This window comes from Lynx rufus, unplaced genomic scaffold (genome assembly GCF_022079265.1).
Source record: "Lynx rufus isolate CCGP_SWC_20201006 ecotype Redwood Valley unplaced genomic scaffold, mLynRuf1.p SCAF_2, whole genome shotgun sequence".
In the NCBI taxonomy this organism is placed as follows: domain Eukaryota; kingdom Metazoa; phylum Chordata; class Mammalia; order Carnivora; family Felidae; genus Lynx; species Lynx rufus.
In genome coordinates this window covers 90,798,973-90,943,151 of record NW_025814834.1, presented here as the reverse complement: position 1 = coordinate 90,943,151, position 144,179 = coordinate 90,798,973, and positions in this window count along the sequence as shown.

Genomic DNA, 144,179 nt, shown 5'->3' with positions numbered 1-144,179 from the left:
TAACCTTTTGAGAAACTGCCAGATTGGTTTTAATGTACCTGCTTACACGTGTTTAAAGAAGTTCAGTTTTCCTCTATCAATTTCTGTTTTTACCTCTGGGTCTAAGCTTGGATGTGGCTGAATCAGAAAGCATTCTGAGTTAGGTTCCCTTCGTTGTGCTTCCATGTATCCTGTGATTATCATAATAGCACATTATGTTATATGCTAATTGAACATTCATTTTACTGACATCTCTTTGAGAGCCTTCTGCACTGCTGGTTGCCCACTGCTAAAAGCCTAGCAGGTGCACCATCAATATTTGTGGACCAAATCAAAGTTTCAGAGTTATAAGGAATTTTTATGTTCTTTATATTTCTCTGAAATTTCTATTTTTTAATAATTAGCATGTGTTCCTTTTTTACATTACTTTATAGACAAAGCTATGTGATTATAATTTGTAACTGTAATTATATGTAGCTATATAATTATATATGTAAATTATATAATTTACTTCTAATTACTTCTACTGAGCATGTTTAATTATATTATCAGTTAAAAATCAACTTATAACCTTCTTTAAAACATGTGTCAACTATTTGTCTTTACTCTAGAAAAAAATACTTTAAAATGTTTACAGTAGCCCTTTTGAGTAGTAGGGTTTTAGTGAGGTATATTTTTGTATATTCCATTTCTCTATAGTAAAAATTATTTGTGTTATACTTAAAAATATTCTTATTTTGGAAAGTAGCATTCAGTTTCCTCTGCACAGAGTCCATGTTCAACAAGAAATCTCAAAAGTTGGATTTAGTTTCCAAGGAGTCCTGAAAATTCCCTAAGCAGAAGACATGAATATTGCAATCTTTCAAAAGGTAAACATAGCCCTTAATATACAATGAATACATTGTCATTCTGGAACTTTATTTAATAAATCAGTCTCCAATAACTTGTTCAACTCTGAATGCACTAACACAATTGAGCTTTAATATGTGTAAAATTAAGAACCTGAGTATATGTGGTGACAACTTCAAGATATGGCCATTATATATGGTCTAAAGTTGGCAGCTGGTTTTCTTGTATGACACATCCATTTTATTACTGTGAACTTCTGTCAAATACACAATGATATCAAAATATTTGCGGCTCAGATAATTTCCATCTTTCATAGTACAGAAGACTGCATTTTGAAGAGAGAGAACGTTAGTCAGTAAGTTGATATGTGATTGCTTCTATGCAGTGTGTACTTTTTAACCCAAAATAAAAGAGTGGTTAAGATGTGCACTTTGTAGCCAGACAGCTTAAGTAGGAACCCTAGCTCTGAATCTTAGCAGCTGTGGGAATTTGGATATACTGTTCACCTGCCTGTCCCTCTATTTTCTCATTTGTGAAATGGATACACAGGTACCTACCTCACACAAGGATTTTATGTATTAGTACTTATATAACCATTATATATGCAGAGAAGATACTTAACACAATGTAAATTTTAGCTAAGGGTACTGTAGCTTTTCATTTTAGCCTGTGACTAGATGAGTTTGAATGCCTGACTACATTTCCTTTATAACAGTCTGTAGTTTAGACATTTTATGAATTCAGGCTATCACATCCTCAAGTGGTTCAAAATATTGAGCCTTTATATACTTTTCAATGTCTCCTCTACTCACATTTTAAACCAAATAGTTGAACAATGCATGTAAATATAAATTGAAAACACATTGGGCTTTTTTGATCCATTATATTAAGTAAAATTCAACCAGTGAAAAGCTTAGCTATAAAACCTTAACCCTATTGGAGTTGAAAAATGTTCCATTACTTGTAGAAATTAGTGTGCTGGACATACCTTCACATGTTTAGTGAAGGGAATATAATTAGAGAAAAAATTTTAAATGTACTTCTTTTTTGAATTAAATGTTGAAAGCACTGTAACCTCAGATTAAATACGAGCAGCCTCTGGTAAAGTGAATGAAAAAGGTGCTTTAAAAATCACCACTGGGGAATTTAAGGAAATAACTTTCACATTAATAAGTTAAAGCTATCAGTGTGGAGTTTTGTCCATTCTCCCTTGAGCTGTTATTACTTGCCCAGTGAAGGGAATAGTTATATTAAAAGCCAACTTTGGATTTTTCTTTCCTTTTTTTTTTTCCTATAAATGCTATGCATTGATCATCCCTTTAATCATTCTTTTTGCAGTGACTATTGCCTTTAAGGGGGAACCAAATTTAGTGCTCTGAAAAAAAGAAATGACACAATGTAGGGCAACAAAATCAAGGCAAAAAGAGCCTGTGCTGTACCTGAGGATTTATTGCATTGCCTCCATAGGAGAATGTCCTCTTTGGGCTACTTTGTACTTGTAATCCTCTGCCTCTACTCCAGTGATTCTCGGCCTTGACTGCACATTAGGATCAATTTGGAAACTTTTAAAAAATCCTAGTGTCCAGGCTGCACCACAGGCCAATTAAATCAGAATCCCTAGGAGTAGGACCCAGTCTTCAGTATTTTTTAAAACTCCTTAAGTAATATCAATGTGTAGTCAATGTAGAGAGCCACTGCTCTGTAAAATCTCTTCTACCTCCCTGGGAAAACACATTAGGGCCATTTCACACAACCAATACTCTGCTCGTCCGTAACCATGTCAAATTGCTCACCCAAGAAGTGGGGGAGCTTTGGGTGATGGTATTTTCTTTGTTGTGACCCAGAAGCACTTCATTCAGATGACATGTTAGAGATGGAGAAACTCAACTCATTGGATCCTACTAGCATGATCTCAGATGCTTCAGATGATCTGGGCAAATGAGGATTTTAAAAGATACATTTAAAGAAAGAAGGAAATGTCTAAACCATTGGCTACTTACCTTAAAATGTGACTAAAAGTACTTTTTTAAAGAATAATAAAATGTCAAGTATAACATCTGTTTTACTCTGGTTTGACTCGATTTATTATGTAGTCTAAATGACAGTATTCCTCCTCCACAAAATAATAACAGTAATGAAAATAAACATTTTCCATATACAGTTAGGTTGGGGAGAGAAACTTTCACGTATGTGGTGTCTCTTCTTCTTGAAATATATTTTAATTGTCCTAATAGTACCAAATTCTTTCAGTTTTTCTCCTGTTCCTACAACCACTTCTCATTGTGGCTGGCTCTTCCTCCTCTGCCCCTGCCTCCAAATGATGCAGTCCCCCAGGCCTTGGTACTAAACCCTCTGTAGTATTCTATCTAAATTCTCTCCTTGCATGATTTCATGAGTCACATAATTTTAAATGCCATGTATAAGATAATACAGCCCACATTTATATTTCAGGCCACAACCTCTCCACTGACTCATCTATTTACACAACTTTTCCTCTTTCATATCTACTACACGTTTTGAACTTCACCAATACCTAAATAGTCTACCTGACTTTATCCTCAGACCTGCTATGCTACTTCCCAGAACATCAGTGTTCTCATCGGGACTACAACAGGAACACCTTAACACTCTCTGCTTCGACTCCCATCTTCCTGTTGACCATTTCTCTCCACAGAAACCAGAGACATCTTTTAAAGTTATGCTTTAGACCACAGCACTCCCTTGCTCAGTATGCTCCAAATTCCTCATCATAAGTTGTATATCCATGTACAATCTGATTTCTATCTCCCTCTTTTACCAATCCATTCACTCAAAAATATTTATTATTCACCTATCATATGCTCCAAAGGATCCATCACACATTTGCTCATGTGGAACTGACATACTGGTTGGAAAGGAACAACTAAGGTGAAGACGGTGTGTGTGTGTGTGTGTGTGTGTGTGTGTGTGTGTGTATGTGTGTAGTTGAATATTTGTTTAAAATAGGATGGTCAGGAAAAGCCTCTCTCTGTCTCTGATGGGATGACATTTGGCAGATACTTAAATGAGATCAGGCAGGGACCGGCTGGAATGAGGCATGCCAAAATTCTTTATCACCTGTACATTGTCCATATCTTGCAGATATATAGTAGCCTTTTGTCTGTACCTATAATGCTTCTAGTTTATTCCTGCCTTGGCATCTTTGTACTTAGTCTTCCCTTTGCTTGGAGATCTTACCGGATGTTTGCCTGTCCGTGTTCATATCATCATTTGGATTTCAGCCAAACATCACATCCTCAAATAGCTGCTCTTTGAGCACCCTAATTACCTCCACATCCCCTACTACTTTCACTGTCTATTCCACTTACCAATGTCTCATTATTACTTTTTAACTTCATTTATCACAATTGGAAATATTTTACTTTTGGGTAGAGCAGCGTTATTGTTTTTGGTCTAGCTATTTCCATGAGCGCAAAACCTTAAGAGCCTTATTCACTACTGTGTACTCAGCATAGAATAGTGTCTATAGTCTGATCTTTTTTTTTTTTTTTTTAATGTAAGACTGGACTTGAACCTGGATCTTCAGAATCCATGCTTTTCCCCCTGTGCCAAAGTAGTCAATTGCTTATTATTATAAGTTGTCCAGTATCTCCTAATCTGAACCTACTTTGGCTATGTTTACTCTGTCATTAAGTAAAGGATCCAATCAGCCGCCATCACCAGCTTTAGGTTGTTCACATCAAGCGATCAGTTAAGCTAATCTGGTTAGCTAGGTTAGCTGTTAGCCCAGGAAAAAATATGTTGATTCCCTTTAGAATAGTGATTTTCTACCCTGCCTCCATATTCGAATCTCAAGGGGAGGGGATTTTATAATATAACTATGCCTGCACCTGACCTCTAGAGGTTGTGGTATGCTCCATTTAGAGTGCAGCCAGGGTATGGTGTTTAAAAATTCTCCTCCAGTGATTTTAATGTGTAACTCAGACTGAGAAACAGCGCTGTAGGAAAAAGTAGCCCACCCAAAATGAAGTGACAAAATAAGAAAAGCAATAACCAACTGTTTACACAAAGCACTGCTCTGAAAAGTGTTTTGAGGATTACATACAACTCTTTTTAAATTACCTCGATAAAATCGGAATGGCATATACAATGTATGGGGCATATTACGGGAAAGCATATGAGTATCACTATCAGGAAACAGGTTTACGTACCCTAATAGGATGAGAGAGATTTTGAGCTGCTTCTCTGCAGGAGAATAATGCTTTTCTCTCCTGGTATCCTTTCCTCATGGCCCTGAATTATGGCAAAGGAAAATAAAATGGAACCCTGGAGGAGCCCCTGTAGGCAATCCATGTGAGAAAAATACTACACTTTCTAAGTGTATGCTGAATAGGTGGGGGTACAGAATCATTCCTGCACCTGACTTCTACTATACTTCCAACATTTCTGATCTCAGGCAATAATTATTTAGTATATCAGCAAAACATTGTTAAATAACTATCATCAAACAATAAATATAATGTGTTAAGGGACCATTATTTAATGCAACACTGAAGTACACACATCACATAGATTAGCACATTTTATTCTCATAAAATCCTTCCAAGTAGGTGTTTTTTAAAAAAAAAATTTAACGTTTATTTATTATTGAGAGAGACAGAGCATGAGCATGGGAGGGGCAGAGACAGGGGGAGACACAGAATCCGAAGCAGGCTCCAGGACGGCACAGAGCCGAATGTGGGGCTTGAACTCACAAATTGCGAGATCATGACCTGAGCCAAAGAAGTTGGACACTTAACCGACTGAGCCACCCAGGCGCCCCTAAGTAGGTATTTTTAATCACTATTTTTCAAATGAAGAAATAGGTGGATAAAAAAGGAGACAATGTGTTCAAAATTGCACAACTAAAAAGTGATGGAGCGAACATCCAGAGTCAAGTTTTTTTGGACTACAAATCCATGCCCTTTGACAACAGTACTCCATATTACTAACTCTGATAGGTCAAATGTTATGTCAGATGCTGTGGAAGAACACTCATAGAGGGAAAATTGTAACTGACAAAGATTTCAAGTAACATTTCTGGTGTGAGAAAATGTTCCTGAAGGCTACCAGTGTTCTTTCTCTTTTCTTTCCATCTGTTTCCAACTAAATCAACAGATTGTCTTGAAATATATCTTTCTTGAGGATTATAACACAAGGATGAACCACCTGCCTTAGAAGAGGAATACATTTATCTCAAAGCCAAATACAGAGATCATAATGGATGTGGGGTCTTGGCATGGAGTTAAGGAACAGAGATGGGTCATGGCATTGAAGTTCTCAACTAGAGCCAGAGAAGGTGAATTGCCTAGCTGGCAGAGTCCAACCCACATTTCAGCCACCACCACAGAGCAGAACTTTGGCAGGGATGCTGGGGAATTTATCTCATCAAGCTTTGGGATTCCCATGTCCAGATTGAGAAAAACTAAAACTACAGCTTCTGATAAGAAGATGATGAGACCCTTATAAATGAAAATGTGAAGATTATACAGAACTAGGTGACACCTTTCATTTGCATGCCTTTTGTGGAGCCACCTGAAGAGAAATGCCAGTGATTCGTTTCACTTCTGACATCACCTGGTAAGCAAAAGCCACCAATAGCCTGTAAATAAGGGGGTGTGTGGGAGCCTGTGATAAAGGCTTCGAGCAAACCACATGCACATATGCCATTCTTCTAACTAGATTTTGTGCTTTTTATGTGTTCAGTCAAGAATGAAAACAATATTATAAATGTTATGCTTTCCAGGCTTGACAGATGCTCATCTTAGGATGGAGTTACATACACAGATAGAAAATGAGCTGTAACAAGTTCTTTGCAGAGGATAAGTGGGTGTTTCTGGAATCCTTGATGAAAACCCACTGTAGCATATATATATATATATTTTTTTTCCCTTATTACCCAGATTTATTCTGCAAAGCTTTCCCTCCACCATTTTTACCATCCAACTGACAATTTGCAGTGTTCCTATGTCATTACAGCTTACTTGGTGTAAAGGAGAAATGATGTTCTACAGCAGCTACATGAAGTACCATTGAGAATTAAATTGCTTTCCTTTCTTCCTCATCGTTGTGAATTTGGTACAGATGAAGATGGAAGATTGGCAGCCAGGGAGTCAAAAGTCCTTTCTCATCTATGAGATACACACGACATGGGCAGAGGCAGCCCAAACTTCCCTCTTCACAGCCATATGCCAGCTTTCAAATGTTGGAGAAAGCCCTCTGTGAGAAAGTATGTCATTTGTAAAAGACAGAATTTTGAGATAGGCTTTCTTTTAAAAAAAATTAAAAAGCATTGGGATTTATAAAGCGGTTAGAAGGAAAACAGCAAGTTGCGAGCTGGGGAAAAGATCGACAAAGGGGCTTTTTGGGCTCCTGTTTAGTGAGAGAACAGTGTAAGCTGCACTCCTTTTTCCTTTTTGTTTTGCTTTTATTTTGTTTTGTTTTGTTTTCTTTTCTTTTTGTTCCTCACCTTCATCTGTGTGTCTGTCACTCTGGAATTCTCTGCCCATTTTTGTTGTGTCTGAGTAGGCTCAGTTCCTGTAACAAACTACTTTATCAGCCATAGCCAAGCCCTGAGGCTCCCTATAAAAAGACAGTCTGAAACACTAGACCATCATGGGATGCCTCTACACGCTGCTTCTTTCACTTCTGTCTCTGTTTCCAGACTGCCTGCTCTTGCCTAGGTGATTTAGCTTCCTCATCGCCTTGCACCTGGTCTCGCCTCACAGCCTAGCTTGAATCCAGCTTTGCTCCTGGACAAATCGTTTAGCTTCTGTCTTACGGGTTGGAATCCAGGTCCATACCACCCTACCCAGAATCCAGGCTCTGGAAAGCCTGGCCCAGGCACAGGGACTTCTGACAGGATACTTCGCTGGCAACATTTGCTATGAATTTCTTTCCAGCTTGCCAGGAACCTCCGCTTTCCTTTGGTTTTGTATGGATTAAAAAAAACCAAAAAACAAAAAACGAAACTATTGAAGGATAGTTCAATATCCTTCACCAAATGCTCAGGTCAAACCTTTGGTTTCACTTGTTCTCAGTCATCCAGCAGCACTGCGGCCTGCACTAGTATCTTCCTCTCCCCCCTGTGGTGGGAGTTTGGAGGCAGGTCCATCCAGTGTGCTTTGTTAAGCATAGCCTCGTGTACTGCAATCTTCAACAAACTTTTCATTATGATGAGTGCAGTAACTGACCCCATGATTATACTTTGTCTGAATTAAATTTTTCATTTCCCAGTGCAAACCTGCTACCCCTCCTGTGATCCCTATTTCTGTTTATGGCACCACCATTTTTCCAGGCTCCCAGCCCTAGGTAGCACGGGCCCCTCTTTGATTCCTCCCTTGCAGCCACAGTTAATCTCTTTGCAAATCCGACTGATTCTCATCCATTCCCAATTTTCTATTCCTACCACCACAATCCTTATTTGTTTAGATGGAAAATTGAAAATTTGCCCTTCCGTCTGCTGATTTTTCCTCTTTGAATCCATTTGATACCTTCCTGCCAGAGTAAGCTTTCTGAAGCATTTCAATTTCTGTTCTTCACTTACTTGTTGTGTGATTAGGGGCATGGTAATGAATTCCTGTAAGTTTCAGTCTCTTATCTGTAAAATTACCATAATAATATCTCAAAATAGTATTATTATTTTTTAAGTGCTGCATCGTCACAGAGTAAAACACAAAGCTCTGAGCCTGCTCTTATACGCTTTTAAACTTCCTGTTTAGTCAAATTTATTTCTTAGCTGTTCTCCTTCGTCTGCACTTCCAACGCGGCGGTGGTGATCAGAAGACGGCAACGTTAACATCTAATAACACCCATGTGCCTGGATGATCTTAATCACTTCTACATGCATTGGCTCATTTAAACCTCAAACTAGAACGTAGGCAGAATTACAGTCCCCTTAGTTCAAATGGGAAATTAAAGCCAAAAGAAATTAAAGTAACATGCCCCAAACCACACAGCGGAAGTGGAGAAACTAAGATTTGGACCCAAACAATGTCCCTCAGAGGTTGTGCAATTAGGCAGTGTTCTAAGTACTTTACACATACCAGCTACGCCTTTTTTTTTCAACATTATTCTTTCAACCCTTGTTTTTTCTATTATGAGAAATTAGCAACAGACAAGTGAACAGATATGCAGAGTTCATGGAGTCATAACCAAACATCATCTAGGTCAAATGTAGAACGCCGCCAAAACTCCCAGAGCTACCCTCTGCCCTCCCAATGCTACTGCTTCTGTCCACAAACGTACCTACTTTCGTAATTTCATGGTTTATGGGAAACATTTCTGAGGTTTTATTTATGACCTTACCCGTTCAACATGTATCCTAATCAGTGTAAGAGAGTTTTGAAGCTTTTTGAAATCAAATTTATTTATTTTTATTTTTTTAGCCTTTATTTATTTATTTTTCAATATATGAAATTTATTGTCAAATTGGTTTCCATACAACACCCAGTGCTCATCCCAAAAGGTGCCCTCCTCAATACCCATCACCCACCCTCCCCTCCCTCCCACCCCCCATCAACCCTCAGTTTGTTCTCAGTTTTTAACAGTCTCTTATGCTTTGGCTCTCTTCCACTCTAACCTCTTTTTTTTTTCCTTCCCCTCCCCCATGGGTTTCTGTTAAGTTTCTCAGGATCCACATAAGAGTGAAACCATATGGTATCTGTCTTTCTCTGTATGGCTTATTTCACTTAGCATAACACTCTCCAGTTCCATCCACGTTGCTACAAAGGGCCATATTTCACTCTTAGCCTTTATTTATCTTTTGAGAGACACAGAGAGACACAGCATGAGTGGGAGAGGGGCAGAGAGAGAGAGAGAGAGAGGCAGAATCCAAAGCAGGCTCCAGGCTCTGAGCTGTCAGCGCAGAGCCCGAAGCAGGGCTCAAACTCACAAACCATGAGATCATGACCTGAGTCAAAGTCAGATGCCTAACCAACTGAGCCACCCAGGTGCCCCTGAAATCATATTTGTATCTATATCGGTCTATATGTGCCTATACCTATTCACACATACAGTGTGCATTCTTCTGTGCTGGGTTCCTTGTGCTCAATATTTTGTGAGATTCATCTATGTGGCTGCACTTTTTTTTTTTTTTTGATGGTTAGTGATTCGGATATCTGGCTTATTAGGTACTCACCCTGAAATCTTTAGCTATGTTGAGATCATGAAGTTATTCTTCTATGCAATCTTCTAGAAGCTTTGTTTTAAATTTCAAATTTATATCCACAATACGCATAGAATTGATTTTCTGTGCACAGTATGAATTGTGGGTCATTTCATTTTATGAAATCCAGTTGGCCCATTACCATTTATTGAACAGATTCTGCTCTGCATTGCTCTAGGTCAAGTCTCCATATTTGCCCAGGTTAGTTTCTTGGCCCGCTATATATTTTCCCATTGTTCATTATGAAAATTTTCAAGCATACTGAAAAGTTGAAAGTATAGTTCATTAAACACCCAGACACCCACCTCCTAAATTCTACCATTGACATTTTGTATGGTTGCTTTCTGACATATTTATCCATCTGTGTACCCCTCTAATCATCTATGAATTCATCTTTTTTAAACATTTCAACGTTATAGCTATCAGTGCACTTTATCCCTAAGCTCTCCGACAGCCATATCATTAACTAGAATTCATTATGTCTGAGGTACCCAGGTGGCTCAGGGTGTTGAGCATCCGAGCCTTGATTTTTGTTCAGTTTATGAACCCAGGGTTGTGGGATTGAGCTACACGTTGAGTTCTGAGCTAAGCGTGGAGCCTACTTAAGATTCTTTCTCTCTTCTTCTGTCCCCGTACCCTGCTTGCACGCTCTCTCTCCAAAATAAATAAAACAACACAAAAAGAATTCATTATATACTTATGGGGTTTTTTTTTGTTATATTTTGAGTAAATTTACATCTAGTGAAATATACAGATCTTAAGTGTACTGATTAATAATTTTTGACATATATATAAATAGGTTGCTTCAGCCTGTTCTCCAAATTCATACAATAAAATCATACAGTATGTACTTGTTTAACTAAAGCTTCTTTCAGTAGTATAATATTTTTGAGATTCATCTATATTTTTATGTGAATCTATGTTTTGTTTCTTTTTTTTGCTGAGTAATATTCAATTGCATTAATGTATAGCAGTGCGTGTTCTATTCTCTTATTGATAAATACTGGGCTGTTTCCAGTTTTCACCTACTCAGATCCAAAGCTGTTATAAGAGTTCTTGTAAAAGTTTTAATGGCCATATGCTTCTCTGTCTTTTAGGTAAATATCTGTAAGTAAAACTGCTATTTCATATGGTAGGTACATGTTTAGGTTTATAAAAGAAACAATAACCATTTTTAAAATTTTTTTAATGTTTATTTATTTTTGAGAGAGAGACAGAGCATGAGCAGGCGAGGGGCACAAAGACAGGGAGACACAGAATCCGAAGCAGGCTCCAGGCTCTGAGCTGTCAGCACAGAGTCCATCATGGGGCTCAAACTCACAAACTGTGAGATCATGACCTGAGCCAAAGTTGGATGCTTAACTGAGCCACCGAGGCACCCCTGGACAGAGTTTTTTCAAAGTGTTTTATACTTCCCTAAACAGTGAAGAAGAGGTCTGGTTATTATACATCCTCGTCAACATTTAGTGTTGTTAGGATTTTGTTTGTTTTTGAAATTCTGGTGAATGTTGTGGTTTCTATAATGAATAATGATATTTAAACCATTTCATGACCTTCTTGGCCATTGATTATCTTCTTTTGTGAAGTGCTATTCAATTCTTTGGTGCATTTTTGAAATTTGGGTTTGTCTTTTTATTACTGAGTTGTAGGAGATATATCCCTGTATCTATCATCTATCTATCTATCTATCTATCTATCTATCTATCTATCTATCATCTATATATCTAATCATCTATCTATTCTGGGTTCTCATCCTACATCAGATATATGCTTGCCAATATTTTCTCTCATGTATGGATGCTTATTGATTTTCTTAGTTTTGTCTTCTTTACAAAACCTTTGCATACTTCCAATTTGTTCTGATGTTGTCTTCTTGTGTTTTAGGAGCTTAAAGATTTATTTTTAATGCTAAGGTCTATGATCCAACTAAAATTAATTTTTGTGTATTGTAGGGTTGAAGTTTATCTAGTTTTTATTTACAGCTCTTAGTATTTCAACATGATTTACTGAATAGATTTTCATTCTCCCATTGGAACACTTCACCAACTTTATCAAGAATTAATTGAACATACAATTGAGAAATTATTTCTGAGTTCTCTCTTCTGTTCTATTGATCTACTTGTCTATCTTTATGTCAGTATCATCTGTCCTGATTACTGTAACTTTATACTAAGTCTTGAAATTTGTGTGTGTGTGTGTGTGTGTGTGTGTGTGTTTACTCAATATTGTTGGGATATTCTAACACAAACCTTTGCAATTGTACTTCTACACAGACTATTGAATTGGCTTGTATATTTCTAAAAAAATGTTCTGGCATTGTTAAAACTGCATTGAGACTAGAGATCAATCTAAGGTTAAATTTACATGTAACATTATTTAAGTCATCCAATCTATGAACATAATATATTTCTTCATATATCTACATTTTAATTTTTTAAAGTGTTTTTTCAGCTTTTGAGAGACAGAAAGAGACAGAACATGAGTGGGGGAGGGGCAGCAAAGAGAGGGAGACACAGAATCGGAAGCAGGCTCGAGGCTCTGAGCCCTCAACACAGCGCCCCATGTGAGGCTTGAACTCACAAACCGTGAGATCATGACCTGAGCCGATGTTGGCCGCTTAACCGACTGAGCCACCCAGGTGCCCCATCCATATACGTACATTTTAAAAAATTATTTTTTGAGGCGCCTGGGTGGCTCAGTCGGTTGAGTGTCAGACTTTGGCTCAGGTCATGATCTCACGGTTTGTGAGTTCGAGCCCCGCGTCGGGTTCTGTGCTGACACCCTGGAGCCTGCTTTGGATTCTGCATCTCCCTCTCTCTGTTCTTCCCCTACTCGCACTCTGTCTCTCTCTCTCTCTCTCTCTCAAAAATAAAGACTAAAAAAAATTTAAAATTATTTTCATCAATGCTTTCATGTTTGCAGTGTCATGTTACAGATCTTTTATTTGGTTAAATGTAGTTTTAAGTATTTTACATTTTATAAGGCTATTTAAAAAATCAACATTATTGATGTGTAAATTACATATAACAAATTGCATCTATTTTAAAGGTACAGCTTGATGAGCTTTTACCATGTATCTATTTTTTTTAATTAATAAACTTTATTTTTATTATTTTATTTTAGAAAAGCTTATATTTACAGAAAAACTGAACGTATAGTGAAGAGAGTTCTCATATACACCCCCTTCACCTTACATATAGTTTCCCCTATTACTAACATTTTGCATTAATGTGGTATATTTATTGCAATTGGTGGATCAATATTGATACATTAGTTTTCACTAAAGTTCATAGTGTACATCAAGATTCACTTAAAAAAATTTTTTTACCATTTATTTATTATTGAGAGACAGAGAGAGACAGAGCATGAGCAGGGGAGAGGCCAAAAGATGAGGAGACACAGAATCCGAAGCAGGCTCCAGGCTCTGAGCTGTCAGCACAAAGCCTGACGCAGGGCTCAAACTCACAAACTGCAAGATCATGACCTGAGCTGAAGTCAGACGCTTAACCGAGGAAGCCACCCAGGTGCCCCAAGATTCACTTTTTATGTTGTACATTCTGCGAGTGTTAGCAAATGTAGAATGACATGTATCTGCATTACAGAATCTTACAGAAATAATTTCACTATCCTGAAAATCTGCTATGCTGCACCCATTCATCCTCCCTTCCTCTTCCCTGAATATCTCAAAAATACAATCTTTTTACTGTCTCTCTACATAAATTTGCCTTTTCAAAATGCCTCTGTCTTTCAGAAAGCCTTTCCTTTCTTCCAGGTGGAAAGCTAAAGAGGGTTGGAGTTGGGTATTTACCTTCCTAACTACCTACCCAAGGATGGTTAGGCTCTGGTAAAACCGAGTGCCAAAAACTTCAGCAAAATAATTTTCCTTGAGGTCAGGCTTTTGTTAAGGTAACAGAATGCTCTGACACATTTCAAATGGATTACTACCACTCACCACCTCCAATCCCCTACTCTTCCTGCCAGAAGTAAGGGGATGTTTCTTCTGTCTTCTCTCTGAGAACCTAGAGGGTCTCCTAGAGGTAAATCTCAGGAGATGTTTCACTCTCAAGTTTATCCACATCGAGCCTCCAGCAATTCCTCAGTTAGTTTATGTTTTACCCACCACGGGTTCCAGCAGCAGACTTCAGCTCATTGGGGGGACTTCTGCTCATGTGTACTGTGATTTTCTGTATTTGCTGGTCTCTTCAACTTTGGGGGCAGAAGTTTGCCCTGTGATCAAAATTCTCTTATAGATCTAAAAACAGTTATTGATTTTCAGTGTGTTCAGCTTTTTTCTTGTTGTTGATGACTTCTAAGCTCGTTCATGTGAGACCAGAAATAGGAAGCCAATGTAATAATTCATACATTAAAAAAAAATTCCAGTTTGTTTCGAGTTCAGTGGTTGATCCAAACTATATAGTCTGATATTACTTAAAATGGAAGTTTCTCTTATGATCTACTTTAATCTTCATATCAATTCTATGAATAATTAATTAATGCATTATTCCTCAGTAGTCCCCATTAACACCCATACACTTTGCTTATATTTTCCCCCCTAACTCTCTGGAATGCTTCTCTACTAGCTAAACCAAGTAGTTTTTATTTTGATATGTCTAAATTCTACCCATCTTTTATAACCCAGTAAATGGCATCTCTTCCACAAAATACTGAAAGCATTACTTTTCCTCTTAAACTCTCTCAGCATGTTATTTGCACTCTTCTTATGGTACTTGATGCTTTTTTTAAGAGCCTTTAAAAATTTTTTTAATGTTTATTTATTTCTGAGACAGAGACAGAGTGCAAGCGGGGAAGGGGCAGAGAGAGAGAGGGAGACACAGAATCTGAAGCAGGCCTCAAACTCACAAACTGTGAGCTGAAGTTGGACTCTCAACTGACTGAGCCACCCAGGTGCCCCTAAAAAGTGCCTTTGTTATTTGTGTGCAGGTAGATTGCTATGTAGATTACAAAAAAGCATATATTTTTTTGTGATAATTTTTATTTATCTTCCAGAACTTAATTCAGTGCTTCACAATTAATAAAATATCCTTACTCTAATTTAACACTATATCCCACGTGTGAAAAGAATGAACCCTAATGAAGTCTAGCTCTGATTCCAGTCCTGCATAAGCAAATGAAGATTGAACAATCACAACTCAGAAACTTCTTTTTCAATTTACCATAAGCTCATCTTCTGTGATCTCAAATCCTAATCCCATGTTGGTTTTTATAAGTATGGTCACAAATTAAATTATATTTCATGTCACATAACTAGATATCATTCTCTTTCCCGGGGACTCTTCCATTTCTCTGTTAAGTGACCCAATTTAGCAATGTAGAGTTGGCGGTGCCAATAGAATAACAATCAGAGAATGGAAGATGGAGACTGGTAGTTAGCTGTGCCCTCTACTAAAGATGGTAGTGATGGTTATAGTGCTGTGAGGGGAAAAAAAGTCTCTGTGACTACCAAACTGGGAAATAGTGAATCAAACATAGGTAAGGAGTGCATGTTTTAAAATCCGTTAGGAATATACAAGATGAACATATAGGTAATTTTCTTTGTGCATACAGGTTTCATTTCTTTGTGCATAGAACCCATTTCTAAGCGATAACTTGATGGACTAATTGGGCTCAAACACACTTTGTGAAAGGCTTGCCTAGACATTAAGCTCTCTCTCAGCTTTTAGAAACTGGCTTCATGCAAATTTGGATAAATGGGTAAGATGGTGAAAGTGGGAAATCATTTTATCCTATGTTAAGGGAAATTTAAGCTTTTCCAAAATGACGGGAAAAACTGAGTTGCGATGTAATCATGGGAAAAACATTTTTCTCAAATGGAAACATCTATTAGGATTTGCATTACTCATGCCTCTACTGCAATCCTATATCTACTTTTGTTTTTCACACCTTAAAAGAGAATTAGAGAAATAAGAGAAGGTCAAGAGAAGTCACAAAAGTAATTAAAGAATTGTAAATAAGGAACTTGGAGAAAAATTCAAAGGTACTATGTTACTTAATATAAATAATTTAATTCTACAAATACGTATCAAGTGTGGCTCTCTCCACTCTTCATGATTATATCTCATATAAGAGAATTTACAAAATGAGTTATACACAGTGCAAGCAGCTTTAGCATTTAGAAAGATAATTTTTGCAGGTCAACTGTTCACTGTATTTTTTTTATTAGAATACGTTTCATTGATAGGCCATAGTTAACAGCATAAATGCTAGTCTTAGATCTGCTTCACATCTCAACTCTTAAATATACTTATCATAAGAATTTGGGTAAAATATCACAAGTTTTTGTGTGCCTGGTTTTCTCTATAAAGTGGGAAATATACACACTCCTAGTTTAATGGATTAAATGAGTATATATCTAATAAACGTATATATACATAGTGCTTCCATCTTTTTAAAAAAATTTTTTTGATGTTTATTTATTTTTGAGAAAGAGAGAGACAGAGAGACCAAGTGGGGGAGGGGCAGAGGGAGAGGGAGGCACAGAATCTGAAGCAGGCTCCAAGCTCCGAGCTGTCAGCACAGAGCCTGACGTGGGACCCACAAACCACGAGATCATGACCTGGGTTGAAGACCGATCTTAACCGACTGAGCCATCCAGGTGCCCCAGTAGTGCTTCCATTTTGATTGGCACCTATTGGATATTTAATAACATTATTTTTTTCTATAGTAAATTATATTGAAAAAAAGACCATATGGAACATCACATTCTACGGTCTATAAAGAAGTTGTTCTGCAATTCCTCTGGAAACAAAATGGTAGAAATTAACATTAAGAAAAATGTCTATTACTGGAAAAAACAGTAACTCCACAATCAATAGGCAATAATTATTGAGCATTTACTCTGTTGGACTTTCTATTATAAGCACTTCACATGTATTGACTCATTAAATCTTCACCAAACCTCCATGAGGTATATGCTCCTATTATGCCCATCTTACATGTGAGAAAGAATGTTTTTGCTGCAACACAGAGTTAATAAGGGAGGAGCTGGAATTTGAACCCAGGGAGTTTTGATCCACTGATCCACTGCCAAAGAGACAAATCCCAATCTACTGTGCTTTAAATATGTTTATTTCTTCATTGATATGTTTACTAATGTGTGAAGAAGCACTTTGAGAAAGATCAGAGAATTCCTTTAAATTTTAGTACACAAACACAAGTATCCTTTCTTATACATAGCCTAAAAACCATCATACACACACACACACACACAGTCTATTCTTTGACTATTTAACACTAAGTAAGATTGCCATTTTCCACACCAACAGTGCATTTGGTCTTGGTCAGTTTGTTTTGGAGCTTTTTGTGTGCTGAGTGCCTTACACTTCCATTTTTATTTTTATAGTACACTGATTGTCATAGCATTCTATACCCTAGAATGCAAACATTGAAAGAAACTTCAGCTACAGGGAAGATTCCCAGACCAAAATCCATATATCTTGTGTTTGATAATTTGAATATCATTTTCTAATTGATATCAATAAAGACATAGTTCATTTTTAAGAACAAACCACTAACTTTAAAATTTTCTGATGTGGATTGAATGTATACAAATATTAAAAAGTATTAAAGTGGCTGAGACAGGCATGAAAAAAAGAAAGAAGGCATATGAGTATTTCCATCCTACGTGCGTGCATAAACATTGTTACCCCAAGATTTCAGTTCAGTGATATACTGACAAACCGATGAAATAGTACACCATAGCGACACAAGCTCATTATACCCTGTATGATGCTCAGCTCCAATTTCCCTGCTTGATTACTTTATTTGGGCCTGAATGACACACAGAAAAGTGAGATACGGAATAATAAAGTAGTCAATGCCAAAGACTTTCTTAGGTCTGAAGACCAACCTTTGCCCAGATGCTATGGAAGCCATTTTAGGGATAAAAAGGAGAGCATCTAATGGCTTGTGGTCTGCCAAACAAGACAGGGAAATGGAAATGTGCCATACTTTATCTGTGTTTATATGCTTTTTGTTCTTTTGACATTTGATTTGTAGGTATGTATTTGAAAGTTAGGTTAATGTAAACATAAACAACTATGCACATTTTGTTTGTCTTGTCATAAATAGTAGTTGATTTAAACTATTTGATTCTAAGCAAATGATTTATTTTTTTTCTTTTAGTTGTTTTTAGTATAATTTAGATAGATTCGTTGTTTAATTTTCATAGCTGCAGTTTTGTTGCATTATTGACATTAGTAGAATAAGCAAGGAAAGAATGCTCTTTTGAAGAAAAAAATATATAGATCATTGTTTGTGATCAAGACCCTGAACACATTATTGTTAAAAGTGTGAACTACTTGAAAAGATAACAGTCATTTGTATCTGTTCCTTATTTGATTACTTGGCTTGAATTGATGGCAATATTTTCTCTAAAAATATTAATTGGATATTAAATAATCAGTGATACATATTTGCTCTCATTTGCTCTTCACTTGATGTGAAAATTGTGATAGGATATTGTAGGTAATAATGAAATATGTTTAACCAAAAGGAAAATAGTACTTAACCTACATTGAACAAAGACTCATTTGCATCTATCAATAAGTCAGCAAGTATTTACTGAGCTCTTACTTTGTACTTAGCACTATACTACATAAAAGGGAAGGTAATCAATAATTTTAGAGTGTGCTGTTTGTAGATCATTATACTAGCCACTTTGCATGCATACTTCATCACATTTATTTCTCAGAAAGCTCAAATAAATTGGGTATATTTTACATGGAACATAACTACAGTTACTGTAAGTTACTTGACCAAGGTCAAACTGTTAGGAAATTGTGCAGGTGGAATTTGAAGTAACCAAAATTCTATTCTATTTCAGGTGAAAATATCCTTCCCCTGGTGGACTGATGTGGGACCTGTTCATATTGTAAATGTAGGGCACTATTCCCAAAGGTATAGCTATTGAGTCTCCTACATTTTTAGATTTTTTTTTTAATTTTTTTTTAATTTTTTTTTTCAACGTTTTTTTTTTTTATTTATTTTTTTGGGACAGAGAGAGACAGAGCATGAACGGGGGAGGGGGCAGAGAGAGAGGGAGACACAGACTCGGAAACAGGCTCCAGGCTCTGAGCCATCAGCCCAGAGCCCGACGCGGGGCTCAAACTCCCGGACCGCGAGATCGTGACCTGGCTGAAGTCGGACGCTTAACCGACTGCGCCACCCAGGCGCCCCCTACATTTTTATATATTGCCCATAAAAGGGTAGGAGTGTGGGAAACAATATTTCTATTCAACTTACACACAATCTCCAATGGAAAATAATGCCCTAGCATTCTTTATGAAAAAAAAAAACAAAATTTCTTGGTTTGGGTCAAGATAAAATTTGCTTACACATTTAAATCATAACTCTGCTCCTCACGTAGGGTATGTGTTTGTGTGTGTGTTTCAATCAATACTCAACTGAAGTGCTTTAAGGAAAATTACAGGAAAACATAACAATTAGTAATTCAGTACTTGATAATGAACTGGAGGCTTGATCAGAACCCAGAATTCTGTAAAGGATTTTTTCAGACCAAGGTGAAAAAGAAAAGGATTCTATAGCAGAACTGACATACTTGAAGATCTGGAGGTGAGAGTGAATTTTATGTGTTTACTATCTAGTGATACTAGAGAAAATACACTGTTTTTTATAGTCTCTAAACTTGCTTTCCAACTTTGGCTCATGTCTATTTGATCCTGGTAGTACATCTCTGGAGGGAAATGGGGATGGTGTCTGGGGAGGAAGAGAGAGTCCCAAGAGGACTCTCAAATCTTCCAGTAACTTTTCTCAGGGAAGGTTTTAGCAAAGGGAAGAATTGCCTCAAGAGTTTGCATTAGAACTCTAGGGCTGATGTTGTTTGCTTTTGGCTTTCCAGGAGTCAGGAAGATTGACTATGTTGCTTTCCCACTAAGATTCCTCTCAGCCTTTGTGATTCTGCTAAATGAGGAAGACTTTGAAACAAAAAAAACTTTGTAATCTCTTTCAGGGATTTCTTAGTAATGCATTTCTCAATAGCTAGGTCCTCAGGCCACCTTCTAGAAGATACACTTTTCAACGTTTCCTTTGATAATTCTTTCCCCTTAATGATATTTTTCTTGTAACTTTAAAAAGGGTGGATGTTTTAGGTCAAGTCATAGAGAAACTGAGCTGTCTGCTTTTTCTTTGGGTGGTAGTTGCTTCCAAGTGATTGGCGTTTTTGATTATAGGACTACAGGCTCAGTAGTTAGAATTATTGCTAGACTTACTACTGTGTTATCATCTTAAACTTTTTCCAGCTTTTTTTGTGTAAACATTGGCTTATTATCTTCTCACTCATGAGATGCCTCAGGCTTCCTTTACAACTTGTGACCGACAAGAATGTTCCAGCTTATATGCAGATACAGTGATACTATCGTTGTTAAGTTCATCATTAATACTGTTCTGCTACTCATGCTGCAGCAGGAAATTCTCTCAAGAATCTTTTGTTTTATTCTTAAATAGATTGTACCCTTAGCCATCATTTTTCAGAGACTGGCTTTAGTTCTCTATTTATTTTCCCAATTTGAAAGCTTCTGAACTGTCTTTGATAAATGTTATGTATGTTTCCACTTAATAAGATAGGATGAATATATAAATAAAAGAATAAAGGACAGAAAAAAAATCTGGCACCTATTAAATGCCTATTAAGTGACAGTTACTGAACCATACATTGCATACATTGTCATTTACCTTTATAATAACCGAAATAGCTATTCCTATTAATAAAATAAGAATATGGAAATACAGAGATGTTAATTGGGTTCTATTCACGTTCTATAATATCACACAACTGGTTAGTAGCAGAATAGGCATTTGAACACAAACACTGTAAAATATACATTTTTTTAATTTCAAGAAAAATTCTATAATAATAACAAATCTCAACATCTCATTCCCCTTCTCATAAATATCTGAGGGCTTTTGAATGTTTTCTCAATAAAGGCTTTCTGACAAAAGATGAATTGAAGTGAATGTTTGCGAGAACTTGCATGTTAAAATGACTTTATTCTGCTCTCACTTCTGATTGATAACTTGGCTGGCATATAATCTGGGTTGAAAATAATTTTCCATCAGAAAGTTTAAAGCATTTCTTCACTGTTGAGAAGTCAGGGGCCATGCTAATACTCATCCTTTGTGTGTGACTTTATTTTTATTTCTCATATTTGTCCTTTTTTAGAAATTCAGATATCTTCTTTTTATTCCCCAGTGTACTGAAATAATTTCACACTGCTCAATCATATTTTTCAAACCTCCTTAGTGTAGGTCTAATTTTAGCCATCGTGCTGGGCACTTGGTGGGCATCTTCAATCTAGAAATTTGTATTCTTTAGTTTAGGGGAAATTGTATTAAACTTTTCATTGATTACCTTATATCTCTTTTCCTATGACAATAGGAGTTACTTCTGGAACTCTTCTGTTTTTAAACGCTGTGTACTTCTTGGATTTGTCCTTTAATTGTATCTTCCCCCTGAGTTGGTTATCCATTGCTGCATAGCAAATTTTGCCAAAACTTAAGTGGCAAAAAACAGCAACAATTTGATCACATCTTTGATTTGAAGGGCTAGAAATTCAAGCAGGGCTTAGCTGAATAATTCTTATTTCTGAGGAGTTGACTGAGGTCCCTTGGTGGACCCATCTGATAGATGGAGTGAATGAGCCAAGACACCATGACGTAACTTGACAACTTGATGGGCAAGGATGAGGGGCTGAGCTTAGTTTGGATTCTCTACCAACATGTCTACACTCGACTTTAAAGGGCAATCTAAGGAAAGTCAGACGTCTGGTATGGTGCTTCAGGGCTCCTAGGTAGGCAGGGAGAGAAAGCTATTAATCTCTAGAGGCCTAGGCCCAGAAACTAGAACATTATCATTTTTCACCATCTTCCATTGGTAGAGCAGTCACAGAGCTCAAATTCACAGGGAGGAGAGCTAGACCTCTTATGTGACTGCTCAGAGATAGCATTTCAAGAGACGAGAAGGGGAAACCGTCAGTTTCTCATGGCCTGGGCCTGGAGACACAGCACAGTATCTTAAACTAATACACAAGATCAAGTTGTCAAATGATACCCACGTAAATCAAAGATCTTACCCGATATTGAGGGTAAATGTGTCAAGAATACAGGCAATTGAGAGGCCTCATATAATATACAGAGAGATCTGGGACATCAAGGGTGCTTCTTCAAATCATTCCTGCATCAGAAATGCACCTCAAATGCAGAATAAAATATTTGATCTCTACACGGGAACAGTTTTGGGCAAGAACACTACAGATTCATTCTGTTCTTACTTGAAGTTTAATAGTTTCTATGAAAATATTCTTATTTGTTATATACCTTTAAATGATTTCAAGAATGCTAACATTGTTGTTTTAGACAATTTTAGCCTGATGAAGCCTCAGAGAGTTGTATGGTTTATGGGGCATTCTCCAAGAATCTATACCTCATAGCTTTTGTTTTATTTATTTATTTTTTTTCTTTTTTTTTTTCTTTTTTTTTTTAACGTTTATTTATTTTTGAGACAGAGAGAGACAGAGTATGAACAGGGGAGAGGCAGAGAGAGAGGGAGACACAGAATCTGAAACAGGCTCCAGGCTCTGGGCTGTCAGCATAGAGCCCGACGCGGGGCTCGAACTCACGGACCATGAGATCATGACCTGAGCCGAAGTCGGACGCTCAACCGACCAAGCCACCCAGGCGCCCTTGTTTTATTTTTTTTAATACTCTAAATAATCCTTTAATTTTTTTTAACATTTATTTATTTTTGAGAGAGAGCGAGCGAGCAAGGGAGGGACAGAGACAGAGAGAGAGAGAGAGAGAAAGAGAGAGAGAGGGAGACACAGAATCTGAAGCAGGCTCCACTTGGGGGCTCGAACCCAGGGACCTTGAGATCATGACCTGAGCCAAAGTTGGACGTGTAACCGACTGAGCGACTCAGGCGCCCCTCTAAATAATCCTTTAGTTAGAGAACATCCTGCTAAGGGCTTCCAATAGGTAAAACCTCCTCCTTTTCATAAATACTACTAATTTATGTACCCAGTGGTCCTTAGACCAGGTACATTGAATTCATTTCTCCTCTTAGGGACACACCACTGGTAAAGGAAGTTAATAGATCGTAAGTGAGCTCTGATGATCTTTTCTTCCAATGTAACTTCTGTTATATTCTGTATCTCAAAGTACTCACTATATCCAGCCTCTATTTAAGAGGAGGGGATTAAGACTGCATTTTGATAAGAAGAGTACCCAAAATACTGGCAGCCATCTTTAATCTATCATCATTCCTCTTGTCCATTTCTTTATTTTTTAACTCATTTTATAGGACAGCAGTTCAATTATATTTTTCAAATTTAATAATGAATACTATTTCTGCCAGATTTTTTTATTTCTAAGGTGCCATTTTGCTTCCTGAATGTACTATTTTTAGCACCACTTTCTTGTTTAATGGATAGAATATTTTTATTTTTCTGGAGCAATTAATGGAGGTTTTCCATATGCATGTACATATAATCACACACACATATATGAAATATATGTTAATATTTTCTTCTCCTTGAATAATTTCTATTTCTCCTGATTTTATCTATTGTACGGGATTCTGATATTCATATTAGACGTTATGCTTATGTTCAGAGTGGAGAACTAAAACCTTGATTGCAAGCTATAAGTATGTAGGTAGATCTTAGCACATTGAGTTTTAGCACATGGCGATCACATGTGACATTTTTTTGGATATCACAGTGTTACGAATTTTAGATCTTTTAGGGTTGGTTATATTTCTCTAATTTTCTGAATGTAGTATAAAATTCTGTAGTATTCTCGGAGTCTGAGTCAAGGAAGGGAACTGGGGGCTTCAACATTCAATAGTCACAATATATAGAGCCACTTAATCCTCTCGTTTTGGTATTGTAACCAGACATACAACTAGCTCTTTGCCCCATATCAAATTTTTTTCTCTTTTATGTTCTTCAGAGCCATCTGCCAGGGGACATTCATAAAGTAAATGAAATGGGGTGCAGGAATCGGTTTCTTTCACAAACATCTTTTAGCCTACCATCCTTATTTAGCTTTTTACTTAATTCCTGAACTTTTCAAAGGTTTTATCATGAAAATTCGGTTGATTTTCAGCTTTATCCATTGCTGGTTTAAGATTAAGCTTCCTTGAGACTGCCAAGTTAGTCATTACTTCTCTACATTTTTTCCAAATTTTGTTACTGCTCTTTCCCTTTTCTCCCTCATTATGTATTTGTGCATTTTTAAGTTTTTTTTTTCAACGTTTATTTATTTTTGGGACAGAGAGAGACAGAGCATGAACGGGGGAGGGGCAGAGAGAGAGGGAGACACAGAATCGGAAACAGGCTCCAGGCTCTGAGCCATCAGCCCAGAGCCCGACGCGGGGCTCGAACTCACGGACCGCGAGATCGTGACCTGGCTGAAGTCGGACGCTTAACCGACTGCGCCACCCAGGTGCCCCTATTTGTGCATTTTTAAAAGAATCTCTTTATAATTGTTTTAGTGAGATTTGGGATCCAAGTAAAAGTAGTTATATATGTTCAACCCACTACCTTGACCTTGAATTTCTTGATCCCATAAATACTTAATGAATTGAATAAGTTGTCTCTATATGAGGACAAATAATTCTGAAGTGTGTATATATAATGTATAAATATCATATTTGGTTGAATTGATTATAATATGTCAAATAACCCATTTGATTCTTCCTTTTAAGTAGATACATTTTCACTTTGCTAGGGGAATATTCTGCCAAATATTGGAGTTTCTCATATTGCTAGTTGGCTTTTTTGTCTCTAACTTTCTTTCTTTAAAGAGAGTCAGTTGTTATAATTCAAAATAAAAATAGTCCTATAAGAAACCTCAGTAGAGACTTTTCATCTTTAAGAAAAAATTAACATATTTAGTTTGGTTGGCATCAAAGGTTTGATATGTCTTATAACTATGTAATACACATGAATATTTAGACATAAGAATTTCTCTAGGGTAGATACATAAAGAGGAGTTTCTGGAATATAGAAAATACGTCTCTTTTACTTCCTGGATACTACAAAAGTGTTTTCTATAAGGTAGTTTTACCAATTTACACTCTTTTGAGTAGCCTATGAGAGCTGCCAATTGCTTCTCATCTTCAAACCTTTTGGTGTTTTGTCCTGTAGCATGTTTTCAACCTGAAATGTGACAAATTATATCTTATTTTGTTTTAAAATGCATTCATCTGGTTACTAATGAGATTGAACCCCTTTCCATATGTTTGTTGGTCATCTGGCACTCCTCTTCTGAGAAATGCCTATTGATATCCTTTACTCACTTTTCTCACTCTCTCTCTATTAATTTCTAGGCCAAAAATTAGTATTTCATTAAATCTGTATGTTGCACAAATGAAACTTTACTAAATATGTAGCTTGTTTCTAAAGTTTATCTTTTTTTTTTCAAAAAATACTCCATGCAGACTCTTTTAAAAACTGAGAATAAACTGAGGGTTGATGGGGGGTGGAAGGGAGGGAAAAGTGGGTGATGGGCACTGAGGAGGGCACCTGTTGGGATGAGCACTGGGTGTTGTATGGAAACCAATTTGACACTAAATTTCATATTAAAAAAATAAAATAAAAAACAAACAAACAAACAAACTACTCCATGCAGGCACACTGATCAATCATGTTGATTTTGCTTGTGATTTGACCTTATTGCATCTTCTTTAAGAAATTCTTCCCTACTTTCTGTCATAAATATATCTTAATATATTTTCTTCCAAACCTTTTGATTTTTAGGTATAGATCTTTAGCCTATCTGATAGATTTTTAACTATGTGAAATGAGATATGAATATGATATTACCTTTTTCCATGTGGAAAACCAATGTTAACAGGACCATAAGTTGAATGGTTCAAATTTATATCTACTGATTTTTTAAAAAAAAAATTTTTTTTCTGAGTGTTGATTTTTGAGAGGGACAGACACACACAGAGCATGAGCAAGGGAGGGGACAGAGAGACAGAGAGAGGGAGACACAGAATCTGAAGCAGGCTCTAGGCTCTGAGCTGTCAGCAGAGCCTGACGTGGGGCTCCAACCCACCAACTGTGAGATCATGACCTGAGCCAGAGTTCAATGCTCAACTGACTGAGTCACCCAGGCATCCCTGTATTTACTGATTTCCTAGGCCAGTCCTGTCTTCTACCAAGTTTTCATAAATGAAAAGGTCAGGGGCGCCTAGGTGGCTCAGTTGGTTAAGCATTCAACTTCTGGCTCAGGTCATGGTCTCATGGTTCATGAGTTCGAGCCCGGCATCAGGCCCTGTGTTGAGAGCTCAGAGCCTGGAACCTGCTTTGGATTCTGTGTATCCCTGTCTGCCTCTCCTCTGCTGGCACTCTGTCTCTCCCTCTCTCTCAAAGATAAATTGATTAAAAAAAGATTAAAAAAATTAAAGATTAAAGATGAAAATTTTTTTTAATAAAAAGGTCAGTTTCATACTCTGAAACTTCTTGTTTATTTATTTGTTAGTACCTGTTACCCTATTGGTTTATTTCTTTATCAGTACTATACGGTCTTATATACTGTGGAATGACAGTAAACAAATATCTCATTGCACAAGGGTCCCTTATTAGTCATTAGCATACCCTAGTTATTCCTATTCATTTTACCTTAAATGTGAATTATTGGGTTCTGCTTGTATAGATCTGTATAAAACTTATTGGAATTTTGATTAAAATGTATTAAATATACAGATTTATCTGGTCTAGAAAAAACTGTATATTTAAGATAGTGAATCTTCCTCTCAGTTGACATTTATCCAAGTATTTCAGGTCTTTTTAATGCCTTAAAATTTTCTAAATTGTTTATGAAAAGTTTTACACATCTTCTTAAAATTTAATTCTAAAAGTATTATTCTTTTGCTTCCATTTTAATCACTATTTTTTTAAACCAAGTATAACTTCTAATATTTGTTATGGATACATAGGCAACTAATTGACTTTCATTTTGTTCTTTTGTCTAACAACATTGCTGGATTCTTCTATCAATTCTGATTGCCTGTAGGAGAGGAAAAAGTTTTTCTTGACCCTCTTAAGGTTTCTGGCTGAGTCTGAAAATCAAATTAAAAAATGAACAGGAAAAAACATACAAATTTATTTAATATAAGTTTTATGTGGGACAGGAGCCTTCATAAGGAAATGAAAACCCGAAGAAACAGTTGAACCTGAGCATATTTATGTTAAGTTTGATGAAGAAGAATGGACAGTCATGTAGAAATATGGTAAATCAAAGAGAATAAGGTGAGTGTAATAAACTGGAGGAAACTTAGCAAAGGCTCTGTGTACAGATTCTTCTTGGGGTCCCTTTGTCTTCAGAGATAAGGAGGGTCCTTTCCTCTGAGTATCAGGAGGGCATCTTTCACCTGAGAGTTTTACGGCCTCTTTGAGAAGAGAATCATGTGTGGGGAGGTCAGAGTGACCTTCTGGCTTCTGCTGTTTTCTCAAACTCCTTCAGCTTAAAATATTTAATATTCCATATATTGGGGTAACCTGTCCTGAACCCCATCAGCCACTCTTGTATTTTCTATGAAGATAACCTTACGGCTTTACATAACAAGAAAATATTTTTCTTTCTTTTTTCAACCGTCTAAGAGTTGTTTGATAAAATAGAATTTTAAATGAAATTTAAAAAATGATTTTAAGTGAAATCCTAGTATTTCACCATTAAGTATAATGTTTATTGTAGGGTGTAAGTCAAGGAAATTTCTTTCTTAAATGGCTAAGATCTTTCATTAATCAGTTTTGAATTATATTAGTGTCTGTATCTACTAAGATGCTAATTTTGACATTTAATATCTTAATGAGGAAAATAACATACCTAACGTTTTATGTTAAAACACTTGCATTCTTTGAGAGACATAATCCAACTATGATGACATTTTATATATATCACTGAATTTTCTTTGAACAGTTTGAATTTTATTTAGTGATTTTTCATTTGGGTTTAAAAGATGTGCCTATAATTTCTCTTTCTCATAATTCTTTTGATGTTAGTATCAGATTATACTTTGATTATGAAACAGAGAAGAATTTCTTCAATTTCTAATTTCTGAAAGTTTAAATATGACTGAATAATCTTGTTTTTGAATTATTTTATAGAACTTAAGTCTGAATTTGGCTTTTGTGTGGTATTTAGGCCTAATTTATAGACATTACTACTGACTGATTCAATTCTTTGTCAGAGAACTAGTCAGGCTTACACCTTTTTCTTTAATCAGTTACTTTTTTCACGCAAAGGAATTGCCATTAAGATGATTATAATATTCATGCTAATTGTTTAATCTCTGCTCTAAGTATGCAAAATTTTTCATTGCTCATATTAGTTTTAACATCTTTACTTCACAGTATTTTACTTACATTACTTTTTAAATTCAATTATTTTTACTTATTACTGCTAACATTTTTAATGCATCTAAATATATTTAATAATTTATTTATCATTCATGTCAATATGTCTTTATTTCTTTCTGGGTTTCTTTTTTTTTTTTCTTTCCTCATGGAAGTTATTTCTTTTAGAAGACATTTTATTGGAAATCTATTAGAGAGGGTGTTCAGTTACTGTGTATTTGAAATCATTTATTCTACGATTGATCTTAAATGGTTATTTATTAGGATGTTGAATTCTAGGTTACTGGCTAATTTTTTCTTAGAAAATTTAATACATCATTTTTCTACCTTCTGCCTTTTTTTTACATTTTGGATACAGGAGCATGCAAATGGGGGAGAGTGACAGGGAGGGGGAGAGAGAGAGAGAGAGAGACAGACAGACAGACAGACAGAGAATCTTAAGCAGGCTCCACACTCAGCACGGGACTCAACATGTGGCTCAATCCCATGACCTTGCATCATGACCTGAGCTGAAATCAAGAGTTGGACACTCAGCTGACTGAGCCACCCAGGCGCCTCTATCTTTTGCTTTTTAAAAGAAGTTTGTTGTAGCCTAATTTTCATTTCTTTGCAGATAATTTGCCTTTTCTCTTTGCTTCTACGCTTTTTCTTCGATGATTTCTAGAATCATTTCTGGATTCGCTTGAAGGTGGATTTATTATATCTAATCTATTTGATATTCATTGTGATTTCTAGATCTATGATTTCCCTATTTCTTCTATTCTGGAAAATTTTCATTCATTTTCACCTGAAGTATTCACTTACTCTCCATTAATTCTATTTGTTCCTTTAGCAATCCGTAAGGCAAATGTTAGAAAGATATATTCTATATTCTGTGTCCCTTAAAAACTATTTACGTGTTTTATTGCTTTACCTCTCTGTGCTGGATCCTGGATAATTTCCCCAAATCTATCTTTAGCTCTTCTAGTTCTTTCTTTCTCTGTGTCTATTTTGCTGTTTACTCTCTATTGAATGTTTAATATTGTGTTAGTTTTTAGTTTTCTCAAGAGATTTTTTTTTTTTCATCTGAGAGTCAGGGAAAGTGAGTCAAGCTTTTTGGTGGTCTTCTCGTGTCATAAGAAGATTTGTTTTTATTTTTGGTCCACATTTATTCTAAGGATGTCATCCTTTGAGAGGACCAATGCTTCATGCAATGGTTTGGAGTTTTTTCCCTAGCTCTTCTAAACCAAAGTCCTCATCTCCTGTTCCTGGGTGACCGTGAAACCCCAAACCATATATATATTTTCCCAACGGAAAATCTTTACTGCCACTCCACTACAATCCCAGTACAAGTTCACATTTATCTTTGTGGTTTTGATTCCCTCTTATGATTTTCCTCTTTTTTTTTTCTTACTTTCTTAAGAATTCAGCCTTGTTTTTAAAAGGAATTTGTTACATTTTATGCATCATTTCTGAGTATTGTGATGAGCAGGATTTCCATTTGATCTAGTCTCTATATCATCATTCAAGACAGGGAGAAAAAGCGAGAGGGATCAGTATTTATTGAACCCTGCCTTGTGCACAGCATTGTACTGAAACTTTCACATTCATTAGTTCTTTTAATCTTTACAAAGAAAATGAGACTGGAAGATATTATTAGTGAGAATGGGATAAGATATGTACTTTTAAAGAGATTATTCTAGAGGTTATTTGAAGAACAATTTCGGGACTCTTTCAATGCTCTTAGAGGCTAAATTTCTCTAATGTGGGAAGGGTATTAAAAATATGTTTGTTTTATTATAATTCACAGAAACATGGTAAAATAATCAATGTGCCTTAGAGGGCTAATGAAAAATTAACAACTCTTTATTAAACTGAGCATATGTTACTAGATGACATGGTGAAATTTGACATGTTAGGTTCATTTTCTACATTTCAGGGATTACACTGTCTAAATAGTGGGGTTGGCGGGGGGGGGGGGGGAGAGATCATAAGGGAGCTTCATTTATAAGGCAGCCCTAAGATCTGGATCCCAAGCCAAGATGCTGCATGGTCTTGATGGTTTCGCCTAGAGCAGAACAGTCCTGAATCATATACAAATTGAACTAATGTAGATAATTGTTATATGACTTTTAAAAATAGTGTGTTTCCATTTATATACCTCTTCATTTTTAACACCTTAAAGGGGAAAAAAGTCAGCTGACCTATCATTCAGCAATTCCTGTGTCTACTTTGATTTGTGACCACTATGCATGTTTCCTGCTGATGAACTCTTTTGTTCTTTGACCTTGTCTAGATCATCTCTCTTCTGGCCAACTTCTGTGGACAATCTTTATTGAGTCTTTTACCCTAACCTCCTAATATTTGCCAACATTTCGCCTTGTTAGCTTAGTACAGGCTCAGCATCTTCAGAAGTCACTTGAGAGGGGCACATTTTTCTACCATAGCCTTTGAACTTTCAAGTTAAGGCAGGACCCATTTCCTCACATGTGCTGCTACATGAGTTATCTTGAAAATCTGAAGTCTGTAGCTGTTAGCTCAAGGACAACCCAGGGGATGTGTCATTTTCCTTCTAAATTTCTGAGGAAATTTCTTTGTGCTCAGTGTAGGCAGAAGGAAGGGGGAAGATAAAGGCACTATAATAAACTGATCCACTAAATCCACATATTTCAAGCCTCAAAAACCTTTCTTACTCTCTCCTTAAGGGAGCAAATAGCTGCAGGAAGGACATGGTCAAAGAGTGTTGGGGTTTTTCTTAGCAGAATAAATGTGCATCTACTTTAAAACAAGATCATTACAAGACTTGCAAATTTAGGATAGAAAGAGATCTGAAGTCAACATTTTATTCTTTTAAAAAATCTTGCACAATTTTTCTTCCTTGTGCTTCAGAAAGAGAATGACTAAAAGCCAAAATAACAAGTGGAAAAATACATCAGAAAGAGGAAGTTTTGTTTCCTCCAGCAAACCAATATGCCCCAAGGATGTCTAATGACTTTATACAAACAGTATTTTCTGTGTATGAATCACCTTTATTTGAAGCCATTATTTAACACCTTACACTCTAAAGAATCTTATTGAATCCACAAGTTCCATTATCTCGGAGAATGAAATTTGCTAAAATGTTGCTACAACATGTAAGTTAAGACCATTCTTACAGCATGTAAGAATAAGACCATACTCTTGGTTGGCAATATGACCATTAGTTTGTTTCAATCCTTTTTCTTGGTATATTTTCTTATACAAAATAAAATATACGTAACTATTTAATTGGTTAGAAATCTTATTGCTTACACCCTATAATAGAATATACCCATGTGGGGTAAGGACTGGGGAGAGGGAAGAAAAGAATACAGATGATTAGGCAGCTGTCAAACTCTCAGGGAAAAGAATCAAACTAATCGTACATAGTTATTGACTGCTAAATTTCTTGTAAGAAGAACTAAGAGACTCTACAGAGCTGGTAGCTCTCAGTTTCTACTCAGTTTCTCATCTAGTTGAGGAAGCAAACAACTAGAAATCCAGTGTGAGATGTTATTGACTATAACTAAGAGGAAACCCCAACGATGGAGACTTGGACTGAACCTTTAAACATGGGCTGTAGTTAAATTGTTAAAGGGGAGAAGCACATTTCAGGTGATTATGAGGTTTGTGTGTACAGGGGTATGAAAAGGTGGGCAGAGATAACATGTCAGATAAGTCTTGATGGGAAATAAGCCTGGTGAGATGGAATATTCTTATAAATCTCTTAGAATACATGAGTGAAGAGACCTTTATAGAGACTTTACTAAGTCCAAATGTAAAATATATCACTTCCCCATTGTTCCATTTCAAATCTTAAAATGAGGTTTAATATAAGTAATTATTTTAATCAAGCAAGTACATTTTATTTGCAATGAGTTCCCCCGATCTTATCTCAACTTGATAGAAGCCCTATAAAGCCAGGTAAAATATTTGAAATCCCAAGTGTTTAATGATAATGCCTGGAGCAAATCAGGTGCTGACTGAATATTTGTTAAAGCAAGGGATGAAAAGGAGTAGAAGAGAGAGGAAGAATGTTTATTGAGTACTAGACAAACGTTACTACTGGGAAAATGCTTCATAGGTTTTCATTTGTTTGTTTATTTGTTTGTTTTTGTACCTGTAAGAGAATATATTTTCCATTCATAAAATTGTTTTGGCCAAACAACCTTCTCCCAAACTAAACAAAACTAAGCCATTGGAGAATATGATTTGTTTAGATAAACAAACTTACGGGTGATTATTTCTTTTTCAATTTTCAACTAGATTATTTGTTATATTGTTTCCTTGAAGGCAACTGCCATGTCTATTGGGCTTATCATGCATTTCTTTTGATTAGTATTGTCTTGACTCATTTTTTACTCAACAAATGTGTTAATACTGTTGTTAAAGATTTGGAATTTATTTTTTAATTTTATGGTATTTTGTGCAGAGGACACTTGCAAAACACATCATATAACCCAAACTATGGCATATTTCATTGTTATTAGACTAGGTTTTAACTACGTATTCCAGTAGTAGTTACACTGAAGGGCTCACATTTTCCATCTAGTCCTCTTTAGAACTAGTGGTGGTATGTCATTCATACACTGGAATTTCCCAATGCCTTGGAAATAAATAAATTTTTGATTTTTGCTGTAACTACTACTGAATAATCTGTCACTCACCTCCACCCCTTAGAGAAACAAATATGTGTCAATTAACATTAACATCAATTTTTATCAGCCCTGTGTTTAGCAAGCTGATGGTACTTGACAGACTTTGAAAGAAGTAAGGAGTAAGAGGTTACAGACACCACATCACTGACAAGGTGGCTTTTCCCTGTTTTCTCTCTATTAACAATCCAACTTCCTTAAAGACTGCTCTTAAGACTCTCTTGCTTTAGGCTAAATAATGCCTGTTCCGATAAAGACAACTCAAAAGCCCTGGAGGGAAAAAAAATACCTGCCTTATGACAGACTCTGATAGGCTCTCTCAGTTCTTACTTAAAAGTCAAGGAAGCGGGTAGATTCGAAAGAACAAAAGTGTCAAACTGAACACTGTCTTTTTTTTGCAGTAAAAGAGAAAGGTCACTTGGAAAGAATGCTTAAATTAAAATTGAAATCCAGGGCTTCAGGATCTAAATGTGGCTCTAACCTTTCACAAAATAAGCACAGAATTGTAATATGAAGGATTCTTTTATACCTCTTTCTCCATTATCACCTCTTCAGGGAAAATGTCATATATGATATATAGATATTAACTCTTCTCTTTGGCTTAGGTTGGAAGAGCTATAGGAAAATGACCAATATAAAAAGTAAGGCCTTAAATAATATCCCAATCTATAGCATAAAAGTACTTTTCTGGGTGAGAGGTTATATCGATCTGTAAAAGTTCAATGACATAACACAGATGGTGTGTGGAGCCACAGAAAGACTCTGAAGCCTAGAGCTCCCCTCTTGCTGGTGACCTGTATCCTTTTGTTAAAGTCAATTTGATCATATCGGTGTTAGGATAGGGTCTCCACTGTAACAAACTCAATGGACCAAATCTATACAAATAAGTCCACTTATCACTTTGTCATAATTTTCAATTTGTTCTCAATGTTTCCTGTATGCAATTTCCTTAAGTAATTTATCTTAATAAATCCTGGGTATGTCACTGTTAGAAATGTTTCAAGCAGAATGTGAACACCACCACTAATATCAACATAACTTGAGGCTATGGAAATTCTGAGAAAACACATATCTACTAGACAGAACCATACTTACTTATTACACATTTTATCTTTTATTAGTTAACGATTGGAGTGTAGTAAGATTTGCAGTTTTAAATCAATTTGATAAGGATACTGAATACATGCCATGTATCAAGCTCACTGACAATAATAATAAATAAACAGATAATAAATGCTGAGTCTTGAGATACCAGGGGCAATAAGACATGGAAACTGCTCTCCAGGAAGTAAGAGGATCCTGGAGAAAAAAAAAGATGTGACCATACAGCTCTAAAACACTGAGGTCACAAACAAAATACTTTGAAAATTCAGAAAATGGAATACCACTTACAACTTTTATGATATGGAGGAGAAAAAAATATAAAAATAAAACTATAATTTTTCCTTACTACAATATTAAAATAGGATGAAAATGATTGCTTCTTTTTGTGAAACAATGAGCATCTTCAAATACACAAAGTAAATTTATAAACAGATGCATGTTATTTGGAGAGCAGTTGCATGTTATTAGGGCCTCAAGTAAAGAAAACCTGGCATATTCACTAGTTATTTACTGAATATTTACAACATATGAGGCCCTAGGTTAAGTCAAGCAAGTACTCATGCCAGTCCTGACAAAAAGAGAGTGGAATTAGATTTTATTTTCAAAGGAATGAGTAGAAAAGGGTTTGCGGCTGCATTTTAATCTATCAAAATAAGTTAAGAATAAGAATGTTCTGATTGAATTATTAGCTATCCATAATTTAAAATAATTCAGGGATTTTATTCCTTGCATACAATACAGTCCATGACCTTCCAGAACAGGTGTTCCACTGGACTTGAGTAATAGCCCTCACAATCTGAAGATACTCAGTAAATATTTTAGAAATGGTAAAAAAAAAAAAAAAAGTTTTAAAAATAAACAAATAAATAAAAATAATTAAATAAATACTTATTTAAAGTAATTGATCATTTTATTTTTTTAAGTTTAATAAATTGATAAATTGAGTCTGATTTAGACTCATTCATGACAAGAATGGCATGCTGGAACCTAGTCTTCACTGGTCACGAGAACCAATTATTAACATTTCCAGGAATTTTGTAAGCAATTGCTGACATGATGGTAGCTCAGAATAAGCCTCAATGGGATGTTTACACTCTATAGAAATCAGCAAATGTTACAAATGGTAGACATTTATCGGCAAACTTCTGACAGTATGTCGTCAGTATTGTGTGTGCTCTGCTTGGTTCCCTGTACTTCTCTAGTCTTACATAGTCTTACATATCTAGTCTAGATATGTTCATCTAAACCCTAGTCCTTGGGAATTTTTTTTTCCCCCTGGGAAAGGATTATTTAAGATGCCATTGTTCCCAGCTCAGATCTTGAAACAGTAACCCAATTTTTCTTTATGTTCTGTTTTGAATTTTATATTCTGGTTTTCCATCTTAAGAGGTATGGAGCTCTAGCCCTGTTCCTAAGACTGCTGAATGGCTCTTAAACTTGGATTTTCTATTAACCATGGGTTAAGGCATGTAGATTTTTTTTTTTATAAGACTGTGGTTCACCTTGCTCTTGCTCACCCTTCTGCTGTCCCCAGAAGTTTGAGAAATTCAGCCCTGTGACAAATCCTGTGTGTTAGCATCCACTCCTAATTCCTAGCCAGCCTTCTGGGATAACAATCTATCACTCTCTCTTGACCTCCCTGACCCCAGCCTCCCCTTTCCTGGGCCATCTTCCCAAAGGTTAGACAGGAGATCTTGCCACCATCTGCTTTGCTGCAGTTCTTTCACACCTCTGTGGTCTCCCCACCCTGATTCCACCACCCATGTAGACACGCTAGCACATCCCATTGACCTCACTCGCTGACAGAAAAGCTTATGTGTAGCCAAATCCAGAATTAAAGACGTTGATTTTTTGGACCTGTTTTGACATCGTAGTAATGGTGACATGACCAATTTGGTCATATCAGATTCATTAATTCATGTAGATCATGTGCGATTAATCAACAATATGGCAGCCGCATGTAAACAGCTACTGGGCACTCTGCCACATGTAGATATTATCTGATTATATCTGCATCAAATGTTCAAGCAGCAAGCATTTTATCTGAGAAGAAATGTTAAAAGGTAGTCCCTTGTTCGATACATTTCAAATCCCATTTTTTACAGAGGTACTAAATATTGTGCAAAGAATTATCTGACTCATTGTATAAAGACTTGACAGCTATTCATACAATAGAACAATAAATTATCCTTAATGGCAAAGAAATCACATTAGCTAAAGCACTTGAAGCTCTCTGCTTATTGATAATAGACACTAATCTAAAAAGCAGTAATCTCTCCACTTACTTTCATTTTGATATACATTTGTTTGAGCAGGAGAAGTAGTGTTTCATCAAACATGATAATGTTACACTAGTTCTGCCAGCTACAGAGAAAACCATAAAATATTTTGCCTTCACAAAAGAAACATGCCAAGCCAAAAAATATATATATTACATACACTACTTCCCTTCCACTGCCCACCCCCAGATATGTTGTATGTATATAGGAATGCTAGATAATTATTAAAATATCTTTGAAACCTAAAGCTGTTTGCTTGTAGAAATTTACATTAGTTTTAAACTCTTAAAGTTTATCCTGGAAAAGCTTTCATATAAAATGAGCTCACTGTAACAGAGCTTTTAAGACAAACTGCAATAATTACAAGTTCAATGCATTCCTCTCTAAATCCATTAGTTTATCTGCGAGGTGATATATGAGGGACAAGGACAAACACATATTGATCACTTACATATGTCAGGAACTGTCCTTGTTCCTTGTGATATAATGGGTCAGAAGTCCCAGGTTGAGGTTAATACTACTCTTCTTACTGTCTCTCAAAATTTCTTACTTTTTAATTTTTTTAATGTTTATTTTTGAGAGAAAGAGAGACAGAGTGTGTGTGTATGGGGCGGGGTGGGGCAGAGACAGAAGGAGACACAGAATCTGAAGCAGGCTCCAGGCTCTGAGCTGTCAGCATAGAACCTGATGCTGGGCTCAAACCCACAAACCCCAAATCATGACCTGAGCCAAAATCAGACACTTAACGGACTGAGCCACCCAGGCACCCCACTTTTGTATTTTTTTAAGTTTATTTACTTATTTTGAGAGAGTAAGCTTGAGCAGGGGAGGGGCAGAAAGAGAGGAGAAAGACAGAATCCCAAGCAGGCTCCACATTGTCAGCACAGAGACCTACATGGGCTCGAAATCTGGAACTCTGAGATCATGACCTGAGCTGAGATCAAGAGTCAGATGTTTAACCAACTGAGCCACCCAGGCACCCCATACTTTTGTATCTATTTTTTATTGTTTTAAATGTTTTATTTATTTTTGAGAGAGAGAGAGACAAAGTGTAAGTGGGGGAGGGGCAAAGAGAGATGGAGACACAGAGTCCGAAGCAGGCTCCAGGCTCCAAGCTGTCAGTACAGAGTCCCACGCAGGGTTCAAACTCATGAGCTGTGAGATCATCACCAGAGCCGAAGTCGGATGCTTAACCAACTAAGCCACCCAGGCGCCCCTTGTATTTTTAATACATCCAACTTGCACAGGAATTTTGTAGGTTATGCATGACTGACATTAAGATTCTCATTTTGGAACGTCCAAAAATATAAAGAGAAATGACTTGATCCATTTGTGGCAGGAAAAGGCACTCTGCTAGAAAGTCTCTGAATCAGTATTTGCATTATGATTCCATACAGACAAAATATTTCCTTATAGTGTTAATTCACACATATTTATAAGCTCTATTTTATAAGGAGAATTTATTTAGAAGATGCAAATGAAAAAAAGTGATTTAGATATAACTCCTTCTTTCAAGGGGCTCATAGTCTACAGAGTAAGAAAATATGTAAATATACATCAAATAATGACATTTGAAGTATAATAAATAGGAATATGGGGGCCATGGATAGTATACAGGAAGAGTGATATCAACCTAGATATTTGCATGAGGAACTGTTGCTAGTCAAATTAAATGAGAGAAGCAGAGCAAAGGGTAGGGGGAGGGGAGCGAGGCTACACTTCAGTGCCCAGGGGCAAAAAGAGACCAACACATTTGGAGGACTACAGGCAGTTCAGAATAGCTGGATCTCAGGAGGCCAGCAGCCGTAGCATGAAATAGACTGGAAAGGTAAGTAGAGGCCATATGGGGTATGGGTTAATTTTACTTTGTCCTGAGAACAATGAGCAGCATGAATTCAGCATAAGTAATAAGACAACTGGTATTGGCTTAAATACAAAAATTTATATAGATGCCAATGGTTTTCTTAACAATGCCTATGCTTCACTGTCAGCATCCTACTGTTAAAAAATATTTCCCTAAGCCAAATGTGGTCATATATATGGGAGGCTCCAAATATGACTCTCATTTATAACCTGTGTTTCCTTTTATCTCTAGAAAGGATTGAAACAATGAATCATCTACATAATCTATCTCAACACCTGGTCATTCTACTCTACTGTATGGAAAGAATTATGTATTCAATGAATCAATTACTTGCTAGCTTAATTTAATGTGCTCGTTTGCACTTTTGAGTCCTATAGCCACAATTTAAACTGAGACCAAAACTTTGATGTTACTTGAACAGATAATGACATTTTCGCCGAGCTAGATGACCTGTCTATACATAAGGGGAACAAAACAAAACAAAACAAAATAAAACAAAACAAAACAAAAACAAAATTCCACCATCTGGTAAAGTAAGTCGGCCCCAGGGAACATAGACTGGTAGAGAGAAGAAATCAACTGTTGATCATTGTCCAAGTTGGGTGATGGGTTCCAGAGCATTCATTATAAAATTCTCTCTACTTTTGTATTTTTGATGATTAAAAAAAAAAAATACCTGTTTAGCATTGGCTTCTTCAAGATTATCAGTAAAAGTATAAATTCTGAGCTAGCTGGGGAAAAGTCTTACCTGTTTGAAACATTATGAGCTCTTCTTATGCTGCTTTTATTATTAAAGGCTTAGCCTGCTTTTCCCAAGCCAATGCATAACATTAATTTGATCACAATAAAAATTCCAACAAGATTTATTTACTTTCCTGGAGGTAGAAAGGAGATTCCAAAGTTAATACAGAAAAGTGAATATCCAAGAAGAAATAAGGAAACTGAAAAACGAGAGAAAAGGGGCACAGGGACTAATAACAAATAATAAAACAGATCGTACTGCCTGTGTGATTCAATAATTTGGTACTGGTACATTAATAAATAGATCAGAAGCTTCTAAAAAGCACCAACTAGCTTGATTTCTTCAAAATGTTGATGTCATGAGAAAACACAAAGAAAAAGACAGTGGGACTCTTTTAGATACAGCTTCTCCTTCAAGGAGTTTCATAGACGTGACAACCAAACAGAATATATAATCTCTGATTGGACTATGATTTTTTTATAAAAGGATATTTTGGGAGAAATTGGGCAAATATGAATATGATTGAACATTGTGCAAATTATGATATAAATATTAAATATCTTGGATGTTATAAGGGTATCATGGTTATATAAAGAATGCTTCTGGTATGAAAAGACAATGCTAAAGTATTTAAGAATGAAATTTCACAATTCTGCAACTTTAAAAATCTAAAGGCAGGGTCTTGTGGCCTAAAGAACTCCAGAATTTGCCAAAGCCCAGTGACCATGGCTGGCTACCTTTAGGGAGACTTTGCATGCTTGAAGACTCAGACATGGAAGTTCACGACCAATCACCAGAGTTCTCATTTGTCCATGGACAGTTAAGCTTCTGAGAAAGCAACAGAGCAGTCAAATGAAAGACTGATGCATCTTGTAAGTAAATTAACCTTGATAATAGTAAGAAATATCTTTCTACTAAAGCTCTAAGCCTATTTGGGCTCAGTATGCATATGCTCTATTCCATGGCATTCCAGAACTCTATAGTTATGCTGATTAATCCCATGGTTGCCTTTCTCAAAGATTGACTGAAGGGTATGGACTGTGAACCTGATGGCATTAAGTTGCAGGTAAAAGACAGACCTATTGTGAATGCCCCTGATTCCACATGCCCCTGACACTGTATTTGTTTATACATCCTTTTTTTTCTTTTCTAATGGAAGTGTGTCTGATACACAATGTTGCATTAGTTGCATTAGTTGCAGGTGTACAACGTAATGATTCAGTAAGTCTATATATTATGCTATGCTTACCAGTGTACTGCCATCTGTTACCATACAATGCTATCACAATACCACTGACCATACTCCTTATGCTGTGCCTTTTAGTCTCTTGACTTACTCAGTCCATAACTGGAAGCCTGTATCTCTCACTCCCCTTCATCCATTTTGCCCACCCACAACCTGGGAATACTAAATCTTGTGGTATTTGTCTTCCTCGTCTGACTTATTTCACTTAGCATAATACCCTCTAGGTCCATCCACGTTATCACACATGGCAAAATCTCATTCCTTTTCTTGGCTGAATATATATATATATATATATATATATATATATATATATATATATCTCACATCTTTATCTATTCATCTATAAGTGGACCCTTGGGTTGCTTTCATATATTGACTATTGTAAATAATGCTGCAACAAACATAAGGGTGCATGTATCTTTTTGAATTAGTGTTTTTGTTTTCTTTGGTTAAATACCCAGTAGTGAAATTACTGGATCATATAGCATTCTATTTTTAATGTTTACATGTCTTATCTGTTCAGAATTAATCCAAAGAATATAAATTCTGAAAGGTATGTAAGCAAAATCTGACAGTTTTCTCTACTTTGATTATTACCATGCACTCAACATCAGGGTCATTTTCTTGTACTCTGGTCTTCAAAAATAAATGAAATCTTGAGCATCTACTTTAACCTAAACTTCTTAGTAAAGACAATTTTGTCCCTAATTTTTGCTATGGTGATATCTGAAGATATGACATGATCTTTCTGAATATGATGACCATGTGAAGCTGTTTGTCTATGAACACAATAATGTACACTTGGTAACCTTGGACATTCTGTGCGTGTGTGTTTTCCTTTTAAATGCTTGCTGTGCTCTTTGCATGGTGAGACAGTTTTCTTAATGTGTGACTCTTGCGTTTTTGCAAGAATACTTTTTTCTTTCCATTTCTAAGTGATTGTGTCTCTGAATTTCCCTTTGGCTGAGGTAAGGACTGCATATCCCAGAGGCAGACCACATCCTAAATTCCAATGAAATTGGTATCAGCAATGCTTTTGCAGCAACAGCTACCACCCCACCAACCCTGACAGAGGGAGAGAGTCTGCAAGACTGGGCAAAGCTAGAAAAACTCTCAACCAAGAGAAACTCAGACAAATCATCAATGCTAACAGCAGGAAGCTTTCAGTGATGGTTTTAAGATAATAATGGTGGGTAGTAGAAGAGGCAGAAATCATGGTCCTTGAATTCTAAAGGTTTCCAAGGCCAGTTTCAACAACATTAGGAGGTACCTTCATGGTTTACAGATCACAAAGACAAGGAACAATGAAAGCAGATGTCTTAATGGACACAAGGCAGCAGAAAAGAGGACCGTCTCTGAAAGAAGATGCAGGATGTTGGAAGCAGAGCCACAACAATGCTTTCTTCCTATGTTAATGCTTGGCTTTAACAGTCCTTAAATATTAGTGAAAAAATAGTAAGGTTGATGTGTATGAGTGTAAAAGTAATATCCTTCACAACCAAGGTGTTCGTTGGGAATGAATTCTTCATTTGCTTTATCGTGGGGTTTGGTCTACCTAGAAAAGGAGATACCTTTTTCTAGTTTCATAAAGGTGTCATTTGGGTTAAAGGTGACCTTGCAAAACAGTGTCTTAAGAGCCAAACTAAACAAGATGCAGTTAACATCAGAATGGCCATAGATGCAGAACCAGCCAGTAAAAGTTTGCCACTGAGGTTAGGTGGATGGTATCAATGTTGGCTTCATGGGAGGACAACTTCACTCAGAACAGCCCTGTAAATTTGGTTTAATGCTCTGCTTGAAATTTTTAATAAGTTCATCTTTATTCTTATATTTTATAAATGAAGTATAGCAATGGAGCATGCATACAGGCAAAGGTAATACATGCAATATGTAAGTTTTTGTCCCATTCACATATAGCAGATGTGTTGCCCTGTGAGCCCAGAATTCCAGTGAACTCACGATGTGCGGTAAGGTCAGCAAGGCTCAAGAGTGCAAATTAAGTGTGTTTACCTCTATGTCTGGGTAAGCGGAAGCAATGACAGCCTTTAGAGACCACACATGGCATTTAAACCTAAACGTGCTTCCAACACTGACAGGACGGCAGCGTTCTAAGTAACACCAATGACCAAAAGCATCTTAATGTATCCTTTTTTACTCATATTGCCTCTTTATATGAGCCAACCACTTACAATAGACATAACGACACAGAAGGAAAGGGAAAGATACGGCAACCCAGAGTTCCTTTTCCTTTCAGTGTTTCCCTACTGATCAGTAAGCAGGAGGGAGAGAATGCTAGTACAATACATGTGTAGCAAGATGTGGAGGAAAAAAAAAACAACAACAACAACAGCTGAGTTACTTTTGTGCAGCATTTCCACTATTCTGGTAAGAATGAAATACATATGTATATGGGGCGCCTGGGTGGCGCAGTCGGTTAAGCATCCGACTTCAGCCAGGTCACGATCTCGCGGTCCGTGAGTTCGAGCCCCGCGTCAGGCTCTGGGCTGATGGCTCAGAGCCTGGAGCCTGTTTCCGATTCTGTGTCTCCCTCTCTCTCTGCCCCTCCCCTGTTCATGCTCTGTCTCTCTCTGTCCCAAAAATAAATAAACGTTGAAAAAAAAAAATTTAAAGAAATACATATGTATGCATGAGTTAGGAAATATGAACTGAGTAATTTTGGCAATTCCTTCTATGAGCTAAACACTTCTATTCGCATTTAAAGCTGTCATTGCACAATATACAGAACATTTGAATTCATGCTGATAATTTAAATGTTTAACTTTTCTTTAATTACTGCAAAATTAAATGGTGAATAAAGAGTGCCATGACATACTGACAGCAGAAGAAAGGACAGGCTTTACATTTTAGTATCTTTAATGGCATTTTTCCTCCTGCTTTTTGATCAAGGAACTCCACATTTTCCTTTAGCCCTGGCCCTGTCTAATGCACTGAGGAAGTCAGAAGATAGGCTTTGAGACTTTGAGGAGGATGGTTCTGGCCCAGAGGTGAGAAGTGCACAACTTCCTCTCAGAGAGCTGAGAATTCAGAGAATTTTGGTGAAAGGCACATATACACAGCAGTGACAAAGGAGCAGCCTTGCTTGCGGAGTATAGGGAAAACAAGAATAAACCTAAAACTAATGCTTTAAAAATGTGAAACATAACCCTGAGGGGGGAAAATACATATGAATTTTAGAATTAAGCATTCTTGTCCAAAAACAAAGCAAAAATCAGGGAAAAATGGGGGCACCTGGGTGGCTCAGTCAGTTAAGCATCCAGCTCTTGGTTTCTGCTCAGGTCATGATCTCATGGTTCATGGGTTCCAGCCCTGCGTCTGGCTCTACACTGACACTGTGGAGCTGGCTTGGGATTCTCTCTCTCTCCCTCTCTCTCTGCCCCTCCCTTGTTCACATGCTCTCTCTCTCTCTCTCTCTCTCTCTCTCTCTCTCTCAGAATAAATAAATAAACTTTAAAAATAAAAAAAATAGAAACAACCAAAGAAAATTTAGAAAATTATAGGGAAACTAACAAACTTGTGCCAAATACTATAAACAACCAATCATTTGTTAAAATTTTGTAAGTACAGTTAAAACTTGTCTTAATCATAAGTAATGTGCTTATAAAAACTTCTAAATAATTTAGACCCATGAGAATATAACCTTTAATGATCTCTAGAAGCAGAGTTGCAATTTCTATCTTATTTCTAATTAAGAGCTACATCACTGTAGATTGATGAAAATTTATTCTATCAGTGACCTTAAGTAAGTTGAAAGGGTGAACATCTCAGCAGCAAATTGTGTAAAATCAGCCACAGCCAACCAAGACTAATGTCACAGCCATAGGGAAGGAAGGGTAGAAATGTTTAGCTTGTACACAGGACTTTTCTGCTCAGGAAGAATAAGAGATACTCTGAGAGAAATCAAACACATTCACTCTATTGCTTGGGGAAAAGGAAGAGTTTCCAACATTTTTTGTGTGTGTGAAATTACCACATTCTGCAATGCTGAGGTTTGGCAATAAGTTTACTGCCCTTGTCTGGTAGGTTGGCCAAGACTTCCTCAAGATCAGGGTTGTAATATTGTATGGGACTCTGGAGTCAGAAAAGCCTTGATTGAAATGTCAGTTCTCCCACTTATCAGCTATGTGAGTTAGAGCAAACAATTGAATCTGTGCAGTTCTTGGTTTCTATATGTATAAAGCGAGGATAGAATATGTATCTTTCAGAGCTGATGTGAACTTTTATGTGAATTAATTGGCATGAGGGACTTAGCCTAATGGGTAACATGGAATAGATAACTATTATCAATATATGAACATACTATGGTATTATTCATACACATATTATTATATGTGCATCCTCAATAAATAGTTGCTATTATTTTGCAAGATTACTGTATAACTAAACAGTATTATAGAATAGACCCCAAACAGATAATAGATATAATTTGGAAAATATCACCTACTATGTGATTAAGGGCACTGAGATTTACATTTAAAATCTTTTTCTTTGTTCCATGCTAATGACTCAGAGGGTAGCATGCTGTGTGAGTCAGTTTAATGTCAGAGTACTTCTCTCCAAGGCAAGTTGCTGAGAGATGGCCCTTCAAATATATGTCAAAAAAAAGGAGGTTTTGATTGATGGTACGAAAAAAAGGAAACACAAAGAAAAAAGAAAGAGAGAGATTTAATCCACAGAGAGCTCAATCCCTAAAGAAGTCACAGTGGACCCCAAGGAACCTGCAGATTGTTTGAGGGACCTGAGACCTTTAGCAAGACTGTGGTGACAGAAAGGTGGACAAGGTAAAAATTTAGAAAGTAAAAGGGGCAAACAACAGAATGTTTCAGTTGGATGTAGAGTGAGTTTGAGAAAAGAAATTAAGTTTGCCACAGGAGAGAAAATTTATTTGAGAAGATTGAGGGGCTCTAATTTTATCAAACTAATTTAACCTTTAGTAAAGTTAATCTTTGGTGAGTTTCCTCTTTTTTTTCCCTCCTTCCTTCTTTCCTTCCTTCCTTCCTTCCATCCATCCTTCCTTCCTTCCTCCCTCCCTCCCTCCCTCCCTTTCTTTTTTCCTTCTTTCCTTCTTTCCTTCCTTCCTTCCTTCCTTCCTTCCTTCCTTCTTTCCAACCTTCCATCTTTATATCAAACATCTAATAAATAGCAATGATTGTACTAAGTATTGGGCATAAGTTGAAAAGATACAGTCCCCACACTGGAGGAGCTCATAGCCAAAAGAGAATAAAAAATATTAACAAGGAAAATCTTTAGTTATACAGCATAGAGACACAAAGGAAGGACTATGAACTATCAAGTAAGGCTTCAGAGGAAAATGTCCAGTTTGAACATTCAAACTGAATTTTAAATTGTTGTGTGTCATATGAACAAGAGAAGAACTAGTATTTCAAATACAGAGAACATCATGAGAAAATTAATTGTTGGGTGTTGCAACAGGTCACATATGGGAAATAGCTAAGAATAATATGGCTGAGCTTTGGTAGCAAGGGGATTAGTTGCAAGGATGCTAACATCAGCTGTGCCTATATAATGGAGGGCTTCATTTGCTAGGCTATAATGCAGGGCTTCATTTCCTAAGAAGGAAAATAATAATATCAATGATAAAAATTTCAGAAATGTTGGCATTTTTAAAAACTAATTTATTATCAAGTTAGCTAACATACAGTGTATACAGTGTAGTCTTGGCTTCGGGAGTAGATTCTTGTGACTCAACACTTGCATACAACATCCATTGTTGATCCCAACAGATGCCCTCCTCAATGCCCATCGCACATTGTCCCCACCCCCCCAACTCTCTACCCTCATAAACCCTCAATTTGTTCTCTGTATTTAAGAGTCTCTTATGGTTTGCCTCCCTGTTTGTAATGTACTCTTCCTTCCCTTCCCCTATGGTCTTCTGTTAAGTTTCTCAAATTCCACCTATGAGTGAAAACATATGATATCTGTATTTTTCTGACTGGCTTATTTCACTCAGCATAATACCTGCCAGTTCTATCCATGTTGCTGCAAATGGAAAGATTTCATTCTTTTTCATTGCCAAGTAGTATTCCATTGTATACATACACCACATCTTATTTATCCTTCATCAGTTGATGGGCATTTGGGTTCTTTCCATAATTTGGCTATTGTTGAAAGTGCTGCTATAAACATTGGGGTACATGTGCCCCTATGAATCAGCACTCCTGTATCCTCTGGATAAATTCCTAGTAGTGTTTTGATGGGTTGTCACGTAATTCTATTTTTAATTTTTTGAGGAACCTTCACACTGTTTTCCAGAGTGGTTGCAACAGTTTTCATTCCCACTAAAAGTGTAAGAGAGTTCCCCTTTCCCCACATCCTCTCCAACATCTGTTGTTTCCTCGCTTGCTAATTTTAGAGACATTGAGAGGTGAGAGGTGGTATCTCAACGTGGTTTTGATTTGTATTTCCCTGGTGATGAACAGTGTTGAGTATCTTTTCATGTGTCTGTTAGCCATCTGGATGTCTTCTTTGGAAAAGTGTCTATTCATGTCTTCTGCCCGTTTCTTCACTGGAAAATTTGTTTTTCAGGTGTTGAGTTTGGTAAGTTCTTTGTAGATTTTGGATACTAACCCTTTACCTGATATGTCATTCACAAATATGTTCTCCCATTCTGTTGGATGTCTTTTAGTTTTACTGATTGTTTCCTTTGCTGTGCAGAAGTGTTTTATCTTGATGAGGTCCCAATAGTTCATTTTTGCTTTTATTTCCCTTCAGAGACATGTCAAGTAAGAAGTTGCTGTGGCTGAGGTCAAAAATGTTGTTGTCCATTTTCTCCTCTAGGGTTTTGATGGTTTCCTATCTCACATTTAGGTCTTTCATCCATTTTGAACTTATTTTTGTGTATGGTATAAGAAAGTGATCCAGTTTCATTCTTCATGTTGCTGTCCAGTTCTCCCAGCACCATTTGTTAAAGAGACTGTCTTTTTTCCATTGGATACTTTTTCCTTCTTTGTCAAATATTAGTTGGCCATATATCTGTGGGTCCATTTCTGGGTTCTCTATTCTATTCCACTGGTCTATGTGTCTGTTTTTGTGTCAATACCATACCGTCTTGATGATTACAGCTTTGTATTATAGCTTGAAGTCCAGGATTGTGATGCTTCCAGCTTTGGGTTTCTTTTTTGATACTACTTTGGCTATTTGGGTTCTTTTGTGGTTCCACAGATTGTAGGATTGTTTGTTTTAGCTTTGCAAAGAATGCTGGTGCTATTTTGATTGGGATTTCATTGAATGTGTAGATTGCTTTTGGTAGTAAGGACATTTAACAATATTTGTTCTTCCAGTCCATGAGCATGGAATGTTTTTCCATTTCTTTGTGTCTTCTTCAGTTTCCTTTTCTCAACTTCATCATTTTCCATAATTTTATCTTCTATTTCACCTATTCTCCCTTCTGCTTCTTCCATCCTTGCTGTCACTGCATCCATTTTGCAACTCATTTACAACATTTCTTAATTCATTGTGACTAATTCTTAGGTCCTTAATCTCTGCAGCAATAGATTTTTTGCTGTCTTCTATGATTTTTTTTCAAGCCCTGCTATTATTGTTATGACTATTGTTCTAAATTCATGTTCAGATATATTGTTTATATCTGTTTTTAGCAATTCTCTGGCTGTTATTTCTTCCTGGAATTTCTTTTGAGGAGAATTCTTCCATTTTGTCATTTTGGCTAGTTTTCTGTCTTTTATGTGTTTTAATAGCTTGTTATGTGTCCTGCACCTGCAAGCACTACTATATTAAAAAGGGATCATATGCTGTCCAGGGTCTGGCACTTCAGAAAGTGTTTTTGGAGTTTGTTACATGCACTCTGTTGTGTCTTTGGTTGCTTTATCCCACTGCTCATAGTGGTGAATTGGACCAGGTGTGCTGTTATTTGTTCACTGAAGTAACCCTTTCTCTGATGCAGGGCTCACCTGCCCTGGGGCCTGTCCATGGATTCTGAGGCAGAAGGAGGCCATGAAGAAGGGAGATACCTGGGCTTCACTCCACACAGCCAGAGGACAGTAGCCACCCTCTCTTGTACTGTCTATAGCTGAGAGCCTCCTTGCAGTTCAAACTCCAAATTCCAGCCTCACTTTTGAATCTGTAGCTAGATCATAGGGGTGCAAGAGCACTTGGCTCCGGTGATCCCAAACAAAGCAGGGGCAGCCCTTCACCACTGACAAAATCCAAAGGCAGAGAAACTTTCTTCAGAAACTTTGGCATTTTAAAAAATATATACCACTCACTTTTTCTGTCCTGAGAGCAGACATTCCTTAAGACATAAGGGGGCATTGCTATTGCAAACTATTTTCTCAGGCATCTAAATATAGTTGCTTCTAGGCCATGCGTGTGATGATCTGTTATGTTATAGTGGTCAGAAATGGCTATTATAATTAGTCTGGACTCAGTAGCATGAATAACTCAGGCAGTACAATTTTCTAAGATTCTGTCAATATCTTGCTGTGGCTCAGGACATGCACATGAATGATTGTAAGCTGCTTTCACAGAAACTATAATTATCATTTAGGTAGATAACCTCCAGATTTACTGAGTTCATGGCCAGTACACCTACATAGTAACTTATTTTGTCTAATTACTTAAGGAATAAATTTTATGTTTTATTCATTCAGATTGACTTAAAAGGAGATCATATTGTCTTAAAGGAGATCTTCCATAGTAATATTATAGAAATGTTTCTCTGGCTCATATGGTTTCCTTTTACACATGGGATAAAAATACTTTCTAAAAGGTTTTTTTGGCCATTGTAATAAAACAGTTGACCGCTGTCATTTGACCATTGACAACTTTTAGATCCCCATCATTCTTCCTTGTCTGCTCTGCAACCAGGAGAAGACAGTCAACACAGGCAGTTTAACTCTTCAGGCCAAGAGAACTTTAAATAATGCAACTTCTAGCCAATGTGGGAACCCTCCATCCCAACTCTGCTCAGAAATCACAGTGAAAGCTCAAACCACACCCTACCCTTTCAATCCCATGCTTGGCTCCACTCAGTATTAGACCTCTGCTTGAGTCCCTCCCCTCCTAAGAATCCCCTGTTTATTGTGAGTGCTAACTATGTGTTATTTATACTCACTGTTGGCTGCATTGTGTCACCTGCCTGGACATCAAAATAAATTCCTGGGGGGGCGCCTGGGTGGCTCAGTCGGTTAAGCGTCCAACTTCAGCCAGGTCACGATCTCGCGGTCAGGGAGTTCGAGCCCCGCGTCAGGCTCTGGGCTGATGGCTCAGAGCCTGGAGCCTGTTTCCGATTCTGTGTCTCCCTCTCTCTCTGCCCCTCCCCCATTCATGCTCTGTCTCTCTCTGTCCCAAAAATAAATAAACGTTGAAAAAAAAATTAAAAATAAAATAAAATAAAATAAATTCCTGGGTACACAGTTATGCTTACTTGGACAAACTGATCAAAATAACCATGCTCTATAATTACTCTGTAATGGCTCTCACACTTTCTTCTAGCCAAGTACACCCAAAGGATCTGATATTTCCATTAATAATCACAACCCACAATAACAAGATTCCCAGAGAGTAGGAAGAATAAGGAGAATTCTTCATGTGAATAGCTAGTATGAATTTCTGAACTTCTAGATGATTCTCTCATATTTTTAAATAATTCACTATGGGGCACCTAGGTGGCTCAGTCGGTTGAGCATCCGACTTCAGCTCAGGTCATGACCTCGTGGTTGAGGAGTTCGAGCCCTGAGTCAGGCTCTGTGCTGACAGCTCAGAGCCTGGGGCCTGCTTCAGTTTCTGTGTTTCCCTCTCCCTCTGCCCCTCCCCCGCTCATGTTCTGTCTCTCTCTGTCTCAAAAATAAATATAAACATTAAAAAAATTTTTAAATAATTCACTATGAATCCCTGCAGAAGAATGGTCAATGGTATCAGAAATTCTTTTGGCATTTTTCTAAAAAGAAAGGAAAGAAAAGAAAGAAAAAAGACAAAAAAACTACAAATATTTTGTATATTATAATCTAAATTAAAAAAAAATGTATGCAAAAATGAGACCAAATATAAACAGTGATTATTTGTATCTTGTTAAAATTCCAGCCAATTTAAAATTCCAGTGAATTTTCCAGATATTCTACATAATTATTTTTAAAGTTTTTTTTTAAGTTTTATTGAGATATAATTCACACATTCATTTAAAGATATATAACTCAGGGCGCCTAGGTGGCTCAGTCAATTAAGCACTGGACTCTTGATTTCCACTCAGGTCATAATCTCGTAGTTTGAGGAATTGAGCCTTATGTCGGGCTCTCTGCTGACGTGCAGAGCCTACCAGGGACTCTCTCTCTCCCCCTCTTTCTGCTCCTCCCCAGTGTGCATGCTCTCGCTTTCAAAATAAATAAATAAAGTTAAAAAAAATTAAGTGTATAACTCAATTCTTTAAGTATATTTACAAGGTTGTATAATCATCATAATTTTAGAACATATTTGCCTGCCACCCCCCAAAAAGGAACAATGTCCCATAAGCAATTTTCACTGTTCCCTTACCCATATCCCAGTTGTAAGCAGCCACTAACCTATGCCCTGTCTCCAGAATTTTTTTCTAGACATTTCAAATATAATAAGTGGCTTTGTGTCTGGCTTCTTTTACTTAGCATAATGTTTTCAAGGTTCATCCAAGTTGTAGCATGGATTGGTACTTCATTCTTTTTTTATTGTGACTAATACTTCATTGTATGGATATTTTACATACTGTTTATCCATTTATCAGTTGTTGAATACTTGTTTCCAACTTTTGGCTATTATGAATAATGTTGTTATGAACAATTAACATACAAGTTTGTGTGTGGTTGTATGCTTTCATTTTTCTTGGGTATATACCTAAGAGTAGAATAAAAAATTGGAACTTCATGCATTGCTTGTGGGAATTTAAAATAATACAGCCACTCTGAAAAACAATTTGGCAGTTCCTCAAAAAGTAGATAAAATTATCAACAAATAAAATATTATTTATATTATTAAAATATTATTACATTAGCAAATAATATTATTTAAATAACAAATTTCATTTTAAATGGTATAAAAACAAAATCTATATTTCAAAGCTGTATCAAGAAACTTTACATTTATAAATCCATTCATAGGTCTAATCTTTATCTATCTGTCTATCTATCTGTCTATCTATCTTAGAGGTTCTTCTCTAGCATACTTTACCTTTTTCTCTAAGTTCTATCTTCTTTTAATGTTTATTTATTTCTTTTTCAGAGAGAGAGAGACAGAGCATGAGTGGAGAGAGACAGAGGGACAGGAAGACAGAGAATCTCAAGCAGGCTCCAGGCTGTCAGCACAGAGCCCAATGTGGGGCTTGAACTCATAAACTGTGAGATCCTGACCTGAGACTAAATCAAGAGTCAGATGCTTAACTGACTGAGCCACGCAGATGCCCCTCTGTAAGTTCTGTCTTTAAATGGAGTTAGGACAGCAAAAATCTTGTATGGGATCATATTTACTTGGATTCGTGAAAAATTACCTTTTATAGGTGGTCTCTTAATGATATAATATCCTTTGCTTTTACAAAAGAATCCCAGTAATCTGCCATTTGAAATATGTTACTGTAATATGTGTAGAAATGCTAGATAAGAACTCATTTACCACATTGATCATATTTCTGTTTCTAAGCATATGAGTCTTCCTAGGCTACCATAACAGAATACCATAGACTAGATATTTTCCCACAGTTCTAAACTGGAAGTTCAAGATCAAGATACCAGCAGAGTTGGTTTCTCATCAGTACTTTCTGGCTCATAGATGGTTACCTTCACACTATGTCCTCGCACGTCCTTTTTCTTGTGTGTACACACTCCTGGCATCTTTTCCTCTTCTTATAAGGATACAAGTTCTTTTGGATCAGGGCCCCATCCTTATGAGCTCATTTTATCTTAATTATCTCTTTAAAGGGTCTATTTCCAAATGCAGACACATTGGGGGTTAGGATTCCAACATATGGATTTCAAGAAGACATAATTCAGTCTATAACATTATGGTACATTGTTTTCACATTTAGATCTTAATGTCATTGTGCAGCTTTTGATCACCTAAAAAAACCCTGTAGTTCTGCTCTATGATAACCATAGCTATTACTTTTTGCTTTAGTTGTTAGTAAACAAAGAGTCTAACTTAAGGTTCAGTAATCACAAATATACCTGAGTGCATGGATTCGGTTCGTTCTTTGCCACGTCTTTACCATCCACCTTCTTACCTCGTCAAGTCTATCCAGTAATGACTATCTACTTCCATTTATATTTTTCCCTAGTTTTGATTCTTCTTACTTATTTTTGCCAACATTTTATTGGTCATGTTCTGGTTGTTAGATGCCTCAAATCTTTTCTGAAATGAGGCAAAAATACATAAAGAAAAAAACAAAATCTGTAGTCAGCGCAGTCAGAGAATTTGAATCATTTCAGGGACACAACCAAAGTCCATTATACACATACAAGCTGTGTACCTGCACCTGTAATTCTAGTTTACTGTTTCCACTTTTTTTCCCTAGTTTTTTCTCTTTCCTTTTGAATCTCCCTATTAAGCAGAAAGTTAAAAGGTTTTTGAGGGAATACATTTCCATTCATTATAGCAAAAACATGTTGGGAGACTTTTATAAGCAAGTATCAAAAGAATCACACTAGTGCTAACAAGAAAGAATTGCATTATAATGTCATTTTTCAGTACCCACACAATTTTTTTCCCTAAAAGAACGAAGAGCATTTTGGGGAGAAAGAAGAAAAAAATAAAAAGAGAGACCCTCTCATTGTCTGTATACCTTATCCATATTTACCACTGTGCTTGAAAGGTTTTCCAATTCCTGAAGGTAGACTATTATGCCAAGAATTTAAAAGTCCCTTTCTCTTAACTTCATTAAATATCTTCCAAAGATATATAGGGCAGTAATGGAAAGAGAAAGGGAACACAGATAAAAATTGAGACCTCCTAATGGAATTTAAAGCTCAATAATATGTACTTTCAAGTGCAACTGATATTTGCTTAGAGGAGAACAAGGTATTTAGGGCAGATGATCTTCAATAGGTGGATGTGAATGTGAGAGATTAAATACACCTTTAAGAGATGCATGAGACTAGTATTTGTTCTGGACTTCATTGCCTAAATTAACTCATTTGTGAGAATCTCAAAGAATCTAACTTACTCAAAGGGAGGAGCTTATTGGCCAGTTGATAATCTACCATATTTTTATAAAAATAAAATGTCTATAATAGTTCCTTGAAGACAAATTAATTTTTTTTTCTGTCAAAGGAAACTGCACAATGAGACACAGTGTGATAAAAGAAAAGAGAAACATCTGTGACAGTTCTGGTTTCGGTGACTAATGAATTGGAGGACATTTCTAGAAGAGAATTGTGGATTTTTAACTGCAGATTTTATCAACCGCACTAATATATGGTCCTATTACTAGTTGAAGACATTATTTTGTGGTAAACAGTATACCAGAAGAGGAAGTAGAAATGTGAATTTGAGCCAAGGTCCAACTTTTACCTGCCATGTGACCCTGAGAATCTCATTTAATTTTCCGAATCCCCCAAAGTATTTTTCCTATCTACCTGGTCCAGTTGTTTAACAATCAAAGGACAAAGGAAAAAAGGAGAGACATGAAATCATTATCTATTCAAAAGATACACTACTATTACTTTATTAATTAATATTAAGCCCTTACTCTTTAAGTGTTTTATAGTTGACACACTTTGTGTTATGTAACACCTGAAATTTATTTCTATATTTATTTTAAGGATGCCACAGATCCATCCTTAACATGTAAAAATCAGACAGCAAGTAATTTCATTGTTGGCATAAGTAAAAAGGCATTTGAAGTTTTTTCGTGTGTTATAATCTAGGTTGAGAAGAGCAAGGCCATGCCCTCATGTGTGCTAAGACTCTTCAACACAGAGATAAATGATTCTATAATGGCAGAAGCCATGTGCAAAAGACGGCCAGAGAATTTAAGAATTATGAAGAAATGATCTTAGAGGAGTGACAAACCCTACTCCTTAGTTCCTAATGCCTTATATGTAGAAGAATCATTCCATAGAATATTCTAAAACAGAATTTGGAAAACTATCATCTGTGGGCCCAACTTGACATGCTGCTTGTTGCTGTAAATAAAGTTTTATTGGAATATAATCCTGCTCTTTCCTATGGCTATTTTCGTGCTGCAGTGGCAGAGTTCAGTAGTTGCAAAACAGACTGTGTGGCCTAAAATATTCTCTATCTGGCCCTTTACCAAAAGTTTGCTAACCTGGTTCTAGATCGTTGTCTCATCGTCATAACTGGGAATGTCCCAGAATTGAGAAATCATATTGGTAGTCACAGGCTTGCATATTGACTTAGGTTGCTGGATGTAACATTGTGCTTCTCAAAGGTGGATATGAATACGAGTTATGCAGTGTAAGGATAGAATGATCAACTTTTTTTGGAGAAGGGAGTCCACTGCTATAGAGTAGCTTCTTGAGGACACAAAGGGTCTGATCTAAAGGCTTGGGCTTTGGATTTTACTGTGCAAGTTCTTGGGCCTTCTGACACCCTGCACCATGAGCCTTTACCTCCAGAATTAGTTTAGGAGTCTCTTATAGGCATATACTTATTTATCCTCCCGTCTCTCAAGGGAGTAAGGGAAGTTTTAATTGTTCTCTCTTCTGCTTTTATATAAATTTGTGTGAAATTCTGTTCAGACTTTGCAGTCACTTTTACATGAAAAGCAGCAAAATATGCTACCTCAAAATATGTCTTTTTGGCATAAGGATTATTTTGAGGTGATTATTTTTGAGAAAAAGCAAACATAGGAGATTCTCTGAAAATGTAGTAGTAGTTACCCTTTTGTAAAGGAAATTTACATATATAAGGGAGACTTCTATTTTAAGAGTGTCTCCCTCTCTATACCAGGCAGGGAAGGATGACTAAATGAACAGAAACTTTCTCAATGGAGAAAGCATGCATTTAAATCTAAATAACAAAACTTACTCTTGGTTACTGTCTTTCCCGTTAAATTGCAGTAACTGGTCTCCCTAGCCCCCAACATCTTTCTTTTGTCTTTAGTCAAAGATAGCATTTAAGGTGATGGCTTGGGCCACTTCTGGGAACTTACTCATTTTTCCTGGATTTCTCCACTGTACACATGAAATACCATATTATTAACCTTCTGTTTGTTTTTCTCTTGTTAATCTTTTATTATGGGGGGTCTTAGCCAAGAACCTAGAAGGGTAGAGGGAAAATTATTCCCTATGATACACACTAACTTATATGCATGGAACTCTAGTAATGCTCACACAATATTAAAATAATGTGTTCTCTCTCTCTGTCTCTTTCATTCTACTTTAAGATGGAGTGGTCTTTTCCTAGAACTGTTTTATTTTCCTCATGGTAGGGATCTGGCTAAAATGCATACTCTTCTTGTAGATTTAGTGTGGCACCCAAGATTCTGCATTTCTAACAAGCATCCAGGTGATGCTGATGCTCCAAGAACCACACTTCTGAGTTGCCAAATGGAAATAAGAATTATGTGTTAGATTTTCTAAAATTAAAGTAGATTTAGCTTTTAAAATCCCATTTCTATTTACAGTCACTTACAAATTAAAATATAGTCTTTGTTGGTTAATGTAGGGGAGAAGAAATAAATTTCCCTCCACCCCACTGAGTTCTCAGCTGGGAACCCTGTAACAAAAAGACTAATAAGAGAAACACAAATCAAAGTTTATTAACATGTATACATGATGTATACATGCAAGAAAGCCAAGGAAAACTAAGGAACTCTGAGAAGTGGCTTAGAATTCAGGCTTAAAGGGGCGCCTTGGTGGCTCAGTTGGTTGAGCGTCAGACTTGGGCTCAGGTCATGCTCTCACAGTTCGAGAGTTCAAGCCCTGCATTGGACTCACTGCTGTCAGCACAGAGCCTGCTTGGGATCCTCTGTCCTTCATTCTCTCTGCCCTTCCACAGCTCAGACTCTGTCTCTCTCTCTCTCTCAAGAATAAATAGGGGTGCCTGGGTGGCTCAGTCAGTTGACCATCCAACTCTTGATTTCTGCTCAGGTCATAATCTAATGGTTTGTGAGATCAAGCCCCAAGTGGGGCTCTGAGCTGACAGTGAGGGACTTGCTTGAGATTCTCTCTCTCCCTCTCTCTGCCCCTCCCCGGCTTGTGCTCTCTTTCTCTTTCTCAAAATAAATAAATAAACTTTAAAAATTAGTTAATCAATTACTTTTTTTTTTAATGTTTATTTTTGAGAGAGATCGAGCACAAGTGGGGGAGGGGGAGAGAGAGAGGGACACAGAATCTGAAGCAGACTCCAGGCTCTGAGCTGTCATTATAGATGCCGATGTGGGGCTCAAACCCACAAGCCATGAGATCATGACCTGAGCCAAAGTCGGACGTTTAACCGACTGAGCCACCCAGGTGCCTGTAATTAAATTTTTGAAAAATAATTCAGGCTTAAATTCCATCTTCAACTAAAGGCAAAAGAGAGAAGGGTGTAGAGGAGGCCAGTTATGGGGAAATGACCAGGAAAAACATAATAAACAAATGTAAGATTTATTATGCAGATTTAAGTTCATGCCTTCTTCACTGATGAGTTTTTTGACTTAATCATCTTCTTCCTGGTACAGAGAGGGAGACGCCCCTACTAAAGGAAATTTCATAGATATATCTATATATATATATATATTTCCTTACAAAAAGGAACCTCAACTCTGTTTTCAGACCTTTTCCCATGTCTGCTGTTTCTCAAAATAGTCAGCTAAAAATATCCTTATGCCAAAAAGGTGTATTTTGGGTTAGCATATTCTGTCACTCCTCTGTAAAAATTGAGTCAAACACATAGCTCTCCTTTTCTTTCTTTGTGTCACAGTGCTTTTACTTCTGAGGTGTAGGGGGGATTTACGTGTCTTAGGTATTGTTTGCATGCCTTTTCTCTATGCCCTGATGGCATCTATTGAATGGTTTGGTTTAGTTTTCCTCTATTATGTTCTCAGAAGCTTGGCTTCTGCTGCTGACTCTGGCCCTTGCAACACAGCCAGTTGTTTGGTCCATCCCATCAAAGTCCTCTTTATCCCAGGCTTGAAATCTCTGTTTCATCTGGCCTAGTTCAAAACTTCTGAACCTGATAAACACTCTAGCTGTTTACCCTCCCTGATTACACAGTTTGGGACTTTAGAAGGCTTTTCTTGAAATCAACAAATTATTCCTGATATATATGCATGGCTTCTCCAAACCTCTTACAGTGTCCTGGACTACGATGGAAGGCAGGGGGTGCTGTAAGGCAAAAGCTTACTAGTCCCCAGGCCATTATAAGCCCATCTATGGTCTCTCTCATGACCATCCCTCACCTGAGACTCACCTAGGATGGAGTCATGACGTGTTTTCCTTTCAGAGACATTGCTTACCCTTACGGTCCCTGTTTTACTATTTTTTTTCTATTTTGTTCAGCATTATTTTTGCAGTAATTTTGATTCTTTTGAAAATCATTGCATGAAAATGTTACTCATTTTAATACTGATTTTTTTGGTGCCCCTTAAGTTTTGCACCTAATGCAAGTGTCTTGCTCACTTCACTCTAATCCCAGCCATACCACCTCGTCCCATTTTCACTTTTGTCCCCACATAGTTCGCATAATGAACTATATCCCCATAGCACTTAAATTAATAGGCATCATCGTTATCCAGACTCATTATGGGTGATCTTACTACTCTGCTTCCTTTAGAGCTAGGTTTTTTTTTTTTTTGTCTCTCAAAAGCCTTTTTCTCATTTAGTAAACAAAAAAGAAAAAGAAAATCCCTAATGTCTAGCCCTGTGAATTAAACGTATTGACTTTCATAACTGTTGTTTTCTGACAGGAGTTTAAAAAAATGTATTTGACAACTCAACTGACTTTGTTGTTGTTGTTGTAGTTGTTGCTATTGCTATTATTGTTTGCCACCTGCATCCATTATTCCGGTATGTATACTGTGAACTAAGGCCAAGATTTTTTTCCCAGTGAATAAAAACACAGTTAACAGTTCAAAACATTACCTTACTATGATTTACAATAATATCTAAGGTAAGGTTAGACTAAGTAGAAAATGGAGTGGTTGGTCAGTATCTAGCTGCCACAGTGGAGATGAGCAGATAAAGTACCTTTTTAAAAAAGACAGGATAAAGATTTAGTTGACTATAGGCTTTTCTGAAGGTAGAAATTGTTTTTCCTATATTTTGGCAGATAAGGGAGAGTTAATACGTATTTGGTAAATAAGTATAAGATCATAGGTGGCATTTTAATGATGTCATTATTTATTTTCTACTTATTATATTTCTCAGCAACTCAAAAAAATTGACAATAAGAAAAATCAATTGTGAAGATACATGCTTTTTACTAATTCTTTTATGCAAAGGGCATTGATTGCCCAAAAACTGTAGAAATGAAAACATTTTTTAAAGTGAGAAATTTATATTCAGGCCTCATTGCAAAATAACAACAAAAAAAAAGAAGAAGAAGAATGGAAGTGGGAAGAGAAGAAGCAGAAGGCCAAAGAGGGAAAATAAACCTTCTGAATTGATATAGAAAAGAGATAATAAACTGGACAGAAATCATAAAAGTCCTGCTGTATATGGAATAACTTGATGCCAGTTCTGGAGGCAGGAAGAATCATATGCAGTCTGCACTAGATATGTGGGAGGCAAAACAGTCTTCTGGGAGCTATGAGGTTAAGGAAATAACTGTGCATAAGGCACAGTGACAACTGACCTCTTGCTCATTGAAAGAAATCAGCATGAAGGAGGATTTTGGAGAATGTCCTGAATTTCACACTATGTTCTTCAAATAGCTAGTAGCTTATTTTTATGAGAGCCCTGAGACATACTTTCAATGATCATTTATCCAGACAGTTGAGTTTCTTTAATGAAATAACATTACTCCTTTGGGAAAAGGATTTGAGGACAGGGAACAATCAGGCCTCCTAGCAACTCCCACTATGCAAGGTGTTCCTTGAGAGCTGGCTGGCACTCGGAGCAGAAATGAAGCAATTACCCTTACATCATGATGCACTGCTGAGAGGTAGGGATTTCTTTAAGATATTTCCGTATACATCCACCTCTCCCACCCCTCAGGTTCATCTAGATGAACAGAAGATAAGTTAATCTGAGAAGCTAATGATGGCGGTGATGATGATGATGATGATGATGATGATGATGGTGAACAAGGCATTCGTTGTTTTAACTATATTTTAATACCATGTTATCAATTTTCTGCCCGAAAAGGAGTATTTAACAATGTTTACTCAGTGTGACTAACTCCTGATATGGTTAGTCTTCCTTTCCTATTTTAGGCAAGAATTTTCATATTTTTCAGTTATACATTATTTACTTAGTGCTATACCATTTAACTACTCAGAGCACCCCCTCATCTCTAACATCTTCATTTTTTTCCTTAACATGATGAATGAATTCAGAATCAGACAGTAGATGGTGCTATTATTTCAAAGACTGTGCAATCTCAAAGACTTCTAGATTATTTTAAGGCTACCGAATCAAGAGAGAGAAAAGTGTGGAAACTTGACATAGTTTTCTGGTTCGCAAAGGTTATGGAGTGGGAAGCTATTTTTATGTAGTGACCTATTCTGTCCCTTTTGGGGGGGTAAAATAGCAATCAAAGATTTCCTTAGTAATTAATAAATTCTGGCTCCCTAGAAAAGAAAAACCGTACCCACATTTAATTTTCTCCTCCGAAGCAGCAACAGTCACAGATGCTGTTGCTCATACCAACTGCCATTACAGACAGAAAGCAATTCACAAGCGCTCAGCAATGCAGAAGATATTAAAATGTAAAACACATGAATGTGAAGTTTCCTTTAAAAATACTGAAAAAAAGAGTTTTCTAATATAAAGCAATTTATATGTAAAACATCTGTAATCACAAAAGCACCTTAAATACAATATTCAAATGCAAGCAATAAAATCCTGTATCTGACAATGATAAATCAACATATTAAAAGCTTGCCTCTACTGGCAGCAGATGCTCTTTGAAAGAGAATTGGTAACAGATGCACACCATAGAGGGGGTTCAGACAGTGGTGACACAGGCACAGGGCTGAGTGGAGCCAGCGCCACACTGTTGGATCATGGAACCTGCAGCTAAAGCACAATTGCTGTTGAGGTTCCTAAAGAGCAACACTACAAGTTGTCTCTTTAAAACTGAAACTTAATGGCCATTGATGGGGACTCTTTACCTGTCTCAGTGGCAAAGGGTTAGGTTATTCTCATTTTTCAAGCCCAAAAGAAACATATGGTGAGAAGCTGTCTCAAGGGTGATTCACATCCTCTACCTAAATTTGCAACTCAGAACATCTAAAGGTAAAGAAAAATTTAAACCACTGACTGGTGATATTGTGAAAGTAACGACAAACACTGACATTTGAAATATATGGACAATTAATTGCGTTGTTTTTAATCCATGTGATTTTTGCATGTTAGGATCAGCCATATTTTCAAACATGCATTTCTAAGAAATTTCAAACTGCCTTTTAAATGGTATCTCTTTTAACCCTTGACCTCCTAATAGGGTAATTTTGAATTAAATATGTGGTTTTTCAGGCACACAGACCAATGGGATAGAATACAGAACACAGAATTGGACCCACAAATGTATGGCCAGCTAATCTTTGACAAAGCAGGAAAGAGCAGGAAAAAAGCAGGAAAAAAGACAAGTCTCTTTAGCAAATGGTGCTGGAAGAGCTGGACAGCAATATGCAGAAGAAGGAAACTAGACCACTGTCTTACACCAGTCACAAAAATAACTCAAAATGGATGAAAGACCTAAATGTCAGAAGGGAAACCATGAAAACCCTAGAGGAGAAAATAGGCAACAACCTCTTTGACTTCAGCCACAGCAATTTCTTGCTCAACACATCCCCAAAGGCAAGACAATTAAAAGCAAAAATGAACTACTGGTGCCTCATCAAGATAAAAAGCTTCTGCACTGCAAAGGAAACAATCAGCAAAACTAAAAGGTAACTAACAGAATGGGAAAAGATACTTGCAAATGACATATCGGATAAAGGGTTAGTATCCAAAATCTACAAAGAACTTACCAAACTCAACACCTGAAAAACAAATTTTCCAGTGAGGAAACGGGTAGAAGACATGAATAGACACTTTTCCAAAGAAGACATCCAGATGGCCAACAGACACATGAAAAGATGCTCAACATCACTCATCAGGGAAATACAAATCAAAACCACAATGAGATACCACCTCACACTGGTCAGAGTGGCTAAAATGAACAACTCAGAAACTACAGATGCTGGCGAGGATGTGGAGACATGAGAACCCTCTTGTACTGTTGGTGGGAATGCAAACTGGTGCAGCCACTCTGGAGAACAGTGTGGAGGTTCCTCAAAAAATTAAAAACAGACCTACCCTATGGCCCAGCAATAGCACTGCTAGGAATTTATCCAAGGGATACAGGAGTGCTGATGCACAGGGGCACTTGTACCCCAATGTTTATAGCAGCAACAATAGCCAAATTTTTTTTAATTAAAATGTGGTTTTTAATCATTGATTAACAATTCTGTTTCTGCTCTATCAGCATTGCTCAGGGGCGCCTGGGTGGCGCAGTCGGTTAAGCGTCCGACTTCAGCCAGGTCACGATCTCGCGGTCTGTGAGTTCGAGCCCCGCGTCAGGCTCTGGGCTGATGGCTCAGAGCCTGGAGCCTGTTTCCGATTCTGTGTCTCCTTCTCTCTCTGCCCCTCCCCCGTTCATGCTCTGTCTCTCTCTGTCCCAAAAATAAATAAACGTTGAAAAAAAAATTAAAAAAAAAAACAAAACAAAAAAAAAAACAGCATTGCTCATCTCACATGTCCACACCTCCTAACTTTGACTCTTCTAGATTTGATGAGTAATGTAAAAAATAAGTAGCATGCAGTTTTTAGTAGGCCTTTCAAAAAGTTACTAAAACTGCTTTTATTCAATATCTAATACACTTACTTGCCCCCTGTAGGACCCATGTGTGCAGGACCCCGCCTTCTGAGAAATCCCACAAGAAGATCATGGCTGGATTAGGTGCTCTGGTCCACAGTCCCAGCTGAGGATAGGCAGTCATCCTAGCTCAGGTGCCAAAATGAGTGAAAAACCTCCAAAGAATTCACGTCCGCAGATGTTGAATCATCCCAGCTATTTAGATCAGTCCAGCTGAGCCTCTATTGTGACCTCTTGGAACACGTGACCCACAGAATCGCTGAGCGTAAGTTGTGGGTTGGTTTGTTACTTGGTAATTGACAACTAGAACAATAGAGTTATCATTTGCAGTAGCATTGTCAGTTGTAAATTGTCAAGATGTTCAGGGGAGTATGTTTGGTTTTAGACATTTTCACTATTTCGTGCCTCCTAATTGGTTTCTTGCCTTCACTCTCTCCTCCCTCCATCCAACCTAGTTACCTAACTGACATACATCCCTGATATGTCACTCTGCACTTCCCCCTCTCCCCAAATGTTATCCTCCCTTCCCCTTGCCTGTTGTCCATACTCCTTAGATGGATATTTGCTGACCTTTATTCTCTGCAACCTACAAATACACATTTATTTCCAACTAGTTCTACAAGCTTTACTAAATCCTTTGGATTTCATGAGACAAGAACTAGAAGAATCTTCACAGTTATTTTCAAACTGCACGTCCACTCTTGCAAGGGTCTACTTCCAGACTAAGCACCCTCTGGAGAATCACTGCTTTAGTTCTCCAGTGTTGTTGACGGACTTATGGTTATTCTTAAAATATAATGAAGGGCATTAAGAGTAATTAAGCACCTCCAAACTTTGGTGTTATAGACGTTGTTTCTCAATATTTTTGTTTTTCTTATCTTTACTATGTAGGATTCTGTTCTCTGGAGCTTTCTCTTAGTTTGCCTGAGTCACATTCCTTTCCTGTTTGGTAGCAATTATATTCTTTCTCCCTAGTGGTCCCCCTAGGATTTAGAGATGATACTCCTAGATATCATATATTGACCACCCAATAAATGCCATGTATTTTGCTCAGTTCTTTACATACATTATGTCATGTGTCACTCTATTTTCTCAAATGTTTTCTATACCAACCATCTGGAATTTCCATGTCTTATTCTTCTCTGTTGTTTATCCTTTTATCATTATTGTTTCTTAGAATGTTCAATATGACCTCTGAATAACAAAGAATTTTTTGGCTGTAGATGTGTTTAGAAAACTTTTTTTTTTAATTTAACTTTGTTGCAGCTGGTAAAGCTAAGGTGCTGTATCTACAGAAGATAAAATACTGTAAAAGAGAAAATGTTTAAAGAGATGATTTCATATGGGATAAATACAGAAATAATAGGGAGGAGCATTCATACTTTTATTAATGAATAACATCTCAAAAAAAGTCGGGGGAGGAAACCTGGGGTTTTAGAGAAGCAGATAAACAAGGGAGCCATCCTGCTAGTCTTATGGGAGTCAGGAAGATGGGTGGGTGTGAGTCTTTGAGGAAAGGTAGAGGTAGATCTTATCTGGGAATTTAAAAGGGCGGGGTTGTTTTTGAGGTCAGGTGTTAATTGGAACACAAAAGAGTAGAAGCACCAGGCTCAGATATGGTTCAACATTGTCTCAGGGAATGGGGATGGGAGAATCCACAAAGTTAAAACACATAACTGGGAAGGAATTCTGATGGGGTAGAAAAGATCTAAACAAGTATAGAGCTATAATGACAAATTATGGCTGGAGGAAGATGTGATTTTAATTGTAGAAATTAGACTGGGGAGAATATGTTTCTAATACTCTGAGCTTAATTTTCTCCAGCCTCAACCCTCAACTCCCAATTGGGGATATGCGGTTATGGCCTCCTGATAACATGAAAAACCTCTGAAATGGGAGATAGAGCAAATGAAGAAAACAAGAGGAGAAATGACATAGAAAATTCTGAAAATGTCCTCTGAACGTGATTGCGTTGGAAATTGTTATTAAAATTCCTATAAATGAGACTAGGACTACAAAGACAAATGGAAACATGATTCTGGCCTTAAAGTACTAATAAAAGTTTGAATGTAATTTCCAGAAAACAGTCTGTACAGCGATTATTCCCTAAGCTCTCTTTCAACTTAACACTGAGCTAAGACATCACACAGAGTCCTACTTAATGTCAGCTAACCCTTGCATTACTTATAGCTAACTGCTAATTAACAAGGCCTCCAGACTACCAGAAAACAGAACCTGCCTCACAAAATCAGTGGGTCCTGGTCCTTGAGGAAAGCACATGAGAAATGGAATTTAACTTCCAGTACTCACCCTATCCCACTATGACCAGCATTCTGCATAAAATGGTCATGTGACAATTTATATGTCAAGCTTTGGACAAGTATGACAAAGTAATTACTTGAGAATGTCATTGTGTAATTGTACAAAACACTGGGAGAGTGTACAAGACCATCCACTAGATGTTTCCTACTAGATATGCATTTCTAGTTTAGCTGATTAATCTTCTCCTATCACAAATACTTCATTTTTACTACATCTTTCTCACTGATTTCCCCTTCTTTCTCTCTCTCCCATCTCTCTCTCGCCCCCTAGCTCTCTAATGCTTTCTCCTGCTCTCTCTCTCCATCCCCACCTTCCTTGCTCAATCTCATGTGCTCTCTCCATACCCCTCTCTCTCTTTCTTACACACATATACACACTTTAAGTGTTTCAGAGACTTTTACTAAGACCAGTTTATTCTTAATGGCATCAACTTCACATCTAACTTACCATCGATGAAGGAAACTGAACTACAGTCTAATGAAATGCTTTGTTCAAGATAACTTGGTGACACATCTACAACTAGAATCCAGAGTTATAAATTACTACTGCTAAGTAAAGAGTTAAAACTATACATATTAAATGAATACATGACAGAAGGAAGTGAGTAAAGTGGTAAGTGGATAATCTCTATCCATAAAGATAAAATTTAGGGAAAAGAATTATTTATTTGGTATTATTGAGTGCTTAATGATGAGGGAAAAAGGATGGCTACTGAGGAAATATCCAGTTGTGTTGATTGCTTCCACTTAATTATTAATTGTGAGATCTGTTTACTATTTTAATAATGAAAATAGTATATGCCTTTTTATAATTTATGTAAAATGTAAGTACAGTGGAATTAGCTCTATTGAAACTTAAGATAGACTTAGTTTTCATGGCAAAACAAAACTGCTCTGTCAGAGTATACTCTATCTCAGCATGTATTTACTACCATTTTCAAACTTCAAAATCAGTTCTAAAATGTAGAAAAAACTATTTTTTGACACATAAACTAGGTTATATAATCAGGGAATTTTATTGTTAATCTCAAATACACTAAGGATATACAAATATAGAAATATTCCATCTTAGATATAAATATATATGGATAAATATTATGAAATATCTTTAAATTTTATTCTCTGAAACTTGCATAGCAGTTTCTCAAAATTGATACATTTGAAAAAATAATTTATAGTGAATTATTAATCAGAATAATATAAGATTTCCAGGTAGGGATTAACTATAGTCATTCTTAAAGTGCTTTTAAAATCACAACTGTTTCATTGGCAACCAATTCCTAGCATGGATCTTTGTCACCTTGCCAAAAACAATTTTTCTACTGTTCAAATGTATTCATGATTTTTAAAAAAGTTATTCAATTTTATTCAACACAGTATGCACTATGATGGGGTCAAAAGTGTATGAATGTCAGAAGAGACTTAACTAGGTCTTGGAAGATGGAAAAAAAAAGGTGTGATAGACAATTATGAGAAGGGCTAAGAGAATAAAACCCTATATGAGAATAATGTAAATAAAATTAGTAAGATGGAAAAGTAGGTATAATTTCAGGGATAATTTAAGCACTCTGATGACTGAAGTTAGGTAGGTAGGGAGGTTTTGGTGACCTGACTAAAAAAAAGAGCCTTCAGGGGTGCCTGGGTGGCTCAGTCAGTTGGGTGTCCAACATAGGTTCAGGTCATAGCTTGCAGTCAGTGGGTTCTAATCCCACGTGGGGCTCTGTGCTGACAGCTCAGAGTCTGGAGCCTGCTTCAGATTCTGTGTCTCCCTCTCTCTCTGCCCCTCCCTGCTCATGCTCTGTCTCTCTCTCAAAAATAAATAAACTGTAGAAAAATTAAAAAAAAAAACAGCCTTCAGTGCCAGTTTGATTTTGTATTTCACTCTCTGTGTAATAGCAGACAATGTAGGCACGTGACACAGGAATTTGTCAACTTCACTCTTTGTTTATGAAAGGAAGTGTGATGGTGATATGAATCATATCATATTGAAAAACAAGAGACTGGAAGTCAATACACCAATTAGGAAACTATTCTAATAGTCCTGGCACATAGTTCAGGACCGCTGGTTCAGCAGTTTTGGGAGTAGAAGAGAGATCATGAAAACAAGTGGCATGGCTGACACAGAAGCGATAGAGTTTAAGAAGTGAATTATTACTCAAAACTGAGTGAGAGGAGAAAAAGAACCTTGGTAAAGGAAGTGATGAGGTCAGTTCTGGCTATGACTGTGTTGCTGACAGCATAGTTGTACTGAGATATTTAGAAATTAGCTAAGAATTGAGGCTTGAGGACATGGACTTGGGAGTTATGGTAGAAGGTGTTCAATAATTTTATGGATTAAAATCATAAATACATCAACTAGAAGACCACTCGTTATCTCTAAGGAACATGATCAGTTGAGGAGAACCAGGGGAAACCAGACACTGTGGTGTGGTTGAGTATATTGTAAAACCATGGTGGAACAGATATGCTTGTTTTAAAATACCAGCAACAGAGAGCACCTGAGTGGCTCAGTCTGTTAAGCATGTGATTTCATCTCAGGTCACAATCTTGAGGTTTGTGAGTTTGAGCCCTGAGCTGGGGTCTGTGCTGACAGCTGAGAGTCTGGAGCCTGCTTTGGACTCTGTCTCCCTCTCTCTGCCCCTTCCCTGCTCATGCTCAGTCTATCAGAAAATTGAATAAACATTAAAATTTTTTTTTTAAATACCAGCAATAAAAAGGAAGGTAGTTTGGAAGTGAAATAAAATCAGGGTAAGGAATATTTTAGCATAGACTAGTCAGATTGTGTCTTAGCCCAAAGAATAAAGAGCTTATGGAGGATAAATTGAAGAAAAATGAAAAAAAAAAAAAAAGCTTGGTAGAAAACACAGAGAGTTCTGGGTTCAAGTTCTACCTGCAACATTTGCTGACTTCATTTGATTTGTCTCTTCTGTTTTACCAATCTCAAAGAATCAGTTTAACCAGATGAAAATCCACTTAGTTAACTGAAATGGTCTCTAAAAATGCAGGGAAATATAGCAATCAATTTGCAGAAAATTGAGAATAAGGGCATGAGGCAAGCATAAATCAAACAGTTCTTCTCCCTGCTGTGTTTGCATATACCATTTTCAGACCAGCTATTTTTAAGGGAACTTCAATTTGGTTTTGAAATCATTCTAATGGAGAACCATGCAGAATTTTAGCTCTAAAAAGAAAATGACACATAGTAGAGAAATAGAAAGCTTGAATAACCCAAATAAATTATTTCTGTTGATGAGATTGTTTTAGGATGGTCTCTCCTGGGTAAGTGGATTGGCTTCCTGCTCAAGCCCTGAGTTTGCCACTGTGCTCTTTATAATCCATTGCACACTGTGATTCTCCCATGAAGAGTTAGAGCAAGCTTGTTTATTAGATTATATCTGAGTGTGTTCTGATGCAGTGGTGTTCAAACTCTGTTCCTCAGCATTTGAGGTTACCACAGGAGGGATTCAGAGGCATTTGATTAGTATGAAAGATTTTATGAAAGTGTCCAAGAAAGTGTTCTAGAAGGCAGAACTCCCAAAGCCCTGTCCTTACTTCAGTAAGACTAACTCCACCAGTATTTGTTAAAATACTAGGGGAAGGGCAGGGAAGGGGAGGTGGAGGAGAGAAGAAGAGGAGGGAAAGTAGAGGAAAGAGGGAGGGGAAGAAGGAGAGAGAGGGGAGGGGAGGGAGGGAGGGAAGAAAGAAAGAAAGAAAGAAAGAAAGAAAGAAAGAAAGAAAGAAATGAAGGAGGGAAGGAAGGAAGGGAGGAAGAAGGAAGGAAGGAAGGAAGGAAGGAAGGAAGGAAGGAAGGAAGGAAGGAAAAAAAAGAAAAAAGAAAGAAAAGAAAATAAAGGAAAAGACAGAAAGAAAGGAAAAGAAGGACAGAAAGAAAGAAAGAAAGAAAGAAAGAAAGATAAAGGAAGAAAGAAAGAAAAGGAGAAAAAAGAGGATGGAAGAACACAGGGAAGGAAGGAAAGAAAGGAAAGAAAGAAAGAAAGAAAGAAAGAAAGAAAGAAAGAAAGAAAGAGAAAGAGAGAAAGAAAGAAAGAAAGAAAGAGAAAAATAATTAGGAAAACAATTGAAAAAAGAATGTGATGTCAAAGAGGATGCAAGATAACATGTTTAAAAATACAGAAACATTTTCAAAATAAATGAAATTGAATAAATTTATATTACATGACTTTAATGCTATTAATGCTAAATAAAACAACAACAATAGAAATTAGGGGATAAAGAAGCATGGGAAATGTTTGGAAGTCCTACTGGGAAGAATGGAATGGGGCTTAATTTGAGGTTAATATTAGAATTGGCTAATGGCAAGGCTGCCCAGAACTGGTCACTTATTACATGAGTTATAATCATTCTAAAGTTTTCCCCTCACTTCATTCTGAAAGTAGATTATAAGTAGAATAATAATGGAAAAAAACATAGTAAGTGTGTTCCATATGAAAATAAGTTCTACAAAAAGCTTATGCTCTCAGTCATATTATTGGACTCCATAAAATAATGAAAATGATTTGGACAATTCTTTGATATTCAAAAGGGGAAGATATTAGCTTTTCATTTAAATGTCCTTGTCCTCATCTGTTATGAGATTTTTAAGAAGAAATGACTTTTCTGTTAATATTGAAAATAATTAAGATCCGGCACTGTTGTTGAAATACTGGGTTAATTTCAAAATACTTAGTTTCAGGGTGCCTTGGTGGCTTCATGGCTTGAGTGTCTGACTGTTGGTCTTGGCTCAGGTCATGATCTCATGGTTTATGGGTTTGAGCCCTGCATCGGGCTCTGTGCTGACAGTGTGGAGTCTGCTTGAGATTCTGTCTTTTACTCTCTCTGTCCCTCCCCTGCTTGTTCTCTGTATCTTTCTCAAACTAGTTAAAAAAAAAAAAAAAAAGAAGTTTCATACATTGGTTTGGATCTTTGAATGCATGGGAGGCTCAAAGTGCCCACATCTGGACTTCAGTCTCCAAGACTTTGGGTCCTACCTTTATCACTTTTAGTGTGTGCATACAGGTAAGGTACAAAAAATTGCAGTTTTCTTATCTGTAATATGGAAACTTTTTTAAACGTTTATTTATTCTTGAGCAAAAGAGACAGAGAGAAAGAACAAGTGGGGGGAAGGGCAGGGAGAGAGGCGGAAAGAGGATCCAAAATAGGTTATACACTGACAGCAGACAGCCCAACGTGGGGCTTGAACTCACAAACTGCAAGATCATGACCTGAGCCAAATTCTGATGCTCAACTGACTGAGCCATCCAGGTACCCCTGTAACATGGGAATTTAAAGTACCAAATTTATAAGAGTTTGTGAGCACTAAATAAAAAGCTCTATTTAATGAGTAATTCATGCCTCTTAGTAAGTGCTACATAAGAGTTGAGTATTATTAAAAATACCATTATCATTTGTGATGTGGGATCATACTTTCAACATTTTAACCTTCAACTCTCAACATTAACAATTCTCTCCAGACCTGCTACTTCAATGCCTTTAAGCTTGTCTCCCATTTAAAAAGATAATACCAGGGGCGCCTGGGTGGCGCAGTCGGTTAAGCGTCCGACTTCAGCCAGGTCACGATCTCGCGGTCCGTGAGTTCGAGCCCCGCGTCGGGCTCTGGGCTGATGGCTCAGAGCCTGGAGCCTGTTTCCGATTCTGTGTCTCCCTCTCTCTCTGCCCCTCCCCCGTTCATGCTCTGTCTCTCTCTGTCCCAAAAATAAATAAATGTTGAAAAAAAAAAAAAAAAGATAATACCAGAATGCAAGTTTCAAGGAAGGGATTTTTGCTCCATTTAATTCACTGCTCTGGAATCAGGGCTTAGAATAGTACCAAATATATCACAGACTCTTAATAAATATTTCTAATTATTTAAATATTCTAATTTCTAATTATTCAAATTTATACAATTTTAATGCTTTATAATGAAAGGTGAGAACACAGTTGGATTGACATGATTCTTTCTATGTCTGTCTTTTTGTTATCACAAATAGGAAAAAAATGCATTACTTACAATCACACTAGTTAAATGATGGGTTAGCTAAACAATGGATTATCCTGTTAGATAAAATTAATGCCTGTGCCAAGATAGAAAATAAAAATGGGGAGTCAAGATAGAAATACTGTTTTAATTGTCTGAACAAGTACTAATGAAATAGTTTAGTTCAACACATTTGCTAATACAGAAAACATGACACTTTGCCTCCAAGAGACTTGGGAGGTCACATGTATAAATGAAGATGTGGAAATAATTCTAATGGGGAAAAACAAATCACTGGAATTTCTGTGTTATGGCTATTTAGGAATCACCAAAGGAGCCATTCTGCACTTGATTGTCATTTATGCTAATACTAAGTAAAAATGTTTTTAATCTTAACTAATACAGTATTTATACTGACATTGTTTCAATTCCCCTTCTATTTCCCAAAGAGAAATACTTGCCACGGTAGGATTCAGTCAGGAGAAGAACAAAAAGGCCTGGTGTAAAATTTCAGTGATGTGGATGGACACATCTTGGGATAATTATATTCTGCCTGTCCAAAGTTTTAATGACTATTTGAAATGGGGAAAAGAAAAACCTTGTCTTATTCAAAATTTTGAGTAATAGGACTCTGTATAGTTATGTCTTTTCTGTGTTTCACTTATCAGAAAAAAAAAAAAGACTCAACTACAATTGGTTAAAACCAAAAAAAAAAAAAAAAAGAGCTTTCAAAAGCTTTTCTTTTTTCCTCTCCAGCACATCAAAATTCATCTAGATGACAGATAATAGGACTGTTATCATGGTACAGGCTATTGCATTGCCTTCAGCTACTGCATTTTTTTTTCTGTTCCCCTTGGATTGTTTAAGAAGCAAAGCAATCATTTCAATGGAAAGAGTTCATTGGAGGAAGGCAAAGTTACACAGAAGGATCAATATTCCAAGTGGCAAAGAAACTTGGTCATGTGAATCTCATTAAAATATATCACTATCATCAAATCAGCGATTGTGAGAGACTTAGGTACATTTTCAAAAAGGATCTTATACTTGGCAGATGTTACTTTTCCTTCTCGATGGGTCTACTAACCTTAAGTCACCGTCACTTAAATACTATCCTGAAATCCATCATTTCTTTTAGGTGCTCACAGCTAAAATCTGAACACTATCTGAAGAATGAAGAGAAAATAAACCAAGTTCTGAAATAAAAATTAAGCTAGTTGATAATCAGCTTGATTCTCCAAAGATGACTCATGCAAATATGAGGACAAAAGTCTGGGGAGAAACTCTATCTTCATCCCATCAACTAGTATCAGAGTAAATAGGATTTCTGAGTGGGGAGCATAGAAGTGGTTCATATCCACAGAGAAACTGTCCTTGGTAAAAGAATAAAAGAAAGGTATAACTAGGTAAAGGCTCATGGAATAAATTCAGAGAATTTCATAATTCTCTCTACTCCTGAGTAGGGCTGTATGAATGCTGGGCAGACTATTGGTATAAACCATCTCACTCCTAAGTTCTAGCTTGAACAGACCATCTTTCTCTGCTCCCCACTATTTCCCCGATGGTCTTTTGTGTAAGGCAGTGGTTCTAACCATGAATGTATTAGACTCCCTTAGGAAGCTTAAAAAATTTACCAATGTCCTGGCTTCAGCTCTGCAGATCCTGATTTAATTGTTTTGGACTGGAGCCAGGCATTGGTTCTTTTACAGAGTGCCCTGGGTGATGTCAATGTGCAGCATGGAATGAGAAACATTGGTTTGCACACTAATATCTTTTACTAACCCCACTTGTCACCTCACATCTGTAGTTAAACTAGCTCCAATCCCCCTTTTGTGGAAAAGGAGTCCTTAAAAGAAGATCAAAGATAAGTGTTTAACCCTTATTTTACATTACCATCTGATATGTAGTATGGTAGCTTTCACATCTGTCCATAACCTATCATTATGCAGAGTCATAAACTTTGTCCAAGGCACTTCTTTCTATTGCTTGCCCATGTTCTTCCTCTCTCCACTACCTCCTGCTCATTGTGCCTTCTTGTTGTGCCTCACGTTCTGTGATTCTTCTTCCTCCATCTGGATTCGCTCCCTTGACCATGACCCATACCACTGGATAACACATTGTGTTTCCATCTGTCCAAGTCTTTTTTTTTTTTTTCCTCCTACATGGGAGCTTGTAAATTGCTCTGGTGATTACACTTTGAGGCCTGAAAATTTTGATACATCTAGGTGTGAGTTATCTGTTCTTCCTCAAGTAATGATTTATCACACAGAAGTGAAAATTTCAAGTACCTTAGTAGGTCACTAGAAGAGGAATTTTAGCCTAGTGAAGCGCTTCCCAAAATTGATTCTCCAGAGTCAATTCCCCCAAATGATTCTGAAGAGATTAAAAAATTGTGGTAAAATAAGTTCGTTAAAGGCTAAATTCTATGTCCTTGATTTGAAGAATTTATGTATATAATAATATATTAAAAGCTGTGAAATTTTCTTAAATAGGCTTGTTTTTACTTTGCTTTGTACAGTGTTTTCCAAAATTGCCTGACCTCACGATGCCTATTTTCCTTATAAAACGTTCTCTTGTCACATTGTGTATAAAATTACTCATCAATAAATAGTCTCCATTTCCTTTGGGGGCTCCATCTGGAAGACTTGAGAATAGATTCAAATCATGTAATAGTACCCAGAGTTCATTCGTGAAAGATCAACAGTGGGAAAACAGAATAATGTAGTGAATATATAATTATATATTATATCATCCTATGTAGTCTTATAATTAATGTATGTATTCTGTGTATGTGTGTGAAAAAGAGTTACTATGTTATGTATATGTGTATATAAAGGAGATACTGAATATTTGTTAAAAATCTCACCATATCAAGTCTTTATTTAATCATAAAGTAGGTATAATTATAATTTATAATCTGTATCATCTAGAATCACTTTATAGAAAAGTAATCTTAGACTTTGAACGATTTGGGAACATATCCAAGATAATACAAACTAAAACATCAAGAATCTGGAAATCAAAATCTTGTCCAATTCCAGGCACATTTTTAACTATTACGCTATGGTGAAAGTATAGGGTGAAAGTTTTACAGTAAAGAATTGTCCCATCTTATTGCACAGCACTTTGGATCCCTTTCCTTATCACTATAAAAAGTTTATCTTATTTCAAATATTAATATATTTTTATTCTTATTTGTACCAGAAGCAGATTATTTACAACAACAAATTTAAAATAAAGAAAATTCTGCTACACTTATTACAGGCAGGCACCCAAGTTAATTTTAAACTTTTTAGCAGGCAATGCAAAAAGACAAATAAAATCCAATGTATAATCCATTGCATCTAAAACATAAAAACAGAGTTAATTAACACAAGCAAATTTTCTGGATACTGAGATAAAATATTTTTGTTTCTCAAGGTTATTTATATTCACACTGAACAATATCCTCATTCTATGTTTCATTGGGTTGTATCTTATCAAGCTATTTTTTTTCTTTTTCTTTTTGTTTTTTGGTTTTTTTTTTTGGTTTTTGGTTTTTTGTTCTGTTTGTTTTGTTTTAATGTAGGGCAAGGGTAATGTACCAAAGCCTGATTCAGTAATGGCTGACCAGCCAGGCAGCGTGGTGGCATTAGTACCAGCGGGAGGGAGGGTGCAGAAGTAATGCCATGTAACCCCAGGTGCTCAGTTCTCTGTTGGTCTCTGCTAAATTCAAGAATGGATTTTTTTTTTTAAAGATCTAAGGGAATGGATGGACTGTGATACTTTCAAGCAATTCTTCATAAATATTGTTTCTCTCAATCCAATGAAGCCTTTGATAGTTATTGAGCAGCAGAGAGTTCCGGGTTATATCCTTAGTATATACTTGGACAATCTATTATCTGACAGATAAAATCTGACCATCAAGCATCTGTCTTGCTAGGTATCTATGTGAGGTCTCTTTTAACTCTCTCCCCAGAACTACCTCCTCCGCATTATATTTAAAAAAAAAAAAGAGCACCTTCTTTTTTTTCTTTTCCAACAGTCTTTCCTGAGGAAACTAGACAGCTTCAAAATGTTAGTGTTCCTAAACTGTCAGTTCAAGGTAGTTTTCTGTAGTCTTCATCTTTTGTTCTTGTTTGTTTTCTTGCCACAAAGTAGAAAGGGGTCAGGTAGTAATAAGGGAGGCCATGATATAGCCATTTATTACCCTTCTGGAACTGCTCCAAAGTGCCCCTCCACATTAACCCCAGAAAAGGTGCTGATCTTTTCTTTGGCCATTCACCATATGGTGTGATTTGAACCACATGGCTGAAACAAAGAAAAGCTCATTGTAATTCCCTCTGGGAAATCTTTGTGACCACATACTCTGGCACATGGCCGTGGGTCTTGTACTTGGCACAAGCAGCAAGTAAAGAATCCTCTTCCAGTATGAGCCCTGAAACTCATTTCCATGTCTGGAATTGGATCAATTAAGTCACTGAGATTAAATAATTATATGCTTTAAAGAGCTATTTGCTGAGTTAAAACATGCTCATCATGCCCATGAGGAAAAGGTGCCCATCATATCCATCACTCAGGTTTCTGGACTTTGTCTAAAACAGCAAATTGTGGAGATTCAAGACACTAAAATATTGGTGGTGGATATTCCTAGTCGAACTCAACCAGAGCCTATCATTGAGTGTGTGTGTGTGTGTGTGTGTGTGTGTGTGTGTGTGTGTAGGTGGTTGGGGGTGGGGTGAGGTGGGATGAAGGAGTGGGGAGAAAAGTTAGTTGATGGTATTTATCTTGCTTGTTTTCTCCTAGAAATTCTAAAATTGGCCAGCTTCCTTTTACAGAGACATAGAGCCAAAAACAAAACTATCTAATTTCCTGATTTCTGTAGTTGAAAAGATAAACAAGTTTTCTGGCTTCCAATCCTCTTCCATCAAATACTGAGAAGAGCTGTGTAAAGTCGGATCATTGCATGTTAATTGAGCTTTTTTCTCTGAAAATCCCTGCCATAGATGCTTTCGAGAGCATTAACGAAATAGGCTCTATCTTCAGAAAGATTTAGCACTTTTTATAAAATCTATTTTTTAGAGAACTTCAGTGCTAGATAGAAGGAAGAGTGGATGAAGAGAACAGAGGAGAAGGGATGATCAGAGGATAGTTTATATTTGGGAAAAAAAGCTCTCTGCATGTGGTGCCATTGTTGATGATGACAAAATCCAGGTTGCAATGCTGTGAGCTGGTGACTGGGTTGCAGTTGAGGGAACAATCCTTTCTAAGGAGGTCAAGAGATCTACTTGTTAGATCATTTGCTTCAGTGTTGAAGTTTCTAAAACTGATGGCATGATTGTGTGGGAAAGAAGACATTTATCCAAGTGAACAAGGGAGAGGAGACAGACATAACAAAAACCGAGAGAGAGAACACTGGTAAAATCTGATGATATGTTAAAAAAAAAAAAAAAAAAACCCAAAACCTAAAATTGGTGAAATGGGAGGAGAATTTATTTAGGTGTAAAAACTGGGGAAGGGGCATAAAACCCGTTAGCCTAAGGTGCCAAAGTGAGGTGCGTTAAGTGAGTATGGAAAGGAACAAAAAGCAGGAGGACCTGGAACCTCAGGACATGGCCCTGTTAACTAGAAAAGAGGTTTTTGGAAAAGAGGGGGATGGAGAAATCTGTGAATCACAGACCCTGAATCCCATAGGACATGGGAGTCAGGGTGTGAGAGGAGAGGAGAGAACAGGAGATGGTTCATAGTAGAATATATTCACAGTCATATGGGAACAAATGTCTGTGTCAGGAAGATCCATGGTTGCTGGCATGAAAGGAGAGGTTTGTTATTAATAATGTAATGGAACTCAGACCTGGACTTTTAGTAAAAGCAAGAAGAGACAAGATTTCCTTGTGACCGGATGGTACTCTAGTCTGGCAGTGCTGGAGGGTTGCCAAAATATAAAAGGCAACAGCCCGCGGTGGGGAGGACAGGTAACAGCCAGTGAAGGGCATCTGTTCTTCCCAGCTACTATAGCAAAGGGCGCAGTTATCCTTGGTAAATTTACTATAGCCACCTATCTTTAAAACTGATTAATGCATAGGTGTCATATAAAAATAGTATCATCACAACCATCAACGTTAATCATAAGTACTACGTATTAAGTGCTATGTACTTTGCATGCAATATTTTCTTAATGCTAACAACAATACCCGTGATGTTAGATACTACAATATTAATTTGCAGTGAGATAATTTTAGCTCTTTGAGGCCAGGGTCATTAAAACATGAAACCAGATATCTATCCAGGGTTTTCCGGCTTCAGAAGAAATAATCTTTCCAAACTTTCCAAATTGATTCCTGCCTTATGGCTGAAGTCAATTTCTCATGAAATCTCTTTGTCACTGTACATTGGTAGTTCTCAAAATGTTGTCCCAGAACCAGCAGGACCGACATCACCTGTGAATTTGTTAGACGGTCAGACTCTTTGTTTGCTCCAGACTTACTGAATCAGAGAATCTTGGAGTGAAACTCAGAAACGTGCATTTTAACAAGTCCTCTGATTCGCAGACATGCTAAATTTTGAGAACTACCGTTTAGTCATAAATTTGTGTAGAATGCACAGGGCACATAGTTAATTCTACATCTTCCCCTTTTTGTGTGTGCACAGAATTTGAGCAATAGCTCAGTATAGTAACAGCATGCAATTCTAAATTTCAGCTTTGCAGTAAAATCTCGTGAGAGACATTGTTTGGAAAATGGTCCCTCAACTTTTCATCGCTGTGTTAGACATACCCCAAGCTTCAAAAATCTATCCAACCAGGGGTCAGGTCTTAAAGAATCACAGGTCGACTTCATCTTTGGCGATCCTGTCAGGTATTTCTCATGATATTTCATCCATTCTTTGACCTCTATTTTCAAGTTATTTTCTCTTTCGTGCCTCCAAAGACAAATCTGTTTCTACGTTTCTTTTTGCCTAAAGGAAAGGTGTATTCAAGGCTACAGTTTATTTTAGCAAGGAGCCTCAGGAAATCTTAGCAGAAAAAGGTCATCACGTCATTACCTGCTATCAGATGTTGGTGCGCTGATATGAAAGTTTAGGCACTAACTTGATAAGCAGTGATATTACTGGCAAACACTCGCTGGTAGATAGCAGTGAGCAAATTTATTCTGTGAAATAACTTTGCTGAAATAGGGTTTTAAAGGTTCTGACTTGAATGATTAAACATTTTTAAAAATGACACTGCGCCTAGTATAGGGTGAAGCATCAAAGAATGTAAATCGTACAGTGAAGGTATGAATTCATTCAAGAATCAGGAATTCAGACTCCATTCTGAGAAGAGAAGGCACAAGCGTAACACATCCTATGATCGCAGGTGTATCTGGAGACGTGATCAATATCTTGGAGTAGTAAACACATTAAAAAGATGACTGTCAATCAAAAATAATTTTCCTCGTATTATCAGTACCCAATAAGTGTTTATGCTTGTTGCTGGTAACAGTAAGGATACATTCTTAGACAACATTTGATTTTATTTATCAATGGAAATATTGAGTAATTTTCTTGAGTTACTGAGTTCTGGGTCATTTATTTGTTGCTTATATTCCCAGGTGTAGGGATTCTACACCTACAGATATACAGTACATTTTGAAGAGTTCTAATTATTTTGATTTCTCAAAAATTAACTGGAATAGTGAATACACAAAATTCATGAAGGGAAGTATGCCTCATGACACTAACTTTCATCTTTTCTGGGGTCCCTCTAACTCTCTGGACCACAGTCTTCCCCTGCAAAATGCAAAAATAATAAGATAACTGAATGTACAGGGTACTGGTTTCTAATTCAGTTTGGGGTTTCCTGTGGAAAATGATCATACCAGGCATTGTTTTTTTTTTTAATAGAAGAGAATTAAACTGATAATTGCTTTAATTAAAAAATTAACTTGCTATCTGTCTATGACCTTAGAATGTCTATAAGACCTCAAATGGGGACAAGATACTCTTTCTCTACACAGGACAAAGGACTTTATGAAGTACTTTCTGTATGAGCTCTGGGCTTTTACTTCCATCAGAAAAGGAGTCAGGCAACTATTATTATACTGAATATGTACTTAGGAAGCAATTAGAACTGTGTTATACCATGTATCATCTCATTTAATATTACCTGTGAAATATAAAGGAAATAATATACAACTACATTACATTTACATTACAATTACAACTACATCACAACAGTAGAAGTAAGCAAATGTTGTGCATTTTATTATTTTTTTATACTTTTTTTCATGTGGAAAAACAAACAAGTTCCTTAGGAAAAAGATTTAAAGCACTAGGCAATTGCACAGTGTTTGTAATTACCTAGTCTTTCATAGGCTCGGTTCCAAGGGGCGCTGTTAGATAAAAACTATATTGTAACACCCATCTTCTTTATTCATTGAAAGCCAACTATCTCAAAATCAAAAAGTAATCACTATATAAAATAGGTTATACAGTCGCTAAGCCCATTTTATGGATAAAAAGACAAAACTTCATAGACGTGAAATAACAGGCACAAGGCACAGCTAGTAAGCACCTGGATACGACTTAGGGCAGGCTGGCTGCGAGTCTGTGCTTTTACATCTACTGCTGAGGCCCTTTAAGTATATACTTGGGGATATATTAATGATGTTGGACCTACACCATTTTTAGAATGTATTTTTTTTTCTTTTACCTTAAAAACTGGAATAATCTTCATAGTCTTCCTCTTTAATAAAGTTCCATATTTTTAGTTTATTTATTTATTTAAAAAAATTTTTTGTAAAGTTTATTTATTTTTGACACAGAGAGAGACAGAGCATGAGCAGGGGAGGGTCAGAGAGAGAGAGAGAGACACAGAATCCGAAGCAGGCTCCAGGCTCTGAGCTGTCAGCACAGAGCCTGATGCAGGGCTCAAACTCACAGACTGTGAGATCATGACCCAAGCTGAAGTCGGACACTCAACCGACTGAGCCACCCAGGTGCCCCTTATTTATTTTATTTATTTATTTATTTATTTATTTATTTATTTATTAGATGTTTATTTATTTTTGAGAGAGAGAAAGAGTGAGAGAGATATCAGGGAGGATCAGAGGGAGAGGGAGAGGGAAAATTCCAAGTAGGCTCTGAGCTTGTCAGCACAGAGCCCAATGCAGGGCTTGAACTCATGAACTGTCGTGAGATCATGACCTGAGCCGAAATCAAGAGCCAGAAGCTTAACCCACTGAGTCACCTAGGCGCCCCAAAATTCTGTATTTTTAAATTGTATCTACTTTGTAATGAACGGGAAGCTAACTTTATCTTGTCTTAGAAACATTAATGAAGCCATGCACTAACTTAAAATATGCAAGAATATCTAATAAACAATATGCATACGCCTCGGTGTGACTGTTTCGTACTATGATTTAAAAAAGAAAGATTATGTCCATGATTTAGATGCAAATATAAATTCATTATTTGGGCCCTTGTCCTAATAACAGTTCCTAAGTAGCTTGAGAATAACATGTGTTTACAAAGACATTTGCATATTTGGAAAGAACATGGAGATGGTAGAGAAGAAGAGGCAAACTGAAAAAATAAAATTGAAAGTAATCAAGATATACAAGCTTACTAATTGAAATGTAACTGAATTAAAGAACTGTGCTTGAAACCAAGGTAAATGGAAGTCCCTTGGGAAGCTGGCACTCTCTTGGGCAACATGACCTGCATTGAATAGGAATTCTGACTAGAGAACATGTCTTACCTCCCACCAACTTTCTGATCTTTGAATTTCTTCTTGATTTGATAGCTTTTTTTTAAAAAATGGGGTTCTGTTCCATCATGTAATAGAATATTTAAGTTTCAGTGGAGTCCTGAGTAACCTCAGTGAGACATAGGTAATTATGGAATCCTTTTGAAATAGCAGTTGCTAACAATTTATCCAGGTCCTTAGTATCAACCTGGAGCCCTGAATATGTACCAGTGGATGCATGACCCCTGATCTAATCAGTTTCAAATTTTCCTTTGTAGCTTCATAACTGGTTTTTGATAATTCCTAATGTACTTTCCTTCATTACTGACTACAAACCTTTATTCAGAATCCTATACAATTGCTTCTTAAAATACCATCAAAGACTAATTCTCTGGAACCTGAACTTTTATGGTCACAGAGTACTGTAAAAAATTAAGTTCACTAAAAACTGTGACCGAACTTAGACTGAATTTTATTGCAGCACAGCTGGATCAATGAATATTGAATGGAAATTTGCATAGGGAAAAAATAGCACAACTACACCAACCTTTTTCAGAAATAGAGTTTGAAATAGTGCAACTGATTTCAAGAAGAGGTTTATGGTCACATTTGTGGTCGTGCAGTTATCAAGTGCAGAGCTGCCCATGCTTTATCAATTAACAGTATGTCCATTCTCCAAGGACAGACTTCTGGGAAGCCTTCTGGGATCACATTAGTTCCCAGTGATTTCTCTCCTCACTAAACTCTAGAGTCACTCTCTGAATCACACTGCTCAATTGTATTTACTTGCTGCTTTACTTCATTCTATGTGTTCAGTCTCATTTAATCAACAGAATTGTAAGCTCTTCAAGGGCAGAGACCAGACCTAGTTTGCATATTCCCCCAGGTTTTTAGCACAAGTGTCTGCTATGAAATATTTTGTTGAAGGATTCACTGAATCAAGTGCCATGTTATTACTCACTTTGGTATCTAGATGACATTTGAGCAGGGAGAGATAGGCCCCAAAGAGGAAAGAGAGATTTGTCTCAACAGAACTGGCCAAACAATTTGAGTCAAATTGAGTCAAACATTGAGTCAGATCGATAAGCATTTATTACCTAGACTACTGCAGGCTACATTGATCTTTTTCTTCTCTGAACTTCTGAGCACTCTTGTCTCTAATACTAAACACAACACTTACTCACGTGCTCTCTTCTATCATGATTTAACTGTTCTGGGTGTGTTTATCTTATTTCCCCTCTGTTGTGTTGTGTTGGGTTGAATCAACTGATAATTATTTACATTTAAACATTTTGATCTGCACATATGTCAGGCACTATGTGGATTTATCTAAAATATTTTTTAAAGAGGATATGTGTCCTATTTTGTTTATCAACTAGTCTTTCCCCAGCCTGAGAGCTTCGTAGGTGTTAAATACTTATTCAATCAATTCAAACATAAATCAAAGGTCAAAGTCTCAGAAATTACACTTATGATAAGTGATTTAAATGACTTCATATTTATTATGTTATATTCAATTTGTGCATTTAAAATATCAATATATCTATATCTACCAATATGTTTATATGAGAATTAGCTTTTTTCAGAAAGAAACAATCAACCATGGATCTTGCCACTTAAAATCAGAATGTTTGAGAACCTATAATAAGTATAAGGGTACACATTCTCTCACCCAAAGTGCAGAATGTAGTCATTCCACAGAAGCTTGGATTCTAAGAGGTCTGCTATCTGAGCCAGGCAAGTCAGTGAACCAACTTCTTGGAGCATGTGGTCTATTCAATGTGTGTTGATTTTTCCAGAATAGAGATTCCACTAGCTGTACTGATAACCTATTTTAGTGTCTAATTTTCCTGGCCATGAAGAAATCCCTTTGTATGTCTAGCACAAATGTCTTAGTACAATTTAAGCCCATTTTTCCCTTGTTTAGCTCTCTGTAAAGGTATGTCACTATTGATCAACTATTTCCTCCTCTTCCTTCTCTGCCTGGATTGTGAGAAGATTTAGAAATTGCCATGTAGTTAACAAGCACTAAAGAACCTGCCTGCACCATCTGTGCTTATTTAATATCTGTTTTAAAAATCCTAGCTGAAGAGAAAGAAAATATGGTAGTGTTTCAAAATGATGGAAGTAAAATACGTATGTAGTGACTATGTTCAAAATACTGGCCTTACAAAGAATTGTTATTATAATTAGTGTCAATGGTGATAGACAACCTTTTTGCAACTCTCTCTGAGAAACATCTGTGAAATATGTCCTGGAAACAGCCTGGCTACTGACTAACTGTCAAACACAGACTCAAATACCTGTAGCCCTCAAATACAGAATTCTGCCTTCCTGAGTGTTTTTTCCTTCCTTTCTGAAACATGTCAAGCAAGCTTGCCACTTATTTTCTTCTTCCTGTCCTCTCTCCCTGACCCAACATGACAGAACCTTAAGGAACACTTTAAGACTCTCTCCTCCGTGAAGACTCTTCTTATTTCTGATCTTTTGTGTTTGTACATTTTTTAATCTTTTGAAATGTTTATTTATTTTTGAGAGAGAGAGGGAGACAGAGCATGAGTGGGGGAGGGGCAGAGAGAGAGGGAGACACAGAATCTGAAGCAGGTTCCAGGCTCTCAGCTGTCAGCACAGAGCCCGATGCGGGGCTCGAACTCTGGAACCATGAGATCATGACCTGAGCTAAAGTCAGACGCTCAAACAACAGCCACCCAGGGCCCCTGATCTTTTGTGTTTGCAATCAGACTTTACAAGTTAGCTATAGGTTTGGTTTGTTTTCCAACTGATTCATATGATTTCATCTTCTTTCCCTAGTTATACTGTAAAATTCTTTAGGGCAAAAACACACATTAATCGATTAATAGTCCCTGACAAAATGATTCTTCTTTTAGATCTCCAGGCAGAAGAGAAGAACTTCTGTATATCAAAACATATGCACACATGCACACATACACACAACAGAAATCATTGGAGATTCAGATCCAATATATGAAACAAGTCAGATTTCCTCTGTGTCTATCACTGTTGCCTGCTGGCTTCCCTTAACTTGACATTCTTGAGCTACTCCATTTGTCAGATCTAATTTTGGTAAGCAACAGAGAAATAATGATGGCCTCTTGTATAGGCCACCTCAAGTTTGGCAAGGAACAATGAAAACTGTTGAGTCTTTAACTCCTGCCTCAACCACATGCTGAGAATATTTTAAATCCTCTTTAGCCACACCATGAGCATATTTTATTGGACTTTCTCACATCAGGGCAGTGTTGTCTTCAGCTGGTTGTGCCTGTGAACTCATAACTCCTCGTTTTTTTTTAATTGTTTTAATGTTTATTTACTTTGGGGGGGGGAAGAGACAGAGCTTGAGTTGGAAAGGAGCAGGGAGAGGCAGACACAGAATCTGAACGAAGCTCCAGGCTCTGAAGTTGTCAGCACAGAGCCTGAGGTGGGGCTCGAACCCACGAACCGCGAGATCGTGACCTGAGCCAAAGTCGGACACTTAACTGACTAAGCCACACTGGTGCCCCCATATCTCCTTGTTTTAATTAATTGTTTTGACCATAATCTATTATAAAAAGAAATTTAAAAATAGAACACATTATATTGAGGAGATGAGAAGCAACGCCTCCTGATCCAAACTATGGACATGAGCTTCATACATTTAGTGTGGTCTTGGGCAGGTTACTTAAACTTTCTGATCTTCAGTTCTTTCATTTCTATAATGGGGATGGTAATAGTACTTATATCCCAGAGTTGTATTAGGAGTAAATAATTTAATGTATATTAAGAAGTTAGAAGAAGACTTGGTACTTAGAAGCACTATGTAACTGTTAGCTAGTAATTACACTAAAATATTTTAAAACAGCTTTAAAAGGCTTAGTGCATGCTCCGTGGGACAAGTGGGCCTGTAAAACACATGGGTTGGTGGATGCCAAGGGTGTATAGACAAGGTGCAAGAGAGGAATAGTGCAAGGAGTGCATCAGTTGCTGAGGGAATCATAAGGCTTTCATAGAAAAGGAGCTAAAGGGGATTTTTGAATGAGAAAAAGGGTTTTTCAACAAGCAAAGCAAAGGAAAGCAATTCCAAGCAAAGGGAACATCTATGCAATGGAATTGTACTAGGTACAATGCACACAGTACAGACCATTGAGAGGTAGTCTCTGCCTTAAGAAAGCTTATTTGCAGGGAATATGGGACACATAATAAATAATCAATCATAGCTCTGGAGAGAGTGTAATGAAGTCCACGCGAGCACTGATAAGTAGTAAAAAGCCACGTAATTGAAGCTGTCCTTTTCATATCAGCTTTATATTGTGGATATTTCCTCCATTTTGCAAATAAAGAAACTGAAGTATACAAAGATTGAAAAAAAATCTACCCAAGGTCACACAACTAGTTAGTGGTAGAATGAGATCTGCAACCTACATTCATCTGTTACGATCCTAAAATTAACAACAAACTATGTTTGGTTATATTTAAACCATATATTAATTGAATTATAATTAAACCATATAATTAACTGCATGAGGGAAATTAGGGTTTGAGGGGTGGTGTCAGGCGCATGGTTCCTAAAAGGAATATTTTGAAAAAACAACCCAAACTGAGAGTCTATTTATTTATTTATTTATTTATTTTTTTTTTTTAATTTTTTTTTTTTTCCAACGTTTATTTATTTTTGGGACAGAGAGAGACAGAGCATGAACGGGGGAGGGGCAGAGAGAGAGGGAGACACAGAATCGGAAACAGGCTCCAGGCTCCGAGCCATCAGCCCAGAGCCCGACGCGGGGCTCGAACTCTCGGACCGCGAGATCGTGACCTGGCTGAAGTCGGACGCTTAACCGACTGCGCCACCCAGGCGCCCCTGAGAGTCAATTTATTTAAAGTGGACTTCTCTTCTCTTAAATAAAGCATCTCTGAAGTGGTTGCTTTATCATACGACATATACATTGAGGAGAACGGTAGGTAGGCAGAAGAATATCTACATGTTAACATTGATTAAATTACTCTCTAGGATTGTTTTTAACAGAGCTTGTTAAAATAAAACTAAAACCTTGGCAAACGTTAATCATGCTAGTATAAATTGTTGGTTTGAAGGTTATATCTGAATTGTTTGCCTTGTACATCCTTATGGACAGTCTAGATAAAAAAGGAAATAACATGAGCAAGAGCCAGGAGGCAGAGAAAATTTGCAAGAAAAGGTATGTTATTTTTCTACCAATAACCTCAATCCCATCGACCTTTTCTTCAATTTTAAGCTATTCTGGTCTATTCTGCTTGCTGTTTATTCTCTGGGCTGGTGTGTTTTCATTTCTGCTCTTTTGTTGACTTTTGGCTCCTATTCCACTGAGGTTCATGGGTCCCTGGCTACCTTCTCCCTGACTTCTAACAGGAGGCTGGGTCTTCATATACAAAACTGAGTGAGAACACTAACCCAGTTATCCAAATAGTTCGGATAAAAGCATTTACGCATCTGAGCTATCCATCTAATTGATTCTTTTTTCCACTTTACTTATCGCCTCTGTCCTATGAATACTGTCAGTCACATTCCAGCTGAAGCCATAATTACGCCCATGAATGTTCACTCCATTCAGTCAAACAATCAATTTAACTGACTTTTCCCCCTCCGCTGACTTGGCTGGTCAGTGGGAGTGACAGATTAGTTGTTTCAGAGTCTTATAGAAATGGCCTTCGAATTTATGTTAAAAAAACATGTCGTAAGCTAGTTCTGGGTGTTCTCTAATGCTTCTTGCATCCTGTGCAGTTATTAAAGGCTCTCTCCATGAGTGAGTGGCAGAACAGCTTTAAAACAATTACAAGCATTTAAAAAGTAATTACCAGAGAATTCTAATGCAAACAAAATATCTATTTTGACTACCATGAACAACTCTGCGCAAATATTTCTCCCTCTCCCATTCTCTCTCTCTCTGTCACAGATGTAGCTATCCATTTCACAGAAGATTTAATTACAAATTTGTCTTCCTTATCTTCTGGGCCCACACTGCTGCTTGAGAAAAAATAGAAATAATACAAGTACTGGTGGCAGAAGAGTTAAGAATCCAGAGAGGTTGAGAATAAAGATTTAAGGTTAGGAAGGATTATTATTATTTTTTTAATAGCACACATGGCCTTGTAATCATTAACCTAAAAATGCGTTATTTATAATTCATCAGTAATTAACATATTCTGAGAGAAAAAGTCAAATCCTCATAATATCATACACTTTTGTTGCTTTATAAGAAATATTCTTTAAATAAATGACATTTTGGATATAGTTTTTTGTTTGACTTATTGTTTGTTTTTTGTTTGTTTGTTTTGTTTTGCTTTGTTGTGTTTCCTTTCTCTTACTGAAGTAAATGATACCACCACCTTTTGATACATATTTCTATACATACAAGTTTGCAAATATATCTGATACATATGCCATTTTCTCAAATTCTATACTTTTGTGGAAAATAATTCTAAGACATGGGATTTTATGCATTTGTTAAATTTGTGTGAACACTTCTCCAAGAATACTACAATCCTCTGAACCTCTTTTACATAGTACAGTAGCCTTTAGCCTTAAAACGTGCCTTTGAGCACTTAAAATGTGGCTAGTCTGAATTGAGATGTGTTGCAAGAGTTAGTTAAAAGGAAAAAAAATGCAAATCATCTCATTAGTAATTTGCATAATGATCACCTGTTGAAATGATATTTTGGATTGAGTGGGTTAAATAAAATGTATTATTAAATTTAAATCCACCTTTGCCTTTTTGCTTTGTCATATGAAACTAGAAAATTTTAAATTTTCTATGTGACTTGCACTGTATTTCCATCTGCTAGCACTGGTCTAGATAAAGAAGGGCTGCCTCATGAGTCTATAAAGGCACTGAGAGAAGAGACTATTCTATCTGTAAGATCTTTGGCCTCAGTGGAGACGGAAGCTGGCACTTCGGGAGGAACGAAACTGCTTACTGACTGACTGCATTCTTAATTGGAATTAGAAGCCTTCTTAAGTCCACAGTGGTGCCCACTGGCTAAATTTATGGCAGAAAACTAGTGCCATTTCAGCTACAGGGAAAACAGGGTTGGACGGAGTAGAGGAAGAAGAGAAGACAAGAGAAGGAAGGCAAAAACATCGACAGAACTTCATCATTAAACAAACAAACAAACAAACAGTTGCCTAGTTTGGTACCATTTAAGTAGAACAAAGACAGCTAAGTAACTTGATAAATTATGTACTTCCTGCCAAGAAGCAATCTATATTTCCATTTGTTTTCCTGGTCAGGACCCACTGAGGCAATTTTGTGATTTAGCATAAGCTAGTCTTGTGTTTTTGTAGCACATTTTTTTGGAAATGTTGCTTTTCTTTGCCAAGACTTTCCTCCCATTGATACCTTAATAATAGAAGGCTTTCTGTCGCTATGTTTTTCTTTTTTCCCCTATTTGCCAGGGCTAGAACTATACTCCTTGAGAATAAGTTATTCAGCAGTGAATCGTCTCAGTATAAGAGTTAATGTCCTGGGAGAGAGTTTACCACCCACACAATACAACAAAAAGTACTCATGGAGTAGAAGACCAATAGAATAATATATAAAAGGAAGTTTGCTGTTACAATCATAGAACTTTACTTTAAAATATCTCATCCAAAAATAGGCAGAAAATTACCATATCCAATCAGTCAAATTGAAAGCCTGGCTCCTGTCTAACAGTTCCTTGTTTGGGGACCACCTTCCATTCTTTTGAAACACATGGGAGCATGGTTGTCATGAAAATGTAATGCTTCTCCTTGAAATGCTAATCCTTGTTGCCACTTTATCATCCCAATGAACCTGAACCCTCTAATGGGGGAATTTTATTAAGATAATAGCATTCTTTGTGGTGTTTGGAGAGATGATCTCTTCGGAAATAGATAAAACTCTAAGTCATTCCCAAGCATCACAATACCTTTGCTATGAGTCAGGCAATGACACATGTGATCAAATAAATGCAGGAATAAAAGCCAACAAACAGGATTATTGCTGGTTCTGCATGTAAATTGAGACTATCCTGATAAATTCAATAAGCAGCACTTTCACATGATTATAACATAGGGAGATTCTTTTTTAAACAATTACTTTTACTGGTTTATTATAAGGGACACTATTTAAAAACAGCCAAATGGAAGAGATATATAGGATAAGTATGGGGGGGTGCAGGGAGAGGCATAGGACTTCCAAGCTCTCTCTGGGTACATCACTCTCCCAGGGCTTCAATGTGCTCACCAACCCAGAAGCCTCAGAAGATAAATGTAGCACTTTAAAAAATATTATTATATACTTTATGTCTAGCTTAGCAATATTTTAAATCACTTTTTAAATCGGAATCTATCACTATCTTCCATATATCCATACTATCTTTGGTTTCAATCTACGTACCTTTCTAAGGGGCAGTCAGTATAACCTCCCAGTACCCGAACTTCAGGACCATCTTTGTCCTAACAGAAAGTGCATGCATCTCATCCTTTATCTTCTGAAATGTAACTTTTCATGTTGAGACTCAACTCTAGGAGGTTATACTTTTCCCCCCGTCTGGATTAGGAGATTATTTTTTATGCTTAGAACCCTGCATAGATTCCTATTGTGGTCTTTACTACACTGAATGTGAAGTTATCTTTCTATCTGGGTATCACTTGAACTAAGTTTCCCTTAAAGTAGGGACCATCTGACTACATCACCAGTACGAAGGACACTGCTTAGAATATAGAAAGTGATTAGTGTCTCCTGGAACTTTTTACAAACAAATACTGGGCAAATTAGATTTGGGCCTCAGCAGGAAATTCTCCCATGCTCTTATTCCTAGTGCTTTATATTGTGCTTCCAATAAAGCACTCAGCAGAAGTGCTTCATATGTGCATAAAATGTATGCCAGTGGAACAAATGAACTTGGGAGTATAGGAAAGAGAAAGAAACTGTTTACGTAGTGTTGAGGAGTTCTAATTAAGCATCTAATGAGCATTTAGTCCCAGAGTAAGCATGAGATGGAAGATCCACATTTGTGATTCTGGGGTTTGCCTCAGTTTGCGCTTGCCTTCCAGAAAGTGAACATCCTGCTGTCCAGATTCTACTTTTCAAATATCTATTTATCCACCTACCGTCTAATCTATCCGAGATAAAGACCAATAAGAACCCCCCACAAGAAACAATGGTCTAATCCCACAGATAGGAAAAACTTGCTGGCCATAAGTAATGAAGAATGGTATTCTGATGCCCAATGTGTTATGTTGTTATGAAAAATTTAAGGGATAACCAAGAGTAATTGAAATGCACAAACTCCCTCTCTTTCTTCATAGTAATTAAGAGCACGAACTTTCCGCATCAGATAGATCTGGAGCTGACTGACACTTGGTTCTGTCACAGATTAGCAGTTAAATTGAAAACAAAGTTATGTCTTTAAGCTCTAGTTTTCCTGTCTGCAAAATGAGATAATAATAGAGTTGTTGGGAAATCCGCTGAAGAATTATTTACAGAGAACAGATTATTCTCCAGATCTTACTAAGCATTCTACCATATGGTAGGCATAATAATGGCAATGCATTTAGCTAGTAGTATTATTGTTCTTATTTCTAATTGTTTTGCTGTCCTGCTGTCCTGACTTGCTACCCTTGAAACACACCAAGCCATTCTTTCCCTGGTGATCACCTTTCTGCAAAGCCCCATTACCTCAGAATGACAGTAATTTTCTCAAGTCTACATTATGAATAAATAGAATATTCTGATAATTGTGTTTAAATTCAAACAGAGGATTTTGACTTTTGTAGTTATTAAGCATTCTCAATATAAAAAAGTGATTAAATGTCATCTGTATATCCTTCATTTCATATTCTTCATAGTAAGAATTTTTAAAATTATTTTTAAAATAATTTCTTTCTAAAATTCAGCAAATAAATAAATGAACAAACACGCATCATTAAATTTCTCAACTTTTGGCTAACTGGAATATGAAACACATTTCATAATCACTTTAGAATTTGTACATTATTGATCTGTAGGAATCAACACAAGAAAAGCATATCTATGAAGTGGACTTAGAAGGAGAAAAATGTTATTTTTTATTTAAACCTTATATTAGTTATTTATGTAGTTCTTCACTATACTCAGAATAAGGACATTAATTTATTTCTCATTTATGAAATGTTAATATTTTTTTAAACTTGAAATTTATCACTGGATGTAATAATGTATAAAATGTATTTGTAGATTAACTATATTTGAAAATTCTTAATTATAATTTTAAATCAAGTAAATGGTCATTAAGCTGGGTAATGGCCATTTACAGAGGAATTGGTGATTGATACACAGTCATATAAAGTTGCCATGTCCAATACTGCTCTAATAAGAGATTTATCTTGGATCTGTGTTTCTAAAATTAATGATTAATTAGCTTAATTTGGCATAATACCTCATGGAGGACCTGTCTTCTGTTCTTAATTTTTTTTTTAGAGAGCAGCATTAGCACAGGGAAGAACTATTCAAGATTCAGTTTCCTGAAAATTCCCAGTAGCAATCATCTCTTATTTGCAATATTTCTAGTGCACATATTAGTTACTTTCCTATTCCAGAGACATTTTGACATATTGGCATTATCCCTTGCTAAACATGTGAAATTAACATAACATTTTTTTCATATCTTTTGGGGAAAAGTTATCTTTCATCTAAAAGATCAGGCATTTAGTTGAATGACATTCTACCTTACAGTCCAAAATGAACCCAATTTGAAGGTCAACTTCTTGCTTTATTTGTTAATAACAAGATAACTCATCCAGTTTATGGTCGAATCATTGATTTGAATCTTAATTATAGTTCTTCCAATTGGTTCACATTGATAACATCTCATTTGCAAGAATCACCACCTGTAGAGGGTTTGTCAGATGTTTCCATTCATGCTCCTCAACTGTGTGGATGTCCTAATATCACAAGGGAAAGGTAACTCCCAGGTTGAGGTTTACATGAAGTCATACTGACCCAGGTGCTAATTAAAAATTAAAAATTTCTTCATTCTAACACCAGAGGTACTGAATATAAATTTTTGAATACAGAACAATGAAATCTACATGTAAATATTTTACAATATTTACTAACATTTAGATACTATTATTTACTAATCATTCTGCTGGGAACAAAGACAGAACTGCTGAAGTCAGTGGGTAGATCTCCATACTGAGCAATATCCACCACCAAAGATGTTGAACATGTAACTAAGTGACTATCTATATTGGATTGTGTATTTTCAGTTCTGGATTATGGGAAACATACAAATTGGCTGAAAATATCAGATATCTGGAGTAAAAGCTGTCTGAATCAACAAGGCAAAGTGTCCTGCTCAGGTAAAATAACAACAACATTGGAAGTTGAGGAGAGTGATGCCTATTTTAGTAAGTGCAGGGAAAATAAATGTTTATAATGTAAACTATCCAGAGCTTCCCATAGACTGGGATAATCGCGTTTTGAAAAGTGAGGGGTACGGCCAAGGAAAGCATGGGTGTAAGTAATAAGGAGAATTAGGACTTAAGTGGGACCTGCTCCCTGGGTGTTACGGAAGTTTAATGCAAACAACCAGGAAGCTGGAGAACCCGGGAGTAAACACAGCCTTCCGTCTGAATCATTTTCCTACACAGCACCTTCTCCATTGCTTCGGTAAATGTGCACACAGCTCAAAGCCTTTGCTTTGAATCTCTGTGGAATCAGCCTTGCCTAAAACAGTTGTGGTTCTTGGAACAGCAGTATCAGCCTCACATGGGAGTTTGTTCCCCAGGCAATATCTCAGATCACACCCCAGACTGACTGATTCAAACCTGCAGATATGGGGAGAAAAATACCCTGCAGATAAACTGCACGCCCACGTGATTCACATTTCCATAAAAATCCAAGAGGCACAGTCCTGAAACTATTCTTAGTTCAAATATGAATAAGTGACATCTGCCTTCTCCTTGTTTCACTTACCTGTCTCTCTTCCTAGCATGCCCTCCTAAATCCCACTTTTGGCTCCAGATCCCAACATCTTGTATAAGCTTTCCTCGAGCACTAGGTTTCAGGAAATCCTCTTTCTTAGGAATCTATATAAATTTTCATTTGATACTTCTACATTAATTTCTATGCATGCTTTTTTTTAAAATATAATGTTTATGTACATGTATATCTTCAGCATTCAGCAGTATGCTTATCTTGGTTTTATTTATTTGTTGTAAGTACTCATTTACAGTAGAAACATTCTAGATTTTGGGACTGTGCTCAAAGATGAGCCAAACATGTAATTCTCCCTGTAACAAACAAACAAAAAGTCTGAAGTTTTCAAACATGAATGTGGAGCAGGGAAGTAAGAGGGAAGTCTCATGCAAATGTGGGGATTGGGCCAGATTATCTATTCTGATTTTCTTCTTTGTGGCTTCCCTTTTCTATGGGGAGCAAAAGGCTAAAACCAAAATGTTTCCAATTCATTTTTGGCTGGTGATCCAAGTTTGGTTCAGGTCCCATATCAGATACAATCGTTGAGATTTGACATTTCAATTCAGATAACAGGTATTGAGCATGTGTTTTATCAATTTGGATTATAGTAAATATGGTATGGTTCTGGAGCCAAACACTGTCTCTGAGGCTTGCTGATTTACAAAAATGGCTCCTTGATAGTAGAAAATGTGGCATGATTTGGGACCCTGAAGCTATAGTGGCAGCATCCCCAATTTTGCACATGAGGTTTCCTGAGTGGAGCACAGTGATTCTGTTCTGAACTAGTTACTGCAGCTAATTTAGCACTCAGACTAAGGCCATCCTGTATTTATATACATAACAAGGGATGTCCCCTGATCTGAGAACCAGCTTCCCTATCAGAAGCAGCTCCTTTGATAGCCTGGTTCTGTAGTATAGATTTGAGAGTAGATTCTGGAAGCTCATCCTACAGATTTTTATTCAATCATCTTAAGTCTATAAGACATCTGACATGCTGTAATAAATCCTTTTATTCAAATTATCTAAAGTGGAGGGGCACCTGGCTGGTTCAGCACATGACTCCTGATCTTGGGGTTGTGAGTGGAAGTTCAACGTTGAATGTAGAGATAACTTAAAAAAAATCTTAAAACAAAATTCTCTAAAGTGTAATCTGTTCCCTGCAGAACACTGACCAATATGAAACTCCAAAGAGAATATACAGAACACACACAACATATTAAAGGCTATTTTTAAATATAAATCAAGTAATTAAGTCGAATAATATATGACCCTGATAAATAAGTCTCACCACTGTGATTTCTTTTTCATTCCTAGTTAATTTCTTTCTTTCTCCCCATTCCTCATCTGTTGTCTTTCCTTTCAGAGAAGAGGTAAGATTAGACTATACATTCAGCTGTAATAGCTGGGAGGAAATGTTTTCTTGAAATGCAATGTCCTATTTCTAATTTGCATTGTTTCATTTCTCATTATGGTGCAATTATCTTAATTCAAATCAAACTCGTTTTCCATTTTATCCTCAAGTGTACACTCTCTTACATTTTTTCTTTTCCCAAAGCAAAAAAATGAAACAAACAAAATAACTTACTGCCAAACATCCTTCTTTTTCTCCTTCATCCCCTTTTCTTTGGAATTCAAATAATTATTCAATTTATATAAACAAAACAATTTACCCACTTCTGCCACCCTTCACCATTCACCTATTTACAACCATCAGTCTGTTTTCTGTATTTATGAGCTTGTTGTTTTTTGGTTTTGGTTTTGTTTGTTTTAGGTTCTGCACATAAGAGAAGTCATATGGTGCTTATCTTTCTCTGACTTAATTCACTTAGCATAATGCCTTTGATGCCTTCAAGGTCCATCCATGTTGGACATGGCACAAATGGCAATATTTAATTCTTTTTCATAAATGAGTAATATTCCATTGTGATATATTCATTCATCCATTGATGGACACTTAGATTATTTACCTAACTTGGCTATTATAAATAATACTGCAATGAACATGGGGGTGCATGTATCTTATTGAGTGAATGTTTTTATTTTCTTCGGATAAATACCCAGAAGTGGAATGGTAGTTTAATTTTTATTTTTTTGTGTATACTCCATACTGTTTTCCATACTGGCTGCACCACTTTTTGTTTGCATCCTTACCAACACTTGTTATTTCTTATCTTTTTGATAAGAGCCATTCTAACAGATGTTAGGTGACATCTCATTGTGCTTTGATTTGCATTTCCCCGATGATTAATGATGTTGAACATCTTTTCATGTACCTGTTGGCCCTCTGTATGTCTTGAGAAAATGTTTTCTTAAAATCTTTTACCCATTTTTTAGATCAGATTGGGTTTTTTGTGATTAAGTTGTCCTTTTTTTTTAAGTTTATTTATTTATTTTGAGACAGAGAGAATAAGTATGTGCAAGTGAGGGAAAAGCAGAGAGAACAGGAGAGACAGAGAATCCCAAGCAGGCTCCATGCTGTCAGCACAGAGCCCGATGTGGGACTTGAACTCACAAACCATGAGATCATGACCTGAGCTGAAATCAAGAGTCGGACACTTAACCAACTGAGCTACCCAGGTGCCCCAATATATAAGTTTTTTATATTTTTGGGATATTAACCCCTTAGCAAACATATTATTTGCAACTATTTTCTCCCATTCAGTAGGCTGCCTTTTCATTTTCTTGGTGGTTTCCTTTGCTGTGCAGAAGTCCTTAGTTTGATGTAGTCCCACTTATTTACTTTTGCTTTTGCTACTTTTATTAAAAAAAAAAACTATCACCAAGGCCTATGTCAAGGAGCTTGCTGCCTATGTTTTCTTCTAGAAGTTTTACAGGTTTAGTTCTCACATTCAAATCTTTAATCCATTGTTAGTTAATTTTTGTGTATGGTACACCATCCATCATATGTGGTTCACTTTCATTCTTTTGCATATGGCTGTCCAATTTTTCCAATACTATTTATTGAAAAGACTGTCTGTTCCCCTTTATCATATATTAATTGACCATATAGGTGTAGGTTTATTTCTGGGCTTCCTATTCTATTCCATTGACCTATGTGTTTATGACAATACCATGCTGTTTTAATTATTATAATTTTGAAATATAGTTTGAAATCAGGATGTAACATTGTTCTTTCACAAGATTGCTTTTGTATTTGGGATCTTGTGTGGTTCCATTTAAATTTTAGGATTATTTATTTTTTTCTTTAAAAATTTTCGAATGCTTATTTTCATTTATTTTTATTATTTTATTATTTTATTTTAAATTAATTTTTGAGAGAGACAGACAGAGCATGAACAAGGGAGGGGCAGAAAGAGAGGGAGACACAGAATTAGAAGCAGGCACCAAGTTCTGAGCTGTCAGCACACAGACATATGCAGGGCTCAAATTCACAAACTGTGAGATCATGACCTGGGCCAAAGTTGGATGCTTAACCAACTGAGCCACATGGGCGCTCCAGGATTGTTCATTCTAATTGTTGTGAAAAATACCATTGAAATTTTGATAGTAATAGCTTTGAATCTGTTTATTGCTTCATGTTGTATGGACATTTTAACAATATTAATTCCATGAGCATGGAATATCTTTCCACTTATTTGTGTGTTCTTCAGTTTCTTTCATCAATGTCTTAGAGTTTTCAGAGTATAGGTCTTTCACCTCCTTGGTTTAATTTATCCTTAGGTATCTTATTCTTTGGATCTATTGTAAGTGACATTGTTTTTTAAAATTATCTTTCTGGTAGTTCACTATTAGTGTAAAGAGATACAACAGATTTTTATGTATTGATTTTGTAAAACATACCATGTAAAAAACCCCACCATGTTTATGTACATTTGTATCTTTAGCATTCAGCAGTGTGCTTGTCATATAATTGATAATTTGTAGAATTTTATGGATTACAAAAATCTAGATGATCTAGAAGCGATATGGTCAAAAATAGCAAATTATCATAAAGGTGGGGTTATAATGACAAAGAGGTCTATTGCAAATACTAACTCAATCAACATTGTTAGCAAAATTATGTCATAATACTAATGATTATTTTGTTTTCATTTCCAATGATATAGGTAATTGTTCACAGGCACTTTAAACTTACATATGAACTAATAAGAACTCCAAAAATTAGATTAAATTTCAATTCTTTCATAATCTTTATTTTGCATATTTGAAGTAAAAAGGAAATTGTACTTAAAAATAAATAGATAAAACCATGTATGTCTGAAACAGAAATAACTTGCATTTAATTAAATATATATATATTTATATATATATTTATATAAATACATATATATTTCCCTTCTTTTCTCATTTGGTTTCCTATAACCCTTACAGTGGTTAAAATCTCTCTTCTGAAACTGCATACCCCTCACAAAATTAAGTTCTTTAGTAACTGAAAACTTGGATATGGAATAACTTACATCTATGTTACAAATTTTACTTTAAATAGCATGTGAGCTTATGCACAGAATATTATAAAATGTCAAATTCCCTCTTGAGAATTTTTTCTCAGGAAAGTAGTTATATTAAAGCAAAATATTCATTTGAAAGGACCAGCCTTTGGATTAAAAGTGACTTTTATTATTGTTTTCTTTGTTTTTAGTCTCTACAATAAATGACTATTTCTTTTTTAATAACATGTTTTAAATGAAATGCAAGAAAAAGTATTATCTAAACACCAGGAAATATTCATTAGACTACACAATGTACAATAAAGACATAGCTTTGAGCTATGGCTACACAGTCTATGAATGTGATTATTTTGCCTTTTAATGGCAAACTCAGATAAATGTCAAATTAGTAGGCACTTTGTCAAGCCATGTTAAATCTAACCAGTTTGACTTATTTTTACTCTATTTGGTTAGACAGCATTTTTACCTTAGTTCCAAAATTATTTAAAGGCACAGGGTGGAAAAAAAAAAAAAAGTAGTACCAAAAGACTTATATGAATATCGTTCTCTCACTAATTTTCCCACCCTGCATTCTGTTTTAATCTTTGATGGTTATTGTAATAATTTTAAAGTGTTTGCTGGGGCGCCTGGGCAGCTTAGTTGATTAAACTTCAGACTTCAGCTCAGGTCATGATCTCGGTTTGTGGGTCCAGGCCCTGCATCAGGCTCTGTGCTGACAGCTCAGAGCCTGGGGCCTGCTTTGGTTTCTGTGTCTCCCTCTCTCTCTCTGCCCCTTCTCTGCTCCGCTTGTGCTCTGTCTCTCAAAAACAAATAAACATTAACAAAATAAGTAAATAAAAATTAAAAAAAAAACTAAGTGTTCGCTTATACTACTGTTACCCAACTTGAATAAAAACCCCTGCTACATAATCCCACCTACATTTTTATATCCAACCTACATTTTTCTCCTTCCTCATGCTCATTTAGTTTGTCTATGGTCTTATATAATCAAACCTCTACCTCATGTTTCATTTACTTTCAATGTTATCATATTAGCTTCCTACTACGTAAGCTGAAAATATTAGCACTGTTTCATTTCCTTGCTTCCTTTCATTTGCTAGTTTTTATTGAGATAGACCTGTTCTTTTTCATTTTCAAAGTGTATGTATATTTAATTTTTTTTGCCATGTCTATGTTTCTTTCGACCCAACTTTTTAGAGTTTGTCTAGCTTATCAGTATTTATAAAAACTAGCTTTTGGATTTGTTTGACCATCTGCATGGTGTTGTTTTCTGTTTTCTTAGCATTCTTCCATTTGTTGGTAGTAATTCGGATTTTAGCTTTTAGTTGTGTTCTATTTACTATAAAATCTTTCCTTCCTTCCGGGTCAAGTGTTATATAGTCTTTATAGATCTTTCTCACTTATTCTGCTGTTGATGCTTTGATATCCATTCATATATATGAATATGGATCATGTTATTAACGTTGGAATCGTCCCACACAGCCCTAATGTGGGGTACCTGGATCTGTACTCTTGATAAATATATCTCTTTATTAAGAAGGTAGGGGAAATGCCATATACATGGGCAGCATTTGATGACTAGCATGAGTTCAGCAGATGGAGAACTAGTCACTCATTGCACTACCTTCTTCCAAAATTCTAGATAAAGAGAGTTTTTTTCTTCGATGTCTATGCCACAGTGGGAACCCCAGTTCTCCATGGTTATCTATATATGCTTAGTGTCACGTCTCTGGATTTTGCTTAGGAGTAAACACCAGGATGCTGGTAGCTCTTACTGGAACTATCAGGGGGAGGGGGAGGGATGGTGAAGGATAGGAGAGGAAGGCCCTGAAGCAGCTGTTTCATAGGCAGCTTTCCAATGAACCTTCCTCTTTTCCAGCCCCTTTTTCACTCCATCATCCTGCACCGTGGACACCAAGACTGAAGTCTTTCTACAGCTCATTCATTGGAGCCCCCTACCACATGATTCTAGGAGGCATATCATTAATCTTATTCTATTTTTTAATATATTACCAGGCTTCCATCAACTTTTTGCCTTTTTAAGTGTTGAAATACATTCATGGGCCTCTCTTGTTCTTTTTGCTGCTGCTATGGCTTTATTTTGTTTGTTCTCTTCCCATCTGCTATTGTATCTTAAGAATTATGTTCAGGGGCACCTGGGTGGCTCACTTGGTTGAGCATCCAACTTCAGCTCAGGTAACGATCTCATAGCTTGTGGGTTCGAGCCCCACGTCGGGCTCTGTGTTGACAGCTTGGAGCCAGGAGCCTGCTTCGAATTCTCTGGCCCTCTCTTGCTCTGCTCCTCCCCTACTCATGTTCTGTCTCTCTCAAGAATAAATAAAACATTAAAAAAAAAGAATTATGTTCAAATTTATAGTTTAAAATGACTAATCTAGAATGATAGTAAGAATCTAAATGAGATCTAGAACTCCATGGAAAAACTCTTCTACATTCTTAATATATTATGCCATAACTAACAACAACAACAATATAATAATCTCCATATATACAAAGACTTTGGTTAAGTATGTATTCCCCAAAGTTGGGCTGAGTGGTTTTCCTTCCGTTTCTCCACAGTGTCTCTTTGTATGATTTTCATGTGATCCTTATGCTGATAAAAATGCAAGTTTTTAAAGATCATGTGAAAAATATTCCCAGCTGCATCTTAGGGACACTCACTTAAGCATTCTATATTTAGGATATATAAAATGTCTTAGAGTAACACTGTTTTGCACGCATTTGGCATGCCAAAGGATTATATGTTTCACACGTTCAAGATCATTTAATGTGGACAACACACCAATAGTAGGTAAAATATCTGACCTCTTTTTACAAATGAGGAAAGGGAGACTTGGGCTTATTAATAATTGTATCTGTTAAGCTTCTAGTGGCAGGGGCTCTTCAATTCCACAGCTTTGGCAGCTACAAGGAAAAAAAGGTTCTGAGACTGGAGGTGAATCTTGAAAACTTTTAGAGCCAGGCTCAAGGGACAGAAGTGGGGCAGTGGGAGCCTGGCTAGCGGCCACTATCCAGCCAAGTCCCAGAAGCAGAAGCAAGTCTTCATCCAAGTTCACAACAATGTCATGCAGCTGATAACTCATGGCCTGGACACCATCCCACTCCAAATATATTAAAACAGGGCATGCAAACTACTGAGCAAAACAACAGACTGGAGAGATTGACCATACCCAATACTGACTTCTCTGAACATAGGAACTGACACAGACACAAAGACCAATCTAGAAACAAACTATATCAAACTATTCTGAACATACTGCCTCTCCAATTTATACCCACCTCCAGCACCCAACACTTTAAAGCTTCCTGCCTTGCCTACATGGCTTAGGCTTCTTAAACATCAAAACAAAACAAACAGAAAAACAAACAAAAACAAAAACACCAAACAACAAAGAAAAACAAACAAAAAACAGGTATCTGACATTAGACCATCTGTCATATATGCAGATGACTTGCTCTTTTCTGCCATATAACGTATCTAGGCTCAGCTGGGCAGTTTTCATGTGCTCACTCTAGCAAGCACCCAGTGATCATGTAAAAACCACAAATGCAAATTTATAGTCTCATGACAGGTGACAGATCATGATTTTATTTTTAAATATGTATGCATTTCTGAAAATTAATTTACTTGTTTTATCTGAAATTAATCTAAAATTATCTAAAATAATTATACCTGTCATATATTTTGAAATTAATCTATCTCCACAATGCTTGTAACAATTTTATGAATTTTGACTGTTACAAGAACAAATTTTTTTTTCTAGCAGAAAAATCTGCTTATACCTTTTAAAATATGCATTTAATCATGTGTTTCATTCTTAGACTTTTATTACTTCATATTGAGAAAAAGATAATCATAAATTACATTGAAATATGGAATACAATTGAGCAATAAAAAGGAATGAACCACTGATACACAGCAGCTTGGATGGATCTCAAGAGCATTAGGCTCAGGGAGCTAAAGCCAAACTCAAAAGGTCACATAATGCGTAATATCATTTATATTATAATATTGAAACAGCAAAATTAGGAGATGGAAAATGGATTAGTAGTGGCCAGGGATTAGGCATGGTGGGAAGAGGGGTGGTATTATAAAGCCTTAGCACAGGGATCTTCATAGTGATAGTGATGATTAATTTTGCACCTTGATTGTTTTGTGGATTACAGGATAATCTACAGGTGATCACATGACATAGAACTTTATACACATGTAGTACCAATGTCACTTTTGTGCATTATAATTATGTAATATGTAACCACTGGAGGAAAGTCAGTTTTTTTGTTTTTGTTTTTGTTTGTTTTTGTATGGGGCTCTTTTGTACTCTCTTTACAACTTCCTGTGAATCTAAAATTACTCAAATAAAAGAGATATAAAAAATAAAAATCAAAAGGCATTTGAAATAAATATTTAAATAGAAAAAAATGCATTATGTCTAGAAAGAAAAGATTTGCTAGTAAGTTTGCTTGGTACAACTGCTAAAGACACAGCATAGCCCACTGTTTACACAAATGGATTCTTGAGGAAGATCACTTACAAGCTTTATGATTTGGAGAAATTTACTTAACCTGTCTGTTTCTCAGTTTCCTCATCTATAATATTTACTTAATAGTAAATAGTACCTACCTTATAGGGTTGATATGAGGATTGCATGTGCTTCAATTTGCAAGGTATTTAAACAGTGCTAAGAATACCATAAGGGGCTAGTAACATAAAAATACAGACAGTAGTATTGTTACTATAAGGGCTTAAGTAATTTGTATAATGAATATGTATTATCTATTCTAATGTAGATATTCTTCTGAATATCTGCACTTCTTCAGAGGTGTTAAAAAGAAAAAAAGAGTCCCTGACATCATCCTAGAGTTTAGATTCTAGAAGAAAAGGAAGAAAACAAATTAATAGGTGATAAAATGGCAACTAAAGCTAAAATATAAGAGGGAGTTAAAAAAAAAAAAAAAGCCAGTCCAAGGTTAGAGAGTTGGATGCAGTCCAAGGTTAGAGAGTTAGAGGTCAGGGAAGTGCCCTCTAAAGAAAAGACATTTGAGCTGAGATATGAATAAAATGAGGGTAAAATGACTGAGGCAGGAGCACATTTTATGTGTCCTAAGAAGAGCATGGAGTCCAGCATGGGTAACTTGGCATAAAAGGGGATGAATTAATAAAAGAGAGGCGGTCAGCACCAAACCATCGAGGTTTTATAGGTCATGGTATAGACATTGGATTTCATTCTGAAATAGGAAGTCACTGAAGCATCTTGAGCAGGGAAATGAAATGACCTCATCTGCATTTTGAAAGAAACACACTGCATACCGTATCATCAACAGATTGTAAGGGCACAAGAGCAGAAGAAGGTAAATATATTAGTTTTCTATTGCCACTGTAAAAATTGCCCAAGCTTGGCATCTGAAAAGAACAAAGTTAATTCTCTCACAGTTCTAGAAACCAGAAGTTCAAAATCAGTTTCACGGGGCTGATATCATGGGGCTACCAGCATTCTTTGGCCTGTGGTATCTTTACTCCCATCAGTTCCCAACTGTTGCTTCCACTGTCTTCTACTTCTTTCTTTGACTTTCTTGCTTCCCTCTTGTAAGAAAATTTCTTGTAAAGAAAATTTCTTGTAAGAAACCCAAATTTCAAGGTACTCTCCCCATCTTAAGATCCTTAATTCAATAATATCTGCAAAGCCTCTTTTGGTACATAAGGCAGCATTCACATGTTCTAGGAATTAGGACATGGATATCTTTGGCACTATTATTCAGAATACCAAAATACAATTCTTTAAAAGCTATTGTAGAAGTGCAAGTCAAACATAGGTTGCTTAGATGAGAATAAAGTGGAGGAGGTGGGGGCATATCCCTGGTAAATTATCTTTGGAATGTGGAGATTTGTTGGTCGATTGGATATAGATGTTTGATGGAGAGTTTCAGAGGAAATCAAGATAATGCTAAAATTATTAACCTGAGCAACTGAGTGAGTCTAAGTGCTATTGAAAGAGAGGGGTGTAATAATCTCTTGAATTGTCAGAATAATAAAAAATGTTGATACAAATAGTGGTAGGGAAAACAAATCAGCAAGTCGATATAATCTTTGCCAGATAAGTAACAATGACTGGAGTCATAATTTGTACCTGCTCTAAGAAAAGACAGCAGAATTGGTGTGAAGTCATTGGTCCAACAAGATCTGGAGCATTTTGGGGGAGAAAGTGGGGAAAGATAAAGAACGACAGTGTGGAAGAGGCAATGAGAAAGCATATGAGACAAAACTCTGCCTCTGCTAAGACCCACGTGAGGTAAACAACAGTCATCACTTGAGAGGGATGTATAGGATCAGGGTTCTCGGTTGCGGGTTTCAATTAGAGGAAAAACACGAAGGAATGATAAAAGAAGAGACTGAATATTCTGTGGAGGTCCCCTCCAGGGCAGACAGGAGCAACTCCCCCTATACCCCCCCCCACACACACTCCTAAAATTTGTTTGAATTCCAAGACTAATTATACCACACATGAACCAAGAGGTTATGAAAGTTTATAGCTCATACAATGGGAACTTTCTGGAGACAGCAGAATAGTCACCCAGATCCTTAACAGCCTAAGTGAAGAGAGAAGAGATGGCATTTGTATATCCTGTGAAAGGGGTCGTCACAGGTGACAGTTCCCAAGTCTGGGCTTAGATTTTCATAGTTTGAGCTTCTGTGCTGGTGCCAATGGGAGTGCCCAGGCTTTCCTAGTGTTTTGCCAAATATGGTGCAAAAGGGGAAGGCGGGGGTGTCAGACCTATCAGAGGTGAAACATTAACAATGAAATTAGACTTTGATTACACTAAGGATATAGGGGATTTTGCTAATGACAGACCATGGGTTCCACAGGGCACAGTGGAACTTTTACTGCCAGGGTCTGATTGGTGGCAGTTTGAGTCAATTTAAGAGATACATAGGCAGAGCCATAAAGATAAGAGTGACCTGAAAAGCCTGAGCTCCTCGTGATAATTGTGGTACATTGGGATGCAGAGCATTTTGAAACTAGTTCTAATTATGGCCTCCATTTGGGAATAATAATAATAATAATAATGATAGAAACAACACCTGCCACATAGCCAGTACTATAAAAATGATACTTCTTTTTTCCAAATGTAATTTTCTAATCCTAAACAGCTTACTGAAGTATATATTTTCCTCCTTTCAGAGCTGAAGAAATTTAGGATCAGAGAGATTATTTATCCCCACTTTTATCGCTGGTAAATGTCAGCTTTGGGAACCCAAACCAGGAGTGTGTGATTTTAGAGGCTATTCCTTTTCAATCAGGCCAGGCTGCTTTCTTCAGATGGGAGTAGCTAAAATCTACCATATGATCTCACCTAGTAATTTCATTCACTTAGCAGAGAGGCATCTAGGTTGAACAATTTGCTAATATTGATTTGAGTCACCCAGGAAATCCTAGCCTGAAGAACTTGATGTATTTTCAAAACGTTTTTTGTTGCTCTCTGATGCCAAAATATCTGAATTAAAAGTAAAAAACACAATCACAATCCATCATCTACAGATAGTCTTGTGTCATGTAGCTACTGACTTTGACAACTACCAGATCTACTCTTTGGGTGGGTTCCTCCTCTAATTATACATACAAAGCCAAGAGCTGGTAGTTAATCCTTCACTGCTTTCTATTGAAGGTTCCATTCGGCAGTGATTTATCACATATCAATTTTAATTCTTGTTGAACCAAAACTTGTCATGCACGATTTCTATTCTGTTCTACTTTTTGGTGAAAGAAAAATGCTTCTAAACACCTTTATTTAATTTATTTTTTTTTTTCTTTTTAGCTGTAAACACAAGAAGATGGATGTTGGTTGATTCCAGGGCTAAGAGTGTAGGCCTATTAAGCTCCATATGGAATCAGTAACACTGTCTCCAATGATGTATGAATTGTTATGGTTTTGAGGTGACGTCTTGCTGAATCTGAATGAGTTGTAGCACTATGTATATTGTCATTTTTAAAAACAGGTTTCGTACATCTGAACCCATACACTGAACAAATGGATTAAAATGGTTCTATAAAAGCAGTGTTTTAAGCACTTGATTAACTTTGTCACACAAAGCTATTAGGGAAAAGCCTGAGGATCATGTCCTATATTAAACTCGGTTAATTTTTTTTCCTCTCCAGTGTAAAAAATGGTCATTTACAATAAATACATTTAGATAATAGCTTAGATAATGTGAAGGCCCACAGAATTGTTTAGTCAATATTGAGGGAGTCATTTTAAGAATTATGGATAGGGGCACCTGGGTGGTTCAGTCGGTTAAGCGTCTCACTCTTGGTTTTTTGCTCAGGTCATGGTCTCGTGATTTGTAGGATTGAATTGCACATCAGGCTTTGTGCTGACAGCATGGAGCCTACTTGGGATGCTCTCTCTCCCTCTCACTCTGCCCCTTCCCTGCTCTCTCTCTCTCAATAAATAAATACACATTAAAAAACAGAATTATGGATAGATTTTTTTAAAAGAAAGCTGCTGAAATGATGGTATGTGACAGTTAGAAAACTAATTATACTTAAAAATCAAACGCTGGACACAAATATTTATAGGTACTTCTTCAACTAGACTGAGATCTTTTTAAAGTCTATGGCCACATGTACTTCATGTTTTTGTTTGTTTTCTCTACAGTTTTGTGATTGATTAAAGATAATAATGAATGTTTTCATACTTCTATACATTTGACAAAGAATATCCATCTCTACTATCATGTATTAGGAAAGAATGATTATGATCTTTACTTAATAGCTTAGATTACCATGGCTCAGAGATTAATAGATTTGCCCGAGATCACACAGCAATCTGAGACAGTAACACACGTCATTTACTCCAAACTCTGTGCTTTATTCTGCATCATTCTGTGAATTGCAGAAGCTTAAATGTTTTGTTAAATATAGATATACTGCTCTAGCACATAAAGCAGATACTTAGTAAATATTTTTGGGTGGTTACGGAATATTTATGTTTTGATTAGCCAAAGTAATATATCAATGAAGAATGAATAACCCTTTATAGGGACAAGGGAAAAAAGACATCTCAAAGTCATTTTGTGTACTTGTACATATAGTGTATAATTTATAATCACCGAGTATATAAATTATTTGATTTGTGGCTCACATTTGTTTTAAACTTCTCAACCTGAATATCAGACACTAAGTCTTCTCTTTCTTTATTCTATTTACAATGCTAAGAACCATGCACTATACACAGTGAGTGCTTGTTGTTAGAGAACATTCAGATTCAGGGCCAACTCCATAGGAGTGCAAATATACTCACAGCTATCAACCTAAAGAAATTTCATTAGAATATAATGATGATGCATGATGCCATGAAAACTTCACTTTTATGCCCTGAATAGGTTGACATCAACTGAGAAACTAAAAAATACAAGTTAAAAAATATGTTAGGCCAATAGACTTTTGTTGTGGTTTAACTGAGACAATATTTAGAACAATGAGATACAGCTTGAATCTGGACTTTTTGGTTCTCCAGAATATTGGAAAACATGGCCCTCCATTACCAAATGGCATTAGCTAGTAGGTCTTGAAAAGCAGCTATCGGGGTGCGTGGGTGGCTCAGTCGGTTGAGCGCCGACTTAGGCTCAGGTCATGACATCGCGGTCTGTGGGTTCCAGCCCTGCATCAGGCTCTGTGCTGATAGCTCAGAGCCTGCAGCCTGCTTCAGATTCTGTGTCTCCCTCTCTCTCTCTGCCCCTCCCCTGCTCATTCTCTGTCTCTCTCTCTCTCTCTGTCAGAAATAAATAAGCATTAAAAAATTTAAAAAAAAAAAAAAAAGAAAAGCAGCTATCTCCTGTGGACAATTCCTTTATTCTCCTATTTGCTACTTTCCCTCAATGGCCTGGCCCTTGGTCATAGTAATCACCCGAGTTTGTAACTTTATATAATGGAGAAGTGCTCCTTGACTCAAAAGAGAAAGATGTGGTAATAGGAAAAATCATTAAGACCAGTGTATTATTTTTTTTTTAATTTCAAAGACATGAAATCAACATCTCAATAAGAAATACGATCCTATTTCGTTCTATCCATTTTCAAGGTATTTTCCAAGATCTAAATCTCATCTGCTTCCTCCCTCTTCCCAGGAAACTAATACAATGATCTTTACATAGATCTGCATACAGTACTAGCATTTATTTTTAAATAAAGGGAATTGCAAAGAACAGGTACACATAAATTATTTTGTAGAGGTGACATGTATATGTCCTCACATTTTCTTTTTCTTCTTCTTCTCTCTTTTTTTTTTTGGTTTATTGTTTTTGAGAGAGAATGAGCATGAGTAGGGGGGAGAGGCAGAGAGAGGGATACAGAGGATCAGAAGTGGTCTCTGAGTTGTCGGCAGAGAACCTGGCACAGGGCTTGAATTCACAAACCACAAGATCATGGCCTGAGCTGAAGTGGGATGCTTAAATGACTGAGCCACTCAGGTGCCCTGTCCTTACATTATCTTAAAAATCACTAAAATTCTCCTTGAAAGAAATGTATATGGTTGGCTTACTCCTCTTCTTTCTAACTTTTGTTGCATGATAGTCAACAATGCTGGAATATCAGCATTAAAGTTCATGTTATTTTAATGATTTGAATGTGTTTAAATCTAAATTGAAAAAAATTAAATTATGAATTATTATATTTAGTGACACAAATTGAACATTTACAGCAGTGGTTCATGATTAAGACACTGTTCAAATGATATCTCAAATTGCTTGTAATGCTTTACAGAATTTGGAACTTATTTAGCAAGTGTTCTTAAGACTGTAAATAGAAAATGTTATTTTAAAACTTTCCCTATAGGTAGTAAAAACTTCAAGCTTCGGCTTATGAAAAATGTGTAAGCCCTCAAAAGGCATAGCTAAGACCTCATTCTTAATAATTTGCTCTCAACATCACGGCCATGTTGATTTACCCACATTAACGACAGAGTCTGTTCAACTACAGAAAGCATGAGCAACTAGAATGCAGTTTTTGACTCTGAGGACACAAGATGTGTCATGACAAGTGTGTAAGAAAATGGGATTGCCACAATATTAAAGAAAAAGTTTATTACAAATAATTGCTTGCTCTGTTTATGCTCCTTCTGTAGAACTAGGATAAGCAATTTAGGTTACAGAGATTTATAACAGTTTTCATGAAGATGTATGAAATCCCAAACTTGCAAGCTTTTTTAATCCTCCTATAAATCATTTTATACATTTAATTTCTCCCTGTATAAATTTTATGGGACCATATACAGGCAGAAAGTTTAAATTACTACATGCTTTCTGAAGAGGGAGCTATCTCTGGGATTTTTTCCCACATGTTTCCTATCTAATACATGATATAAATTCCAAGGGTTCAGTTGTAAATAGTTAGCAAATACTATTTTATTGCTCAAACATCTGCAGTCCTGTGAGGTACTAGCCAGAATCTATTTTTGAGATAGAACTACCTCAAAGATGGGTTGTTCTATACTACATGAGAGGCTATAATATTACACATTCCATAAATCTCAAGAATAACAAGTTCTAATCCTATATTAAACCAATATATTATTATAAGGATTTGATCTAGAAGTGGGACATAATTGACTTTCAATTTGCATACTTAAATTCAAATCATTATGAAACCTATAATGTTGTGCATTGCTAGATGTAGAAATGGTGGTTCCAATTTGCTGAAAACTTTTAGACAGTTTTCCTATCTTGGTTTACTACAGGGAAGCCATAGGATCTTAGAATATTATGACAGATCCTAACTGGGCTTAAGGAGAAACATTCTCACGGTCAGATTTTCAGTTGGTAACCTAATCTTTAAAAGCACATTAGGCCCCTGAGAAGTTGCATTATTATTTTACTACAGAGAGTTCCAGCAGTATTTAACCCAATTTTATGGAACTATTTTGCTCATTCTATGTGACAATCTGCCTATACATGATTTGCTATGAAATGTATAAATTAGGCAAAAACAGTATATTTTCCTCATGTTGATTTGGGACACATTTTTGGCAGGGGGTGGTGGTGAGGAGGTGGTGATGGGTTTAGGTAACTATAGCATATGTATTTGTGGCTCCTTTTCAAGCAGATATTTTGACCCCCTGTTTGACCAAACATATTAATAATAGGATAAAACTGAAAATCAAATTTGAACTCCTTGGGAAACCCCATGGATTTGACTCATCTTCCAAGGTAATGAACCTAGTGCATGCGGTTTTGTTCAGACAGGCTCATTGAAATGGGACTTTGATTTATTTAGCTGGTGTCTTGTGTTTTCCCCAACAACGCGACCTGCTTTGGAAAATGCAATTTCCTTTTGGCACAACTTCAACTCTTTATAGGGGATCTGTCTCCATTCATTTCTTCTACCTTTTCTTTAGGGAAACAGCTTTTGCATTGTGAACATTTTAATTTCTGAAGAATAGCATGTCTATTCATGCAGACACACAAATTAGAAAAGTACTTTTATATCTGATTGCACTAAGAAAAAGTTATTATATCCAAATATTAAAATAACTATTGCAATTACATAAAGACTTTAAAAAGAATCAAATTTTTAACCTGTTTCTGTTTTAAATTAGGTAAGTTTAATCAAATATATATGGGTTGGAATGTAAAATTTTTATTTTAAAACATCTTTTGAGAATGATTTATGACCATAGGGACTTCTTGCTATCTCTGCCTTAAATGTTTCCCACCTATAAATTATTTAATAAATTTGATTGATATTGACCAAGCTTTTTGTGGATTTATGGCATATCCACGGCTTGGAATATTAAGCCTTATTAAGTATACCTCTTAAAATATGAAGTGGCATTGACTATTGCTCATAAAGTAATAAAGTCTAATTCACTTGAGAGGTCAATAAAACTTTCAGAAACTCCTTTAAGAAGAAAATACTAAAATTACTTTATGCATGCACATGTATGCTCAATTTTAAGTACACTTCTATGCTTGGATTAGAAGCTTTTTTATGACCAGGAGTTTAATTTTTTTTAATGTTTATTTATTTTGGAGACAGAGAGAGAGAGAGAGAGAGAGAGAGAGAGAGAGAGAGTGAGCAGGGGAGGGGCAGAGAGAGGGAGACACAGAGTCCGAAGCAAGCTCCAGGCTCTGAGCTGTCAGAGGGCTGGAACTCATGAACTGTGAGATCATGACCTCAGCCAAAGTCAAACGCTTAACTGACTGAGCCACCCAGGTGCCCTATATGACCAGGAGACCAGGAGTTTAAAAATTTAGTTAGCTATGGAGCTGCCTTGAACAAGTCATTTTATCATTATATACATCATCTAGAAAATAAGAACTCTGGCTACTTTCTCACTTTCCATTAGACTCGAAAATTCCATGAACCTACTTTAAGGCAGAGGTCCCCCAATTTTAGTATAAGAACCATTGAGAGGCCTTATTAAAACACAGATTTCTGAGTCCTATGCCTCAATTTCTGATATAGTAGTTCTAAAGATTAGCCCATGAGTATGCATTTCTACGTTTCCAAGGGGATGCTGATGTAGATGCAAGGACCATGTTCTTGGAAACTAATACTCTAAGGATCTGAGTAAAGTGTTAGCTTATTAATACATCAGACTTTTGCACTTGTAAACTTAATAACAGATGAATTTATCTGATTTCAAGGGGATAAAGGACAACTTTTCGCTAAAATTAGTGGGGGCTCCCTTTTGGTGAGCAATATTTGTGAACTAAATATAGTTTCAAAAGCATCTCCTATATATAAGAGATCTTATTGTGTATTTGAGCACTGATGCACACATTCTTAATACCTCAGTAGAAAATGATATTTAATTGAAGAATAAAAATAAAGAGGTAAATAAGTATATAGGTAAAGAAATAAACAACAGATCCTTCATGTAATCACTGAATATCGAAGGGGCTCTAAAGAAATTTCAATTTTATTTAAGACATTATTAAAAAATCAATGAGTACTGTAATGCAGTTTACCTGTTGGGACATTCAAACACAAAGTAGTTAGTTACCTGTGCTAAAATTGTACCATTGTTAGTTATCAACTGGCATTTTAAAACAATAAGTTAACAAACTTGTATTATGTTTATTATTGTTATCAAATATAACAGGCAACATTAACCTTCTAGAATTTAATTTTACTGGATTTTAAATCCATTCTCTTTTGCCACAGGGATTTATAGAATTTTTTTCATACTTGACTTTATAGTTTATGCATGAAGAAACAATATGCTACAGTACTAAGGTAATTTTCTAGTTGATAGTTTTAGTATCATTCTCTTATTTTCCAACATTTTGCATAAAACAAAAGTTGTATGCTACTAAATTTTTATTCAGTTTAGCAGAAACATAATGCCTCTAATATTTCCCTAACAAGATAATCAATTCAGCTAGAAACACCAAAACCATCGACAAAAGTACTTCCTAATTATATGCCAATATCTTATTAGAAACAATGACATTAATTAATCTAAATTTAATATTGATTAACTTTGAATGTGGTGTTATAGTAGTTTGGTTGCTCTTGGGACAAGACTGAAAGAACTGAATACTAACAGGATGAGAACCAGTTTTTAAATTCATAACAATTCTGTTTCAAGAAGCTGTTTCATTTCAATTCATAAAACATTTACTGAACATGTACATTTGCAAGGCCTTGAAAATACAAAGTTAGTTCTAGTATGGTGAATCAAAAAGATTACAATGTAGTAGGTAAAAGACAAAGGCAAAGAAACCGTGAAAATTCAGTGATAAAATGTAGCAACAAATCTATGTATAGTAGAAGGATATCTCAGAAATGGATCATTGTCTGGGCATGGGAGTGGCATGCCTCACAAAAACATTGATAGTTAATCATGTGTTCAGAATTTTTTTTAAGTTTTTAGAATAGTTTATTTATTTATTTATTTATTTATTTATTTATCAAATGCTATACTCATTGTGGGTCTCAAATTAACAACCTTGAGATCAAGAGTTGCATGCTTTACTGACTAAGCCAGCCAGGCACCCCTACTTTGTGTCTGTTTTTTGTTTTGTTTTGTTTGATAAGGATCACAGCAAGAACTCTTCCAAGGAGAGGAAAAAGGTGTACATAGTCATAAAGTATAAAAAGAACTTTCATGTTCAAGGAACTGCAATTTTGTAATGAGGGAGGGGACAATAAGATATATCAAGAGGGGGCCAGGAATTGGTCAAGAAGGGCCTTTTCTGCCTTGCTTAGGAGATGGATGAAAAAAAGATTTCACTAAAGAATTTGAAGCAGGTGGGGCGCTTGCATCACTCAGTCGGTTAAGGGTCCAATTCTTGATTTCGGCTCAGGTTATGATCTTGTGGTTTGTGGGATCAAGCCTCACATTCGGCTCTGCACTGATGGTGCAGAGCCTGCTTGGGATTCTTGCTCCCTCTTTCTCCGTTCTTCCCCTGCTTTCTCTCTCTCTCACTCTCTCAAAATAAATAAATAGACATAAAAAAAAAAGAATCTAAAGCGTGTGAATTTGAAGCAGGCCAGTTAAAACGGTAACTCAAAAATATGCAGAATAAACTGAAGGGCAGTGAGCCTGTGGATAAAGAAATCAGGTAAGCCACACTTTACATCAATGGATACATCATCGAGGCAGAAAATCAGCAGAGAAACAGTGGCTTTCAGTCACACATTGGACCAGATGGATCTAACATATATTCAGAACATTCCATCCACAACCAACAAAATACACATTCTCTTTCAGTGCACATGGAACATACTCTACAATAAATCACATGTTAAACCACAAAACAAGTCTTAACAAGCTCAAAATGATTGAAATCATGTTATGCATCTTTTTTGACCACAACAGTATGAAAATAGAAATCAATCACAAGAAAAAAATCTGGAACGAACAGAAATACATGGAGTTAAATAGCACGCTACTAAAAAATGGGTCAACCAAGAAATCAAAGAGGAAATACAAAAAATACATGGAGACAAATGAAAATGAAAACACAACTATCTAAAATATTTGGGATGCAGCATAGCTGTTCTAAGAGGGAAGATTATAGCAATAAAGGTCTACTCAAGAAGCAGGAAAAATCTCAAATAAACAACCTAACTTTACACTAAAGGAGCTAGAAAAAGAACAAACAAAACCCAAAGCCAGTAGAAGGAAGAAAATAATAAAAATTGGAGCAGAAATAAATAAAATAGAGATTAAAAAAACCAAAATGTAACAGATCAATGGAATTAGGCGTGGTTCTTTGACAAGATCAAAAACTTGATAAACCTTTAGCCAGATTCATAAAGGAGAGGGGGAAATCAAATAAATAACATCAGAAATAAAGAAGGTGAAGTAAGACACCAAAGAAATACAAAGCATTATCAGAGATTATGAAAAAATTACACGTCAAATTGGACAACCTAGAAGAAATGGATAAATTCCTAGAAACACATGACCCTCCAAAACTGAATCAGAAAATTTGAACAGACTGATTACTAGCAATAAAATTGAATCAGAAAAACAATCAAACAAACAAACAACCAAAACCTCCCAGCAAACAAGTCTAGGATCAGATGGCTTCACAGGTGAATTATACCAAACATTTAAAGAGTTAATACCTATTCTTTTCAAACTATTCCAAAAAACTAGAACAGGAATAAATGCTTCCAAATTCATTCTCAAAGTCCAGCATTACCCTAATACCAAAAGCAGATAATGACACTACAAAAAAAGAAAACTATAGGTCAATATCTCTGATGAACATAGATGCAAAAATTTTCAACAAAATTCTCCAAAGAAGACATTCATATGGCTAACAGACACATGAAAAAAATGCTCCACATCACTCATCATCAGGGAAATACAAATCAAAACCACAATGAGATACCACCTCACACGTGTCAGAATGGCTAACATTAACAACTCAGGCAACAACAGATGTTGGCGAGGATACTGAGAAAGAGGACCTCTTTTGCACTGTTGGTGGGAATGCATGCTTGAACAGCCACTCTGGAAAACAGTATGGAGGTTCCTCAAAAAACTAAAAATAGAACTACCCTACGACACAGCAATTGCACTACTAGGCATTTATCCAAGGGATACAGGTGTGCTGTTTCAAAGGGACACGTGCACCCCCATGTTTATAGAAGCAATATCAACAATAGCCAAAGATGGAAAGAGCCCAAATGGCTATCGATGGATGAATGGATAAAGAGGATGTGGCATACACACACACACACACACACACACACACACACACACAATGGAGTATTACTCAGCAATCAAAAAGAATGATATCTTGCCATTTGCAACTACGCGGATGGAACTGGAGGGTATTATGCTAAGTGAAATTAGTCAGTCAGAGAAAGACAAAAATCATATGACTTCACTCATATGAGGACTTTAAGAGACAAAACAGATGAACATAAGGGAAGAGAAACAATAATAATATAAAAACAGGGAGGGGGACAAAACAGAAGATACTCAAATATGGAGAACAAACTGAGGGTTACAGGAGGGGTTGTGGGAGAGGGGATGGGCTAAATAGGTAAGGGGAACTAAGGAAACTACTCCTGAAATCATTGTTGCACTATATGCTAACTAATTTGGATGTAAATTTAAAAAGAATAAAATAAAAAAATTAAAAAAATAAAAAATAAACAAAATTCATAACAATTATATATCCAATAAATAAATAAATAAAGAGTAGCAATTCTACAAAAAAATTTTTTTTCAACAAAATATTAGCAAACTGAATACAACAAGAAAAAAAAAATCTTTCACCATGATCAAGTGAGATTTATTCCAGGGATATAAGGTGATTCAATATTCATAAATCAATCAATGTGATGCCTCACATTAATAAGAATGGTAAAAACCATATGATCATCTCAATCAATTCAGAAAAAGGTTTTTGGCAAAGTATATCATCCATTCATGACAAAGAGTCTCAACAAAGTAGGTTTAGAAGGAACATACCTCAACATAATAAAGGCCATATATGAAAACCCCACAGCTAATATCATACTAGATGAATATGATATATTCATATAGATATATGAATAGAGTTTTTCCTCTAATATCAGGTACAAGGCATGGATGTCCACTCTTACCCCTTTTATTTAATATGGTACTGGAAGTCCTAGCCACAGAGTCAGATGAGGCAGGGGCAAGGGGAAGGGAAGGGAAGGGAAGGGAAGCGAAGGGAAGGGAAGGGAAGGAATCAGGTAAGGAGACTCCAGAAAACTATTTGAAAAACAACAAGCATTTGATTTTAAAAAATGAAAAATAGAACAAAGATTTCCAAAGTATTAAGAAAATTTGTGGCTGATTGGTTATCATGGGCATAGAGCACAGTAGTCTATGATAAATCCCAGATATTATTTGTAGGTAAACAGGAGAACGTTGATGACAATGTTTGAAGTTAGTGGATATGGGTGGCGGAACAGATAAGAGAGAGTTTATTCTTATATATTGGTTGTAGTGAACCGAAGGGCTGGTGAAATATTGAACTAGGAAGATTTAATTAAAAAATGGAAAAATAGAATCATTGGAGAGAATTGGGGTCAAAGATCAATATATGGTATTGATCAGGATATAGCAAAAAAAAAAAAAACAAAACAATGTGTGCAAAGGAGTAGATTAATACAAGAAAATGGGCAAGCACTGAAAGCTGGGAACACCAACATTTAAGGACAGAATTATAGGTGGCTCAAAAGAGAAAGAGGAACATCCAGAGATCAGGGAAGCCTTGGGAAAAAAAAAGCCAAGATGGGCAATTTTTAAATAAAAACCTTCTCTTCCACTTACTTACTAATTCACCATATATTAAATAAGTATTTACTATGTGCCAGTTCTCCTGGGAATAAAGTGGTACACAAAATAAGTGTGATCTCAATTACCATGAAAGTTTAAGTTCAACAGGAAGGAACAAAAGTTTTTTAGAAAGTTGTAAAAATAAAGTACAAGTTGCATTGTGAGCTCATAGGATGAGTTTATGACCTACCTTGAGAAAGATCAGAAAGGTTTTCCAGAGGACATAACTTGTAAGTTGAAGCCTTAAAGAATCGACAATGACTAACTCAATAATAAGGAGAGTAAATTTACTCCAGGCAGATTGAGTCACAGGTATGGAAACTCAGAAGTGAGGGAGATCATGGTATGTTTAGGAAACTAAAAATTTGTATGAATGGAGAGTAGCAGGTGTTGTTAAAATGAGATTGAAGTTGTGCTCGCTTCGGCAGCACGTATACTAAAATGAGATTGAAGTTGTCACCTTACTTGACTTGTGAAGAATATCTGATGCTGGTGACTATTTTCTCCTTGAAACACCACCCCCCTTAGCTTCTCTAGTATCATACCATTCTCATTTTCCTTCTATCTCTCTGCACTCTTATTTTCAATTATTTTAATCATGGCTCCCTCCACTATACAGCCTTTAAATCAGTCTTGACTGTATACCACCTCTCTGCACAATCTCACCTACTCCCATCACTTTCCTTGGCATCTCCTTCACCATCATACAACTCTCCCATATATTTTACTCTACCTCAAGTTCTCTTCAGAGCTCTAGGCACAATTATCCAGCTGCCAACTTGGCATCTCCCTTCAGATATGCATCATCTCAATTTGAACATGTACAAAATGAAACTGATCTTTCGTGCCAAATCTGGTTCATAGCCACTTCTCCTCATCTTAGGAGAGGCCCAGCCATTCAATCAGACTTAAAACCCAGACAGGGTTGAGCCTTCCATTTTCCTTAACTTATACCCAAGACTAGTAGGGTCATTTATATGAAAAAGTAGTTTGAAATATTTGTTCCTCTATTTTCCTTTTCTGCCACTTTAAGCAAGATTCTTTAGTCCATCCCTAAGGAATGTTTGTTTCAGGACTAAAAGCACAATTGTATCTAAAATGATAGCTCTTTTTGTCTATGGTTAATGGCTTAATTGTGGTTTCATACTAAAAAGAAGAGAACACTATCAAGAAGGTAACCAATATGAGAGTAGATAGCCTTATGTTGGCCCTGAGGAGAAGAGCCAGGAAGGAGGTGGAATCCTATGCATGGTTAAAAAAAAAAAAAAAAAAAAAAGCAAGAGGTGAAACTCTGTCTTTGTGCAAATAAGATTGGAAAATGGGCTTTGAGAATTGAGATCAGAGGTATTTCTAAACACGTGTTTTTTTGGTATAGTTCTTGGTATACAAATTTAAGCATGCAAGAAGTAGCCTCTCAATATTACCATTCCCTTCACAAGTATCTGCACAGCCACTCACTGACAGGTTACCTCAAAGTCCAAGAGACTCTGCTGTAGCTCCCATAATGAGAAAAGAAGCTTTAATCTCCAGTCCTTTGCCATCAATTCTCACATCCTCATTGTACTCAATTTTCTCAACCAGTTTTCTTTAAGGTTTTGTAAAATAAGAATAGAGTACTTGTAGGCACCTGTATTGTGCCAAGAAATGAGGGTCTTATTCTAGGAACACTCCTGAAAATATCATCAATTAAAGTGAGTTATTGTGGTTTTGTTTTCATTTTGTGAGGCTCTGCATGATAAATAGTCCTAGATGTCCTATATGAACACATTTGTTTGTGGGTGTATAAGGGGAGTTTCTTAATGCAAGAAAAGCTAGGTTATAAAAATATTTTTATCTTCTAATTTGAAGATCCATATATAATCAGTCTTGAAATATTTATATCTCCCCAGTAACTGAGTGACCCAACCATCTGTCACTGAACACAGTCCTGCAATAATAATAGGCTAATGCTAATACAGGAGGACTTGTATGTTTAAAGGTCCTTTAACTGATGCTTTATTTATACTTGAGAGTTTGGGAAACTGAAACTCTGATTACATGTTATGTATCTTTCCTCCTCCTCTTCTTCTTTATTCTTTTACTCATATTTAAGTTTCAATAACTCAGACCTAGAATAAAGTGCAAATCTTGACCGTTTCTGTTGCTATCTATGTGACTTAGAATAAGTCACCTAATTATGTGAACTTTTTTTTTCCTATTAAGTGGCAGATGATCTCAGGTACCTCCCTAAGTTTCACCATTTAATGATGCTATATATTTTTTCTTTAACTATTTTATATATATATATATATATATATATATATATTCTCTCTAAAAGCATTATTTTGGTGTGGTGTATATCAGAAGTAAGGTCTATTTAGAGGAAACTCAAAGATGTTTGGTATAAGGATCATCTAAGTATTTACTAACGTTTCCCTCATCTCTGTAAGAATATGACTAAGTACAGCCTTGCTCTTCAATGTGTCATCATTATTCTAGTTATCTATTGCTGCATTATAAAATATCCCAACATTAGAGGCTTACAACAACAATAATCAAGTTGGGCAGAGCTTATTTCTATTCTGTGTGGCAGCAGCTAGGACAACTTGACTGAGTCTGGATGATCCAACTTCAAGACTGGTCCTCATATGAGGACAAATTGGTGCTAGTTGTTGACTAGGAAATAAGCTCAGATTGTCATTTGGAGGCTTTGATTCTTCACCACGTGGGTCTCTCTGGAAGTTGCCTGAGCTTCCTCACAATGTGGTAACAGAGTTCTAAGTATGAACATTCCAAGGAGAGTGTCTTGAGAAGCAAGTGTTTCAGGATAACCAGACAGAAACTCCAAGGCTTCTTGTGATCTTGCTTCAAAAGTCCCAGAAAGTAACATATATATATATGGCTGATATGTAATCTAGTCACAAAATCAGCCACTTCAAGGGGTGGGGGGGTTGGGGAGGCAACTCCTCTCAATGGGCAAAGTAACAAAGAATTTGTACTCATTGTTAAAAATTTACTTATTTTTAAATTTAATTTACTGCAAACTGTCTCCCTCAAGATTCTTATTAAGAACTGTTAACTGAGGCTTTTATCTTCTACTGCAGTTATATTTTCTATCTAAGGTAGACTTGGTGATATGATTAGGATTATATTTTCTGTTTCTATCGCAAGGATATAGACACAAAAATTGTTATAATTTAAAGTGATAAATTTAAAATAGGATGAGATGTACATAAAAGGCTGCAGATATACAGGAAAGGCAATTACCAACCTTGAAGGTAGAGATGCCTTCATAGAAGAACAATGAACTAATTCTTTAAGTATGAATCAGAGTATGCTGACAGGGTCACTTTACACCCATACATAGGTATACCCTACGAAGCACATGTAACTTTACTGGAAGGTCCAGAATGATCAAGTAGGAAAGGGCAAAATTCATTCTAAGCAGTGAGGACAGCGTTTTCAAAGGCATACAATCATGAAACAATTAGTTGAACTCAAAGAAATGTGAGAATTTTAATTTGGTTAGACAATATTGAAAAGATTAATTTAAGGTACAAGGTCTTGAGATACTGGCCAAAGTACTGGAGCAAAATATTTCTAATGTTAATTTGTAAAAGTTTTTTTTTTTTTTTGCTTTTCTTTTTTAAAGTTTTTTTTTAACGTTTATTTTTGAGAGGCAGAAACAGAGTGCAAGCGAGGGAGGGGCAGAGAGAGAGGGAGACACAGAATCTGAGGCAGGGTCCAGGTTCCATGCAGTCAGCACAGAGCCCGATGTGGAGCTCGAACTCAAACTCATGAGCCTTGAGATCATGACCTGAGCCGAAGTCAGATGCTCAACCAACTGAGTCACCCAGGTGCCCCATTGTCTCTTTGCTTTTCAGTCATTCAATCAGGTATTCAACTTAGTGCTTTATTGCCTCCAAGAAGGTTTCTGGCAGAGTAGAAAGCAGAAGTTGCCAGGTTTGAGAAAAAAGAAGTTTCTTTTCTTTAGAACAGTATGTGCTAAATAAGGTAACTCTAAAACAAGGTTTAGAGAAAGAAGCTAATAACATAAGTACTTGTTTGTTACTCCTTTATAATAATTTTCAAATGTCACACTAGAACATCCCATGTATTTTCACCTATGTTATTCATTAGTCTTGTTTTTACACAGACTCCAGCCAAAAGAGAAAAAATTACACCCATTTTCTCCATTTCTACTCGGCTGATGGAAATGCAGCAGACTCCACTGTGCACTTTAACTAAAATAGTCCTGCTGAGAAAGGCACTTCCCAGACAGGGATTTCATCTTTCATGCAGACCCCAGACACACTGTATAAATAATGCATACATTACTCTTGCCTGGATAGGGTGATCTTTCCCTTCTACGGCTGCCTCTCCGGGAAGCCATTGTTGCTTCACTTGTAGTCATGCTCTTCTAATTTTTGAAAAGGTTAGCACAGTTTTATCTTTAATAGCCACTTGATCATTGCGGAGATGAACAAGTCATGTTGGAGACATTAGTCAAGGAAGCCGTGGATTACATCGCGAGGTCTTTACATCCCCCCAGACTGTACAGCAGCACATTGATGGGTATTTTCATGCTGCTCTCTCTAAATTACATGCGGGAATTGAAAGGGTATGTTTATTAGATATGAGCCCATTGGTTTTTAATCAAATTGAGAGAGCTGCGAACAGAGCTATCCACCGATCTTGAACTTCGACTGCGAGTAATGAATTTATCATTCTTCCCATGACATTCTTCAAAGGGGAAGTCACACCACTTTCTATTAGATCCCCTTTAAAGGCTTTGTGATGATCTAGGGGAGCAGTGACTCACTGTGGCAAAGGCAGAGCTCCTAAATTAATGTCTGATTGTAATTTAAGCAACATCGACCTAGAGTAAGGATTAGATACATAAGGGATACTTTAGAGATTCTTTCAGATTGCTGGTATTAATAAATAAAATTCAGTGCACTGAAATGTATACCACTCTTTCAAGATTCTCTCCTTAATGAAAATTTTCCAGACTCTTCTCACTGACATTGAACTTAAATATGTTTCAATCCCCAAGATATACCAAAGCTTTGGTAACTATGTTACAGAACAGGGTGGCAAACTATAGCCTGTGGAACAAATCTGGTACTCCACTTGTTGTAAACAAAATTGGATTGGAACACAACCATACCCACTCCTTTATGTATTTTCCATGGCTGCTCTCATGCTAAAACAGCAAAGCTGAATAGTTGCAACAGAGACCGAATGGCCGGGAAATCCAAAAATATATTTTCTCTGGCCCTTTTTTCCGAAAATGTTTGCCAATTCTTGCAAAGGTGATAGTACTAAGAAAGTAGTTCTTTCTAGATGGGTGAATTTTGAAGAGAGTTTAACACTTTAAACAATTCACTTAATTTTTTCTTTTAAAATATATATGTTTCTCTAACATCTTAAAACAGTTGCTATAGACCTTTTTGTCAATATACATTTTACTGTCATATTTAACAAAGAACATGCAAAATTACTTAAATTTTACTTGATGACTTAAATCTAACTTGATTTTTCACTGTTAAGTGCAATATTTATACCATGCTAGAGATATTAGTCAGGAAGCAGGAGTAAATGAGCACTTATCCTAGAAAGAGGCAGGCACTTGCTTTCCAAAAATAAAGAAATGAAATCCCCTGATGTTAGTTGGTTTCTGCTCACTTGATTCTTTACACTAAAGGTAAAGTGAAGGACAGAACCAGGTTTCACTCTAAGGCTGTATTTCTGCAAAAATGAATTTTATAATGAAAGATTGAAGTAGAGTTTTCCCAGGTGGTTTTCTTACCCTTCAGGAAATCATTATCATCATCGCTATTTCTATCCCTATCCTTAGATTTGTCATTGGCATCCAAAACATTGCCTGTGAGTTCTACATCATTGGAACAATGAAGATAAGGTACCTCCTTGTCAGCGTGTACCTGTTTGCCAATTTCATAAGGCGGGAGGCAGACGTGTCTGTTGCCATTAAAAAAAAAAAGCGATAAGATATTTTGCTAAGGACTAAATCTTAGAAATCCCTTACAATGTGACAAAGTGAAGCTTTATTCATATGAAAAGAGTGACCTTTCTTCTTCTTAGAACGCTACAGCCACATACTTAGTAAAAATTATAATGATAAGATGCAATGACTCTCTTATATGTTGTTACATATTTTTGAGCAACTCCCATTTGTAATAATATTTTATAGATTGAGTTATGCTCTGATTTATAGGCTAAACAAATACAGCAAAATTGGCAGGAAATAAAATGGTAAAATAAAAATCCTCTGTCATTAATCTTGCTTTTACAAAATGAGTTGTACGGTATTACAGCAATAGTTTTAGCTTTGCCAACTCATATGTCTATAAAATAATCTTTCACTGATAGAGATATGAGTCTGATAAAATTATTTTTTAATTAGAGTTTCTTAAATGTAAGGAGAAGATGATAATAATGCATACTTCATATGGTATCTGTGAGTAAAATACTTGTAAATCAAGTACTAGAATGATATCTGGTACATAAATAGACTCAATTAAGAGTAAAGATTCTTATTTCTGTTGACAGTCTATCAGAGTGCTTTTTGGAAAGAATGGATAAACATAAAATATAATTGAACATTTTGGGGTAATTTTCAATTAAAATTAATTATAAATTTTATTTTGTGAGATTCTGGAGTAACAGAATATTGAAAAAAGTAGTATCTAAATATTTAAGCAACATGTTCATGATTCATTAGTATATGCAGACAGAAAAGTCACCATAATTAAATTTTACCAGTAATTTAAAACTGTTTAGGAGATTGATTATATAAATAAATATTCTTTTTTTTAATTTTAATTTTAACTTTTTGAGAAAGAGAGAGAGAGAGAGTACACAGGGGCAGAAAGAGAGGGAAAGACAGACTCTTAAGTAGGCTGTATGCCGAGCCTGGAGTCTGACACGGGGTTCAAATTCCCAACTATGAGATTATGACCTGAGCTGAAATCAACAGCCAGATGCTGAATGTATTGAGCCACCCAGGCACCCCTCAAAGAAATATTCTTTTTTTTTTTAATGTTCACTTTTGAGAGAGAGAGAGACAGACTGTGAGCAGGGGAGGGGGAGAAAGAGAGGGAGACACAGAATCTGAAGCAGGCCCCAGGCTCTGAGCTATCAGCAGAGAGACCGACATGGGGCTCAAACTAATGAACCATGAAATCATGACCTGAGTCTCAACTGACTGAGCTCAACCAACTGAGCCACCCAGGCACCCTAAGAAATATTCTTTATAGTACTGGTATACACCAAATTGTATATATTTATAATGTTTAATCATATGTTGGTAGCCAAACATGTGACTACCACTATTCTAAGGGCTTATATCTATTAACACATTTGAACCTCAAGTATCTGTTCAGATAAAGAAACTGAGACATGAAAAAGTCTAAAGAATTTCCCAAGACAAAGAGATAATGATTGGGGGGATCTGTAATATGAACCTAAGTTGCGTAAACCTAGATCTGTGTTCCCTATATCAGCTCCATCATAGGTATTGATTCTATACTTTAAATCCACGTTTATACTGTATACTTACACATTGACCCAATCATGAAAGCCAATTTTGTTTCCAAACGAATTCTTATATTTTTAAGTTTATTTATTTATTTTGACAGAGAGAGAGAGAGAGAGAGAGAGAGAGAATAGGGGAGGGGCAGAGAAAAAGGGAGAGAGAGTCCCAAGCAGGCTCTGCACCCACACAGGGGCTCAAACCCACAAACCGGAAGATCATGACCTGAACAGAAATCAAGATTCAGACGTTCAACAACTGAGCCACCCTGGTGTCCCCCAAATTATTTATTTAAAAATAATATCTTGGAGTGATGTAGCAAAATGGAAGTCGAGGAACCTCCAGGCCTTCATTCCACATGAAAATGTCAAAAACTACCAGAAATTTATTGAACTAACTTTATAGGACCATGAAAAAATAATCAGCCAAGGAAATACCCAATTAAAAAAAAAAAAAGACATCTTCAATAGGTGGAGATGTCATGACATTTTCACTTGCTTTTTTCCTGCCCCTTTCTTGGCACAGCACATTTTTTATCTGGAGTCATCAAGCCCATTGCAAATTTTCCTCTCAAGGCAAAGGTAGTGGAACCGACCCAATTTTATGGGATGCAGCATGGCTTCAGTGGTAAATTATACCAAGTGTTTAAAGAATTAGCACCAATCCTCTTTAAACCTTCCAAATAATTGAAGAGAAAGAAAAACTTTCTAACTTGTTCTATGAGGTCAGCATTACCCTGATTATCAAAGTCAGACAAGACAATCTGTGTTTATGGATTGCATGACAATATTAAGATGACAATACTACCCAAAAGAAACCTACAGATTGAATACAATCCTTATCAAAATTCCCATGTCAATGTTCACAGAGATATAAAAATCCAAGCTAAAATTCACATGGAATTTCAAGAGAATGTGAATAGACCAAATAATCTTGGAAAATAACAAATTGCAAGGACTCACACTTCCTTTTCAAAACTTACTATTAATGCTACAGTAATCAGAACAATACAGCATCGACATAAAGACAGATGCACAGACCAACAGAATAGAATAGAGAGTCCAGAAATAAATCCTTGCATATATGGTCAAATGACTTTTGGTAAGGGTGCCAAGATTATTCGCTGCAAAAAGGACATTCTTTTCAATAAGTGGTGTTGAGAAATATGGATATCCTCATGCAAAAGATTTAAATTGGAACCATTACCTTACACTATATACCAAAATTAATTCAAAACAGATCAAAGGCATCAAAATCAGAGCTAAAATGCTTAGTAGAAAACATAGGAGACACATTTCATGACATTGGATTTGGCAATGATTTCTTGAATATGATACAAAAAGTACAGAGAACAACAAAATAAGAAAAATTAGACTTCATCAAAATTGAAAAAAAAAACTTTTGTGTATAAGCAACACTTTCAAGAGAGTAAAAAGGAAATCCACAGAATGGGGTGAACATATTGGCAAAATATATGTCTGATAAGAAATTAATATCTAAAATTATAAAGTACTCCTACATATCATCAACAACAAGAAAAAAACAACTCAGTTGAAAAAAAATTGCAAAGGAAATGTATAGACATTTCTCCAAAGAAAATACACAAAGTGTTAATAAGCACATGAAAATTCAATATTACTAATTACTAATCACTAGGAATGTTCAAATAAAAATCGCAGTGAGACTAGGGATAAATCTAACCAAAGATGTAAAAGATCTGTATGCTGAAAACTATAGAAAGCTTAAGAAGGAAATTGAAGAAGATATAAAGAAATGGAAAGACATTCCATGCTCATGGATTGGAAGAATAAATTGTCAAAATGTCAATACTACCCAAAGCTATCTACACATTCAATGCAATCCCAATCAAAATTGCACCAGCATTCTTCTCGAAGCTAAAACAAGCAATCCTAAAATTCATATGGAACCACAAAAGGCCCCGAATAGCCTAAGTAATTTTGAAGAAGAAGAAGACCAAAGCAGGAGGCATCACAATCCCAGACTTTAGCCTCTACTACAAAGCTGTCATCATCAAGACAGCATGGTATTGACACAAAAACAGACACATAGACCAATGGAATAGAATAGAAACCCCAGAACTAGACCCACAAATGTATGGCCAACTCATCTTTGACAAAGCAGGAAAGAACATCCAATGGAAAAAAGACAGTCTCTTTAACAAATGGTGCTGGGAGAACTGGACAGCAATATGCAGAAGATTAAAACTAGACCACTTTTTCACACCATTCACAAAAATAAACTCAAAATGGATAAAGGACCTGAATCTGAGACAGGAAGCCATCAAAACCCTAGAGGAGAAAGCAGGAAAAGACCTCTCTGACCTCAGCCGTAGCAATTTCTTACCTGCCACATCTCCAAAGGCAAGGGAATTAAAAGCAAAAATGAACTACTGGGACCTCATGAAGATAAAAAGCTTCTTCACAGCAAAGGAAACAACCAACAAAACTAAAAGGCAACCAACGGAATGGGAAAAGATATTTGCAAATGACATATCGGAGAAAGGGCTAGTATCCAAAATCTATAAAGAGTTCACCAAACTCCACACCCGAAAAACAAATAATCCAGTGAAGAAATGGGCAGAAAACATGAATAGATACTTCTCTAAAGAAGACATCAGCATGGCCAACAGGCACATGAAAAGATGCTCAACGTCGCTCCTCATCAGGGAAATACAAATCAAAACCACACTCAGATATCACCTCACGCCAGTCAGAGTGGCCAAAATGAACAAATCAGGAGACTATAGATGCTGGCAAGGATGTGGAGAAACGGGAACCCTCTTGCACTGTTGGTGGGAATGCAAACTGGTGCAGCCGCCCTGGAAAACAGTGTGGAGGTTCCTCACAAAATTAAAAATAGATCTACCCTACGATCCAGCAATAGCACTGCTAGGAATTTACCCAAGGGATACAGGAGTGCTGATGCATAGTGGCACTTGTATCCCAATGTTTGTTTATAGCAGCACTTTCAACAATAGCCAAATTATGGAAAGAGCCTAAATGCCCATCAACTGTTGAATGGATAAAGAAATTGTGGTTTATATACACAATGGAGTACTATGTGGCAATGAGAAAGAATGAAATATGGCCCTTTGTAGCAACGTGGATGGAAATGGAGAGTGTGATGCTAAGTGAAATAAACCATACAGAGAAAGACAGATACCACTCTTATGTGGATCCTGAGAAACTTAACAGAAACCCATGGGGGAGGGGAAGAAAAAAAAAAGAGGTTAGAGTGGGAGAGAGCCAAAGCATAAGAGACTCTTAAAAACTGAGAACAAACTGAGGGTTGATGGGGGGTGGGAGGGAGGGGAGGGTGGGTGATGGGTATTGAGGAGGGCACCTTTTGGGATGAGCACTGGGTGTTGTATGGAAACCAATTTGACAATAAATTTCATATATTGGAAAAAAAATCGCAGTGAGATATTTGTTAATACCCATTACAATGGCATGAAAGAAAAAGCAAGAAAGAAAGAAAGGAGGAAAGAAAGAATGAAAGAAGGAAAGAAAATCCCAAGTGTTCATGAGGATGTGTAGAAATTTCACCCATATGGATTGCTAGTGGAAACATAAAATGGTATAGCTGCAGTGGAAAACATTACAACAGTTCCTCAAAAAATCAAACTTGTAATTACCTTATGACCTAGCAATTCTACTTCTGGGTATATACAAAAAAGAATTGAAAGCAAGGACTTGAATAGATATTTGCATAGCAATTTTCATAGGAGCATTGTCTATAATAGCCAAAAGGTAGAAACAATCCAAATATCTATCAACAGATTAATGGGTAAATAAAATGTACAATTCCATATGATGGAGTATACAGCCATATAAAGGAATAAAATACCGATACATGCTACAACATAGATGAACCTTGAAAACATTATCCTAAGTGAAATGTACCTGACACAAAATGATAAATGTTATATGATTCCACTCACATGAGGTATCTAGAGTAGACAATTCATAGAGATAGAAAGTCAAATGGTGGTTACCAAGGAACTGATAGGAGGGAGAAGTGAGGAGTTGCAGTATAAGGATACAGAGTTTCAGTTTGTGATGATCAATTTTTCTGGAAATAAAGGGTGGTGATGATTGCCCAGCAATGTGAATGTGAATGTGAATCCCCAGTACCTGATAGGTCCCCATCTGTTCATTTAGATTTAAAGAATACGATGCAGGAAATAATATTCAGACAAACAACAGCTGAAAGAGACATCTCAAATCTTAATGTATCTTCCAGATAGAGGACACATTCCACTGCAGAGGACACACTTAGATATAAAACATGAGTTTGGGAAAGGTAAGGACCACTTTAATGCTGAGTACACATCCACATGAGAAGTTACATCAAGTCACATGTCCCCAGTGTAACTCATCAATCAGGGGTTTCACTAAAAAAATGCTGCTAAAATCAGGATAGCATGGAGGTGACATTCCACATTATCCCAGCCTACCAGTCTGGGGAGCAGTATTAGAAAATAAATAAGGGAGTGACTGGGTGGCTCAGTTGGTTAAGTGTCTGACTTCAGCTCAGGTCATGATCTCGCAGTTCATGGGATGGAGCCCCGCATCGGGCTCTGTGCTGACAGCTCAGAGCCTGGCGCCTGCTTTGGATTCTTTGTCTCCCTCTCCTTCTGTCCCCCCCCCTTCTCTCCCCCGCCCTCTCTCTCTCTCAAATAAACATTAAAAGAAGATACATAAGGTTCATATTTTTCAAGGTCTCTGAGTTTAGGGTACAATTTTACACCAGCTGTTCACTCTTTACCTGCAGATGCTATTCCAGATGTTTGACTCTGCCATAGGATGGATCCTCCAATTACAGCACTAAACTTAAAGCCCATAGAATACAATTCAGCACTTTATTTTGTAACGACATTTTAAGTAGTTTTTGCCTGTCAGTAACAGTAAGTCAAATCAGCCATAGCGAGGCACCAAATAGAGAAAATCCACACAAGGTGGGCAGGTGTTCTGCCCAGGTACTGGGGATTCACATTCACATTCACATTGTTGGGCAATCATTACCATCCCTATGTCCAGACCAGCTGCGCACCATTGATGGGTTACAGACAGATAGGCAGACAAGCTGTAAGACAGGCAGAAAGGAAGACATCATAACAGACAACATACAACTGTACATGCAGATAGAACTTCTTAGTCAGGGGTTCAAGTAGATGGCTGGCAGGATGATAAGATATGACAATGAGGGATTGGCAGCAGGCAGTTAATGAAGCTTGGATGCTAGTCATCAGGTAGGAGTTAGTAGGACTCATTTCTTGGATGTGGGTTTCTGAAGAGGGTCTGGGAAGGTCAACATGTCCAAGGTATGGTACTCAACTCAGAGGGACAGGTTACTAATACTAGGATTCTTAGAGTATCTTCAGGGAAGAAGACAAATTAGGACACCAGCTCCTGGAACTGAGGTGCAAATCAAGATGAAGAACATCAGTAAGACATTTAATGCTTAATAAATAAGTGACTAACTTGTATTCTAAATTCTCTTCAACAGGATAATTTGTCCTTGTGCTAAGAAGGAGCCCTAAAAAACCGGAGTTATACATTTCAACTGTGGTAACTATCTAGACCTTCTATTTGTGTAGAGCAGCCTCCAACATTGTTATTATTGTTATCACGTTGATATATTTACAGTCTTTAACTTCTCCTCTATGTTCATGGTCTTTCACAGAGCTTACTGCCTACTCAGAAGGACCTAGCTAATACTTGCCAAATTTTTAGTAAACTCAAAGAGAAAGAATGCACATTATGGCAAGAGTGGGGAAATGTACACTTTCATATGCTTCTCATATAATTAAATCTGACAGTTTTCAAAGGGCTTTCAGCAGTATCTATCAGTGTTACAATTCCTATCTATTTGATCCAGAAATTCCACACCTAAGAATCTTTCCTGAAGACTATATAAAGACAGAAGTCTAAAGGCACCACTTGAAAGCTTCTTGTTGCCAAAAATTAGAGACCCTAGATCATACAATTTTGATGATGACCAAATATATTAATATTTATAAAGTGCTTAGAATAAAGTCAGGCATATAGTACATGCTTGTTGAATAAAATCTATATGCATCTAAAAGGCAGGGTGGGGGGCGCCTGGGTGGCTCAGTCGGTTGAGCGACCAACTTCAGCTCAGGTCATGATTTCATGGTTTGTGAGTTTGAGCCCGTGTTGGGCTCTGTGCTGACAGCTCAGAGCCTGGAGCCTACTTCGGATTCTGTGTCTCCCTCTCTCTCTGTCCCTCCCCTGCTCATGCTCTGTCTCTGTCTCAGAAATAAATAAATATTTTTTAATAAATAAATAAATAAATAAATAAATGGCAGGGTGGATAGTAAATACTGCCTTATTTAAACAATAGAATGTATGATGCTCTTAAAAATAATGAAGTAGAGATTCATAAAAATATATTATTGAGTGGAAAAGTAGTTTACAAACCCATGTATGGTGTGATTCCACTTTTATAAATACATATGTATGAGCTATGTAATATAATACAAATAGACATACACATGTCTAAGCTTTCCCTAATTTTTGTAATCAAGTGTCACACATTTGAGTATTGTGCTTGGAAAATTATTAATCATTCTTGAATAAGAAGAAAGAATAAAATTCCTAGCATTGCTTTCATTTCTCTGAAGGGCTAAGTGGAAAAGATTCCACATGCTTCACATACAATAAACATATAGGTACAGTGGTACCAGCTAATTCTCACTGAGCCTCAGGAAAGCCAGAAACTTTGGAGCTCTAAAGAGTGGTACTGTAACTAAAGAGAGAGTGTCTGAGGTTGTTTGGGACAACTATTAAAATCTAAGCACTTACCACCATCTTTGAAAGAAACTAAGGATAAAAAGGGCTAAGGTTTCTGAAGACATTCCTACCATCTGAGCAAGAGAAAAGCAAACAACAGTCATAGAATTCCCCAGATAAAAAAGACTGGATGCTGGGCTGACCCTGAGAAGGTGCGTGGGTACTTGAGATTGAGGGGTGCTGAAATATCCTTACTAATTTCCTTATGTATTAAAGTTTTTATTGTTGTTGTTGAACCCTTGATTCTACGAGGGAAGTTTCCTTTACATAAACTCCAGGGTTAAAGGCAATTTTTCAATTTTAGAAGTTTTCCCTGCAATTTAGTAATTCTGACTATTCTTTTTTCATCTTACACCTACTTCTCACTTTTGTGTTATTTCCTAATTGTCTATGTAAAACTTAAATTGATTGCTTCATATTTTCAAACAAATGGAAAACTTCATGGCCTGTAACTGTACCTAATAGTTCACATCTTCATCATAGTTTCTAAGGACAAAATTTTGCATATTACTGGTTTTCTGTAAATCCTAATGAAACAGGTAAACAAATCTCGGCTTTAATATGATTAAACAACAGGGATAGAGGCCCAATCCTAGTGATGGATGGCATGATAATTATGGGTTTTTTCACCATAATAATCACTAGAATTTTAATGCAATTAGAAATCTAATTATTCATAATTGAAATGCCTGCTGTCCATTAACATACTCATCTGAATATATTTAGATTTCTCCAATGTGTTATTTTTACTCTCACATTTTAGGCATAGGAAAAAAGTATAGAGGGTACAATGAATATTTCCCTGTAGGGTGCCAATGTTTCTATTGTACATGAAATTTTTATGTCTAGAAACTTTTTTTTAATATTTATTTATTTATTTATTTGGAGAGAGAGAGAGAGAGAGCATGAGCAGGGGAGGGGCAGAGAGAGAGGGAGAGAGAGAACAAGCAGTCTGTATGCAGCATGGAGCCCAACACAAGGCTAGATCTCACAATTTTGACATGGTAACGCTGAGATCATGACCTGAGCCAATATTAAGAGTTGGATGCTTAACCAACTGAGCTACCCATGTGTCCCTACATCTAGAAACTTTAAAGTTTTGCCAACACATTCTGAGATTTAGGAAAAGCAGTGCATGTGGTTTCAAACTTTCTTCTGTTTGTATCTACTAGAAAGCTATTACAACCCCTTAGAAATGGCAAAAAACTATTACCACCACTAAATATTCAGAAAAAGCTGTACTACAATCAAGTAAAATTAAAAGTACATTTTTAAGGCTCAAATGTTAAAACAGTTTTAAAATTCAGCTCAAGTAATAGAGTCAAAGTAATGTTAGTGTTAAGAACCTTATCTATGTAAGTATCAGTCCTTTAGAAATGAATGAAAACCATAAATGAGGAATAAGTAGTTTTAACTGTACTCACTCTTATTCACTTTTAATAACGTACAATTTGCATTATTGTCTTAGAATTCAGTTAATCGTAGTTAGAAGCCCATACTTTCATTTCCTATTACATGTTGTTACCCACTCCAGTTACTTCCAGATTCAATACCTTCCTCAAAATTAACTCCTCAGAAGAGTCACAATGAGTCTCCGGTAATTGTTTCTAATGGTTTTGCAATGATCTGAATTATATCTCTAAGGCAATTTTGCTCTTTGATGCCAGCGTTCAATAACATTTCCTTGTCTTTCAACTTACTCGTTTTTAAAAACTCGCATTATTCCCACAAGATCTAATGACTTCTAAGCCCACTTGTGAAAAAAATAGAATATTTCTCAGTTTTGTTTAACCACTTAGAACAATGGGAAAGATACATAAAAAGAAATCAATGGAAAATAAATAAACAAACAAACAAACAACCACACACACAAAAACAAATAAAACTTGTGAGGTTTATTCTGAAAATCCTGGTTTTCATGTGGATATAACTGTAGTAATGTTTGGAAATGTTAAAATGGGAGATAAGAATTGTTGTCAACCTTCCAGGTCCCCCTGTTATTTTAGTGATACCCCCTCCCAGTATTATGTTTTATCGTCTGCATCCACTTGTGTGTGTGTGAATCACTGACCTGTAACTAGTAAATCTGAAGTGAATTATTATTGTGTCATCTTTGCTATGACCCTGTAGTTATAACATCAAAGACAGGTTAAGTGTCACCCAATTCTATCTTAAAATCATCACTCTCTATTAATTTTCTGGCTGAAATAAAACAAGAGATGTCTTGATTCTCATCATGTATTTGGATAGCTTAGCTTAGCTAGATGTTCATACTGGATGATATAAATCATTATTCTGAATTGGGTTTTAAAGTTTCTGTATGATGTCTATTAACAACAAATATAGTCTCCATCACTATGTGCATTGGATACTTAGAGAAATAGGTCCATATTTCTGGGATGTGAAGCTTAAATAAGTATAGGGCCCATTTAAAATAAAAAAAGAGAAATTATAAATAAAAATTAAATGTAAGCATGAGTGTTATTTAGAGCGAAAGAGGAAATATAATAAAAAGCAAATTTAAAAAGAATTGTGATTTACTGAATGTACCATAAAATATAGAAAATAATAATTTTTATTGTGTCTAATGTACTTCTAAAATTCATTTTTTCAGCATCTTTTACTATAAATCCTTGCCTTTTGATAGGACAATTATCTTACGATGCCTTTTTTCTAAAGAGAATATAAATGTAGTTAAGTCTTTCTCTAGAGTGCTTGATTGAGTTTTATTATTAATATCATTATTATTATTGATAGTTGGGATGCCTCAACTATAATTTGTGATTATAGTACTACTATAGATTCTGGCTCACAAACTCATGAATTGTGATAAGTTTTACTGTGTGTGATTTCCTACCAAAAATAAAAATGCATTGTGCATTTAAAATGACATGTGTCTATATTCCTGACAGAACTTATGCTTTTAGTTGACATCTTTAAGAACCATATCCTTTGCTTACAATTTTATGCATTTGATGATAAGAAAAACTGTCCACATAGTATGGTTCCATACATTTTATCTTATTTCATTTCCACTGCTCACCTACTCCCAGTGATGTCTACTATTGTTAAACATAGTCTTACTGCAAAATGACTTACCAGCCCTGCACTTTTGGATGTTGATGCTGGGTGGGGTAGAGGTCTTCCAGGCATATTCCTGGAAGCCAAATCTACTTTTGGATAGCTGCAAACTACATAAATATATTTCACTCAACCCAACTAAAAGTTTTCTCAATTCAACATCCCTTAGTTGAGTCTTAAAAATGCCTACAGCCAAATCACACCAATACATACAAGGGGGAGAGCAGCACTGTTGAAGTTACAGCTGAGGGAGCAGTGGACCTAACTGATTGGAGCGGAAGTATCTTAATATTGCAAAGTTTGCCATCAATTGACTGTGTGAGGATAGTTCTAGGGCCCATTCCAGAATCCTGAAAGGGGTATATACAAGTGCATTTTATTTTGAGTCTGCCTCTGAGTTTACACAATATTTTAAGCACATAGTTGGCCATTTCACATATGTCTCATTTTATTCTTTCAATCAGTCTTGAAATTTTGGAAGTATTCTTATGTTACAAATGACAAATCACAAGAGTCAGTTAAGTTACATGATTTCCAAGATTCTACAAGTAGTAAATGACAAAACCAGGATTTAACTGAGGTCTATATTTTCCTAAAGCCCATAATAGGCTCTTTGTACAGGCTGGTCATAGAGATTAGTGGGCAAAGCAGTTGATGCTTTATAAAAAGCATATTTCTGAGCCTCATCTCAAGGATCTCAGATTATTCTGGTATAGATAGAATGAGGACAACCCACTGATAAACACTGTTTCACATCATCCTGTTTTAATATATTCTAATTCCTTAATGCTTACCAAAATTATGAGCCAAGCATTCACCTACCTGGTTAGAAACTTGCCCTGGTAAACTTGACCTGAGGTAAAAATTCTTGATGAGAATATGGTTCAACCATGGAGAAAAATGTCATGTCAAAGACAGCCAAAGAAAATCTTGATTCAGGCATTATTCATATATAACACTTTGGTCCATAAACAATTTTAGTGTCAATAGCAGATATACATATATACATACATATATGCATATATGTATATATGTATACATATGTATATATATATGTATATATGTATGTATGTATATATATATATATGTATGTATATATGTATATATTAACTTAGAATATCTTTATCTACTGGCCCTTTTAGCCCTTTTCTATGTAAAGTCTCCATCTTGACCATGAGGCAAATCTTCAGTTCTTTCTAAGTCTTATGGCTGACCTGGGGTGGGGGAGAAGCTAACTTCACTTCAGTTAGGCAGGTGATTCTGGAAGAGAGCAGCAGAAAGACAACTAACTGCAGGGGCGCCTGGGTGGCTTAGTCAGTTAAGCATCCAACTTGGGCTCAGGTCATAATCTTGCAGTTCGTGGGTTCGAACAGAGCATTGGGCTCTGTGCTGACAGCTCAGAGCCTAGAGCCTGCTTCAGATTCTGTGTCTCCCTCTCTCTAGGGCCCTCCCCTTCTTGTGCTCTGTCTCTCTTTCTCTCTGTTTCTGTCTCTGTCTCTCTCTCTCTCAAACAAACAAAAAACAACAACAGCAAAATTAATGAAGAATTAAAAAGAAAAAAACACCAGTAAGTGCAAGAAGACAAGCAAGCCAAAAGTGCTTGGGGATGGATAATAAAATATAGCCCATGGATAGTAAAACTTGGAAAACTAACCCAGGTGAAATTTATGCTAGAGGAAACTGCACTTAGCATAAATATTTCCTTTTTTTACATGGTATTTACAGAATCAGTCACAGAAGTAAAAACCTCTTGGATCACTCTTTCCTTTTGTTTTTAATTGGGTGTGAGGCAATAGTAATGGCTACAGGCATATTTTCTTGAGAATAGAAAGTTATAGAAACTTTTCTGCCCCACCTGGTCATGGTGTTTTCTGACATAGAGGAAAGCAATCCATGTGATCTGTCGACCAAGCAGATTTTTCACACATAATGTTTTCTTGAAATGTTCCTTACTCCCTCCCTTCCTTCTTCCCTCTCTTTCTTTCTTTCCTTCCTTCCTTCCTTCCTTCCTTCCTTCCTTCCTTCCTAGTAGGCTCTACACCCAATGTGGAGCTTGAATTCATGACCCTGAGATCAAGAGCATGCTCTACCAACTGAGCCAGCCAGGAGCCCTTGAAATGTGTTTTCATTGTATTTTAATTCTTATCATCATCATTAAAAATATTTCAAAGTAATTTTTCTATTCAAAGTAATATATTGCCAGATGTAGCCCTTGTTCTCTAGGCAGATTTAGCAGCTGATTAAAACTACATGACCTTGTTGAGCAGAACAGACTGTCCCTTTTCTTCATTTATACTAATGACATTTTGCATCTGGACAAATATAAACTCCAACAAACTAGATCAGAGGTCCTGCATATGATCTTCTATACCTAGGCCATCCTTGCCCATTGTACATAATAACTTAGGAAATAATAATTCTTTCTCTACTGTGGTATACTATAATTCTGCCCGGCTCCCACTGAGGTTTACATGCCTAGTTAATTCACAAAGATGACCCTAGTGAAGAATATTTTTAAAAAATTCACAGAAAATTTATGGGACCATTTGGTGTCTTCAAGGTTTTTACAAAATCAGGTATTTGACAAAATATGATACTAGATCTGCAGACTCAAATTAGTTACAAACAAAGTCCCCTTGCAAACATATTCTGTAGTTTAATATACTCTACTGATGGCCACACGGGGTTTGATTTTCTATACCATATTGCCAGATAAAAAAGGTTTTGAAAACTCACACAGTTGGTTTTCAAACAACCCCTACTTTGTCAAGTGTAATTTACAGGAGTAAACTCAAAGCATGGACTAAAATTGAACAACATTCTTTTGGTACCAAATTCAGCAATAAATGTAAAGGTAAACAGCATGCATGTACACATCTACAAAGGCCAGGAGCACCTGCTCTCCACCTGCAAAACACACTACTTGAAACCCAGGTCAAGGATACAGAATGTGATGTACAGCTGACTACATCGATTTAATGCATTCTTTTTCCTCAAGAGAGGAAAGCGTGATGCAGTTAAAGTAACAGTTCTTTAGTGTTCCTAGGACTAAAGCCTTGAAGGTCTCCTTAGCAATGTCTATCAGACTATTCCAAAATGAATTGTCATCGACAAATATTTATTAACATTAATTAATTTGTTATTAATATTATATCAATTTATAATTGTATTGAGGTCTAAGTGACATATAATGTTATATTAGTTTCAAGTGTACAACGTAATGATATGATATTTGTGTAGATTGCAAAATGGAAAAATGGTCATTACAATAAGTCCAGTTAACCTGTTGTTAACTGGACTGTATGTATTGCAACCATACAGAGTTGCAAATTTTTTTTCTTGTGATGAGTACTTTTAAGATTTACTCTCTCAGCAATGTTCAAATCTGCAATACGCTTTTATTAATTATGGTCACAATGATGTACATTCTATAGTGTGTTTATTTACTTAGTTTATGAGTGGAAGTTTGTGTTTTTGACCCCTTCCTTTCATTTTGCCCACCTTCCTGGCTCTGACAACCACCAATTTATTCTCTGTATCTATGAGGGTTTTTTGTCTGTCTGTTTGTTTGTTTGTTTGTTTGAAGGTTTATTCATTTCTCAGAGACAAAGAGACAGAGCATGAGCAGGGGAGGGGCAGAGAGAGAGACAAAGAGGGAGACACAGAATCCGAAACAGGCTCCAGGCTGTGAGCTGTCAGTACAGAGCCCGACGCGGGGCTTGAACTCATGGACCATGAGATCATGACCTGAGCTGAAGTCAGACGCTTAACCGACTGAGCCACCCAGGTGCCTCGGTTTTGTTTGCTTTTTAGGATTTCACATAAAAGTGAGATCATAGAGTATCTGTTTTTCCCAAATTTATTTCACTTAGCATGATGCCCTCAAGGTCCATCCATGTTGTCACAAATATGTCAATTCATTATTAATCTACTATGAAATCTGAAGGGGTCTAGGGATATGACATCCCAAAATATGCCACTTTAGCATAAGAATTATTTTGAGCCAATGACATCTGAATTCCTGAAATACTTTATTGGCCTACAAGCAAAATTTCCCCAAAGAGCACAATTGTCATAAATCCCATCCCCAAGAATTATCTTCTTGGAGACAAGATGCCAGCCTTCTACCCAAACAGACATTGTCACAAAACTATCATAGATCCTATCTATTTCCCCAAGGGCCCATTTAAATCTCAAAAAAGTCATTTATGTTTCCATAAATGGCCTTCCTCCACCCTTTTAAGAACTCCTGTATTCTCACAGAATAGTCCCCTGCCCCTTCCCTTCCTCTGGTAAAATGGTACATAAGCTCTCAAATCTCACCACTTATTTGATTATTTACCTCTTTCTAGGATGACCCATGAACACAAAATTAAAACACACACACACACACACACACACACACACACACACACACTAAATTTGTATGCCTTTTTTCCTGTTAATCTGTCTGCTCTAAATTTAATCCATACTGCCCCCTCCAGCTCCCTTAGCCACTGAAACTAAAAGGATAATGGAAAAGTTTTTCTTCCCCTACAGGTTGTAATTATGCTCATTACAACTTGTTAGTATAGCTTGTGAGTGGATTGTGTTCAAATAAGAAACTTCCAGGAAAAAAAAAATAATAAATTGCTGATCTTTGTATGACTCACATTCTCAGAGCTTTGGGTGAATAAGAAATAGAAGAACCTACCATGTAATTATTTTAAAAATAACACCCCCCCCAACATACACAAACATACACACTCTCAGATTCATTGACTACTTGGCCCTTGTGTAATTTTCTTAATGTTTTCAGTTTCTTTTCTATAAAGGACACTGTTACCCAAGACTAATCTGTTAAGAGGTTATTACGTATTTTTAAAAAAATAAAAAAATGAAAAACATAAATTAATAAAAGGAGATGTATGGAGTTGTATAGTTAAACGTGGAAAATATTGGGCAAGTAAAGTTGAAGACAATTCATTACAATAAGATATTACCATCTTAAATTTGCTAATATGTTTTGTTTTTTTCTCTTAGAAATGTTATTTTCCCAAATTTGACCAAGGAATGATCATATTAATGGATTTGTAAGAGTCCCTTTTGGCTATTAAAAGGCACAATTTTACAAATCGTTAGGCCAATTACTTAGTTTCATGAGAATCTGCTTGACTTTCTTTCTGCAAGTATTTAACTATGCTCCATATCAAGGGGATTCCAAAGAAAATGGAATGACAAATTGAGGAACTAGAAATATTAACACACTCTGAGAAAATGTTCCATAATTCTAATATCATTTCTTGCTTTTTTTTTTCTTTTTAAGATTTTATTTTTAAGTAATCTCTATATCCAACGTGGGACTCAAACCTACAACTTGAAGATCAAAAGTCACATGCTTCACTGACTGAGCCAGCCAAGTGTCTCTCTTGTTTCTTTTAATTAAAATATAAATAAGACAAACTTTTAAATTAACATTCCACCTATGATAAGTATGTTTTAGCTTAACAAACTGTAATGTATAAGGAAAATATAAAGTCCAATGTCTTTTTAACACTTGGTGTTGTAATTCTTTAGACAGCTAAAATAGTAAAACTAATGAATGAACCAATCTGATTTTTGGGATAAGCAGAGAGCAAACTATTCCCACTACAGTAGTAGTATGATGATAATGATGATGATGATGATGATAGATACTTCATATTGAGTTCTGATTTATTACATATTATGTTAAATGTTTTATATGCATTACAATTTTAATTTTTACACATGCCCTATGAAGTAGATAAAAATCATATTCTAACAAAAAAGTTAAGTTTTAGAAATGTTAAGATACTGTCAGGGAGAAAAAATAAGTAAACTACCTTCCTTGGTTCAATGGCGAGGGCCTGCCTGAACTGAAAAACTGAAAACAAGATTACATAACAAGAGGAAAAGCAACAACAAACAAACAAACAAACAAAGAAATAAAAAATAGGTTTAAGCACATGCATACGTATGGGAATTCACAAAGAAAAATGACTCAGGAAAATAGAATTTACGGGATAAATATACCATCTAAGTCTAAACAAAGGAAAAAAAAAAGATTTGGGACTTCTGGGAAAGGAGGAGGTAAATTATGGGAAGGAGACTAGAAAATGTGTGGTGAATGAGGATTGTTTACTAAGGTTTCTTAAGCAGAGTTAAATGGGCAGCTCCTCCACTGATGAGTTAAGAGACTTCCTCCTACCTGGTCTGAGAGAAGAAGACATTTTTTTTGCAAGTGGAAATTTCCTTTATAAATGTTCATTTCTTTTACAAAAGGGAAACTTATGCTCTCTTAGAGTTTTCCTTTATCTGCTGCTCCTCAATTGCCTTCAGCTGAAAACAGTCCTTATGCCAAAGAAGCATATATTGGTCCCCTTCAATACTTTATTAAAATCATGTAACTAATAAGTTGTGGCACAGGGATTTCATATCTGGTGAGCTGTTTCTGAATTTTAAAGACACTGCACTGCAAACACAGAGTAATCTGACACATTTAACTATGTGTTAGTCAAACACACTCTTTGCTGTTTCATGGCTTTGAGGCATTAATGGTAAAATACATTCTCCAAATAGCTATATATTGAATGAAGTCAAATCTCATTTATTTGTTAAGTTTCCTGAAAGCAATGCTCTTGTCTGGCTTATTCACAAATCCACCAGTACTAACATAGATGAGTCAATTAAAAACCTAGATAGAACTTCTCAACAACTTTCCCTCTATGTCCTCATGGGCTCTAGACATTTAGGACTGGGTTGTGCCATTCTGGGTTTCAGAAGTTTAAAGGCAACCGGACTGACTGTGGAGGAGAATGAGAGGTTTTTTTTCTTTTGGTAGACCTCGACTACAACAAGACAGCTTCCAGGAATGAAGTAGTGACAGTAAAGATTAACTGATCTGTCTCCCTCAGTTCCCAGCCCCAGCCAAGCCAACCAGGGCCCACTGACTTCCAGAAAGAACAGAATGAGAAAAAAAAAATTAAGAAAAAAAAAGAAAGATTCTAAAAATGATATTCTGATGACTCATTCCTACACAGCTTGTGTACCAGAATACTGCTTTACGGATTTAATTTTGCAGAGGGTAAGAATTTTTGTTCTGCCCTATTCTGCTACTTAAATTTATTTTAATAGAAAACACAAAATTCTTATATTTCCCAATTAATGATAAAGTACAGAAAGCAAATAAATATCTAGATGTAAAGAAGACACATTGACTTAATTTTTAACCTGGAAATTAACACATCAGTATTTTCAAAGTATAAGTAATACAACAGGTCTCTTGAATAGTAGGACATTGTGAACCTGAAGATACAATCATAAACTTAAGCACCTTCACATTTATTACAGACACTTTTTTACTCGAACACAAACTTGCAGAATTTGTATAGTATGGTCATTCTTCAGGGGGTAGAGCATTATTGAAACTTTTCAGTAATGTTGATATCATCAATTCCTCATTACTCCCACAAAAACACAAAATTAAAGAGTCTTGACATATCTGAGTATTTATTATCTCTGATGCCTCTGGATCTCATCCTGACTCAAAGCTTTAACATTTGCTGAAAGGATTTCAGCTATCAGAGAAGTTTGTCTGAAGTGCTTCTAAAATCTGGTGTGTCTAAGAACCTAAGAACTTGTTAAAATCCAAGTTCCCAGATCTGTTCTTGGACATGGATGAGTGATTGATTAGGTCTTGAGGGATATCTGGGAACCAGCATTTTAAACAAGCACTGCTGTCTAATACAGGTGTGCCACAGACCACAAGATGAGAAGATGCCAGGAATACAGGAAGGGCATACAGAGGACTGATCTGGCTTTTGTACTATTATGTGGAAACTACTGTCGATCTCAAATTGAGACTTGATTAAGAAAAGGTGAAAAAAAAAAGTATAACACTAATGGCTTTATTTTATTTACTTTTTAAAAGAAAGGTTTTATTTTATTTTTTAATGTTTTATTTATCTATTTTCAGACAGGGACAGAGAGTGTAAATGGAGGAGGGACAGAGAGAGAGACACAGAATCTAAAGCAGGCTCCCGACTCTGAGCTGTCAGCGTAGAGACTGACACGGGGCTCAAACTCACGAACCGCAAGATCATGACCTGAGCCGAAGTTGAATGTTCAACTGACTAAGCCACCCAGGCGGCTCATTTTAAAACTGTTAACGGGATCTCCTGGATAACTGCTTGCCCCCCCCCTTTTTTTTAAACCTTCTGTAATTCACTTATCGTTTCAGAGTGCTCTGAAGTTAAAATTTAGCTTGGATTAAATTAACACAACTTTCTCTTCTCCCTCCAAGCATGTTGCCAAATTCAGCATGTTTCATGTAACTGAAATAACAAAACCTATAGAATAAAGGCCAACACTATTTCGGTGAGAAGAAAACTATTAGGCTTTTTAGCAGATACAATATATTTATAGCATTGTATGGAACTCTAATAACATACAGAACACTGGATTAAGGAGAGAAAAAGAAGCATAGTGATGGGTGAGAAGTATAAAAAAAAGAAAACACATGTGGATTTTACTGATCTTTCTTTATTTAACAACAACAAAAAAACCACACTCTTACTGTTTTATATTTTATCAAATGATTTCTCCAAGGTAATAGCATAGGTAATATAGATTATCTAGCACTTTCAAATAATTTTTTTCTAGAAAAAATATTGCCTACAAAATACATAAAGTTTAAATGGATATTTTTAAAACCCTGATCATATATCTCTTTTGCATGGATCATTGGTCTTCAAAATACATCCCCACATGCTATGAATCTGTGTTAAAAATGATGAGAATCCAACTAGTTGGGTGATTGAATATTTTGTTCAAATGCAGAATATATATACTCAGAACCAAATTGATTATTAATTATATAGGAAATAAGACTTTTTGTGTGGAGTCTATAGAAAAAGCACAGAGGAACAGACCATTACCTAAACAAACTTTTATTCTACAGAATAAATAGTGTGATAATTAAAGTAAACTTAAGGAATACAATACTTGGGGCAGGTAGTGAATTTCTTTATTTTTTAATCCATGAAGAGCTCATTGGTTCTATTATCAAGTCTGAAAACTCTTAAATTATTAAGTGAGTCATGTACATTGAGGAATTACTTTCTCATGAATTACTGAAACACTTGATTGCATTAGTAACAAATTCATTTCACTGTCGTATTTCAAGCCCAACCTTAACTAAATCTATGGTGCACAGATAGGCCGGCTGCAGTCCCAGATTTACTGATAGAGATTTAAGAGGTCTCTGCAGTATTCAAATTACTTTATATTCATTTAACACATTTGCTCTAATTAAAAAGTAAGACTTCACTTTCTCGAAAGTCTCCCTGTGTGTATACTTGGGCCATTTAGCTCAAAAGAAAAAGATCAAGTGACAGATCAAAAGAAAATGTTAAAATATACATCACATGCTTTAAGTTGCTTTCTCTGGATTCAGAAATGCTCAGATAAAAGTTGAAATTTTAGTGAAAGGATCTTGAGTTTCTGTATATTCATTTACCAAGTCAACTATACTTTACATATAGGAAACGTCTCAGGCAAATTAGAAGACATACGGGTTTTCAATTAGTTCTAATTGAAAGGAAACACCCCATTGTCAAGGTATTTGTAGAATCAGTTGAGACTATGGAATGTTAGTGGAATAATAGAATTATTTCAAATTCATCTACTTTTCAAGTTAAACCCCAAGATTCCCAGAATAAGAGAAGATAAGACGACCTCTTCATTTCATCTTTGAAAACAGAAATTATGGGCTTGGATTCTGACCTAATCATTTAGGCTTACCACAGGACTATCTAAGTAGTGGCTTTGACTTTATAGTTGTTCTTACAAATTGGTTCCAACCTATGTCAGGAACCAAGTAACGCACAATTCTCTAAGTAGCTAGACAAAAAAGACTCTCGCTACACAGAGACCTAAGGAATCTTAATTACATTAGGTTTCCTCCTAAAACTCCAACTGTTCTAGAGTTTTCTACCATAACTACAGTTGTTTAGCTTAGTGATAACATTTAGCTCATGAGACTAAAGAACTAGCTAGTTGCCTTTATTCCCTTCCACAGCCACTGATTTCACTTATTCCTTTCATTCATTAATTCTTTCCCTGAAGCTGCATGATGTGACTCGCACACTATAATGGACACTGGTGTTACTACTATGTATAAAAGAAAAGCACCCACCAAGAAAAGAAATTACTAGGGCAGGTGATTTAATCATTTTGCAGATGTGACATCAGTTCTAGCAGAACATTAGAATCCAAGAAAGTGTGTTGTTGAGGATTTTAGATATTAAATATAGTGATGATAGTGAAAATAATAAAAGAAACTATGCCCCCAAACCTACAGGTGCTAGGCAGATAACAGAAGTGAGTAAAGGGGCACGTGGGTGGTTCAGTCGGTTAAGCATCCGCCTCTTGGTCTTGGCTCAAGTCATGATCTCACAGTTTGTGGGTTCAAGCCCTGCATTGGGCTCTGTGCTGACAGCACAGAGACTGTTTGGGATTCTCTCTCTCCCTCTCTCTCTGCTCCTCTCCCACTCACTCTCTACCTCTCTCTCTCAAAATAAATAAATACACTTTAATAAAAATGGAGTAAAGAGGCTAATAAGAATTGTGGTTGGCTTGAAAATTTGACATGTCTTGCCAAATTCCTGCCTTTTGTTGCCAAATTTGAGTTTTAAAATAGGTTGACAATCATGATTTCTTATGTGACTCTCATGATGTTTCATTTAACGGCTGCTCAATTTAAAAACTAACCAAACAGAGCATTGTGGTAGCCAAACATTATTTGGCCGACAATTTGAACCAGCAGCCATCATTTATCAAATTTTATCATAAGCTTCAAATCATCAAAATTATTGAGATCCTAAGCTGTCCCTTTCTCTAAACAGTTACAGTGTGGTGAGTGCTTCAAGCAGATAGCATATGTTTCTACACATATGCAGATCAATAAATTCATTTGTATTTTCATAAATAAATAACCTTGTAGTTAACATATTTAAGGGTTGTTTTTTTTACACTTACTATGTTTTGGAGATCATTTTGTAAATGCATGAAGTAGGTTTGTTACACTGACGAGTGCATTCTATTCCTTCATTAAAAGATTAACGGGTATTTAGATTATTTCTAAATCTCATTACTAAAAGCAATGCTGCAATAAAATATCTCTATATGTGCATTTGGATGGTCCAGGTCCTCTTCCAGACTTTATAGTTAAAGCAAACAGCTGATACTGCTCTTCACTAGTTATCTAAGTTTGGGTTTCTTGGTCCCGTAATGTGATT